Source organism: Balaenoptera borealis, assembly GCF_965194805.1.
Source record: "Balaenoptera borealis genome assembly, chromosome: 20".
NCBI classification, from domain to species: Eukaryota; Metazoa; Chordata; class Mammalia; order Artiodactyla; family Balaenopteridae; genus Balaenoptera; species Balaenoptera borealis.
The window spans coordinates 21,514,801-21,636,696 of NC_138879.1; the positions used below are offsets into that span (position 1 = coordinate 21,514,801).

Genomic DNA, 121,896 nt, shown 5'->3' on the forward strand with positions numbered 1-121,896 from the left:
TTCTTTCTATTTGAGGAACTAGGAAAGGGGGATGGGGTTAGAGAAGGTAGTGGTTGGGGACAATTTCAGACTGAGGGATTTTGGATTAAGGGAGATGGGGTTATTGGAGTTGGGAATACAGCTCCTCTCCCTGGCTAGCAGACGGAGGATGAACCTGACCTGTCTCTCCCAGACACTAGGCCTGCAATTGCACTGGTGGCCACCAGGTGTCAGTGGTGTCCCTAGGGCAGCTGTGTTGAGAGAGGCTCCCTCTCAGCACTCCTCCAATCCTGCATTAATGAGGTTAGAGCTGCAGTTCTTGCTTCTCCTGCCCTGCCACACCTTGTGATGATATTGGCTGGTGCCCTACTCCCCTGAGAATCTACCTCAAGGACCATGCAGAGCAAGTTCAGTTTTTCACAGACTTTGGTACTTTAAAACTAGGAATATGACACCTATGACATACTTCAAGATGGTGTGTGGTAACATTGTAGTTGAGAAGCACTGAGCTAGAAATGCTGAGAAGGTGGCCCTCCGAAGACAAGCAAAAATTCCAGCCAGGGGGCTGTCACCGTCGGGCTTTTCCTGGCTACCTTTTCAGAGAGGCAGCAGAGGGGAGTGACTAAAAGCACGACTCTGGAGCCAGACTGTCAGCCTGTCTCTACCACTTATCAGCTCCAAGACCCGAGGCAAGACTTATCCTCTCTGTGCCTCAGTTTCCTCATCTGTGAAATGGGAGTCATAATAGCCCAATCTCATCTGTTGTTGGGAGGATTAAATGAGTTAATACAATGTCAAGTGCTGAAACAGTGCCTGGCACACGGCAAGGCCTGCATAAGTATTAGCTCTTATTATTATTAGAAGAGGCCCCAACCTACCCACTTGCATCAGATGCTAGGTTCAGAGTACTGATCTTTTAAGATCAGGCATAGAGAGATGGGTGGGAAGGAGTTGGTCAAAACAGACCTTTCATCCAAGCAGACAGGGCTTCATGGGTGCACCCTGCCTTAAAAGGGCCTCACACTTATAGTTTCATGCTCTGCTATTGCCGTCTTGATATTCTTAGTCATGTATGAAGAAGGGACCCTGCATTTTCGTTTTGCATTGGGCCTGCAAATAATGCAGCAGTTCCCGCAAGCAGATTCCTCTGGATGCAGAAGGCCCTTGCCCTCCTCTTCCTCTACTCAAACCAGTTCCCTTCTCCCATCACAGGCAGGCCCTCCACCTGGGGAAGATTTGCCCCAGACTGAGCCCTTTTTCCTCTGCAACATTTTAATGCAAAAGTTTCAAGCATCTAGCAATGTTGAAAGAATTTTAGAGTACACAGTTGAACACCTGCCACCAAGAACATTTCCTATATTTGCTTCATCATCTCTTGCTAACCTCTCTAAAGATTCCAGCCCTGCTGTCTGGACCAAGAAAGGCCTCCTGTGTTCTGGGGTCACACAGTGGCCTGCAGGAAAGGGCGTTGTGGATGAGGGGGAAGGTGGCTGGCGGTTCTGGAGAACATGCTGGGGAAAGGCCCTGTGGAATGGAGGTGCAGAACCAATTAGGGTGAGTTCTAGAAAAGCAAGGAAGGTGTCATTCTGGAGTTTGTGGACTGAGATTTCTACCCTTGGCCATAGTTCTTGTTAGTTCCTTGTATAGTTTCTTCCGTCTTCCATGCTCTTCCAAGCGTTTCTCACAATGTGGTCTGGCAGGCAGACCCCAGCAGCCCTGGGAGGGGGCAGGGAGGAGAGTCTTCTCCCCACTTCGAAGGTGGGGAAACTGAGCCTCAGCGTTTCCTTCAGTGACCTGCCCAAGGCTCAAAGAGGCAGCCCCGGGAGACACGCCCAGCTCCTCAGACCCCAGGAACAGGCCTCCCTCTTTTGATCCCATAGGGGGAGGGCAGCAGTGTCACATTCCCCTGGGTAATTTGAGAAAAAAAATCCCCAAACTTTCTCTCTTGGAAAAAGAGGGTGTCTGGCCTGTGATTTACCTCTGAGAGTGTAGTTGGGCCGGGAGTGATCACATTTCAAAGGGTTTCTCTGGACACTGTGGGCTTCTCCCTGCCCCTCCCACCCTCCCCGCCCCCTCCCAAGTGCCGCAGGCAGGTGACACCTGTATTATTGCTAAGGGTTAAAAAGCCCCCGAATCAATAAAACCCATTAATGAGTGTTGGTACCTCGAAAGCTACAGATAAACCCCTTCTACTCGGTGAGTTCAATCCCATAAAACAGCTCTCGCCTTTCGATCCTGGCATTCATTTGATAGAAAATGTGGAGAAATTTTTAAAAGGTGACTTACTAATTGCCTGTAAAAGAAAAGGCAGATGGAAGCTTTATTACAGTTGAAGGAAGTCAGGAATATTAAGGTAAAATGTCAAATAACAATTGATTTTCTTCAGACATAAAGGGGCGATTTATGGCTTCCTAGTTACTACAAATGAGAAATTATTTGAAGTTCTAAAAAGTATGAGGCGAAATAAAGATTAAATCGAAGATGAAATCATAGGGATTTCTCAGGGAGGCGACTTCAATGCCCCTAGGGACTAGAATTCATGTGGCTGGGGGTCCAGGCAGCTGGGGCTTCGCACGGCGCTTTCAAGATTTAGAGGCAAGGTGTCTCTGAAGGGTGTTTGCTTTGTTGGAGGAACTGGGAAAAGAGATGGGGCAAGAGATGGTGGTGGTTAGGGGTGAATCCAGATGGAGGGGTTTGGGATCAGGAGAGATGGGCTTATTGGAGTTGGGAATATAGCTCAGCTCTCTGGCTAGCAGAAACTGGGGATCTAAGAAAGGAAAGGGTAAGTGGCTTCCCTGGGACCACAATGGCTTTCTTCCAGTTGGCCCATCCTTGCGGATTCCTGGACAGCAGTGATTGCACAACCCCCTCCAGGCCACAGCACTACCTAAGGCCCTGCAGTGACTTCCCCTGACCTGGACTAACCTGATCTCCACACTGAGAGCCAAACAGAGTTCGCTTCCTGGCTGCCAGACACTGTGCTAGGGCTCATCTCAGCCTGGAGTTCCCCGGACGCCAACCTGAGACAAGGAATCAAGGGCAAGTTGTTTATCCGAGAGGTGCTCACAGCTAGCTCCAGCAGGAGCATGGGGAAGTGAGGCAGGGAAGGGAAGGCAGCTTACAAGGGGTGTGTTACCAGGCAGGTTACCCCTGTGAGTGAGTGGGGCTTAATCTCGCTGGGGGACTTAGGGAGCCAGTGTGGGAGCCACACCTCAGAGTGATCTGCCTGAGGGAAGAGGGAGCTGGGGTATTTATACACCAAGTCCATTCTGTCCTTGCGTGAGCCTGCTGAGTGGGCCGGGGGCATTCATTCTGTGGCACTTCCAGGCCCGCAGACAGTCAGAAGTTAGGTCCTTTGGGCTCCAAGATGATGGGGCCCTGGGGGATATAGGCAGGGTAGCCACAGCCTCTGCCTCTGTGCTTTATGTATTTATGTTAATCTTCATAATTCTTGTCATGTGCAAATCAGGACCCCCACTTTATGGAAGAGACACTGGGACGTGGAGAGGTTGCCTAACTTTCCCACACTGGGAGGGCTCAGCCCGGAGTGGCTGACCTCACACCCTTTCCATAGTTAATAAAAAAGAGGGGTGTCCAGGAATATGCACTCTAATAAGCCGCCAGCCAGGCTAGGCAGGCCACCTGCCAGACTTCGAGAACGACTACCACAGCCACTGCCAACCTCTTTTTCACAAATTTCCACTCTCCCTCCTCCCCTCCATTTGGGTCTGTTCCCCAGGTGTTCCCCCTGGGAGCCCTGAGCCGCAACTCTGTCCCTGAGGACCCAGGGTTGGAGAGAGCAATCGCCAGACTGGAGCAGGTCCCCAAAGAGGCATCGAGAAGGGGCCTCCTGGCTCTGTGGCTCCCGAGGCCATGAGGGGTGGCAGGGCTGGTGGCTGGGAACAGGAGAGGCTGCAGGGGTTGGGGGGAAGGACGCCCTGGACAATCTTGCTGTTTCCTTAGCTTCTCAGATGTAAGAAAAGAGGGGGGGCGGGCATAGTGATAACCTTTGGAGGGGAGTGGCTTCCTCTCCCAAGACTGAGGTGGGTCAGTCTGCAGAAAAGTTGCAGACAAGGGACCAAGCAAACGGAAAAAGAGCCCATTGCAACCCAGCATGGAAGGGTGAGAGTGTCACAGAGAGCAGGTGGGAGGCAGTGGCCTGTGGCCTCTGGACAGGAGGAGCCACCTGCTGCCGGGGATCACGTGGGGTGACCCGCAGGGATGGGGGTCCCTCTCTAGCACTGTCTGCAGACACTGCCCAGTGCAGTTTCCTGGGACAGAGCTTCTCTTTAACTCCATGTTAATTTCCTCTTGCTGCTGTAACAGATGATCACAAGTTTAGTGGCTTAAAACAATACAGATTTAATATCTTACAGTTCTGGAGGTCAGCAGTCCTAAAACCAAGGTGTCAGCTGGGCTGCATTCCTTCTGGTGGCTCTAAGAAAGATTTTACTTCCTTGCCTTTTCTGGCTTCTAGAAGCCACCACATTATTCTGGCCTCTATTCTGTTCTCACTTCTTCTCTGACTCTCCTGCTTCCCTCTTTCCTTTACAAGGACCCTTTTGATTATATTAGACCCATCGAGGATAATCTCCCCATCCTTGGTTTAATCACACCTGGAAAGTCTCTCTTCCCATGTAGTAACATATTCACATTAGGGCAATTGAGAGGATTCAGATGCGGACATCTTTTGAAAGTTTTTTGTTTTTGTTTTTTTGGCCGTGCCACGTGGCTTGTGGGATCTTAGTCTCCCGACCAGGGATGGAACCCGCTCCCTTGGCAGTGAAAGCTCAAGAGTCCTAACCACTGGAACTCCAGGGAATTCCCTAGCATGTGGACATCTTTTGAGGGTGGGAATAAGGACCAGGGTTTCTCATCTCACATCAGCCTTAGCCATCTTGGTGACCGTGACCATGGGTAAGGCAAGTCCCCTGTCTGGGCCTTGGTTTCCCCACCTGTGCAGTGAGGATGGGCCCTTCCAGCTCCTTCAACCTGATTTTTTTGCTGGGGGAGCCTCTTGGGGCCGGGCGTATAGTTGTTCTATTTCCAAGCCTGCCAAAATCCTACAGTGGTGTATGTCGCGCCGTGTGTGTATATTTAATTTTCTACATTTGGATGTGGTCCTAATCCAATAAATGCTTAGGAGATTTCTACAGAATAGATTAATTTTTACTAGAAAAAAAATATAATTGGTGGATGTTAAGGCTACTGCCCTGACAAATCTGCCTTGGCCATATATCTGAGAAAGTAAAAGACCTGATACACTCGCACATAAATATGCCATCCTCCCTGCAGGTCCTGGCAAAGTACTCTGGGGAGGTTTCCCTCAGTGATTTATTCTTCATTAATAAGCTCTATGCTATATTAGGATAGATTTATGACTCTGCCTTTCCAATATTTCTGACATTTCATCTACGAAGAATTACAAATGAAATCTTGAAACTTTGTCGCTCCTCCCAGGTGGTGCCCAGAAAGGAGAGGCCTGAGGAGCAGGGCACAGAGGCAAGTTTCTAGGGGAAGGGACAGTCAGCTTGACTTTGGGCGGCTTTAGGATTGCAGACAGCTCGGGAGGTGAGCAGTTCAGGCTGGAAGGCTGTGGCCACGACCATGACAGTAACAATGATGCCAGTGACATTTATTAGAGGCTGGCTGTGGTGCCAGGCACAGTGATTCATTCATTCATTCATTCATTCATTCAACAAATATTTATTGAGCCCTTACCATGTGCCAAGTGCTGTGTGAGTTGCTTGGTGATTGGGATCCAGCAAAAGATAAAATGAAGCAAAGACGAAGATCCCGGCCCTGATGCGGACCATGTCCTAGCAGAGGTAGAGGCGTGTCAATCTTGAGTGTGTGAACATGATAAATCTGGAAAATATGAAGTACAATATATTTGCATGTGATAAGGGCTTTGGCAAAAAGAGCTGGGTAAAGGGAGCCAAGCATGCAGGTCGTGATGTTAACTAAGGAAGCACTTCAACTCATCAACTCAGGGGACTGCAATTATCCCCATTTCACAGACCAGGGAAGAGGCTCAGGTGGACGAGGAGCCACACAGTGACACGAAGGGACAGTCTGCAAAGTGCTATCTCAGCCCTTAGTATCCGTTCTCCCCTTGGCTGCACACCGGAATCCCCTGGGGACCTGAAAAATGTTGTCACCTGGGTCCCACCCAGAGAGGGTCTGGGTGCAGACTGGGACTTGGGGTGTTTAAAGGGCGTCCGGTGATTCTATTGCACCGCCAGGGCTGAGAAGCACTGGCCTCAGGGCCAAGCTCGGGTGTTAAAGGCAGAAAGGGCTGCCTGTGAATTTCAGCGCTGCCTCACTGGCCTCTGTTTTCTCATCTGTACTGGGTAAAAATATTTGCCTCTGTGCCCCAAGGATGGCATGAGAGTGGCACATGGCAAGTGCTCCACGCCCCTCGGCCCCCTCCCCCATGCCAGCCCCCCACTCCCAGTTGGCCCTCTTGACCCCAGACTGGCTCTGATTATTTCACAACCAGAGCCAGAGAGCAGACCCCTGGGTCACTCTGTAGTGCTGACCAGTGCCCCTAGAGGTCACAGTAGCCAGCAGTGATTTCTGCCGATGCCCCGCATGCAGGGTGGCAGGAGGGAGGGGCCCTGTCCGTCACCCCATTGTGTTCACGGACCCACAGTGGGTTCCGGCATGGACGGTGGCACTCTCTTATCCACCCACCCCCTCACGTGCCAGAGGGGACGAAGAGAAGTAACTCAAAAAAATTAAGGTGCTGGGCAGAAAGGGCAAATGGCAGGTGTATGTGTGACATACGTGTGGGGGAGAGCAGATAGGAGGCCATGAGCAGCTGTGATGCCCTGCTGGGCAGTGGATATTCAACCAAGGCCAGGGAGGCTTCCTGGAGGAGGAGGGACGGTAGGGGCTGAAGAAGTGATGCATGGGGGTTTGGAGAGTGTTGTGAAGGGGACCCACTGCCAGCATCCCCCCACCCCACTCCGCAGAGCACTCCCTCTATTCCTCTCCGTGTCACCTTTTCCCTCCGGGGGGTGCTCTGCAAGGTAACAGCTTGAATACCAGCAAAGGGGGGGGGGGGAGGGGGGAGGGGGAGATGGAGGGGGAGGAGCCCAGCTGGGGAAAGTCAGGAAATACAGGTGGGGAGGAGGTCGTTCAGGCTGTGTGGGCCTTGAGACCAGGCCTGTGCACTAGGACTTGATTGCTGGGTACCCAGAGCAGCTCCCTGAGCAGGGGAAGCGCGGGATGACAGTCCAAGTAGGGGGTGAGGGAGGAACCGAGAGGCAGCAGGTCACATGAGAAAACTGCACAGATGCTGCTGTTAACTCACTCTGTGCCTTGAGGTGGTCATAACTGCCCAAGCCTCAGACTCAGGCTTATTCGTTTAAAGGGAGGTCATGATGATTGGGAAGAATCAATTAGGAAAAGTACCTGAAAAGTGCTTTGAAAAGTATAAACCACAATGCGAGTTCTGTTGTTGCTAGTGTTTGAAGGACTCATCGAGCCACCCCCTGCCAGCTGAGAACCACTACATTAAAAAAAAAGAAAGAAAGAAAGAAAGAAAGAAAGAAAGAAAGAAAGAAAGAAAGAAAGACTTCTGTATCCTCTGCCTATGGACTAAATTCATTGAAATTGATCTAAAATGACTGATTCCATTTCCATATGAACATTTTCTTTATTAGCTGCCATCTTATTTCCTAATAAAGCACAAGTCACATTTAAGGTGCAGCTAGATTTCCTTTTGTAAATAATACCTAATGGATTTAGTTTTGTCAGCAGCCTAGAAAATTCCAGTGGCTCAGAAAGGAGTGAAATACCGGTTGGACCACTGCAACTAAGCAGGTCTTCTGACCAGCACTCTGGCACCCCCTTAACAGCTCTATACTTGGGGTTCTCAGCTAGGCTGCAGCAGAATCACCTGAGCCGAAAAACTAGACTCCCCCCTCCCTTATCTTGAGGTCTGGTTCTCTAGGTCTGGGGTGAGGCCCTGAAGCCTGTGTTTTAAAAACTCTACAAAGAATTTAGATGACCATCCTAGTCTATAATGTTTATAATATACTATTTCCCCCCCATTCTTCATTGTCCTCTAGAACTGCCCTGGAAATTAAGAAGGGAGTTCTGCTGGGGTGCAGTTCTAAAACTGGCCACCAGATGTAGCTTTTCAGCCACAATTCCCCACTATGTGACCCTGCAGAGACATGGCCTTTGCTGAAGGACCAAGGCCTTGGTATCCCGGTTCCTTCGCTATGTACAGCCTCTCCACAGATGTGAACTGTCCCAACTCCTGGCCTGCCCCTGCCTCAAACAAAGCCTCTCAGCAGACAACAGCTAGGAGCTACCAACTGAGCTATTACTATGTCCCATTTTGTTTAGAGCCACCAAAAGCAGAATTATGAGGGTCGAAAGGGACCTCAGAACATCTAGTGCAGTGGGTTTCAAACTTTTAAATAAATGGTGTGGTGGACAAGTTATATACTGTCTCTGCCTCAATTTCTTCATCTGTAAAATGGGATAAGAATATATCTTGTGTGTATGGTTGTTATGAGGAGAAAGAGAACGAATGCATGTAAAGCACATGGTTATGGCCTCCATCAATGGAAGCTTTTGTTGTCATTATAATTTTATATATGGGTTCACTGAGGCTCTGTGAAGCGAAGTGACTTGCCCAAGGTGATACAGTGAGACAGTGCTGGATCTGGGGCTCCAGCTCAGAGGTCCTGCTTCTTGTTCTACCACTACTTTCAATGCTCTGATTCTTCCTTCAGAGGAAAATCAGAACCCCAGAAGATAGCACAAAGAAGAATAAAAGATGGCTTTTGAGTCAGTGAGTTCTATCCAGAGTTGGGAAAAACCCTGATCCTGGCTTGAGGACAGATGGGTGAGTTCCCCTTTGACATTTCTCTGGCTTGTGGATGAGAATGAATCTCCATCCCCGGGGCCAGGAGAAGAACAGTGGCTGTGCCTTCCAGGAGTACGGTGAGGGTCCGACCAGAACATCAGAAAGACTCGTCAATGTTCAGTGTGATCAGAGAGCCATGGACCCTTCCCCTGCACCCCTCCCCCTTCCCTAAGAGAGGTGGCCCCTCGCAGGAGGCCATGGGTCCAAGACTCGGCACCAAACTGGAATCCCAGAGACCTTGGCCTAAATCTGGTTCTGCTCCAATTTGCTGTTTGGCTTTTGTCAAATCATTTCTTCATTTGCAAACTGGGGGAGCTGGATAAAATTATCTGGGGGGTTTCCTTCTGGCTCTCATAATCCTTACGTGCTCACCACATCCTCTTCGATTTAGCACGCACAGTCCAAGAAAGGGTTAAGCCATGGCAACCCCCTTCCAGTGGTGGCAGCCCCTCTCCCTCTTCAGACAGGAAGGTCAGGGGTGAGGCCAATACAGGAGGTGGCCGCTGTCGGTGGAAACGATAATATTTACTTCCTAGACTCACATTTGTCCCCTCTCCCCGAAGCCTTGCCTTCAGTGTCCTCACAAAGACGTTGGCGAGGAGCAGGAGAGAAGCTCAGCACGTCTCTGAAATGGATACGCTGGTTGCACCCCCTCAAGGCTGGTCTCATTTGCCTTCTTCATTTTTAGACACATTCCAAACTTTTCAGCAAATTACAGTGTTTGCCAACTGGCCGTCTGGGGCCCAGGAGAGATGCTGTTTATAGCAGTGCTGGGACGCTGCCATCCCAGAGCAGCCTGTAAGAAATTGGGCCAGAGTGGCCAGGGGAGGTGTTCTGCGCCCTAGGGAGAGGCTGGAGCTCCTGGAGCAGGGTGACAAAGCTGGGCAGCCCATGGCAAGGCCCACTGGCGCAAGTCCACACCCGGGAGAGACAGTGGTACTGCTATGGTCACTGAGCAAAGGCAAGGTTAAGACTCACTATGGATCCACTCTTGTTCATTTCACTCCATTCACTCCCTCCCTCCCTCATTCCTCAGGGCCTGAGTGCCGGCTCCGTCACTACCTGGGAGTGTCGAGTCACCTCTGTGAGCCTTGATTTCGCTTTCTGTGCAGAGGGTGGATCTGAGCCCCAAGGTTCCTTCTACCCATCCATGTGAGACCCCTGCAGGGTGTCTAGTACACAGCAGGTGCATAATAAACGTTTGTGTTCCCGTCCTCCCCAGTGCTGGGCACGAAGGCACACAGAGGAGAAATATGAATAAATGTGGTCTTTGTCCTTGAAATATGGGACACAGACCAGCTGGACATGCACAGGACAGCAGCACGACCTCCCATTTGTGCTGGACATTTCAGTTTACAAAGGGATTTTGTGGCACGTGCCGTTCCCTAGGAAGTGTGGTGGAGTCCATTCTCAAGGGAAACACTGCATCTCAGAGAGGTTGAGGGTCAGTAAGTGGGGAAGGAGCCAGGTCCTCCTGGTGTTTTTCGGGGCTCTGTTCTCCATTTTAACATGCTCTCTTGGACTTCCCGGACTCTGGGTCTCCCCTCTGTGGGGTCCCCCCAACTTTCCATTAAGAACTCAATTTTCTTACGTTCTTTCTTTTCTCTTCCCACCCCTGGAAAACTCTTCCCGCTCCCAGAAAAGGATTTGATTTGGTCGTTTGCACCGTACTGTAGCTCACGCCCAAATTACTGTGGGGTCCCCAGTGTTGGCCCCATCTCCTGCTGGGGAAATCAACGCTGCCCTTCTCTGCTAAGAAGGGGTGTGGAAGGCCAGCAGCTGAAGACACCTTTTTTTAAGGGAAGACTTAACTGTTCTTAGATTATGCGATTTTTTTCTTCTATCTTTTCTGTATCTTCCATATTTCCACAATGAGCATACATTACTTCTACAATTTTTTTAACGTTTTTATTGGAGTGTAATTGCTTTACAATGGTGTGTTAGTTTCTGCTTTATAACAAAGTGAATCAGTTATACATATACATATACATATATCCCCATATCTCTTCCTTCTTGCGTCTCCCTCCCTCCCACCCTCCCTATCCCACCCTTCTAGCTGGTCACAAAGCACCGAGCTGATCTCCCTCTGCTATGCAGCTGCTTCCCACTAGCTATCTATTTTACGTTTGGTAGTGTATATATGTCCATGCCACTCTCTCACTTCGTCCCAGCTTACCCTTCCCCCTCCCCATGTCCTCAAGTCCATTCTCTAGTAGGTCTGCGTCTTTATTCCCGTCTTGCCCCTAGGTTCTTCATGATCTTTTTTTTTTTTTTTAGATTCCATATATATGTATTTTTCTCTTTATAACTTACTTCACTCTGTATGACAGACTCTAGGTCCATCCACCTCACTACAAATAACTCAATTTCGTTTCTTTTCATGGCTGAGTAATAGTCCATTGTATACATGTGCCACATCTTCTTTATCCATTCATCTGTCGATGGACACTTAGGTTGCTTCCATGTCCTGGCTATACAATTTTCTTTTTTTTTAAGGAAATCTTCATCTAAAAGAACAATCAGACCCAAGGCAAGATATGCTTAAGTGCCAAGAGGCCAAGTGGCGGGAGAGGCATTGGTCACTGAGGCCCTGAGTGGCCCCGCCTGGAGGGAGGGGGGGGGAAGGAGGGCAGGGAGGGCGGGGGGGGGGCACCCTGGGGGGCTCTAGGAGCTGTAGGCTCTGCCGGTACCCCTCTGCTCCTCAGCACTCTGGACAGCGCCTTGTGCACAGTAGGCCCTCAGTAAATACCTGAGGCAAGGCGTGGACCTAGGTGCAAAGTGTGCAGAGGCCGGGGCAGGGGGCGGGGTGCGGGGGGGTTCCTGCTAGGCTGGAGGGGAGGGTCAACTCCGGGAGCAAAGGCCAGCTGAGACCCAACCGGAGAAGCCTTTCAGTGCCGGCCCTGAAGCGTTCCCCCAACACAGGGGCTGAGGAGCGACGTTTCGGGATCAGAGTTTGAAGAAAATGGAGCCAGCGGCCCAGGGGTGCTGACCTGTGAACTTGAATGGACTCTGGGGGTGGGGAGGGGGGTCTCCGAAGCTCCTGGGTTTCAGACAGTCCACTGAGAGCCCCTCCCCGGTGATGGGCTCACTTTAAGCCAAGTCCCGTGTGAGAGGCCACCCCGGGGGACACAGCTAAGCAGGGAGCTCTGGACGGAATGCCCAGGGTCCCAGAGACAGGGTGGGGCTGGAGAGCTGGGAGTCGTCCCCGCCTCGAGAGCCAAGACGGGGCTGACTGAGAGGAGCCGGAAGCTGAGGGCTGAGCGTGGGGCAGGCCCAGTGAGGGGCTCGGGGAGCAGAGAAGGCACTGGGGCTGTTGGAGACGTGGGAGGGGAGTGAGCGTAGGGAGGGGTCACCGAGGCAAGGGGTGGGGAGAGCCTTGCCAGCAGGCGGATGAAGCTGGAAAAAGGCACGGGGACACTGGCCCGACTGTGGCCGACACTGGTCCTCTCCTTACAGATCCCAAAGCAGGGGGCTCAGCCAGTGGCCTCCCCACCCCGCCTCTGCCTTTTCACACATTCTCAGGCTCTTTCATCAGACAGCTGGAAACAAGTTATACTAGATGATGCGAATAAAATTCCACATCCTTCTCACAGGGTCTGGCCCCAGCCCCCTTCCCTGAGCCGTCTCGTGTCACGCCCACCCTGCCCCTCCGCTGGCTCCCGCTCCTCCAGCCTCAGGCTTGCTCCTCCAGACGCCTCATTCCTGCCTCGGGACCTTTGCACTTGCTGTTTCCGCTGCCTGAAATTCCCTCCCCTAGATAACCACATGACTCATTCCCCATTTCCTTCAGCTCTCAGCTCCCTTATCAGACAGCCTTCCCTGGCTGCCCTATCTCAGCGCACCCACCGCTCTCTTCCTCTTCTCCAGCTTTCTTTGTCTTCCTGTTTCTCTCACCACCTGACGTCATGCATTTGCTAGTTGGCTTGTTTATGTTCTGTCTCTGCCCTTCTTAGTCAGCTATTACTGAAATAATGCTGTGTAACAAACCACCCCAGTACTCAGGGGCTTAAAACAACAGCATTTCTTTTTCTTATGTATGAGTTTGTGGGTGAGCCGAGGCAGTGCAGCTCCAGGAAGTGGCTTCAGTGTAGGTCTGTTCCAAGTATTTCTTTATTCTCCTTGGACTAGTGGGACTTATTCTTTCCATGGAGAATGGCAGGAACTTAAAAGCCAAGCCGAGCCTCGCAGCACATTTAAGGATGCTCATGACACACCACTAACATTCTACTGGCTAAAGAAGCATCATGTGTCTGTTTTTGAATTATGGTTTCCTCAGGGTATATGCCCAGTAGTGGGACTGCTGGGTCATATGGTAGTTCTATTTTTAGTTTTTTGAGGAACCTCCATACTGTTTTCCAGGGGTGGGATAGGGAGGATGGGAGGGAAGCTCAAGAGGGAGGGGATATGGGGACATACGTATGCATATGGCTGATTCACTTTGGTGTACAACAGAAACTAACACAGTATTGTGAAGCAATTATACTCGAATAAAGACCCATTAAAAAAAAAAAAAACAAGAAGCGTCATGGCCAAGTCTAATATCAGCAGAGTGGGGAAATATACACCTCTTACAACAGGTGTGTGAATGTGGATGTGGGGATGGGCGGGGGCGGGTGGGCGAGTGATTATTTCCATACCACAATCCAAACTATCACATCTCGCAGTCGAACATAAACACTACAGGTCTGGGGCTGGGGCCCTATCCAGCCTTATCCCCAGCATCTAGAATAGTTCTCAGTACATTGCAAGGGTGTAATAAACGTTTGTTGAATGAATATACAAACTAGCCACTTAGCGTTCAGATGACAAAGCTGTCCCTCTCCTCCCAGCTCCTGTGCCTGAAAGGTTGGTGGTCTCCCCATCTCCGTGACACAGCTCTCCTGCCCCCACCTACCTGGGCCTAGGAATTGGCTTTTGTAACAGGAGGCGTGGGAGCCTCCTGCCTCCCTTGGGCTCCCAGTACCTTTGAGAACCAGTGTGCCCCTTCCCCTGCTCACCTGGACTCCATCCCCTGGGACCCTCTGGAGGAAGCTTCCAGGGCTCCCCAAGCTTAGCCAGATCTTATGTCTGGCTCCACTTGTCATCCCAGGCTTGGCCTTATATTCTGACCTGATCACAGCTTCATTCCTCCTATCTGACTGCAGAGTCCTGGCCAGCCATGGGGCGAGGGGCAAAGGGGGTCCATTTCCTGGGACCTTGACTGTTGAAGACTTTGTCGGGCTGGACTGAAACAAGAAGTTGCTATAAACAAGGGTATTAGACAGTCAGTGGAATTAGAAAATGGATTGGAAATTAGATCATAGTGTTGTGTTGCTATTCAATTTCCTGAGATTGATCATTTTCCTGTAGGTATGTAGGAAAATGTCCCTGAAATATTTAGCGGGGCAGGTCATGATCTCTGCGACTTACTCTTAAATGGTTTAGCAAGATAAAAGACTAAGAAGAATAGTGTGTATTTTGTTATATTAGATATACATATGTACAGCGAGAAAGAACTAAAGCAAATACGGCAAAATGCTAAGAATGGGTGAATTTAGGTGACAGGCGTTCGGAAGTTTATACCATCCTTGCACCTTTTCTGTAGGACTGAACAATTTCAGAATACGTTTAATAATAAAAACAAAAGATGGAGCCTTTCCAGTGCTCTTGGAGAGAGCTGCCCCCCCCTTTTCCATCCCCTCATTTTCTCTCGAGCATCCCCATCCCCACCCAAGGGCCCAGAGTTTTGTTTACTAAACACCTCAGCAATGAGCCCCCCACCACCCCGCTTCATCAATTATAAATGTGCTTGCAACTCACCACAGGGCAATTTGTGATGGACTGCGGCTTGTGGTGAGAGTAGCACCATCCAAGTTCACCGCAGCGTCGGGTAGAGGCGGAGGGTTGGGGCCAGACACAGGGCTGTGAGGGGGGTTGGGGCACCCAGGCAGCCCCGCCACCTTCCTGTTTGTCAGCCAAGAGAGGCTGCGGAGGGCAGTGAGCAAGTGGGTCACTGCTCAGGCTGGCTACTCCTGCCGGGCCAGCCTGGGTGGGTCTGTGCCTCCAGAGCCGGAGGTCCCCCCCAGAACCAGAGGTGTCCCGGCTCCTGGGAACTTCAGCAAACACTCCTCTGCTTCATGTATAAATCCATTTAATCTGCACAACAAACCTAGGGAGAGCTATTGTTATTATACCCCTTTTGCCAATGAGGAAACTGAGGCATAGAGAACTTAACTTCCTCCGGGTCATTGGTAAGTGACAAAACCAGGTTTTATTCCCTTCGCCAGTATGCCGTGTTGCTAAGTAATTTACATTAATAGATACTATGTTTTTAAAATTGACACCTAATGGTTAAAAGTCATGTGTAGCAACAGTTTCACTGCTGCCTGACTCACCTCCCAGAACCCCAAGTTGATAATGTCTTTTCCCTGTGTAATAGCATCCATTAGCTCTTACTGCCAATTTATAAAGTAGAAATCCTTAATCTGTCACACAAAGCCCTCTTTCCTGTCTAATTTCCCATTTCCTCTTTCCCTCTTCTGGTAATAGCCCTTTCCCTACTTGCCTTACCCGTAGTTCAGCGGGAGCTGACCCCGCCTGGCCATGCCTCAGACAAATCATGTGACCCAGCCTAGCCAATCAGGTCACCAAATCCTCCAGCCACAGTGGTTGGTGTAGGGAGGGACACATAACCCACCAGAGCCAATGAGGAGCTATTCTGGGACTTCTCTCTGAACTCTTCGGAAAAGAAAACCTCTCCTAACGACAGGGTGCCTGGGAGAATGAATGTGAGCCAGGAGCTTCCCACAGCCACTGTTCCCCTCAACTTCTGGATAGTTTTCACTCCTTTGAACAATTCCAAATCTTAATTTTTCCCTACTTTCTTCCTTTCACCAATAATATTACAGCACTCAAGGGCTTACGTGGTTTCTCAAATTTATGGAGTTAAAAGCTGACTTTGACCTTCCGGCTTCCCTGGCCACAGTGACGATCTGAACCCTGCTTGCTTTCTGCGGATGGTGGGGAAGGATTTAGCCTGCCTGCCCTTCCTCCCTGGTTAGTTCTCAGACAGCAGATGCCCTGCCTTGCTCTTCTCCCACACAGATAACAAATGAGAGAGTCAGATCATGGCCCTAAATGCTCCAGAGGTGGTGGTGAAGCCCAGAGAGGTCCAAAGTTGGGACTAGAAGACTTTGGTTAGAGTCTAAACTTTGCCATTTACTAACTGAGCGTTATCATGCACATTAGTTAATCTCTCTGAGGCTCAGTTTCCCCATCAGTAAAATGGGTACTGCTGAAGGTTAAAGGAGACGTGGTCTTTCAAAGTATTCTCTAGACTGTAGGGCACCATGATTCCTGATTGTTGTCTCAGCAGGATAGAAATGGGTTCTCCCTCACTCGGGGTGTCACTGAACTTCTGGTCATTGTGAGATGCATGACCGAGAGCAGGTCTTTGAACACCCAGACAAGGCTGTCTTCTGTGTTTCTGGAGCATTCCCAGCCAGCGTCATCCACATATGGATCTTGGATCAGAGTTTGCAGAATGAGTGAGTAAATGAGAATTGTGTGTCAGAAGACAAATGTAGACATTGTCTTATTTTAGTTATTGTTACTCCCGGGGACCATTCTTGCTACAGTAATATTGCACAGAACCCAGAAACTCCAGTGTCTGAACTGAGACCATGTTAGTGACTTAAAGTGACCTCAGAACTCTCTTTTATGTAAGAGGGGACAGAAAAGTCATAGGCCTGCAGGGGTTTTCATTCAGAAACAGGGGAGATTCTCTCACAGAAGAAAATTTAAAAGAAGGTGGGGGACAAAAATAAAGTTGTGCTTGTTCAATGTACCATTTACACCTGCCATCAGAGAAGTTATGAGAAAATCTGGGAGTCTAAAATTATATCCAGGGGACTTCTCTGGCAGTCCAGTGGTTAAGACTTCGCCTTCCAATGCAGGGGGTGCGGGTTCGATCCCTGGTCGGGGAGCTAAGATCCCACGTGACTTGTGGCCAAAAAAACCAAAACATGAAACAGAAGCAATATTGTAACAAATTCAATAAAGACTTTAAAAATGGTCCACGTCAAAAAAATCTGAAAAAAATTTTAAAAGTAAAAATAAAATAAAATAATATCCAGAAGCCTCTGAGCGCATGGGAGCGGGAGGAGGGGGGTGTCCCTTGGCTAAAAATATGAATTAAACCCCCAGAGCCTTCTCAGCCTGTCGGCCCCTGTTTCTAGGGACCCTGTCCTTGAATCTCGCTGCTTCTCCCGTGGGCTGCTAGAAATCCAAATTGGTCCCCCAACCCCCCTCCCCCAGGCCCCAATCGTGGGAAGGGGAGCCCCTAAGCAGCAAGCCAAGCCCTGTTCAGCCTGGACCCAGATTCCCATCCATGGGGTGGCCTGGGCAGTGGCCAGCCCAAAAGTGGTAATTACTGCTGAGGCACTGGGAGCTAAGGTGGGTCCCCCAGGCCCCCACCTCTATGTGGGCAGTGAATGGCCCTGGCCATGGATAAGATGGTGTCAGCAGGCGCCTGTCCACCCCTTGCTGGGTTCCCAGGCCCCTGGAGCCCTCTCGTAATAGGAGCCATTTGCCCCATAACCAGTGGGTGACCAGATTTTTAATCTTGGAGGCCCCTTGGATCTCAGCTGGGAAGTGGATTTGTCAAATGCAGAGGGGAGGCCCTGTCTGGGAATGCCAGAGGGCTTCTCAGCAGAAGGGGGTCATCCTGGAGCGATATGTCTCCAATCCAGACCAGTCCCCCCGCATCCCTCCAACCTCCCCCAACCCCAGAAGACGGCTCTGCTCCTCCACGGTGTCTCCAACACGCCCAGCAGTTGAAAGCCAACAAATGCCTGAATTCGAAATCGGGATGACTTATTTTCTACTAACTCAGGTATGTGTCAGATTGGGGTGCCTCTTGGCTGGACCCTCATCCTCCCTTTTTTGAAACTGTCTCTCTGGCCTGCTGCCCGTCAGCAGCTGCCCTGCAAAGACCCTCTCCCTGGCCACAGATTAGCTTCCTCCTGGCTGTCTGGAAGGGTGAGAAGAACACCAAGCCAAAACTGCCTACTCTCTGCCACAACTTGCTGTGTGACCTTTGGCAAGCCACTTCCCCTCTCTGGGCCTGAGTTTTTAAAAGTAGGGGGACAGACTTGGAACTTCTTGAGTGCCCAGTATGTACCATGTTCTTGACATGCCTGATCCCATATAAACCCTTGCCAATGACCCTGTGACACAGTCTTCTTGTTCTCAGTTTACAGGGGAGGGGATATCGCCTGGGAGAGGTGAAGCAGTTGTCTCGGGCTGCACAGCCAGTTGATCCAGGGCCAGGATATGAAGCCAGGCCTCTCGAAGTCCACTGCCTGAGCACTTTCTCCTCTGTGGTGACCTCCAGGTGATCCTGAGGACGCCTTCCAGCTGAGATTTCAGCACCTCGGGCTCTCGCAGCTTCTCCACCTTCTCTGTGGCCTTCACTGCCTGACTACCTAGTTCCTTTCCACTGAGGGTGCTCCTCCCATCTCATCTTTCCCAAATTTTGGGGGGATGTGCAAGCCACCCAAGGTTTCACCTTTGAGCCTCAGTTTCCTGATCTGTAAACTCAGCTTCCTAGGGAGGGTTGATAAACTCAGATACCACCTCCTTAGCGAGGTCTTCCCTGACCACACTGCGTGAACCAAAGCCCATCATTCTTGCAGGGATCAGATTATTTTACATCTTCATTTGCTCACCACCAGCTGTCTTCCCACTAGAATAGAAGTTACACGAAGGCGGGTGCTTGACCTGGTACTTTCACTGTTATATCCCCAGCACCTAAACCATGCCTGGCACCTACAGGGCTCAGTATGTATTTGTCGAGTGGACAAATGAATGAATTGATAATAACAGTACAGCTACCATGTCTGGAATGTTTACTGTGTGCCAGGCACCATGTCAATCTTCACAACAACCCCACGAGGAAGGTTAAGTATTATACCCATTTTACAGCTCAAGAGACTGAGTCATACAGAGGGTGAATAACTTGCCCCACATCCTGTGGTCTGGCTTTAAACCTCTGCATATGTGACTCTATTGCACATTAGAATGCTTTGTCAACTCAAAAGCGCCCTAAAGCTCAGTGGCTTATATCAACAGAGCTTCTCTCAGCCTTGCTAAGACCTGGACCTTTGATATCAGTGGAGCCCTGTGTGCAGCTGGCCCTCCCCTAGGCCTCTTGCTCTTGCCAAAGGGAGAAGCACTGAGGCCCCACAGGAGCCCTGAGTACAGAGACCTGGATCCTTTCCCTCTCGTGGGCAATGGTCCAAAATTGAAAACAAATACTTTAAAATAAAAGCCATATTAAAAACAATCCCCAAATTTCTGCCTTAAAATATTGTGAGCCAGGGGCGCAATTAGCAATTATGCTGTATTTTATTATGAGAAGATGGAATTCTAATTGGACTGATTTGAATTCCATACACCTCCACAGATTGTTTTGGGAATTAAGGTATCAGCTGTATCAGTAATTATGGTTTACCATTAAATTACCCCTCCACAGAAAACTGTTAAATTGTCTGTGACAGTGCTTAAATTTAGCCCAGACCCATGTCCTATGAAGACTGCGCAAGTCAATACAAGCCACCCGGAAACCACTGGGTGCCCTGTGCCAGGCAGTAATTAGGTGTTGAGGTTTCCAAAGTTTTACCTGAGACAGCAGGGACAAGCCCGGGGCTGCAGGACGCTCACGTGGAGGGCTTGGCCACCCCCCCACGCCCCCCTAATGCAGAGCGATGTTCTAGGATCCTGCCCTGCTTTGAGGGGCCAATACCTGAGCTGCAGTAGGCATTCTGAAAGGCAGTGTGGTTTCAGCTGATGGGTGACACTTTGGCGAGGTGTACCAGGACAGAAGGAACCCCGGCACAGTGGGGGACAGAGTATGGCCTAAGCCCTTGAATCATACACCAGTAAAAACAGCTAATATTTCTCAAACGCTTAGTAAATGCCAACCTTATAGGGCACCCTGCACATTTATTATCTCCTTGAATCTTCACAATTGCCGTATAAGGCAAGCACTCTTTTTATTTTGAGGATTCAATGCCCTAAGGACATTGCAATCAGACGCTCTGGGATGGAGTCCCTGCTCTGCCATTTAGGGAGGAAACTCAGGAGGGCCACTTCGTCTCTTTGAGGCTCTGTTTCTTCATCTGTCAGATGGATATACCACCTGCTTCATGCATGGGTTATTGTGGGGATTAACTGAGAATATCATGGTGACAACAACCCTCCCTGATCCTCTTGTGACGCACCAGCCATGTGCATTCATCTTTTATCTCTATGACAAACCTATGAGTTGGATAGAAGTGCTGTACTGGAAGGATCTTTGATTGCAAGCAATACACCTCAATTCCAGCGGACTTAAGCAAACTGGGAACTTATTGGAAGGGCAAGGGGGAGCTCAGAGAATGGAGAGGAAAGCGGGAAAAGAGGCTCCGAGCAGACAGGACCCAGTGAGTGCCACAGGCCTCAGGAGCTGGAAGTGCTCATCACGTTCTCCCGGGTGCCCCAGTGGAAGCAGCAAGCTCCAGTCGCCTCCTGCATCCCAGGCTCCCACTCAAGACCCGGGCTGAGCTGTAGAGGTCCCTTGGCCCTACAAGGGGAGGCAGCAAGAAGAAGTTCCCAAAGGGCAGGCACCCGGGTTTCCTATCCCTCAAGAAAATACAAAGAGTAGTGAGGGCGCATTAGGGTGCTGGGGAATTCTTACCATCCCCACTTTATAGACCAGGCAACCAAGGGTCAGAGCTGTTAAGCCCCTTGCCTAAGTTCACACAAACGGTGAGTGACAGAGCTGGGACTTAGATCCACGGAAAATAGCTTAGATCCTAGAAAATAGCTTCCTTCCTTCAGCCCCCAATATGGACTTTTCCAGGTCAGGACCAGACATCAGCATCCTTGTACTGTACTGTGAGGTCTCATGCAGATGTCTGGCTCTGGGGTGCCCAGCCAGGGTGAAAAAGCCTCAGGATGGAGGGGCAGCTACCCTCGTCCCACTCACAGGACCAGCCTGTCAACGTGGGGAACTTCTCTCTGATCTGTCCGTGCTCGAAGCACATGGCTGTCAGGAAGCATCAAGAAGGAAGATGTCAGGTGTTCAGGGGTTGTTTTGATGTGTAAAAGGGCTCTGCTGTTTCCTCCACCGGGAATGATGTCTCCGCATCAAGGTTTTACAATCTTACACGTTCTTGAAATCTGGACCCAAATTCCACTTTATCAAAGAAGCTTTCCTGCTTCCTCAACCAGGACAGAGCTCTCCTTCCTCTGGCCCTTACAGGGTTTGCTCTCATGGCTCTGGCCATGCTCTGCACAGAGGTGGATCCAGGTGACAATCACTGGATGTGTGTTAAATGGTACAAAACTGCTTTTTTCCCCTTAATGAACTGCATTTTTTTTTAGTATTTACTACTAAAAATGCCAGATACTTTATAAACCATCTTCTCTAATCCTCCCAGCTCCTGTGAGGGGTTATTCTCTGTTTTATAAGTGAGGAAACTGGGGCACGGAGGTTAGGTCCACTTGCCCACGGTCACACTATTATTAAATGAGGTGGCTGGGATTCAAACCCAAGCATGAAACCACCATGATAGATGCCCTCTGCATCTGTCCCTCTGTCTCGAAATGCCTTGAAAGGACCCAACCACAGCAGAAGGCTGTATTTTCTCATTTCAGGAATCCCCCCTCCCCACAAAAGATTCTGTGGGCAGTTCCTCTCCCCTGAATATAGAACCGAGAAATGGTAATAGGAAACTGGCTTTTTAATACCATGGTGCAAAGGAGTGAGTTCTGCTGGGGCCTCCTTGATGTGACCTGATAGAGCAAAAGGTAAGACAAGCCACACCCCATGAACTATGGAGGTCATTCTCCGTGGCGGGAAGACGGAGGAGATAGGAAATCCTGCAAGAAGAAGCAATCCTTGGGGAAGATAAGGATCACGGGCAGGGCATGGCATGCTCCTTCTGGCACCATCGGTGGTTGACACATGAGCTTTGGTTCAAGTCCTGGCTCTACCAATTTACTAGCTGTGTGACCTTGAGCAAGTCACTTAACTTCTCTGATCCTCAGTTTCTTCATCCTCAAAATAAAAAGAGTGCTTGCCTTATACGGCAATTGTGAAGATTCAAGGAGATAATAAATGTGCACGGTGCCCTATAAGGGTTGGCATTTACTAAGTGTTTGAGAAATATTAGCTGTTTTTACTGTTGTATGATTCAGGGCTTCCTCATCTCTGACACAGACCTCTGCAATAGCTTCCAGCCCACCTGCGTGCCCTATATTCCCACCACACCGGGCAGCCACGACAGCCTGAGCACCCTCTGACTTCGTCGTGCCTCCATGCTTTTACACATGCTGTTCCTTCCGCCTGGAATGCCTTTCCCTTTTTTCTACCCCCTTGAGTCCATCTACTGTCTCGCAGACCCAGCTAGACGGTAGCTTCTCTGTGATGCTGTCCTAACAGCTTGGCCGGCCTGCTGCTCCCTTGACCCTTAGTGCCTTTCGTTCAGCTCTGAACACAGTGAGGATTAAGTGGGACATGGACTGGGTGCCCATAAATGACAAACAGAACTGGGATCGCTGTCCCACCGGCCTCCCTGCCTGGCTGGTGCCTGCCTTCCTCACGTCCATATTCTAGCACCAGGGTAACACCTGGCAGATTCTCAGTAACTGTCAGACATTCATCATTTGGGGGGCTGCTCAGCATCGCATATTGGGGTGTGCAGTCTCCCATGGAGTAGGCCTGGTGGGGGAAGTCAGGGATCCTGCCACAGAAGCTGGGGAGGCCACATCCTCCCATTTCTGCCTGGGGTTGGACATGTGACCCAGGCTTGGCCAATCCAATGCCCCACCCCACCCCCAGCCATCTTGCCCAGAATTCACACTTGGCAGTGATTTCCATAGTGGTGACAGGAGTGGCCAGTAGGGGTGGTACCTGGGCGGTATCCTCCTAACCCAAGTTCCTGAGGTGTGACGCTGGTTTGTTTCCTGACACCTGGCCTCCCTTGCCCCGTCCATCGTGGTGCTCAGCCTTCCTGTGGACTCCTGTGCTCACTAATATCCTTGCAATCAACTCCTTTGCTGCTTCTTAGCCTAGCGTCAGTTTCTATCACTTGCAACCAAGAGGCTGGTCAGATGCAGAAGGAGCTGGATGCGCAACTGAAATTGATTGACATGCGTTTCTGTGCATGCTCTGAGTGGCGGGCCCTGGGCTGGGGACCACCATGTTCAAGTGATGCATAAGACATGGGCAGTGCCCCCAAGGGTCCTGACGTCCTGGGGAGACATTGAACAAGACAATGGGTGAGACCACGAACAAGACAATGAAGTGAAGTTGGGTTTCATTGGGCCTTGCAGACCCTTGGAGGAGAGGATGTTGAGTCCTCATTGGGTGGTGCCTTCCCAAAGTACAAAATGAATTAGACCGTGAGACCTGGAGGCACTGGGACAATATTCCACACGAGGGACTTGAGCTGAAGGGGCTGAAAACAGCTGAGTGGGGTGGAGGGGAAGGGATACTTGCTAGCAGGCAGTGCTTGTGGGAAAACACAGCCCAGAGCAGGAAAGGACCAGCCTAAGAGTGAGCACTCAGATCCTGCAATTTACACCCATTTTCGCCCAGCAGGGATTAAGGGTCCGCCCATTACCAGTCTATGGAGTTCCCCTGTCTGTGGACTTCTGCTTTGCTGAGGATCGTCCGAGAAGGAGCTGTGGTGGGATCTCATGAGGTGCCAACACCGTGATCTCCAGACAGCTGGAGTAACGATGGCTTCCCTCTGTCCTCTCAGGCAGGGCAGCCAACGACCATAAACTTCACCGAGAAGATGGAGAGTCAGAGGCACAGCTGGATCCTGGGACCCTAGTTGAGAGTCAGAGGCACAGCTGGATCCTGGGACCCTAGTTGAGAGCTGGGGTGGAGGAGTGATTCTGAGTGTGACACCCTCCAGGATAGCACGGTGGCTTTCCAGAGGTCCCTCCGGAAGCAGGCTCTGAAGACAGGAGCTGTAGACCTGAGGGGTCAGAGCAAAGCACAGTGTTACCTGGGTCTGGGCTCTCTTTGGCAGGTAACAGTGTATCTCAGGAGTTTTCTGACTCTCTGTCCTGCCCTCTCCCTCCCCTGTCAGATGTTCAGATCTGTGTCACTCCCAAGCCTCCGCCTCACTGTGTACCCCTCAGAGTCCCTCTTGCCAGGGCCACCTTTTGTCCACTTCTCCATGGTGGGCAGTCATGGGAGGAAGATGAGAGAGCATGAACAATACTTTGCCAAGGGCTTTCGGGTCTTAGGGGCAGCAATGATGTGGCCGACCCATCCAGAACTTGGTCTTGTCAGCAAAGTTGGGACCCACATTCTCTGAGTGGCTTATCCCAAGAACATATGGGTTACTACAGAGGAGAAGAAATCAAGTCTGATTTCCCTTTGCCCGATTGTCCCCTACAAGTGCTTTCCTCTTACAGTGTTGCCGGGAAAGTAACAAAACAGACCAGGATGTCAGCTGGGGTGATACCAAAAACGACTGTGGGAGAAATGACTTCAGCAAATTGGAAAGTTGGGGTGCGGACAGCAGATGCTTTGTCTTCATCTCCCAGTCTTAGTCTTTGTAAATACAGAAGATTCCACCATCACCGAACCTGGCAAGGACCTGGATGGGCTGTGAGGTAGATGGCTTCTCCTACCAGCAAACTCCAGCGCCCCTCCCTTGCCTGTCATTGAGGGGTTAGCTCTGCAGCACAGAAAACGAAAAGATGACAAGAAGCCAAAGGTGTGAATAGCTCCTGTATCATAATAAAGCTGGCTTAGCCAATTGTGCTATTTCAGGGCCTAGGCTGGGCCAGTTCCCAGGTGGCCCTGGCAGGAGGAACCCTGAGTGTGGACACTGAGGTGGGGGCTTGGGAGTGACAGGTCTGAACATCTGACGGAGGGAACAGAAAGGCAGGAGAGGAGGTCCAAAATCCAGGAAGCCTGGCCTTCCAGAAATTACCAACACTGGGGTGAGGACTCTCCCAGCACCCACCCATCCGGGTCCCTTTTCACCTGTACCTCTACCCCACCCCCACCTGGAGCTGCCCCCAGGGACCTGCTCACTGACCCCCAAAGTCATGCCCTTTGTGCGTGGATAGGAAAGCACAGGGTACACATTTGGCGAGCTCCTCCTTTTGAAACTGTAAGTCATCAGACACAACCCTTTTGGAAATCAATTTGGCAATAATACCAAGTGACATAAAAATGTTCATAGCCTTTGGCCCAATAATCTTCCTCCTGGGAATTAAGCCTAAGGAAATAATTCATCCGGAAGAGAGAACAATTCTGTATCTATAGAGACATTTACTGCAATGTTATTTATGATAGGGAAAATTGGAGCCAACATAGGGGGATGGTCCTATACATGATGGCGCATGCATCCAATGAAATACTCTGCTACTAGTAAGGATGGTAAATTGGAAAATTGTGTAACAACAAGAAACAGTATTTAGAAACTAAAAGCATGTGGAAAAAGGAACACAAACTTGTATACATGCCATGATTATTACAACGCTGACAGGTGTATGTGTAGGGATGAAGATTTACCCCAAGCTAGAGAAATTAAAATAGCTGTTGTGTTGCATACAGCGGATGGGGAAGGTAGATGTAACGGTACTTCAGTTGTCCTCTTCCGAGGATGTAGAGTCCTACTGAGAAATCATTTTTGTAAAATCGTAATTTGTCACCGGGCTTTCTTTATTGCCTCTTGGGAGGTGGCCGAAGAAGCCCATCTCAGACCAAGTCGCGGTTCCCCGCCCTTCTTTCTTCATCCCCATCCCTACCCCTGCCCCCAAAGGAAGATGCTGTAGCCCGCCACCCCACCCAAGTCCCCATTGCAGAGTCTCCCTCTTTACTGTGAGCTTTCCATGGCAGACAGAGTCTCGGGCCACTTGTTCATGATCATAATTCAAATTACCTGTTTAAGTCGGTCAAATGAAAAAATAGCCGCTCCGCCTGCACGGGGGCCGGCGGGGGCGCCGGGAGCGCCGGGGCGGCTGCAGCGTGCTCTCCGCGGCGGCCCGGCCCTGAGCTCATTTCCTGGGGCGCGCGCGCCGGGCTATTTCAGCCTGGCGCTGTGCAAACAGGACAATTTACTGCGGCCAAAAGGGGCCCAAATTACAATCGTATCACACACAAATATCCGCCACGCCAGGCCTCCAGAGGCCGGGAGGGGCTTCTCTCCCAGCGCGGGGGCTGGGATGGGGTGGGGCGGCGCGGGGTCAGGCGGGTCCGCGGGGCTCAGCCCGGCCGGGACCTCTGTCCCTGCTGAGCCCCTGCAGCATTTGCCAGCGAGGCTGTTCCCAATCTCTGGCAGCAGGAAAGGACACCCCGGGAAGTGGTTCTTGCCTGGGCCCCAGTGCAGAAAACCTTGCCTCTTCGTGGTGCGGGGGTGGGGGTGGGGGGTTCTCCATGATTTAGGGCCGCCTTTTATTTGGCTGCTTCTCTGCACTTGGGATGCAAGCATCCCTCCATCCAGCCACCCCAGGGTTCAAAATCGTATCTCCTTGCTCAGTACCTATCAACCTTAGAGAAAAGTCCCAAATCCCTAGCCTGATGGTCAAAGGGCACCCCTGTCCTGGCCCAGTTCACCTGTGCAATAAACTCCCCGCCCCCCCAACCACACCAGTCTTTTTCACAGTTCCATGCCTTGTCATTTGCCTTTTCACTCTGCCTGTTTCCTGTTTTCTCTGTCTGGTGAACTCTTACACATTCTTCAAGATCCAACTCATATGTCACCTCCTCCAGGAAGCTTTCCTTGCCCTGCAGGCAGAGTCAGCCCCTTTCCCTTGCTAGCACTCTGCAGAAGTATATGCTACTTCTCCCAGCCTATAATTATTTGCTTGCTGGCCTGGGCTCCACTGTCCGTTGTTCACAGATATTCCGTCCTCCTCCCTGGAGAAGGAAACTACTTCCCTGACTCACTGGCCTCACTCAGGCTTGGCCACGTGACTTGCACTGGCCTGTTAAGTGGGACTCATGAGTCAGTGAGGACCAGAAGCTTCCAAAGCCAAGTATGGTTCACCGTGCTCTCTTTTCCCTCTGCTGCAAAGGATTGGCAATGCTCCGGCCAGAAACCATGCTGCCAGCCTGGCACTGGAGTAAAGTGTCCAGGGAGCCGGGAACTGACTCATGACACGCATGAAGTGTGAGAGAGAAATGAACTTGACCGTGATGCTTGAGGCCTCTGGGACCTTGGAATCATGTGTGACTGCAGCATAAAGCAGCTGATCTTGACCTCTCCAACCTCTGCCTCTCTTCCCCGGCTTTACCAGCACAAAATCAAGAATCTTATCTTACTCATCATATTACAGGGCAGACCCTCAGCTCATGTTCCTTGAATGGCTAATAATATTAATAGGTAAGGTTTGCTGAGCACTGATTGTGTGCTCGCCACTGTGCTGTCCCCTTGCCAGGTGTCGCCCCATTTCATCCTTTCAACAGCACTGTATGGTGGAAACGACTCATCAGTATATAGAATTTGCAGAAGAGAAAAGGGGCACAGTGGAGTCTAGGGGCTTGCTGGAAAACTTAAAGTCAAGAGAGGTAGAGCTGGTTCTTGAGCTCAAATCCCTCTGAAGCCAGAGACCTTGAACTTTCTGCCATTCCTCCAGATCTTCCTGAGGAGGACTGTGGAGTTTGGAAAACAATGCGCATGTTGTAACTATTGTTTCCACCTGTCTCTTCCACTGGGCTATGTCTGCTTTAGACAGGGGAGATCGTAATCATCTCTGAGAACCCATTCATTCAGTCATTCGACAGGGGTTTATTGAGGGCCTACTATGTGCCAGCCACCATCTTATGTGCTAGGGACACAGAAATAAACAAAACAGATGAAAAATCTCTGCTATTAAACTAACCTCTAGTGACAAAAGGCAGATCAGTGGTTGCCTGGGGCAGCAGTGGGGTGGGAAATGGGGGGATGACTGCAACTTTTGAGGGTGATAAAAAATGTTTAGTGTCTCGATAGTGATGGTGGTTTCACAAGTATAGACATCCAACAAGACTCAGAATTGTACACTTGAAATGGACGCCATTTATTACACGTAAATGATACCTCAATTAAGTTGATTTTTAAAAAATCCTTGCTCTTATGGAGAAACACTCTACTAGGGGAAGCAGACAATAAACACACAGATAAAACATATGTCAGAAGGAGGTAAGTGGTGCTGAGAAAAATAAGGCAGGGCAGGGGGATCAGGAATGCTGGGGGTTGCAATTTAAAATAAGGGGTCCGGGACTCCCCTGGTGGCACAGTGGTTAAGAATCCGCCTGCCAATGCAGGGGACACTGGTTCGATCCCTGGTCCGGGAAGATCCCACACGCCGCGGAGCAGCTAAGCCCGTGCTCCACAACTACTGAGCCTGCGCTCTAGAGCCCATGAGCCACAACTACTGAGCCCGCGTGCCACAACTACTGAAGCCCGCGCCTAGAGCCCGTGCTCCGCAACAAGAGAAGCCACCGCAATGAGAGGCACGTGTACCGCAAAGAAGAGTAGCCCCCACTCGCCGCAACTAGAGAAAGCCTGCGCACAGCAACAAAGACCCAACGTGGCCAAAAATAAAATGAATTAATTAATTAATTAAAATAAAATAAAATAAGGGGTCCAGGGAGGCCACCCTGAGAAGGACGTGTAAGCTACACCCTGCCACGGTGTTCTCCCGCACACAGGGGACTGCACCCCCAGCTTAAAGCCTTTGTGAGACCACCTTTAGGGAAAAGACATGGAGAGATTCTTTCCCAGATCCTAGAAGTTTCTAGAAAAAGATGGTCCTTCCTTAATTACCCCAAAGCAAGCAGCTTTGAGCCCAAGGTGCTGCACATTAAAGCATTGTTGACAGACTTCCAGAAATCTGGTGCGCTTCGGGGCTCTGATGAAGCTTTGTAACAAGTCTCTGTACTGGGCCTGGTGCAGCTCCCTGCACACAGTGAGTCCACAGCAAATGTGTGTGGGATCAAACACTCCTCTTTATCACCCGCTTTCTCACCCAGGCCACGGACCACATATCTACACACCCAATTTAGCTGTTTCTGATGCCCCTAGTGGGTATTGCCTGCTTTTTCCTATTTGAAATTGTGACTCAGAGGTCCCAGTGTCAGCTCCAGGTGGATGGGGCCTGATGCTCCTTTATCTCAATACAACTCAGACACCCCCCCACCCCCCAGCCCCCCAAAGGTGAAATCCTGAGCCAACTTTGGTTTTTTTTATAACTCAAGACTTTCCTTTCTGTGCCTCTTTCCTCCTCATGGAGCTCCCTTCCAGCATTTGGTTCTCTCTTCTAGCTCTTTTTACCTTCTCACCAAACTAGCATTTAGGAAAGACTCTTCTATCAGTCATTTACACCCTAGTGGGAAAAAATTTAGATCACTGTGTCTCCTCTCTCAGAGCAGTTAACACCTTCAGCCCTCTCTGTGATTGCTCTCTCTGATTATTAGGAGGAAGTTTCACCTTTTGTTCTTAAAGACATTTCAGGCTGCAGCTAGTCTTGAGAGGGGATGTATTTTCGGTGATTTCAGGGCCCAGAAATTGCTCTGCAGACAGAGGCAGCTGTCCCTCTCCCCTGCAGGCTCTTTGGCCACACCATCTCTGCTGCTCCTTGACAGGTGGTCTTAGCAGAGGCTGGCTGGGCTCGTACCAGCTCCTTTCAACAGAATAAGCAAAATGTGAAAAATCTCAGACACTCAGCTTTTTAGTCAGAGGAACACCCCCTGCCCCAAATCGGCATGGCTCAAGATTTAAAGTGCTCTTCCAAAAGACAAGAGATAACAAGTGTTGGTGAGGATGTGGAGAGAAGGGTTTCCTCGTGAACTGTTGGTGGGAATGTAAATTGGCACAGCTGTGATAGAAAACAGTATGGAAGTTCCTCAAAAAATTAAACATAGAGCTACCATATAATCCAGGAATCCTACTTCTGGGTATATATCTGAAGGAAATGAAGTCACTATCTTGAAGAGATATCTGTACCACCATGTTCATTGCAGAGTTATTCACAAGACATGGAAACAACCTAAGTGTCCATTGCCGGGTGAATGGATAAAGAAAACGTGGTACATATATGCACAATGGAATACTATTTGGCAATAAAAAGAAAGAAATCCTGCCATTTGCAACAACATGGATGGACCTTGAAAGCACTATGCTAAGTGAAATAAGTCAGAAAAAAAATACTGTATGATCTCCTATAGGCGGAATCTAAAAAAGTCAAACTCATAGAAACAGAGAATAGAATGGTGGTTGTTAAGGGCTGGGGGTCGGGGGAAATGGGGAGATGATGGTCAAAGGGTACAAACTTCCAATTATAAGATGAATAAGTTCTGGAGGTCTAAAGTAAAGCATGGTGACTACAGTTAACAATGCTGTATTTTATATATATATATATATATGTATATATATATATATATATATATATATATATGATAGATAGATGATAGATAGATAGGTAGATATAGATAGATATACTTGAAAGTTGCTAAGAGAGTAATCGTAAATGTTCTCACCACACACACACACACACACACACACACACACACACACAAAATGGTAATTATGTGGGCTGATACAGGTGTTAACTAATTTTGTGTGGTGACCTTTTTGCAATATGTCTGTGTATCAAATCATCATGTTGCTATATGTCAATTATATCTCAAAAATGCTAAGAAAAAAAGATTGAATACATATATGTATATGTATTTTTTTAAGATTTCAAATGCCCAATAGAGAATCCAAGAGAGGGAATTAGGAGTCCAAGGTCATTTCAAAACCCCAAAGCTAAAATCTTTTACCTCTTCCTGACCTTCATGGCTTGGGAATTTGGGCAGCCTCATGGGGACCTCCCTTGTCTGATATAAATTTGGCCACAAGTCATCCACAAAGCCCTCACCAATTAAGTGCTATGCCCCAGGCAGAGAGAAAGCAGAAATGAGTAGGGTCTGTCTTCAAGGGGCTCAAAGTCTATGGGGAACAAAGACATGTTAACAAATCAGAGCACAGTGCTGTGCTGAGTGCTGTAACAGCCACGTCCACGGGCTGTTGTGAAAATACAGAGGAGGGAACCACCAGTTCTCATGGGAAGTCCAGGAAGGTACCTGGAAGAAGTTAGAGTTGAGTTGGGCCTTGAAGGATGAAGAGGAGTTCCTCTCAGAGAGAAGACAGAACAGCATCCTGAATATGCTGAGAATCAAAACATCTAGTGCTTACCAAGCTCAGGAGCAGGGCAGTGGGAGTAAGGCATCAGGGGTTGTTGGAGGTGGTGAGCTGAAAGGCCCACATCCTGCCTACATGGCCTCTGCTGGGCGGACAGCCTAGGCTGTATTCAGCCTCCATTTGCCCCATCGGCTAGGTGCCTTTGTGCAGTTCACAACCCTCACAACCTCACATGGCTGCCCTAAACTGGCCATCAGCTACATCTTGCCCTGCTGGGAAAGACAGTTTGGTTTTGTCACATCTTGCTTTTTCAAGACAAGTCAGAAACCCAGATTTTCATGTGAATTTTCCAATTTGTCAAACCCTACTGAGGCCAAACAATATCCAACATCAGACTAGATCCACTCTAGAGTTCCAGTTTGCAGCCCCAATGGGAACCAATCCCCAGGACACAGTCTGCTCTCTCTCCTTCCCATGGGTATCACACAACACAGTCCTTCACTGAGATTTGACAGGGAAAAACACAGTCATTGATGCAACCCCCCTACGAGCTGCTGCAAAGATGAGATTGGCCTCAGAACAAGAGGAGAACAACGTGGGGCAGCCCGGCAGCGGCCACCCCGTGAGATTGATGGTTATAACTTTAATTTATTGATGCACTTTCTTTTGAGAGAGCCTCCCCTGCTCTCGTGGCTGCCCCCACCCTCAACCCCTCCTGTTTGGCTAATGATAAATGACAAGCAGTGGACGTTATTAATTAAACTGCCCCCAGTAGCCAGTGGTAAAACCCAAGGCTGCACGCAGAGGAGGCATTCAAAGTATTTCTGCTGCCCTGGCTCAGGGCGCAGGCTCGTTCCTGTCCTGGTTAGAGCCGGCCCAGCAGACGCAGCCTCTCACAACGGGCCTTTCTAGGAACTCTCTGGGATCCCCTCTGTCAAATGGAAATCAGCGACACAGGCCACACAGTAATTAAACTCCTGGCATTCTTTTGACAGAAAAAATGTTTCTCTTGGGATATTCCCACAGGCCACTGAAGGACTGTTTGGGGCCTACAAGCTCCCAGCTGATCGCCAGGAGAGTTTTGAAGTTGACCTTGACTGGGGATCAAAAGGGGATGGGAGTTCAGGGCGTAAATATGGGGGTGGGGAATGCCTTATAATTAAATGTATCATTTGATCGTTCAGCTCGAAGCACCAATACCTGCTTCCCCAGGACCAAGATGGGCAGAGAGATAAAAAGAGACCTCCAAGGCCCGTTTATTTATATTTCTATTGTTTGTTCAGTGATGTATCCCCAGCACCTAAACAGAGCCTGGCATGTAGTAGGTGTTCAATAAATACTTGTTGACTGATCAGCCAGAGATGTGCTGATGCCAATTCTTCACAAAAGCGACAATCAGGAGCAAATCCTAATGAAGGTCCTAGAGCCAGTGGCTTCTAAGTGTTTGATGCCATAAGACTGTAAACATGTTGAAGATGAGGCCAGTGTCTTATTCAACTGGCTGTCCCCAGAACCAGGCATGATGCCCTGCCCGGGGCTGCACGCAGTGGTTTCTCAACAGTATCTGTTGACTGAAGGACTCGGGGGCAAACCACATTTCAGGGCTGGTCAGGCAGAGCCCCAGTGGACATGCCCTGTGTCTCCTTAGGCAGTTCCTTGACCTGCAGCAGGAGCAGTGGCAGTGACAAAGTCAGAAAGCCCAGGGATCAGACCCATAGCAGATGTCACAGCTGGAAAGGCCCGAGATCTCAGCCAGCCCCTGATTGAACAGAAAGAGGAAATGAACTAGCTACAATTGGGGGTTTCTTTAAAAATGCAACTTAATTTTCCCATATCTCTCTTTGAGAATCCCATTCCGCCCAGTAGCAGCAAACTTAATCTAATCAATTTCAGCTGAACTCAGAAATTTCAGATTTAAATTCAACCTATTCAGGATTTTCTCATCTCCCACCCTGGGGCAGCTCCTTAGTTCCAAGGGCTTCTGTGGCATAGGAGGGGGAGCCGGAGGACAGTGGGCGCTGAGCCATGGTCATTGGTGTCTGTCTTTGTGAGCCTCTGGGGCATGGTCACTCCACTTCACTGGTGTCTGCTAAATCCATGTCCTTTTCCCAGTGATCATCAGTCCACACACTCTGCCTCTTCCTCATCCTGCACACAAGGGCCTCCAGGACCACCACCCTTGCCCAGCACCTTCCATGGCCTCCTTGAGAGCTTGAGAGCTTGGCAGAGCCCTTATTACCCCGGGGGCCCAGGGAGGCCCTCATTGCCTCTGGATACCCTGATAAAGCAGGGTTCCCAATGGACAGTTGGGGCACAGTCCCCTCTGCTCTGGTATTTCCCAAACTGGTTGGGGTGGGTTCTGTTGGTGCCCCAACTCCATTTTGACCGCTGTCTCTGTTGTGAGCTATGGATGCACATGAAGGGGAGGGTCACCAGCAACAAGGAAATGCAGTGAGGGGACAAGGTTGACCTTGCAGCATTTTATCCCCTGAATGTCACATGGGGACATGGAGGTTAAGAAAGAGGAAAAGACTCACTCAATTCCATATGACATGAGTGAGTAGCCGCATCAGGCCAAGAACTTGGGACTTGTTAAACCATTCCTGAGCCCTCCTCCTGAACCAGGCCATCCCGGGTTCTATCACAAGTAACTGCAGCCAACAGGGTATTCACAAGTATTTTTTTTTTTTTAGTCTTTATTGAATTTGTTACAATATTGCTTCTATTTTATGTTTTGGTTTTTTGACCACAAGGCATGTAGGATCTTATCTCCCCGAACCAGGGATCGGACCCGCACCCCCTGCATTGGAAGGTGAAGTCTTAACCACTGGACAGCCAGGGAAGTCCCAACAACAGTCTTAAAACATGGCCACAAATTCTATGACACTCTTCCTCTTGAGATGTAGGGTCTACGTCTCTTTTCCTTGAATACTGGCAAGTTTGTGATTGGTTCAATCAATAGAGTACAGAGAAGTGATGCTAGGTGACTCCCAAGTCTAGGTCATCACAGGCCATCAGCTTCTGCCTTGTTAGCTGGAACACTTGTCTTTGGAGCCCTGAGCCTTTGTGTAATTTCAGCTATCCCGAGGCTGCCATGCTGTGTGGAAGCACAAACCACAAAGAGGCCACGTGTAGACACCCTGGCTGACAGTCACCACTGAGTCATCCCAGCCCAGGCACCAGACATGTGAGAGAAGAAGCCCTCAGATGACTTCAGACCTCAGCCTTTCAAGCCACCTCCAGCCATTGAGTCTTCCCAACTAAGGCCATGGACATTGTAGAGCCAAGACAAGCCACCCCTTTGGCCCCGGTTCAGTTCCTAACCCTCTGAATCTGTGAGCCTAATAAAATGCCTGTTTTATGCCACCAAGTGTGGGTGTTTTTTTATGTAGCTGTAGATAACTTGAACAGTGTGCCGTCTTGGTCTGCCAGGATCCTCCAGTCTCTGTTATCCATGCTTCTGCCACCCATTAAGCCACACCTGCTCCCACCAGGAGGCCACCAAGAAGCCCAGTGAGTGTGTGGTGGTGACCCTTGTTCTAGGGAACTTGGGTGAATGAAGTTGTTACTGTGTACGGCTGGGAACAAAGGAATGTGTATTCTAGAGGGAATATATATTCTGGAGAAGTGGCCCTGGCAGTATCTTAGGGAAGTAAAGTGAGGGAATAATGACTCACTGACAACAAATTCCATTCCTGGCCCCACCCATCCTCATTTCATTTATTCAACAAGGGGTCTTGGGACAACTGCTAAGTGCCAGGCCCCGTTAGGCTCTGGGACAGGGACACAGACCTGCAGTCTCACAGTTCTCATAGTCTAGCAAGAGACAGACATTAAACAATTATTTAATGCACACACTTTGAATGAAAAGTGTAGGGTGTCCTGAGAGTGGGTGGGGGCTTGTTTCATCCTCATAACATCTTTCTGAGGTGGCTATTATCATTTCTTTTTTGCAAGGTGAGGCTAAGGCTCAGAGAGGTTAACTGACCTTCCCAAGGCTACTCAGCAAAGGAGACATCAGACTGAAGAGAAGTCTGGGCAGGGCCCTCAAGGGCAACCAGAAAGGCAAGGCACAAATGACCAATGCAGCTGGCTAAGAGGGAGAGAGCTGGGCCAGTGCCCTCAGGCTGGCGACCTCTGAAGGACCAGGAGTAACCCTGGGAAGGCAGGGGTGCCTGTTAATCCAGCAGGGCCACCCGCATCTGGCCTTCTACAGGGAAGGGCTGACAGGGCTCCTAAGTCACCTCCAAGTCCCTGGGCAGCCACACTCATCAGTTGTTAAATGGGGGCAGGAATAGCCAGCTGAGGTATAACCAACCTAGAGGCAACAGCTGGGACCCCTAACCCATGCTTGGATTCCAAGACCCAAAAGCCAAGGGGGAAGAGGTGAGATGGGACACCCAGAGTCCCCTGGAGATACCACAGAGGAGTGGGTTCCATTCCTTGGGTTGTAGAAGAAGCATCTGGAGAACAGGTCAAAGGCTTGGCTCCCACCCTGAGAGATTTGGGGTCGGTTGGTCTACAGTGAAGCCCAGGAATCTAGACTTAAGTTTCCCCTTGTGTTCTGACGCACAGCACCCAGACCCCAGTGTTTGGGGACCGCTGCCTTAGAGCACCCTCTCCCGTGCCCTCAGGAGACAGAGGAGAAAACAGAAGCCGGAGAAGGGGTCCTCAGCACAGGGTTCCCTGGAGGAAGCAGATGGGAGGTCCGGTGAGGACATCCAGCCTCTGCTTCTGCCCCTACACTCCAGCTTTGTCAGATTTCAGGGGAAATCCTGTCTTCCTCCTCTCACTGAAGGGGGAACTCAAAGTCATGGGCAGGGGACTCAGATTGGCTGGGTGTGAATCCCAGCCTTGCTACTCACTAGCAGCGGGACACAGCAGCTTTGAAAAATAATCGGCAGAGTTTTTGTTTTTGTTTTTTTGGCCACGCTGTGCTACGAGGCATGCAGGGATCTTAGTTCCCTGACCAGGGATCGAACCCATGCTCCCTGCAGTGGAAGCACGGAGTCATAACCAGGGAAGGATCGCCAGGGAAGTCTCTCAGCAGACTATTTTTAAAAATATACCCCTAGATGAACTTTTTATAAAGCTCTTAGAATACTCAAAAGAACAGGGAAAACTAGGACACTAAAAGGTGCAAACAGGTGATTAGGCGGATAAATCATTAGACAAATTGGTTTTCAGGCTAATGGTCCCCCTCCATCCATGATATTGGGCAAGTTATTTGTCTATTCCAAACCTCAGTTCCCCACCTGTAAAATGAGGTGAATAAAACCGATTTCACAGTGTTGTTGTAAGGACATTGTAAGACAGAGGGAGCTATGAGCCGAGCCGGGTAGATGGTAAACATTCAATAAATTCAACTCCCCTCCCTTCCTGACCATTCGGACCACACAGAAGCCTCCCCTGCTTTTGGCTTTGGCTTTAAGGAGCCTGTGGTCATGGAGGGGATTTCACACTGGAAGTACATGCATTCCAAATCGACAACTAACTGTATATTTTCTGGTGTAAACTATATGTCGACTCTAACTTTAGCCTGGGGGAGCGTTATTATTTGTTTCCCTTCCATGAAAGCTGTAATAGAGGGAGGGAAAACCCTGCCTCATACATTCCAATTCCTAAATACACAATTTTCTGGGATATTATTTAAGTTTATTTTAGTTCTGGAGTCTCGCCATCCTGGTAGGATGCTTATTTAAGTTCTGGGTGGGCTCTGGAAAGGCCTTGAATGTCTCAAAGGTGGGAAGGAGAATCTTCCTGTTCATTAAATAGCATGGTCTGGTGGGGGGGGGGGTGTCTCTGCAGGTTCTAGTAGGTCTGGAAGCTTCCCTGACATCAGATGAGGGATCCCAGCAGTGGGGCTGAGCTCACACCAAGCCCTACTTCTCATGGCCTGAACCTTTGACATGACCTGGGCTTCTTCCTGGTTTTACCATCCTCTGCTTTGGCTGGAAGCTCTAGCTTCCTCCCTTTCTGGAGATGATCATAGGGCCCAGCTGGGCTCCCACGTGTGAGAAAAGACCTGTGACCCTTATCAGGTTCTCAGAGGGGCCCAGCCTCCAGAAGGATAAATGTCATCAGCCAAATGGTCAGTGTCTACCTCCCTCTACCTATTTCCTGCCCTCAAGTGCCGTTCTTGGGACAAGGCCATCCCTCACACTCAATGGCGGGTCCCCAAGAAGGTCCCGGCCTTGCTAAACATCCTCCCCAGAGGACTTTTGCTCCTGGCCCTGTAGCCAGTGCTGTCCTTAGCAGTGGAGGCAAGTTGTAAACTCCTGTTCTGGAGTTCCACACTAGGGTTCTCCAACTTCAGCATGCAGAAGAATCAGGTGTGTTTTTCTTTCCTTCTTTCTTTCTTTCTTTCTTTCGTTCTTTCTTTCTTTCTTTCTTTTTCTTTCTCCCTTCCTTCCTTCCTTCCTTCCTTCATTCCTTCCTTCCTTCCTTCCTTCCTTCCTCTCTCTCTCTCTGTCTCTGTCTCTCTGTCTCTCTCTCTCCCTCTCTCTCTATTTCTTGGCTGTGCCACGTGGCTTGTGGGATCTTAGTTCCCCGACCAGGGATTGAACCCAGGCCCCATGGAAGTGAAAGCGCTGAGTCCTAACCACTGGACCGCCAGCGGAAGTGTGTTTTTCAAAGCACCCAAGGGGATTCTGATGCAAGAAGACATTTGGAGAAACACTGGTTGATAAAGTTGCTAGAAAGCTGTTCCAGGTTGCTGGGTGTCTTTGAACTATTCAAAGTAAAAAACAAGTAAGCATCCTTTAAGAAGGCAGACTGTGAGGTAGAGGACCTGTTCCCAAGGAGGACAGGCCTCTGAGCATATTAAAAGCAGTAGCAGCTAACTCAGTGCAGCACTGAGCGCTGGGCACTGTTCTACGTGCTTATGAAGCACAGCCCCATGAGGGAGGTGCCCTTCATGTCCCATTTTACATATGAGGACACAGGCACAGAGAGGTTGAGTGGTATATACAAACGTCCACAGCTACCCTGTGGGCTAGACACCAGCAATCTGGCCCCAGAATCCCTGTTCTTTCCTACGCTCCAGAACAGACTCAGGAGTCAGTGCCTCTATTTCAGGAAAGGCCATTCGGATCCTGCAGGAGGGTGAGAGGGTGAGGGCTAACGGAGTCCAGGTAGGTGAAGAGGAGGAATGTGAGGCTGGAGAGAAACTGGGAACATCTCAGGGTCGAGAGAGGTGATCGGCAGAATAATGCCCCTCCCTCAAAAGTCCACATCCTAATCCCTGGAACCTGTGAATATGTTACCTTACATAGCAAAAGGGACTTTGCGGATGTGAGGAAGGATCTTGAAACAGGGAGAGTATCCTGGGTTATCCAGGTGGGTCCAATGTGATCACAAGGTCCCTTAAATGTGGAAGAGGGAAGCAGAAAGGGTAAGAGCCAAAAGGGTGTGATGTGAGAAATCTCAGACAGTCGTTCCCGGCTTTCAAGAGGGAGGGGGCTACAAGCCAAGGAATGCAGGCCGCCTCCAGGAGCTGCAAGAGGCAAGAAAATGTATTCTCCTGCAGATAGGAACACAGCCATGCCGGCATCTTGATATTAGCCCAGGGAGACCCATTTTGGACTTCTGACCTCCAGAACTCTAAGGTTTGTGTTGCTTTACGCCACTAACTTTGTTATAGCAGCTGTGGGAAACTAATAACAGAAAGAAAAGGAGCTGTTAAGAGAGATATTGCACTTTGCTTTGAACAGTGGGTGAAAATAGATGAGAAAACAGGGAGAAGATGCCCCAGAGTAGAAAGAGAGAGAGACAGTCTCCCCCAGGACTGAAAAAGAGTGGGGCTTCCAAACAGCTCTCAGGAGTTCATGTTATAATGCCTTTCAAGGGAGAGTAGAAATAAATCAATCTCTGCGCTGTGTCTTCATATAGAATATTTGTTGGGGAAGATTTATGATAAGTCATTTGTATTTTTTATTAATACTTGCTTCTCCTAGTCTTCCAAATATCTGTTGGAAGCCTGGAGTTCAAATCTCATTTAAAAACTGACATGATTTACCTGGCACATTCTCTAAAATGCACACAAAATTTCTAAGAAGACTTCATCATGACAGTTAATAGCAATCAATTGCTAACATGCAGTGAGTACTTGCTCTTTGCCAGACGCCGTACTAGGCACATCACATGTTTTGCTTCATTTCAGTTTTTTGGCCACACCTCAAGACTCGTGGGATCCTAGTTCCCCGCACAGGGATCGAACCCGGGCCCTTGGCAGTGAAAGGGCAGAGTCCAAACCACTGGACCACCAGGGAATTCCCTCATTTCAGTTTTGAAGTGAGGGCAGTCTTGCGGGGGATGGTGCCCTTAACTTGTGGAGTCTGCACTAACTCCAGTTTGTGTCGAATTCATTGCAACATTAGAGCGCTAGATTCATGAACGCCTGATTCAAGACTTAGACTTTATTTGGTTGGTGGCTGGAAGTCATAGAAGGTTTATGAGAAGATGAATGACAGGATTACTAACTGGGATTCTGGAAGAATAATCCAGCAGAGACAGAGGCTGGCCAGAGTTCTCCCTGAGTCCAAGGGCCCTGGGGTCATGCGGTTTCAACCTTGATCGGTAGCGCTAGGCACCAAAGATGAGAAAGAGCAGCCATAAAGCATCCCTTATATATTGGTAGGATTGGAGCCATCCGAAAGTAAGCAGCCAAGGAGCTGCAGAAAATATTCACTCCCAGGAAAAAAAGTCAGTTTGTTCTTCCTGGCTCACCCTCTGCAGACATTGGGGGACCTGGAGCCCGATTTCTTAAACTCCTGTGCTCGGACTTCCCTGGTGGCGCAGTGGTTAAGAATCCGCCTGCCAATGCAGGGGACACGAGTTCCAGCCCTGATCCGGGAAGATCCCACATGCCACGGAGCAACTAAGCCTGTGCGCCCCAACTACTGAGCCTGCGCTCTAGAACCCACGAGCCACAACTACTGAACCCATGTACCACAACTACTGAAGCCCGCACACCTAGAGCCCGTGCTCTGCAACAGGAGAAGCTACTGCAATGAGAAGCCCGCACACCGCAACGGAAGAGTAGCCCCCGCTCAACGCAACTAGAGAAAAGCCCGCGCGCAACAACGAAGACCCAACGCAGCCTAAATAAATAAATAAATAAATGTTTAAAAAAAACCCAGCTTCCTGTGCTCTCCAGCTTGCTTCTTTCCAGCAATAGTTAAACACTGAGAAAGTGTATTTTGAACATCCCCTGCAGGCTCGGCACTGTGCTGCGTGCTCTCTCTCTGGATCTGATTTAGCCTTCACCAAAACCCTACCCGGGATGATGACTTAATCCCTGGGCCGAGTGACTGGAGCCACGAAGTTCAGATGGATTTTGCAAGACAAAGACCTAAATCTATTTTGTGGCTGCCGATACACATTCTGACTTCACCACATCCGCGGTCATTCCAACCACAAACACAAAAAGCGCTATAAATTCTTTTCCATGCGGTATTTGATTGTTTCTGGCATTATTCACTTCTTGATAAGTCAGCCAGTCAAAACAGCCAGTCCAGGTCTGTCACTGATCCCGAGAGCTCCATCGTGGTGTCCTTGACGGTGTCCTGATGGGTTTAGGTCTTAATTGTTAGCAGCAGTTTGGTTTTTTTTTCATAAACTCTGTTTTCTCATTGACTTTGATGAGAAAAAAAGTTGAGAGAGATACTAATGAAAAAGTTTAATTGCGCTCCACTCAGAGAAGCAGCAGTCTTTCTTCTTTTTTTATTTAATATTTTTATTAAATAATGGGCATTAGAGAAAAGAACACAAAGTACCCTTAATTTCATAACATTTTGGTGTGTTTTCTCCCAGTCTTTTTACTCTGCACCCACACATGCTTGAATTTAACTGGGATTATCTATTATATGGTTTCACCCTTGGTCCCAGCAAGTAGCAGAGGCAACACCTGGAGCTTGTCACAATTTGTAGACATTCTTATTTTTTCTTTTACATAATTGAAATTTAATAGAATATTGACACAAGGGCAGAAATTAACTAAAAGGTAAAGTATAGAAGCTTAGGAAGCTTTACAAACACTTCCACAGAAACACAAGGCTCACCTTACTGCTTGTCTAGTCACTAACTACACTGCTGTCATATCCAATCGGTTGGATTATCATATTGGACAATCCATTATCATATTCAATGTATAATGTAGATTCTACATCAAGTCAATATCATTTTCTGAGAACTAGTTCTAGATTATGTCAGATGTCATGTGTTATGTATTTCATTTATTTATTTTACTGAGATATAATTCATATACCATAAATTTTTTAAATGTACAATTCAGTGGTTTTTGGGATACTCACAAGTTTGTGCAACCATCACCACGATCTGATTCCAGAATATTTTCATCACACCAAAATGACACCCCATACTCATCAACAGTCACTCCCCATCCTCCTGTCCCAACTAATTAGTGTCAATAACTAATCTACCTTTTGTCTCTATGGATTTGCCTATTCGGGACCTTTCACATAAACGGAATCATACAATACGTGGCCTTTGGAGTCTGGCTTCTTTCACATAGTATAATGTTTTCAAGCTTCATCCACATTGTGGGATGTATCAGTACTTCATTTTATGGCCGAGTAATTTTCCATTGTAAGGATATACCATATTTGTACATCCATTTATCAATTAATAGACATTGGGTTGTTTCTACTTTTTGGCTATTAAGTATAATGAGGCCATGAATATTTGTGCACAAGTGTTTGTATGAACATATGTTTTTAATTCTCTCGGGTGTATACTTAGGAGTGAAATTGATGGGTCCTATGGTAGCGCTATGTTTAACTTTTTGAGGAGCTGCCAGACTGCTTTCCACAGTGGCTGCACACACCCTTTTACATTCCAACCAGCGATGTATGAGAGTTCTAATTTCTCCGCATCCTTGACGACATTTATTATTGTCCACTTTTTTGGATTATAGTCATCCTAGTATGTGTGAAATGGTATATCATTGTGGTTTTGATTTATATTCCCTTAATGTCTAATGATGTTGATTATCGTTTCATGTGCTTATCGACCATTTGTGTATCTTCAGAAAGAATGTCTATTCAAACCCTTTGCTCATTTTTAAATTGGGTTATTTGTCTTTTTATTGTTGAATTTTAAGAGTTTCTTATATATTCTTGACACTAACCCTTATCAAATATATGACTTGCAAATATTTTTTGTGGTTTGTCTCTTCACTTTCTTGATTGTATTCTTTGATGCACAGAAGCTTTTAATTTTGGTGAAGTACAATTTATCTATTTTTAAATTTTGTTGCTTGTGCTTTTGGTGTCATATCTAAGAAACTATTATTTAATCCAAGGTCACGGAGATATACACCCATGTTTTCTTCTAAGAATTTTATACTTTTAGCTCTTACATTTAGGTCTTTGATTCATTTTTTAGGTTAATTTTTGCATATGGTATGGGGTGCAGGTCCAAATTTATTCTTTTGCATGTGGCTATCTAGTTGTCCCAGCACGGTTTGTTGAAAAGACTATTTTTCCCCCATTAAATGGTCTTGACACCCTTCTCAATCAGTTAATGCAATAGCATTGAAAAGAATAAAATACTTAGGAATAAACTTAACCAAGGAGGTGAAAGACTTGTACACTGAAAACTACAAAACGTTGCTGAAAAAAATCAAGGAAGACACCAATAAATAAAAAAAGATCTCATGTTCATAGATGGCAAAGCTTAGTATTATTAAGATGTCAATACTACTGAAAGCAATCTACAGATTGAATGCAATCTCTATCAAAATTCCTATGGCTCTTTTTTCAGAAATGGAAATATCCATCCTAAAATTCATATGGAATCTCAGTGGATCCTGAATAGCCAAAATAATTTTGAAAAAGAAGAACAAAGTTGGAGGTCTCACACTTCCGGATTTCAAAAGTTACTACAAAGCTACAGTAATCCAAGAGTGTCATAAAGACATATAGCCTAGACATCTAGACTGATGGAATATAATAGAGAGCCCAGAAATAAATTCTTATGTATATATGGTCAAATGATTTTTAACAGGGGAGCCAGGACCATTCAGTGGTGAGGAACAATCTTTTCAACAAATGGTATTGGGAAAGTTGGATATCCATATGCAAAAGAATGAAGTTGGACCCTTACATTACACAATATACAAAAATTAACTCAGATCAAAGACTTAAACGTAAGAATTACAACTATAAAACTCTTAGAAGAAAACACAGGGGAAAAGCTTCATTACATTGGATTTGGCAATGATTTTTTTTTTTTTTTTTTTGGATATGACACCAAAAGTACAGACAACAAAGAAAAATAGATAAACTGGACTACATCAAAATTAAAAACTTAAGTGAATCAAAGGACACAATCAGAGTAAAAAGGCAACACAGAATGGGCAAAACAAAAAAAAAAAGTGGATGAACAAAATGAATAACAGATGAATGAATAAACAAAATGTGGAATACGATGGAACATTATTCAGCCTTAAGAAGGAAGGAAATTCTCACACATGCTACAACATGAATGAACCTTAAGGATATTACGTTAAGTGAGATAAACTAGTCACAGAAGAACAAATATTGTACGATTCCACCTATATGAGGTACCTAGAGTAGTCAAATTCATAGAGACAGAAAGTAGAAAGATGGATACTGGGGGCTCAGGGGAGGCGGGAAATGGGAAGTTATTGTTTAATGGGTATAGAGTTTCAGTTTTGCAAGATGAAAAGGGTTCTGGAGATGGATGGTGATTATGGTTGCACAACAATGTGAATGTACTTAATGCCATAGAACTGTACATTTAAAAATGGTTAAGATGGTAAAGTTTATGTTATAGGTATTTTACCACAATTAAAACATTTAAAAAATCAAGTGGCCATACTTGTATGGGTTTATAGATGCTTTCAAAAAATACTTTTAAGTACATCTTTCAGATGCACAAAAGAAAATGCTATCCTTAGTTCAAAATGAGTCACAAGAACACATCTGAAGTGAAGGTCTAGAATTGTGGTGGTACTTTCTAGAACTTCATTTTCAGGATTGCGTTCTTGCCTCCTTCCCAAGGTGTGCCTGTTGGAGCCTCATTGCTTAAAGTGTCGTTTCTGGACCGGCAGCGTCAGCCTTACCTGGGAGTTTGTTAGAAAATCTTGGCCCCAATCCTGACCCACTGAATCAGAATCTCTGGGGCTGGGGTCCAGGAACCTATTTCACCAACTCTCCAGGTGATTCTAGGATCACCAGAATTTGAGAAGAACTGCCTAGAGCAAGGAGCAGTAAACTTTTCCTGTAAAGAGTCAGAGTGATCATTGATTGAGTCAGAGTAAATATTTTGGGCTTTGTGCGCCAAGAAGCAAAATCAAGAATGTTATGTATGCTCTTTTGTAACAAGAGAGTAAACAAATTTCCACCAATTTTTACTGACAAAATTTTAAATATAATCATAATATTCAGGAAAAGTTTTTTGTAATACCGGTTTACTGATGAGAAGAATGGATTTTTTTGGGATAACGTTTCACTGAATTGGAATTCATCAGATCGATTCCAAATGTTCATCTGGAAAAACCAGTCTTAGCTCGCAGGCTGTTAAAAAAAAAAAAAAAGCAAAACAAAAAAGAGGCAAAGGCTCAGATCTGGCCTGGGACCATACCTTGCCAACCCATCCTAGCACATGGCAACCTCCAATGTTTTAGTAGCTTGGCTAGTGGCAAGCTATTGCTTTTGCTTTCATCCTATTTTAATTTGAGCAGTTACCTCTCTCCCATTCCATGCAATCCTGATGTGACTGTCAGGGGCACTGCTGCCCCAGCTAGAGCAATCACACTTGTCCCCCAGGAATTTGAATCTGGAGGCAGTCATCAGTGGACTCCCACAGAAGACTTCTGTTGCCAGGGCCCTGAATTAATCCCTGCCACGAGGATCACACTGCAATGTCAAGGCCTTGTGGGATTTCTGAGAATTACACCCCATCTGCCCCTGCTCCAAGACCTGCAGAGAGTGTGCCATATCCATTTATCGATTTAGTTTAGCAACATCTACTAATGACCCTTAAATCCTGTGCAAATGTATTTGAAGCGGCCCCAGGGGTTACAGATCCGGATGTTCTCTCTCCAGCAACAGCACCACTGCCCCACCACCTGCGGGATTTTCCGTTCCGCTTGCTATTAAACATTTATTTATTGCATATTAATATGTGCCAGAAAGGGGACCTTTTCTCCACCTGTTTGGGTCATGAGATTGTAAACTGGTACCTATCGACTGGAAAGCAATCAGGCGATATATGTCAGGAACCACAGAAATTTCCCTTTTCTGGAAAAATAAGTAATCCTAAATAGAGAAAAATCCACCTGGGCAAAGATGTTCAATGTCCAGGGTGGACACAACCACCTGCCTTGCATCCTCTGAGTGGAGGACCCTCAATATAATCAGCCTCTCTGGTTATGGTGGATTCTCAAGGTATCACTCTAACTTATCATGTTAAAAGACTCCCTCTCCAGTAGCGATGAGGACAGAGAGGGGAAAGAGGCTGACAAGGCCAGAGAACCCCATCCATCATATCTACAATAATAAAAAGATTATAAATCATTAGTTGTTTCAAATGCTTGCTTGCACAGCCAAAGGCATGACCCAGGGGCTGGGCCTGGTGGAGGAGGTACTCCAAGCAAAAAGGCATCAGATCTGAGGATGGGTGCCATACTCAGCCTGAGGAGGTAGGGCAAAGGCCAGTTCTAGAGAAGCATTTTGAATTGCCTTGGGTTTTTTTTTTTAACTGGGTGTGAGCATGGAGGCTGTCTGGAGAGCCATTGTTGCGGGTCTAATATTCTCAGTGGGTCTCAAACTTAGACTTCTGCTATTATTTTCAAATGAAGTTGCATGCTTAGTCCCAGAGAGCAACTGTGACAAGACCAAAAGAGGACATTTGTCACTTGGCCTTGATCTTGTCTCTCACCCCTGGACAGTCAGTACCACCTGTGATGCCTTATGAATTTGTACTTTTCTGGTGAGTTTCATGACAATGTTTCACCATATTATTGTCTGATACGAGTATTAATCTGTTCAGTGTAAACATTAAAATAGCTGGCAATCTTTATAACCCCCTTTTGGCATAGCTGTATTTTGTAATATACTAGCAGCCTCAAAAATCGATGGGAAATCAGGTTTTTCCAGTCTTTGAGATGGCATTCTCTGAGTTGTCAGTTCTGAGGGGTGAGTGTGACATACCAACTGGGAGACAAAGTGAAAAGTCTGGAGCAGTGAGAAGAATTCAGGAAGAGGTCAGGGAGTAAGGGACTGGATTGAGAGGGCCAGGATTTGGGGCTTGAGCAGGACAGGACATAGTGGATAACGGGTGGGTCAGAGGACAACGGCCAGTCCTTAAAGACTGCCTTCTCCGGGTGTCTCAGCATGGGTTCCCAAGAAGGCAAGGAGATTTTCTTGGGGCCAAGGCATTGCTGGACCTCTGTGCCCAGGGCGGGCCCCAGGCAGGGCTCCACACCTATACTCTACACTTGTCCCCATTGTCTTCTCCTTGGCGCCACCGCCCCCAAACACTTTAGGAAATGTGGGAACTTTTATTTTTATTTATTTAATTGATTTATTTAATTAATTTATCTTTGGCTGCGTTGGGTCTTCGTTGCTGTGCGCGGGCTTTCTCTAGTTGTGGCGAGCGGGGGCTACTCTTCGTTGCAGTGCGTGGGCTTCTCATTGCAGTGACTTCTCTTGTTGCGGAGCATGGGCTCTAGGCGTGTGGGCTTCAGTAGTTGTGGCACGTGGGCTTCATTAGTTGCGGCTCGCGGGCTCTATATTGCAGGCTCAGTAGTTGTGGCGCGCGGGCTTTGTTGCTCTGCGGCATGTGGGATCTTCCCAGACCAGGGCTCGAACCCGTGCCCCCTGCATTGGCAGGCAGATTCTCAACCACTGCACCACCAGGGAAGCCCGGGACTTAGAAATATTTTGACAGTAAGTATTGTTAATAAACTATGTAAAAGTCATTTGTTTTTCTGTTAAAAGAGGCAGAACTTTCCTCGAGAAAAGAATCAGACTTAAACTGTTTAAAAAAAAAAAAATGCTCAGCCCAGTCAGAGTCAACCTCGCATGGTGGGTCTGCCTGCATCAGAATCACTCAACGTGTTTGCTACAAAATGCAGGGTCCTGGGCCCAGCTCCAGAGCTACCCAGCCAGAACTCAAGGAGGTGAACACTGGGAACCTGAATTTTGAACGAGCTCCCCGGGTCGCTCTGAAGCACAGCAAACCGAACCAGTGGTTGAGTGGCTTCCGTGATGGGGAACCTGGCTCCCCCCCAGAGCCCCCCACCCCGTGCTGGGCACTGCCTGGCACTGCAGGCTCCTTGTTCCTTAGATACTCCGTGGCCTGGGGATGAGGAAGACATGGCAGGCGACGGCAGCTGCAAAGTAGGTTTGTACCAAGTCCTCTGGGAGCCCCAAGGGGAGCAGGGCTCTCAGAGAGGAAAGACTTCTCAAGGAACTTCAGATCCCGAAGTCAACTAGAGTTGACTGGCTAAAGAAGGGAGCAAGGGCATTGCAGATAAAGGGCAGAGCATGGGCGGGGCACAGTGGGGAAGTGTAAATAGGGGCCATGGCCCGGGAGGAGGTGGAGGACAGGGAGGCTGGGTAGATGAGGGGCAGGTCCTCGTGCTGGTTTCGTATTATGCCAACTTGGTTAGTCTGGGAATGACACTTCCCAGAATCCTTTTCTCCACATGGGTCTGGGGTAGAGTTGGTCAAAAGAGGAACTTCCGCGAGATTTGGAAAAGTAAAGCGAAGCCGCGCTGACTCTCAGCACCGTGACTGTCAGACACCATGAGGGACAGGGGCAGCGGTGTCCTGCCTGCCCCAGCTTGTCCTCGTATCCTCTGCTCCCTTTCCTGCCTGCTGGCCTTGCGGAGCACCGGCTCCTACAGACCTTTCCGCAAGCTCCCTTCACGGCCCCCCTTGGGCAGCTGGACGTGCTTGGTTTCTCACATTTCCTTGCAAGCTCGAACTTGTCACCTGTGGCAAGACTGGTGAGTGATACTTTCTCTGATGGTCCAAATCCCCTTTCAGGACGTCACTTCCCCAGCTCCTCCCACTGTGGGGTAAAGTCTAAGGCCTACAATAAATCCCTTATTCCCATATAAGCTGCTTCCCTGGCTGGATCCTGATCAATACAGTTTTAAATTTATTTATTTTTGGCTGTGTGGCTCACGGGCCCAGTTGCTCCACAGCATGTGGGATCTTCCCAGACCAGGGCTCGAACCCGTGTCCCCTGCATCGGCAGGCAGACTCTCAACCACTGCGCCACCAGGGAAGCCCAATACAGTTTTTATCATGAGTCCCTTTTTAAGAGCAAAAAAAAAAAAAAACTCCATAAGCATCCCCCCCACCCCACCTTCCCCCCGCTACACACACGGTGCATCTGGTAGACCTCTTAATATCCAGGGCTGGAGAAGGAGCAGGCACTCTCATACTCAAATGTTAGGAGAGCTGTGCCCTCTTTCAGGCCACCTGCCAGGAGGAGGGGGAGGTGTGTCCAGACTTCCATCTAGAAGTCTCAGAGGGCTGTCCCATGGTTTGTCCTTCTGGAACGCAGCTTTGCCTGCTTGAAGACAAGATCAGACCACAGGATGCCTGGGGCTCCTCCTTTCCCACAGGTCTCCAAACTCCAGTCCTGGGAGATCAGATCCTCCTGGCTGGGCTCCTGAGGCAAAGTTGGGTCAATTTATATTCTTCAAGTTTGGCTGCTCCTGCACATCCATGTTACAGAATTTTCAAATCAGGGTCTTCTCTGCAGCCCTGAGCAGGACAGCCAGTCCCTGTCCTCATGAAGCTTCCAGTCTAACAGAGAAAATAGACTGTAAATTGGTGATGAAACGGCACCATGCCAAGAGCAAAAGAAGGGAAGGTATGATCTGTCATGAGAATACAGGGGAGGGTCCTAGCCCAGGCCGGAAAGCTCAGTGGGAGAAGTGATGTGAGCTGAGACAAGAGTAGTAGGTGATGCAGGAAAGGCTTTTAAGTGAGGGACCAGCTGCATAAAGCCTGGAGGTGTGAGAGAGCGTGGGTCTTGGGGGAAGTGAGAGATGCCCAGCGAGGCACCTGGGAGTTTGCCAGGCACTGGGAAGAGAAGGAGCTGGAACTGGGAGGTCTGATCAGGTCTGGCCCAGGGCCCGGTCGAGGTGAGGGCTCACCATCCTGAGGCCACAGTGCTAAGCAGAGGAAGGGCAGGATCGGATTCCACTCCTTGGGGAAGACTGGCTTGGAGGAGGTAAGTCCAGAGGCCCGGAGAACCTTGGAGGCAGGGACAGGGGAGAGGATGGCTGAACCAGCAGGTGGCACTGGAGAGAAATGAATGGGTTCAAGGGACATTAGGCAGATAGAAGAAGGTAGAAATCACATACGTGGTGGTCAGTGGGTTAGATGTAGGGAATGAGGGGACGGGGGAGTCATCGGGAATCCCAGGTGTCTGGCTGCAGCCCCCGAGGGGCTGGAGGCACCCAGCTGGCCAGCCAAGCAGAAGCTGCGGAGTGGATAAGCCCCACCCTGACTTCAGAGGTGCGCCTGGGTCTCCCCAGACAGCACGACAAGACCAGGAGAACATGAAATGGATTCTACAAACGGTATTGTTAGCAAAATGAAGTCTCTGATGAAGGTGTGAGTACTGGGGAGGGGCGGGGTGGGGGGTGACAGGGCAAAACAGTGATTAAGGGAAGGAAAGCTTCTTGTGCTAAAGAAACAAAGGATGAGAAATAGAAAAGCTCAAAACATTTTTCCAAATCTGGAGTCTCTTATTCCCAATCCAGGAGGAGGGCTGTGTGAGCTGACCGCAGCTCGGCTGTGTTTGTGATCCAGTATTTAAATGACACCTGCAATGGTCCTATTAACATCAATAGTAGAGGGCCTGGGCTGGTGGCCCCCTTGCTCCTTGCCAGTTCATTCATTTACAAACATTTCCTGAGCCCTGCTGTGTGCCAGGCTCGTGGGTCTCAGCACAGGGCACAGCGTAGAGAGGAGGCCAGCTCAGCCCCTGCCTAATAGAACTGACGATTGGGCAGCAGAAGCAGACACGACGTGACACTAATGCAAAATGACAAATTGCGACAAGGGTTGGGAAAGAGAACGGTAGAGTCCTGTTTCAGATGGGGAGGTCAGGGAAAGCCTTGGAGGAGGTGACACTTGAGCTGAGATTGGAGTGCAGAGAATTCAGGAAGAGCATCCTGGGCGGAGGGAACAGCATTGCCATAAGTTACAAACCGGTGCTTTCGAGGAACTCAGAGAGCAGCGTGGGTGGAGGGGGGAGCCAGGAGCGGTTAGGGGTGAGGGACACCGACAGCAGACAGGGCTGGAGAGGAGCTGGGGACTGGCTGTGCAGGAACTGGAATACTTCCGCCAAGTCCAGACCGAATGACTTCTCAGGGCCTTTGTTACCCCAGGTTTCAGTGACATTTTAAAGAGCCAGCCTGACCCCGTTGGTCATAGAAGGCTCGGGAGTCTGTTTCCATCTCCAACTCTCCTTTTAAGACAAGGGCACCCAGGCTCTCATGGTAAAGGTGATCCGGAAGACGCCCTTGGTGCCCTACAAACTGTCCAGCAACATTTTTAGAAAATGCTCCCTTTTAGATCCAACTTCTCTTAGCCAAATTGACCAGGGAAAAATAAGTCCCTACAAATAGCGATCACCAGCCAGCAAAGAGAGTCATTATCTTAAATTGAGGCTGGTTTCTAAGAAAAAAGAGAAGGGGGGTGGGGAACCCAAATGCCACTAGGCTAAAACCTCACCCGCACCCACCCCCAGAGCATACGTGAGAACGGTGGCTCCAGTACCCTCCTTGCAAGGACGGGGCTCAACACCGACCTCTGTGTGAAGGGAAGGAAACAGGCAAAGGAAGGGAGGCCAGAGATTAGAGAAGCTGACAGATGTAAATAGCCTCAGAGGAGCCACGCTGTCCCGGCGCTTCTCCCCAGGGAGCCTTTTGTACCAAGGAATCTGGTTGCCTGAACGAAAAATGATATCATTTATTTCTTTAGTCAGAGCCAAGCTGTTTTCTTCAGACATAGAAATAACCTCACACCACAACACCAAATTGTTGGCCAAGTGATAGAGGTATCTGTAATTTGCACGCGTGATAATGTCCCGGGTAAACAACCACGGACTTGGTTTTCTTGGGAGGGGCCCCACTGCCCCCAACAACACTGCAAAGCTATAGAAGGACTTGAATGAAAGAAATGCATTTGGAAAGGTAGTCCCAGAGCTCTTGCCTGCTGCTGAGCTAGAAGGAAGCTGGAGTTTTCATTGCTGCTCCAAACATCCATTAATTCAATAAACAATTATTAAGCACTGACTCTGACCAAGCCTGTGCAAAGGCACTGGGGTTACAAATGTGCAAAGGCTGGGACTCTGCCCTCCCTAGGCTCACAATTGGTAGGGGAGGTAGCCAAGTTCAGCCCATGTGATGCCCTGTGATGCAGTATGTACATGATGGCACAGTGGTCTGCCCCCACAGAGGGGGCAGCATTTGAGACTTGAAGGTGAAGAAAACTTTCCAGATCAGAGAAGTGGAAGGAGGGTGTCCTAGGCAGACTTAACAGCATGTGTGAAAGCACAGAGGTTTAAAACTATCTGGGCTTTTTGGAAACTGAAAGAAATATAATATTGCAGGGAATAAAGTGTTAAGGAGGCCAGTGGTCTAATGTGTGGCTGGAGAGGTAGGCAGAAACCAGAAGCTAAGGAGTTTAGAATTTATCCTTTAGGTAATAGGGAGCCATGGAGGAATTTTGAGCAAGGAAGCAACATGATTAAATTTTTATATTAGAACACTCACTTCTTTCTGTCTTGAACAAACTCTGTTATATAGGAAAACAATGCAGGCAACTTCCTTATAGCATTGCTTGTGAAAACTCTGGAAGCAAAATAAATGTCCACTATTTGCTTATCCATAGGAAAATGTAGGTAAGCAAATAGTGGGAAAATGTAGGTAAGCAAATAGTGACAAAATGTAATAGAGTTCAGTAGTTAAAAATGATCCAACACGGCTAGATCTTAAAAACATAATTTTGAGTAAAAAAAAAAAAAAAAAAAGGTGAGTTTCAGAACATGTATAGTATGATAAAATGCATGTAAAATTTAAAACCACACATTTGTATATGGTTACAAATAATATATGTAGAAAAGCACAGAAACATGGATTGTTGCTTCTGGAGAGTGAGAGAAAGGCATGGGGAAGGGGAGAAATACAGAGAACTTTGTCTATAATGTTCTATTTGTTTTTATATATAAAAGAAATAATGGAGCAAAGTTGTTTTTTTTTTTAATTTGAACTTTGTTTTTTAAAAAACAGAGAAAGGTCCATCTGGTAGTGGTGTAGAAGATGGAAGGAGGGAGGTTGAGAGAAGGGACCCCAAGCTGGCCTCTTTGTCTCCACACAGCTTCTCCTGGATGGAGGAGGCAGATCTTGGGGGGCCCCTGAGGGCAACACATACAGAAAACACCCCACCTTCTTGGGTGGCTTTTGTCCTCTGGGCAGAGCTGTGGTGCAATCCTGGCCTCTTGTCTGGTATCCCTGGAAGACAAGGGGCTCTGTCTTGTCCATAACTGGCCACGATTGTGATCTGATGTGACTTCCGGATCTCAGCATCGTTCTCAGTCCCCAGACGCCAGTACTGTTCTTGGACACCTGCTAACGAAGGGCCAGAAACAGGAGGCTTGTAGAATACCTGGGAACGTTTGACATTATATGTTCAGAGTAAAGATGGTGTGTGTGCACACGTGCACGCATGCACCCACGTGTGACCACATGTGCAAAAACCAAAGAGCAGACTGAAAGCCAGTCTTCTAGGAGGGGGTTTGCAGTGGATGCTGTCACGTGAGTGTGCTCCTTGATGGGAACGTTCTTATCCAGTTCCGAGAAGTAAGAATGAATCTTTCCAGGAGGAATTCATTTCTAGACTCCTGCTTACCCTTCAGATCTCCAACCCTTGATCCAGGGTCTCAGAATAAACATGTATACTTCTACATATATGTATATGTCCAGGCTAGAGCCACGGCAGGAAAAAACAATCAACACATCCATGTTTGCATTTTCCCAAGCCGAGCTAATCCTTGCTTCCATCCCAGGCTGGATTTTGTGGGCATCCACTAAAGGAAAACTGCAGACTTTTCTGCTATTATATATGAATCTCATAACATATGTGTGTCCTAGAAAGAAACCTGCCCGATGCCCATGACCTTATTTAAGCAAACCTATCATGTGCTTTAAGTATAAAGGCATGCGTTATATGCGGAATCTAGAAAAATGGTACAGATGAACCGGTTTGCAAGGCAGAAATAGAGACACAAGTGCAGAGAACAAACGTATGGAGTCCAAGGGGGGAAAGGGCGGGGGGGCGGTGGTGGTGGGTTGAATTGGGAGATTGGGATTGACATGTATACACTAATATGTATAAAATAGATAATTAATAAGAACCTGATGTGTAATAAAATAAAATTCAAATAAAAGAATAAAGGCATGTGTAGCTACATAATTAATAATATGCAAATTATTCTTTTCTGGGGACCATTTGGTCTTTAACATACAGAGACAGAAGAACATACAAAGAGAGACTCTCTTTTACACACACACACACACACACGCGCGCGCGCGCGTGCCTCTCCCCACTATAATTATAATTACCACGCTGGCTTCCAGATCAGGGGTTAGCAGCCTTGGCACAGAGACGCCTGAAAGCCACCCAAGGCAATTAGTGGTGTCGCTTCTCCACCCCCTCCATACCTTCAGGGGCTTTGCACTTGCCGTTCCCCTCCAGGCACACGCATCCCCTGTCCTTGTGTGGCTCACGCCCTCCCTGCATTTAGGTTTCATCTCAAATGCCACCCCCTCAGAGAGGCCTGGCCTGGCCACCTCCACGGCTCTCTGTCTGCTCACCTGCTTTATTTTTCCTTACAGGACTTTTCACTACGCATTTCCCTGCTGTCTAACATCCATCCCCCTGCCAGCACTAGACCGTGAGCTTCGAGAGGCTCCGTGATGGCGACCACACGCCTGGAGCCTAGGGCGGTGCCTGGCATGCAGCCGGCTCTCGGTCAATTTCGGTGCAATGAATGAATGATTATTCCTCTTCTCCTTTCCATGTCCGTCTTCTCCTTTCTCCTACTTCATCTCCTGCCTCCGCCTTCAAACTGCTGGCAAGATCAGACCTCAGGAAGTTGTCAAGCAAGTGAGGTTTGTGGTCTGGGCTCCTCTTTGTCCATCTGCCTTTCCCACTCTCCTTCATGGGTACCCATCTCCTACCTGCAGCTGCCCACTGCCAGCTCTGGCCTTCTTGGTGGGCAGGATCCAAGCTCAGACAGCCCAGGTGATTGGAGGGAAATTGGGAACTAGGGCCGAGGGAGGTCGTAAGAAAGACAGGACTTAGTCTCCAAAGCAGCCCTGCCAGGCTGGTGGAGAACGGAACATCGTCTGGGGCACCCTTCGGCACCTGCGACCCAGCCCCTTGTCTTCCTCACGGGAGTCAATGCCACACTTACAGGGACTCAGCCCTTCCCTCCTTGCCAGTTGATGCCCCCTCTCTCCTGCCGTGATTGACAGTATCTACCCCCACCCCACCCTTCTCTCCTTCCTGGCTTCTGCTTCCTTCTGTAATAATCATAGAGAGAGCCAGGTCCCATGCTGGCATCACCCCACCCCACCCGATGTGGGCCCCCTTTGCTCCCTTTCTTTCTATTGCCTCTCCTCTCTGCCCCTCTGAGTCCTGGCAGCCTTCAAAGCTCAGGTGGACCCCACTCCTGCCTTGTTTCCTCAAGCTCCCACCCTCCCCTGACTCTATCACTCTGGTGACAAATGGTCACATACTCCACAGTTGTACCTAGTGCCCTCATTTTCCACTTGACCCTCAGCAAGATTATAAACTGCTTGAGGGTAGAAGCTGTGTCTTATCCTCAGAAACCTAACGTAAAACAATCCGGGCAAACAGCTTCTTTGCACAGAAGTCAGATCTTCCCCTCCCCGCTCCCACCATCATCCACACATCCCAGTCTATTCCATCCACCTGATCTCACGAGGGAAGAAATCCTAAATAAAGTGAACAACAACTATGCGACCACAATGCATATAAGTCGCCTACTGCACGCTGGGTACTGGGGGTGCCCTGGGGAGCAGCACCAGACAAGAGTCCCTGCCCGCAAGGAGCATCCCAGGCAGAGGACCAGCATTTGCAAATGGGTAACTGGGCCCCAGCCAGTCCAAAGAAAGTTGCATCTTTTAACAGCAAGGGAACCATATAGCTTATTGCCCAAACCAGGACATTTTTGAGAGTAAAAGTGGGAGTTGTTAATAATTACGTTGCGCCAATAGGTGTCCTGGACAAACCAGGTGCGTGATTGCATTAATTAAGAGCGACAGTTCCCCTGCCGTCTGCCCCTCTGGCCACAAAGTGAACTTCAGCTATTGGTCAGAGCTGCCAGATCTGAGCCTCTGCCTGCCCTTGGACAAGGCAGAAGACAGAGGATGCACTCCAGGAACGGGTGGGGGAGGGGAGGGCAGGAATGACTGCAGGACCCAGAGCTAGAATCAATGATCCGGAATTAGGGCAGGCCTGCGTCTGGGATCAGGTACGAGGGGTGTGGGCTATGGCATCAGCCTCCAGCTGCTGTGTTTCTGAGCTCGGCTCACACGCAGGTAGCTTTTGCAGGCTCTCCACCCTCCCCAACTGCCCAAGTCCTGCCTGCTTCAAGGAAAATGGGGACGTTTGGTTGCCGTTTGGCTTCTTTGAGTTTCTTTCGCTCTACCTCCTTGGGCAAAGGTGGTCTGGTTTGTACTTGCAATCTAGGTGGAGCCCCTTGGAGTGTGTGTGTGTGTGTGTGTGTGAGAGAGAGACAGAGACAGAGAGACAGAGAGACCTATTTCCTTCTGTCCCTCTGTCTGTCTGACTCTCAGACTATTAATACAAGCCGCACGTCTGGCTGCACCCCCAGAACATATGCTCCTGCAGCAGAACGCTGCCCCTCCCAGCTGAGCCTGCTGTCTGTTCCGTTTCTGATCGGCGCCAGGCTCAGAGACCCCATGTAGGTAGAATATAACTTTCCATAAATAACTCCTAGCCCGACCTACAATTTAGATTTGGGTTTTTTTCCCCTCGTGGTAATGGGAGTGTAGCCTGGGCTCATCCCTCCTGGATCTCCGGGTCCCAGAAGCAGAACCCTAGGTGTATCTCGGGGTTGGGGCATTGGTTTGAATCCCCAGTTCCCCCACGCTGCCTTACACCTGACGAGGACTCAGTACATGTTAAGGAATTGAGTCTCCTCTGCCCACGAACCTTCAGCCTCAGCGCCTTGGCTTGGGCCGTGCCCTCTACCTAGAATGTCCCTGCTCCCTTCTCCACCTGGCAAACTGCTAAGCAGCACCCACCTCCGTGAAACCCTCCCTAAGCTTTATCCCTCATCCCCACCCACCACAGAGTAAATTACTGCCGTCCTTGGTCCTCGTAATACTTTGTACAGAAAAATGTGACCTGATTATTTGCCCACGTGCCCACCAACCAGGCTCTGAGCAGCTCGAGTGAGTGTCAGGGCGGGGAACTGAGCCCACGGCTCAGATTCAAACACAAACCAGGCTCCAGAGTCCGTGTCCCACCCACCTGTGCCACACTGCCCCTGGGGGCTGCACGATGTATCCATTTCCTACCTGCTCTCGTGTTCTGGGCCCTGGGACACTCCTGACGATGCGTAGATTCCCTGTAGGGTCTCACTGAGGTCTCCTTGGGGCCTGGAAGTGGCAACACCCACTGACACCTATCAAAGACTTGATGATGATAATGAATTTAGGAGGGCTCATTGGGAGTTAAAGGGAAAAGTTAGGAGGAGGAGCTCAGCTTACTTTGAGGGTGGGGTTACCCCAAGATGGGCTGGACTTAATTCAAAGGTTTGCAATTGATCATCCCTCCTGATGGCAATGGAAGAATATTTCTTGATTCTCAGCTAGCGTCCAGAACTATTAGGTGAGGCAAGAGTTCTGAGAGAAGTACAAGACATTGTCCCTGCTTGTGAAGGGTTTACATGTTCATTGGGGAGGCATAAAATTCACATTTGGGAAAAAGCTTGACTGAGCTCCTGTGAGCTGGTCCTAACATGTACTTGGCTTTGTGTCTATCCCAGTACTAAGCACAGCTCGGCCAGGTGAAACAGGTGGCCCGTGAGTGAATGTCCAATGGAAGACACAGAATCAGAAACCAAAGGAGTGGCACGGACAAAGGGGCTGGACGTCTGAGGAGAGAGGGATCATCGGGGATTGGATTATCTCTGGAAGGTTCACGGTAGAGGTGACAAAGAACATGCACCCCAGAGAAAGAGCAGGAGTTGTTGCGGGTGGTAAGCAAGGGCGGTAAGCCGGGCGGGCAAGGATCAGGACAGTCTGCGGCCACTTGGGAGTAATTAAGGGAGCTTGGGAGAATGGGGGATGGGAATCAAGCCGACTTCCACGGCAGAGTGAGAAGCCTGAACTTGATCCTGGACAAGGAGGAGCTCTTGAGGGATTTTTGAGCAGGGGTAGGACATGATGAGAACAGTGATTTGAGAAGACAGTGTGAAGGGCAGGCTGCTAAAGGGAGACCAGGCTGAGATTAATACAATGGCCGAGGTGAAGGGATGAGGTCTCGGTTTGGAAAGGAAGGGATGAACATGACCTTTCAAAGGAAGGACATAATTGCCACAAGGGCCACCATAACACAATCAAAGGTGCCTCCCAGGTTTAAGCTCTAGTGACCAAGAGAAGGATGTTAACGTTGACAGAAATGACCACGTGTGGTTGACAAAACAAGACCACATCCTTTCCTTAACAATTCATTGTCTTTATTAACAATGCTTCTGGATTCTGAAAGAACAGATTGATATTTCATAAAGCAATATTAACGTTGTCATTCTCTACAAGAAAAACTTTTGCATAAATAACTTAAGTGAGAAAATAAATATGTAACTTAACTTTTTTTTAAAACTGCTACTTTCATTCTTGTGGACAAATTCCACATGAAAAGATTGCAGAAACGACCAGCTGGGCAGGCTTTCACATGGCATGTGCTTCTGTTTAAAAAAAAATTTTTTTTTTTTTTTAGCAATTAAAAACTGCACAGAAAGTAAGTGGTGTCTGGAAATGATTTTCCAAAAGATTTTTGGATGGCAGCATTAAGCTTTGCAGCTTCTCAGCATATATACAGCACTTGTAATTTTTTCCCCAATAATATTATTTTAATGTAAGCTATGCCATCACACATAACAACAGTAAGAAGCTCTTTTCCAGACAGAAATGTGTCCGTGAGTGGTAGGCAGGAGGAAGTGCCTTGGAAGGGACCCGTTGGCCTTTGAATGGGTGGTGCCTGCTCTCTTGGGCCCGGAAGCCCAGGGTGCTGGGACCTTGAGCTTCTCTGCAGAGGGTGATGTTAAAATATGGCCATGGTGGCGGGGGGTTGTTGCTCTTTGGGAATAGGGGGTGATTTCTGTGCCTCCCACCACCCTTGGGACCTCCTCCTCTACCCCAGTTGATGGTGTTGTTTCTGCGTCCTTTGAGATGGAGGGTTGGAGGTAGCCAATCATCTGGGAGGCCAGGCTGGGACACACCACAGCTTCTTCCACGAGTTTGTCAGCCATAAATCGACTCTTTTCTTTTTTCCTGCTCGTTTCTCATCTTTGGCTGTCAGATCAGAGGATTACAACTCCGAATTCTGGAAGCGACCACGTCAGTGATTCAATCCAAACGCTCTCTCCTCTGTCCATTCAAAGGGCACCCCAGTCCTTGGAATCATATGACAGTAGATTCCTCCAGATGTTAATTCCTCCAGATGTTAATCCCACCCCCACTTCCATTTTACAAAGAGGAAATCGAGGTCCAGAAAGAGAAGAGTGTAATAATCCGAGGTCACCTGGCACGTCAGTGGCAGAGCCAGGACTAGACACCCTGTCTACGGACCCCAGTCATGTGTTCTGGGCACAACTTGGCAGGCAGAGAGGTGGGGGGAAGGGGAATCTTATCGAACTTTCTTAACCAGTCCCTGGACTTTTCTCCACTGCTCCCTTAAAACTCCAGGGCAGTGAAATGCTTCCTTTTCTGCCTCCTCTGAAGTGGGACCAGCAAAGGTAGGCGGCCCGGAGGGCGGGGTTGCGTGGCTCAGTGTCTGTGACTCTCAGCTCCCTCCCCTGCCCCTGGGGACCCCCTCGGCAGGCGGGGGGGTGGGGGGCTTTGCTGACACCCGGATCCCCAGGGCCTGCAGCCGGGAAGGTTTCAGCCCCCGGCCCTGGGTTGCAGGTATTTAAAGTGAAACACAAACGATGAAACCGCGCGCGCAAGGGGCGGAAACCTGGGGCGCCTGGGTCGGGGGCGCCCGCTGGGGGCGCGGCGCGGCGCGGCGGGCGGGCTCTAATAGGCGTTCTCCAGCTCGGCCCGGTTGGCTTTGGCGCCCCCGGCGCGGGGCCGCGGCTTCCGGCCCTTCTGTGGCCGGGCGGCCTCCGGCCCGAAGTCCTTGAGCTCGGACTGGTTGTGGAAGCGGGTGAGGCGCTTGCATTTGCACGAGGCCACCAGGCGCACCTTGCGCGCGCGCGGTGCCGCGCCGCCCGGACACAGCAGCTGCACCCGCTGCGCGCGGTAGCGGTCGGGGATGCAGCGGAAGTCGGGCCCGCTCGGGCGCCACCACTTGCCGCGGCCGATGGCGTTGGGCAGCAGGCGCGCCGGGCCGCACTGGCCCGAGCACACCAGCTCGGTGACCGGCTTGGCGCTGCGGCACGGCCCGTCCGTCACGTAGCGGGTGAAGTGCAGCTCGCGGCAGCTGTACTCGGAGGCGTCTGCGGAGAGAAGCGCGCGTGAGGGCGACCATCCGTCCCGCCTCCCTCCAAACCACTCCGCCTCTTCCAAACCTGCCTCTCCCCAGACGCTTTTGCCTCTGGGGATCTATTACGGGAAGGGCCCAGGTACTCTGGAGTTGGGGGGAAAGATCTCCGATCCACCCTCTCCCGCTAAAACTTTGGAGCTGAGTGATTGCTTCAGCTCAAATACCAGCTCCGTGACTGTGTGACCTTGGACTAGTTACGTAACCTCTCTGTGCTTCCTATCTGTAAAATGGGTTGTCTTGAAGATTCAGTGAGCTAATCCATTACATCTGTAATGCAGGGGACACTGCCTGGAATATACTAAGAGCTGGAAGTGTTGACTATTATGTTATTATTATTCCTCTCCAAGGGGGCCCTCTTTGCCAGACTTAAGTCACATCTGTGCCACAGGGCCCCTGGCCTCAGTAGGGTAGGTATTAGCCACATTCTCTGAATGGCTCTGGCTTCTCCCAAATTCCTTTTCCAGCCGGTTGGGAGGGGAGACCGGGGGTCGGGGGATGGAAAAAGTTGTAGGGGTTAATTGTAGATAATAAATCAGGGCAGCTACTGAGAAGAAGGATGGAAGGGGAGGTGGAGAGGAGACTGAAGTCATTAGACTTGAAAGGAGCCAATGGCAGCATGTCCAACCCCCTCATTATCACCGTGGACACTGAGGTCCAGAGAGGGAAAAGCTCTTTCCGGATAGGCAGAGCCGGTCTCCTGAGTCTGCTCCTCTGGGGTCCCAGAGCTTCTCAGCTCCCACAGGGGTGGAAGCGGTGTGCCCGAGCACCGAGGGATGCTGGGTGGGGGGAAAAGGGCTGCTTTTTACTAATTTTACTATGGTTACTTCCCTACCAGAGGGAGACCAAGCTCTGACTGAAAACCTACAGCTTTGGCCGCCACAAACATTTATTAAGCATGTGCTGTGTACCAGGCACCATGCTGGGCGAATCTCTTCTGTGACATTTGATGGACACCCAGTGGTGGCACAGGCTTGCTCCCTGGGCAGAGAAAGTTTGGGCTCTAAGGCCTGGCTTTGTCCCCGAAGGCACCTTGGTCATGTCTCCTAGTGTGGGCTTAGATGGGTGGGAGCTTTTTTAAACAGCTTGTCCTCATGTGAGCACTTGTCCATCCCCAAGCGTCTCATAGGGACAGTTCCAATGTGACACAAAGGGATGAAAAATAGTCCTAAGTCCAAAACCAGAGAGGAGGCAAAGAAAGCCAACCCCCCTCCACCGCCGCCCCCGTGAGAACAGGCACAGCAGGGGAGATGTCGGGGTTCCCTCTCTCCCATGGCTGGCCTCCTGGTTTCCGGGTTGGTTTGGCATCCTCACCTCTGCTCCCAAGCCCCAGGTGTGGTGTGTGGGCGTGGCCTGTTTGCCCAGGGAAGGAGGCTTTGGGGCTTTCCAAGAATAGTACCCCTAGGTTAGGCGCTTCCTCTGCAAAGGGCGACTTTGTTTTGAGCACGTGGCTTCCTCCGGGCCTGTAGCTCTCATGGGAGCCCAGGGAGGACGTCTTGTGCTTGGGTCCCCTACAGTCCATTGCTTGAGCTTAGTTGACCTTCCCTGGGCAGGAGCAGGGGAGAGGCCTCCTTGGGTGGTGCCCTTTGCAGACCGCCATTCCCAGCTGGTTGTGAGGCAGGGCAGGATGGGATGCAGGGGCCCGGGCAGTGGACTCCTCTCCCACCTGGACCATAGCCAGAGGGCCTCACTCTGAAGCGTCATTCCAGCCCCCGCCCCCAGCCATTCCTGCCAGCTGCAGAGCCAGCTGTGCACACTGCCCCCCAGGCTTCTATGTGCAGATGTGACCAGGAACCCAGGTGTGCCCTCCACTGGGGCCACTGCCTTTCCGCTAGGGTCAGGGTCCCTCCCAGGAAGGAGGCAAGTCAGGGTCTGGGGTGGGGATTCAGGACAGATGCTGCCACCTGTGTCCACGCCCTGCACAGAGGATGCTGTCTCCCCTCCAGGGCCTGGACCCAGTTACCACCCAGGTCAGAAGCTAAAACTGTGCCTGCAGCTCCCATTCCCTCAAGTGCCAGCTCACTGGGTAGACCATGGGTGGTGGGAGCTGAAGGGGTGCCTCTTTGGTGTCCTTTCCCACTGCTTTGCAGGGATTTGCTCTGGCTTTCGGCCTCCGATGCCCCCCACACAGTCCCCCACCAGGGCTGTCTTGTAATTGGATCAAACTGGCTTCAAATCTCAGCTCTCTACTCACTAACAAGCTACTAGTTCGCTGAAGCCTCCGTTTCTTCACCTTCAACTTGGGAGCTCCCCAGGGTATGGCTCAGGCACAGCCCATGTAGTATCTGCATCCAGCAGGTGCTCATAGATGATGTGAGGCCCCCTTGCCTTATTTCCTCCCCAGTGGTGTCAGCAGCTGGACCCTGCTCCTCTCTTCTCAGGAGGGGATTCTTTGAAATCTCCTTTCCGAGCCCCTGAGGCTGTCCCTCACCAACTCAGCCTCCTTCCTGCTCTGGTCTCTCACTGCCAGCCCCCTACCAGCCCCACGCCCTTGCACTTGAATTCCAGGGCTACGCTGGCATGCCATCCTTACCCTGCCTACAGGCAAGATGGTCCCTCCATTGGTGCTGGCAGCGACTGACAGTCTACCCCAGTCTTCAAAACCTCCCAAAGAGAACCCTCCCAGGACCCTTAGGCTGAAAAGGCTCTCCTCCATCCCATACCTTTGGTCTCAAAGGGGTGGTGGGGAGGCCTCCCTCCGTTTTCTGCCCGGTTCATGGTCTTGTTGTTCAGCTCTGGTGGAGGCTCGGGGTACTCGCCCAGCTCGGGGATGATTTCCGTGGCATCATTCTTGAAGGCCTGCCACCCCTGGCCCTCCACCACGCGGAAGGCTGCGTGTACCAGCAGGCAGACGAGACACAGGGCAAGAGAGAGCTGCATGGTGCCAGCTGGAGGGGGGCACCCGGCCTTCCAGTAGCACAGGCTCTGGTCCCCAGCCCAGACTCGTTTGCCTTTTTAAAGCCCCCTCTGCCTCATGCCAGCCAATGAGGACAGGCTGGGGCAGGGCTGGTCCCATGCTTCCCTCAGCCCAGGGGGAGGGAACGGGGTGTGCTCCGAGCAAGCCCTCCCCAAAGACTCCTCCTTGAGCTCAGAAATCTCCCAAATTGCTGCTGGTTCTCCCAGGTGACCCACAGTGAGGGGGCGTGTGAGGCAAGCCTGCTCTCAGAGCCTCCCGCGTGCAGGCGGCTGCGGTTTTCAGATATCAAAATGAGCTCCAGCTCCTAATCTCTACCTCCCTGGGCCCCTCGGGCTTCCTCGAAACAAACTTTGGACCAACTTAACATAGAAAACAGCAGCTCTGAGTTCTCCACAGGTCTTAGCCCAGCCGATCCCATTTCTCAGGCCAAGTTCATTTGTCACCCCACCAAAATAAAACGGCCCTAGGGGTGTCTATTTGGCCCTCACGGACCCAGGCAGAGGCAGAAGGCTACTTTTTAAGAAATCTCATTGGTCCCAACCCCATGCAGCTCAGCATCAATTATCCTGACCAGGAAAGCCCCTCTTGTCATCCCTCTGGAAGGCAAGAGGGAAAACTGGAGGATCACAGCTAGGGCTTCCACTTGGCAGAGGGGGCAGGGATTCTGGCTTCAAGGCCAGGATGAGAAGTCAACAGGCTCTGGTGATGGAGTCAAGGAGGAAAACTCAGCTCATGCTCCTCGGGGATCCTGTGCTTGGTGACAGGCACTTCTTGGCAGGCTGATGGACCAAAGGCAGTTATTTCCTGGGCCAGGCTGTGGGTAGGAGTAGAGAGCACAAAACCCCTTTTCTTAGCAAAAGTGAAAGCCAGCATTTTTAGTGCTGATATTTTTTTTTTTCTTGTCTCCCAGCCCATTACATTTTTCAAAACCAGCTTTGAGTCCTATATGGAAAACCTTATTGGTGCATAGCACGGGTGCATTCTGTGAAGCCATCCCAGGTCCAGCTAGCCACAGAGAACCCAAAAGGAATTGCTACCTTGGCCCCAGAGAAGAAAGAGGGGCCCGGGGGAGGAATGTTCACACCTGAGATGCAGGACAAGGAAAGAGGGCCAGCGGAAGCTTTCATTGCAGACAGATTGTTTGAGGAGGCGCACCCACTCCTGGCCCTGAAGGAGGCTGGGAAGCGGGCTGTGGCCCAGGTCCCTTGGTATTTTCAGTGGGCAATGAATCAGTGCACCCCACCTGCAGAGCCTCTGCAAAGCCTCTGCCACCTGCCTCGACTTGTAAGTCTCCGTGTCCATCTGCGGCCTTCTGTCCCTCCTTTCCATCATCCATCACTCGACACATGAATGCAGCTGCTCTGACAGTTTTACAAGCCAGACAGAAGCCCCTGCAGGAAGGGCCCTCTCTGATACCTGCTTCCTAAGTCAGTTTCCTTCAGGGCAGACGAAAACAGCTGTGGCCATTGTTGCGGGTGATCTATCTCTCCCAACAGAGCTGGTGATGTTGTGAGAAGGGGGCCCTCCGAACCCTCTCCCTTTGTCTGTGACCCTCCAGCCTCCTATTCCCTTCCTCTGGAATGTGGACCGTTAACCCCATTGTGGCTGGACAACTGCCTTCTTGCCCTGGATTTCGGAGAGGGCAGTTCTGATGTCTGGATTCCTTGAGCTGGCGGGACTGATGCTGGAGCCCCACCTGCTGTTGGGATCTGCAGCTCATCCACAGGAAGCGGAGACCGTGGGGACCATCCTTGGAATACTTCTGCCACCTGCTGGAGGCGGAAGGAGGAGCCAACGATCAGAGGATGGCAAAGCTCAGGATTTCATTTCATTTTATTGTTATCATTTTATTTGAAACTGAAGTAATGTTTAAAGAGAGAGCAAGAGGTAGAGCGAAGAAGAAGGAGAAGGAAGAGGAGAAGGAAAAGAAGGATCCAGTGGACTTGAACTTCTAAATTATCTCCATCCTTTTGAATTAACTCTCTGCCAAGGTATAGCCATGCTTTTCACAAAATGGCTCAGAGAGAACCTGCTGTGATGCCATCTGCTTTTTCACGTAACACTAATTCAGTTTTATATTTATTCAGTCCACAAACTTGTCATTGTTCAGAGCTAGACAACACTTCCCAGGGTTAAACCCTCAGGGCTTTAGCTGACTTCTGTTGTGGGTAGTTTAGGTTATTTCCGATGCTCCTCTATCCTCAGTAGGGATGCTATGAACATCCTTGAACAGAGTCATTTTTTTGAATTAAACTTTTTATTTTGGGGTCATTGTAAATTCACATGCACTTGTAAGAATTAATACAGAGAAAATTCCCTGTTCCCTTTGCCCAGTTTCTCTCAATGGTAACATCTTGCAAAAACCAGGATACTAACACTGATACACTCCACCAGTCTTATTCAGATTTCCCCAGTGTTATTTGTACGTGTGTGTGTGTGTGTGTGTGTGCGTGTGTGTGTGTTTCTATGCAACTTTATCACGTGTTGGTTCAAGTAACCACCATCACAGTCAAGACAAAGAACAACTCTGATCTCATTGCCCTTTTATAAGCATACCCTTCCCCTTCACTCCTAACCTATGGTACCACTAATCTGTTCTCTATTTCTACAGTTCTGTCACTTCAAATAAATATGTTATATAAATGGAATCAGTCATGATGTAACCTTTTAGGACTGGCTTTTTTCACTCAGCATCATTCCCTGGAGATTCATTTGAGTTGTTGCATGTATCAGCAATTTTTTCCTTTGTATTGCTGAGTAGTATTCCACGAAGTATTTTATTTTAACTGTAGGGTTATTTCAGAAGTGAATTCTGGGTCTGAGAGGATAAACAGTCCCCAGGCCCATGAGCAACATACAAGTGGGCATGTGCCTTAGTTTGCTAGGGCTGCTGAAACAAAGTACCACAGATTGGGTAGCTTAAACAACAGAAATTTATTGTCTCATAGTTCCTGGAGGCTGAAGTCTGAGATCAAAGTGTTGGCAGGGTTGGTTCCTTCTGAGGGCTGCGAGGAAGAGTGTTCCGTGCCGCTCCCCTAGCTTCTGGGGGCTTGCTGGCAATCTTCGGCATTCCTTGGTTTGCAGAAGCTTCCCCCCCGCCCCGATCTCTACCTTCATCTTCACATGGTGCCCTCCCTGTGTGCACGTCTGTGTCCTAATTCCGCCTTCTTATGAGGACATCAGTCATATTGGATTAGCGCCCACACTCATGACCTCATCTCAACTAATTACATCTGCAACGACCCTACTTCCAAATAAGGTCACGTTCTGAAGTCCTTGGATTCAACATATGAATTTTGGAGGAACACAGTTCAATCCGTAACAGCATGTTTCTCCAAAAGGCTGCCAACCCTGGGTTTGGGCTGTTAAATTTTTTTTAATTGAATTTATTTATATATTTGGCCATACCACGTGGCATGCGGAATCTTAGTTCCCCGACCAGGGATCAAACCCAGGCCCTCTGCAGTGGAAGTGTGGAGTCTTAACCACTGGACCGCCAGGGAAGTCCCTTAAATTGAATTTATTTATTTATTTTTTAAAAAAATTTATTTATTTGGTTGCACCGGGTCTTAGTTGCGGCAGGCAGGCTCCTTAGTTGTGGCTCCAGGGCTCCTTACTTGCAGCTCGCCAGCTCCTTAGTTATGGCATGCGAACTCTTAGTTGCAGCCTGCATGTGGGATCCAGTTCCCCGACCAGGGATCGAACCCGGGCCCCCTGCACTGGGAGCGTGGAGTCCTATCCACTGTGGCACCAGGGAAGTCCCCCTATTGAATTTTTTTTTAATAAATTTATTTATTTATTTACTTATGGCTGCGTTGGGTGTTCATTGCTGCGCGCGGGCTTTCTCTAGTTGCAGCGAGCAGGGGCTACTCTTCCTTGTGGTGTGCGGGCTTCTCATTGCGGTGGCTTCTCTTATTGCAGAGCACGTGCTCTAGGCACGTGGGCTTCAGTAGTTGTGGCTCGTGGGCTCAGTAGTTGTGGCTCACGGGCTCTAGAGAGCAGGCTCAGTAGTTGTGGCGCACGGGCTTATACTAAGGACATACTTAGTAGTGGCTTCCTCTGGGGTAGAGGCATTGAAGGTTTGGGGTAGGAGACTCACTTTTTGTTCTAAGCCTTTTGTATTGTTTGAATTTATTACTGTGTATATATACAGTATTGCCTTTTTAATTAAAATGTTTTTTAAGTGTAACTTACACTTAAAAAAACATGTTACCAGTTTTATATATCAGTGCCCTGCCTTAAGATTTTGTGTGAAAATATAAAGATTATGTTGCCAAAGAAGCTTGACAAATGCTGAGCTAGTCTAATTGCCTCCTGCTGCAGATGGGGAGCTGGAGAGCAGAGAGGCTCTTTTTCTGCCCAGGCTCTTTCTGTCTGGAGAAAAGGCACCCAATTTTCTCTAAGTTTTTTATTCAGAGGGAAAAAAGGCAATGCTTATCATAAAGGAGCTTACTGCTAAGGGAGGAATTTATAAGACATCTGGAGGGAGGGGATGTTGGGGACTGCCTGCTTGCAGGATGACTCAGATCCTAAAATGCCACCCAGTCATCTTCACATGAGGCCACCTTGAGACTGTCACCCCTGGCCCCTGCTTTCTTAGGAACATAAATCTTACCTCCCTCATTTGCAGTGGACCCCTCTAATCAAGAATATTCCAGTCAGGACTTCCTTGGTAGCGCAGTGGTTAAGAATCTGCCTGCCAATGCAGGGGACATGGGTTCGAGTCCTGGTCCAGGAAGATCCCACATACCGTGGTGCAACTAAGCCCGTGCGCCACAACTACTGAGCCTGCCCTCTAGAGCCCGTGAGCCACAACTACTGAGTCCATGTGCCACAACTACTGAAGCCCGCTTGCCTAGAGCCCGTGCCCCACAACAAGAGAAGCCACTGCAGTGAGAAGCCCGCTCACCACAACTAGAGAAAGCCAGCGCGCAGCAACGAAGACCCAACGCAGCCAAAAATAAATAAATTAATTAATTTTTAAAAAAAGAATATTCCAGTCAATTACACCACAATAAAGCTGAATTTTTTTTTAATTAAATTATTTTTAAAGATTATTCCTAACACAGGACATTTCTGGTACTGGAGAGATGTTCAATAAATATTTACTGAATGAATGTAATCATCATGGAACCTGTAACTAATCAGGAGGGCTAATTTTTAGATGATTACTTTAAAACGTTAGAAAAAGCAAACAAAAGCTAAGCATAAAAGTATAAAAGAAAATCAACTATGATAAGAAGGACAAAAAAGACCATTTCTTTGTAATGTAAGACATTTATTTTGGTTACAGTTTTAGTGTTTTAACACTGATTTGTGATAGACATTAAACTTACTTTTTTTTAAACCAATTTAATATCTTCCCCTTTTCTGTCCAGAAAATTCACACTTTCACAATCAAATTACCCTAAAAGCTGACAGGAGGTAAGTAAAGCTTCGAAACAATCTGCTCTCCCAACCGGAGATGGCCTCTCTTTCCAATCAGGATAAGATCTTGACTTGGAAGGACCATCATTGTTGGCTCTTCAGTGATTTTTGTGCAGGTTTTATGACAGAAAATTTCCTGCGAGAAAAGCTAATATCTTCACATTTTAAGATCAGTGCTTATTTCGATTAAAACATTAGCATCTTATCATTAACTTGTGACACAAAAGGCACCAACATTCCTCTTCCAAACGTCCATCACCACGGGTGGAACACAACGCCACCTGCTGGTCATCATATTGTCACACACCCTATAATTTCCAGATGGCGGTCAATATCAATGTGGATTCTTAAAGAACCCTACGGTGTCAGAGCCAAAACGGACCTTAGAGGTCTTCAAGTTGAGTTCCCTTGCTTAACAGATGGTGATTTCTGCTCTCCAGCTCACTCAGAGTGGCAGGGAAACAGACCAGCCGGCGGAAGGTGTACTGCTTTAGAATTTAGAAGAAAACTGTTTGGTGCTCTCATCTGGCCTAGATAGGGGTTTGCTAGTCAAAGAAAGAGATCAGGTCAGAGGAGGGGGTAGAGGCACCCTGAGTTCCTATTCCATCACTTCCCAGGGGTAGAAAGCTATCCAGAAACAGCTTTCCACTCACAGCTGGGCATGTGTTGGCTCAAACAATAGAATTTGATTTTGAGGAGCTATATCTCGTGAAGTAAGTATGGCGTTTCTGGGACTAAAGACTATCAAGAAAACCCAAGTTATCAGCAAAAAAAGTAGCCCCAAAGTGAAGGCAGTAATTCTCCCCATGGCCTCTTCTCCGACATACCCCTAACAAAGAGTCCTTCACGAGATCCTGGTCAGCCGGCCTAAGTAGCTGTGGCTGTCCTGTGCAGGGACCACTGCCTGGGCGTGGGGCGGGGAGCCAGCCCCAGCTCCTGGGCCTCTTCCGGAAGTGGAGCAGAAAGCTCTGACTTAGGGATGCTACATGTTTCCTAGAAGAAGAGCCACACATTCTGACCCGGTTGGGGACCCACGCTTTTTACTTCCTTGTCCTGGAGCAGAGCCCCGCCGCCCCTGACACCACACCTTGAACAGCTGTCCTCTGGCCACAAAACTAACTGGCTCTTGTGCACAACAGCTGGGTCACGGACATGCTCAGGGGCTCATTTCTTGAGGAGGAGTGTAGTATGAGAGAAAGAATTCAGCTTCAGAGAGCAGCCAACCTGAAATCTCGCCTCAGCTCTGCCTTCGAGCTGGGCAGCCCTGAGCGCTACACCCCTACTCACTCTGAACCCCAGTTCCTTTTCTGAAAGGTAACAATACATGAATAAGCCCTACCAAGTTAATAGGTTATTGTGAGGATCAAGATAGGTTAAGCGCGAGAGTTATCCGAGCACTGTGAGGGACATAGTGGAGAGAGGATGGCCGTTTCACTTAGGTGGGTCTATTGGGGCAGCCTCGTAGCTGAAAAAGAAGACAGATTCTAGTTTGTTCGGGGCTGCTGAGGTCACAAAGGGGACATCCAGGCTGCGGAGGTGCTGCTTCTGCCACAACAGAGACAATTACACCTGGGTGTGAAGCCCGAGGCACACCTGCTTCTCCTCAACCTAGCTGGAAGCTTGTGGTCAACTCTGGAAAAGGCACATTGCCCACCTCCATACAGTAATAACGCTGCCTGAATTGAAACTTAAAACTGAATTTTAAATATTCAACAAAAGTCCCTGATATTTCCTTTCAGGTAAGACTCCTTTGCAGATCCTTGCAAGTGATCCTACCACCAAGTCAGGCTTCTGGGAGCTTGATACACCCACCAGAACAACACCCTGCATATATTTGGTGCTCAAAAAAAAAAAAAAGTAATTCCACAAACTTTTATCAGACATCTACGTGCCAAGCGCTGGGGGCAGAGCTGAGGACCACCTCTCTGCCATTAGGGAACCTGAAGATGACAGCCCTGCATCACCTGCCCTGATGACAATCATGTCAAGTGCTAACAAGACTGTGTTCAAAACAAAACTCCTATATTCTGACAAATGTGCGCACACGCACACGTGTGAGTGTGAGTGCTTGTGCGTTCCAACATCATCCTAAAAAAGTCCTTACAAAGGCTGTTTCTTCTTGTTTGCTCTACCACCAGTAAAGGCTCCATTTGGACGTTCCGCCATGTTTCCTTTCTGCCTGGCTGAGTCATTTTTGCTGCCAAGGCTCCTGGACCTTTTCTGGCAGCAGAGAGCTGTAAGAACTACCTGGGAGTGGGCAGGATGTGAGCCTGGGCCCGTTCATCCCCTTGCTTGTCCAGCCACTGGCTGTGTTGCTCTCTCTCTCTATCACACACACACACACAGATACGCACACGCGCGCACGTGCACACACGTGCTATAATTGGCCAACTTCCTCCTCCTGTTCTTGGAATAGTAACCGAGACAAAAAGCAGTGAGCACGAGTGGCTTGGGCTCGCCAACACTATAATTCAGGACAAAACCCTTGTAATTCTCCAAATGGTGGGGTTTTTAAATAGGCTGGACTTCAACACCCTGTTTTCTAAAAAAGAAAAATAAAACCCTGCCCAAGGCATCGCTCTTCTAACCGACCAAGTGACCTCTGAAAGCCGGCTACCCCAAAGAGGTGGATTCTGAACTCAAGTCTTCCAAGGAGTCACATTTTTTAAACAATTAATTTAGGAGAGTCCTCCAGGGGCATGTATTTGCCCACTCAAAGGCCTCTTTGTTTCGGTATCTTTAATCCTAAGATTAAATCATTAAAATGCAGTCTCTTCATGGGAATTTCCACCCACGGACAACTGACCCTGAGCCAGCTTCAGACCTCACTACGTGCCTCTGCCTACGAGCAGGGTGTGGACAGCTGTGAGGGGACAGGGGAGGCAGACACGGTGGGGGGAGAGGGGCCCGCGTTTGCATAGTTCCTTTACAGTGCGGGGGTCCCCACTCAGGAGAGGGCCCAGGGGCGGGAGGCGGGGAGGCGGGGAGGGGCTCCTGTGAGCGTCTCAGGCCTTACACTTCCACACACCTCTTGCCCTGGGCCATCCAGGAGAAGCACGCCCGTCACAGGCCTGCCCCCCCGCTGCGCCCCCTCCTCAGGGTGAGGACATCATAAACTGCAGGCACAGGACACACCAGGGAGCAGGAATGCCCTCCTCAGCAAGCTTCTTTATATGCTCCCCAGGGGGAAAGTGGCCCAGGGCTGTGTTGGGACAGACTTGTGGGCAAGTGCCTGGTGATGCTGGGAGCAGGGTACAGTGTGTTTCCTAAACATGGCAGCTTGGGACACCACCACCAGGGCGCCCCCCCTCCATCCGACCTCTAGAGAAGAGGCAGTGAGGGCGCCCTAGAGTTTCAATTTCCCCTCCTTGACGAGTCTATCATTGAGCTGGCAGAGCTGGGCCAGGAAACCATCGTTGGGGCCGATCTCACGGTTCTGCCTGACGATGCTCAGGGCAGACTTGACATCCATCTTCTGACGCATCATGAGATACGCGATGACGAGAGTCGGGGAGCGGCTGTAGCCCTCACGGCAGTGGACGAGCACTCGGCCTGTGAAAGATGGGGACACAGTGAGCTGGGGCCGTCCCGTCACACCTCGACTCCAGTCAAAACCCTTCCAGGAAATGCAAATGAAAATTATAATGCAAGGCCATTGTGTGCCCACCAGAATGGCTAAGATGAAAAAGATAAATACAAAACACACAGCATTGGTGAGGATGTAGAGCAGCTAGGACTTTGATCTGTGGCTGGGGGACGGGGTGTAAACTGGCGCACAGCTTCGGAAAGCCGTGTGGCAGGATCTACTCAAGCTGAACACATGCGTTCCCCAGGGCCTGGCAGTTCCATCCCAGACCCATGGCCGGCAGGAATGCACGCACACGTCTGCTAAAAGACTGCAGGCAGCACTGTTCACGATAGCCCCAAGGTGGAAACTCCCAAAGGCCCGTCAACAGCAGAGTAGATAAATACTAAGTATGAGCAATCTCCAACTTCTCAGAAACAACATGGAGGAAACACACAAACAGGATGTGTATGATCCCACAGGGTAGAAGAGCCAGGGGACTCCCCTGGTGGTCCAGTGGTTAGGACTCTGCGCTGCCACTGCAGGGGAACTAAGATCCCGCGTGCCGCAAAGTGTGGTCAAGAACAAAAACAAAACTTTAACAACAAAAAAAAAGGAGACAGCAAAACTGAACTATGCTGTTAGAAGTCTGGATACGGGTATGCGAGGCGGGGGATGTGACACTGGGAGGGAATACGTAGGGGGGTTTCTGGGGTGCTGGTCATGCTTTGTTTCTTGATCTGGGGGCTGGTACATGGGTGTGTGCAGTGCACTGATACACTGTGATATGGGTACTTCTCTATGTGAATCTTCTATCTCAAGCAAAAGCAAAATATGACAATCACCCAAATGTCCACCAACAGGTAAATGGATAAACAAACTGTGGTATGTCCATCCAACAGAAGACTACTCAGCGTTAAAAGGGCATTCCTGATACGTGCAACAGCGCGGAAGAAACTCACAATAATTATGCTGAGTGAAAGAGGCCAGACCAAAAATGCGGACATACCGTGCAACTTCATTTATATGAAAGTCTACAAAATGTACACTAATGTCTAGTGATAGAACGCAGATCAGTGGTTGCTTAGGAACAGAGGGAAGAGAGGGGCAGAAGGGAGAGGTCACAAAGGGACATGAGGGAAATCTGCGGGGTGATGGATAAGCTCATGATCTTGGTTGTGGTCATGGCTTCACAGATGTATACGTATGTCAAAACTTACCAAACTCAACTATGTGTAGTTTACTGAATGTCAATTATGCTGCAACAAAGCCATTTAAAAAATAAAAGGTACATGCGTGTCAAATAAAAACACAAGAAATCAAAACAAACACACAAACAAAAACACCCTCTCGTGGTCCCCCAAATGTCCCACGAGGCTCAACTAAATCTGCCCTGCCATCCGCCACTGACGTAATCCCCTCCTCCCTCTCCTCCCTCCCTCCAGCCGGCTGGCAACACCAGCCCACTCCCCATACTCCTTCATCCCTTTCTCCCTGCTTTGGTCCCCCCACCCCCTGACGGGCCACATATCTTTTTCACTTGTTTGCTGTCATCTTCCCCCAAAACATAAGCTCCACGAGGGCAGGGATGTCCATCTGTTTTGCTCCCTGCTGTATCCCCAGCATTGGGTGAAGGAAGGAAGGGATGGTCAGGAGAGGTCAGAGGCATTGTCAACAAGGTTCTTCTAGCCTGAGCTACAAGCCTCAGTTCAGGTCCTTGTCATCTCCCACTCTGCCCCCTCACCTCCAAACGGAGCTCTCGCTCTATCTTCACCACCACCAACCCACACTCCAGCTGGAGGGAGCTTTCTAAAATATAAATGTGACCTGCCACCATTAGCCGGGTAGTCTAGTCCCCAAGGTGTGACTTACCAGGCCAACCGCCCACGGCCCCGACACCTTTCCAGGCTTTTTCTCACCTCTGTGCCTTTGCACGTGTTGTTCCGCCTACCTGGAACATCCTCTCCCTCTTGGCTACTTGGCAAACTCCTGCTCATACCTTAAGACCCCAGCTCAAGTATTTCCTTTGTCAGCATCGGGACTTAGAACCCAAATCTTTGAAGTCATGTGAATCTGGGTTTAAATTTTAACTTGCTCGTTGTGATGGTTAAACTTGTCAGCTTGGCTTGTCTATGATGCCCAGCTGCTTGGTGAAACACTAGTCTCGAAGAGATTTTGTAGATGTAATGAATACCTCCCATCAGTTGACTTTAAATAAAGGAGATCACCCTTGATAAGGTGGGTGGGCCTCATCCAATCAGTTAAAGATCTTAAGAGCAAAAAACTGAGGCTTCCTGGAGAAGGAATTCTACCTCCAGAAGTCCTGCCCGAGTTTCCAGCTGCCAGTCTGCCCGACAGATTTCAGATTTGCCAGCCCCTATGATTACGTGAGCCAATTCTCTGAAATAAATAATAGCTATATTCTATTGGTTCTGTTTTTCTGGAGAACCCTGGCCAATACACTGGTTATTACTCTATGACCCACCTAAGCCCACTGTGCCTCAGTTTCCTTGTCTGTGCTAATAGTACTCATGGCACAAGATGGTTGGAAGATTAAAGGAAGCGACACATAAAACCCTTAGGCTAGGGACTTACCTGGGGGCGCAGTGGTTAAGAATCTGCCTGCCAATGCAGGGGACACAGGTTCGATCCCTGGTCCAGGAAGATCCCACATGCCGCGGAGCAACTAAGCCCGAGTGCCACAACTACTGAAGCCTGCGCTCTAGAGCCCATGAGCCACAACTACTGAGCCCGCGTGCCACAGCTACTGAAGCTTGCGCACCTACAGCCCATGCTCCACAACGAGAAGCCACTGCAATGAGAAGCCTGCGCACCGCAACGAAGAGTAGCCCCCACTCGCCACAACTAGAGAAAGCCCGTGCGCAGCAATGAAGACCCAACGCAGCCAAATAAATTAATTTAAAAAAAAAAAGACTTAGGCTAGTGCCTGGCAGATGGGAACATTCAATAAATAAATATTAGCCAACACTACGAGTCCTCTGCTGGCACCTGGTACCTCCTCTTCTACAGCAGCCTGGCTCTGTGTTAGTGTCGGCCACACAAAGACCGACCCTCCTCTGCCAGAGTGTGAGTTCCTTAAGGGTAAGGACTGTGGGGTACTGATTTTAGATGCCCTACAATCTCCAGCATACACTAGGTGCTCAATAAATATTTGCTGACCAGTTGAGTGAATGAATACCCACCAACACCTCTACACGGGCATTATCCTGAAGGAAATCTGCTGGCCCAGAAACAAACAGAGTGTCTTCCGTTCCCATTACCCTATCCCCAAAACATAACCCTATTTTCCCAATGCTGATGAGCAGGAACGGGGAGTCCTCCACTTTCCTGCCCATTCACTCTCTGGCCAGTGGACCCAAAGTATTCAGAGTGGGGCTTTCCCTGCCCCCGCCCTGGCAACAGGACCCTCTGCAGAGCAGCTGCCTCACCACCTGGAACCAGGAACGGACTCAGCATGCCCAGGGCTCATAGAGCCAGTGCGGAAGGGGAGGGTTCAAAGCCCATCCTTCCAGGCCCCGCCCAGATGCCACCTCCTCCACGAAGCCTCCCTTGATCTTCCCAGATGGAAGTGACTGCTTCCTTCTCTGAGCGCCCCTGGCCACTCCCCTACTCTCCCCTCTCCAAAGTGATGGGCCCCCAGCTCCCCCGAGCCCAGCGCAGTGTTGGAGGCCAGCGCATTTCTGTTGACTCACTTGGCCAGTCAATCCTGGAAGCATTTACACTGGGCATTAGAACCCTTGGAATTCCTTTTTGTCACTGGTGCAGTAATCCAGTGTACCTGCTATGGGCCTGATCTACGTCAGGTGCTAGGGAGACCAGACAAGGGACACAGCAGACCCAGCCTGAGGGCAGGCTTCATGGAAGAGAGGACACTATGCCCAGTACTCAAGCACGAGGTGGAGTCTGCCAGAGGACAGGGCAGGGAGAGGCAGAGAGCGCCTTCCAGACTAATGACCCAACCCACGCGGGCTAAGGCAGGAGGTCACACAAAGTCAGGGTATGTTCCTAGTTGTATGGAAAGAGGAAACCATCAGAGGGCTCTAAGTTCCCTGAATGGATGACCAGTCAATACACAGGAAGAGTGAAATCCATCCCCTTAACTGGGCCCCTTGTTCTCGTTTATACAGGAGCTCAGAACAGCAGCAGAAGAGGTGGGTGAGGTGTACAAGGCAGTGGAGGACCACGAAGGGCCTGATGATAAAGTCTGCAGATTCCCCAGGCAATAAAACTTCCCTCCTGGGCCCCAAACCTCTAACCAGCGGCTAGTAAACTCTGTTCCCTGGAAATCATTCCAGTGGGGAGGCTGCTGGGACAAGAAGCATCAGGGTAGCAGAGACAGGCTAGAATCAGGCGAACAGGGCTGATGACGCCTCAGTGGGGGTCACTCCCCCTGGGAAGGTTTGGGGTGGGGAGAAAGGAAGAGGCTGGAGGAAGCGGCAGGAAGGTAAAGGCAGTTGCTGAGAGAAACAAGCTAAAAGCGGAAAGGGCAAGCGGCCCAGCCTGCCCAGCTGCTGTCTATCCTCTGGCCTTCTAGGATTTCTCTCTGGCACACCTCGCCCAACTGCCAGCACCTCAGTAGGTCTGCTTCAGTCTTACCTTATATTTGGGAGTTGCAGCAAGCATTTAAAAACTGGGCCAAAGTTTGCTGACTTTGGGCCTAAGCTAATCATGACTGCCCCCACTCCCCTTGCCAGGTATTCACGTGACCCATCTCTAGCCAGTGAGATGTGAGGGGGACTCCACTGGGGGGTTTCTAGGGAATGTTTCACTCGCTCTTAAGAAAAGAGAGAAACATGAGGAAGACATGGCTGCCTCATCTTTTGCTGCACTTTGTCCTGTTGGGAGGTGGTAACCAGATCTGCTGCAGCCATCTTGGGACCATCACGGGAGTCCCCAACACTAAGGGTGGCAGAAGAGTCCTGAAGCCACCACAGAGCTGCTGAATCGACAAGCCCTGGAGCCCCTTCACCTCAGGATTTCTTATCACGGAAAATAATAGATCTTCATTATTGCAGCTATCTGAATGGGGGGAGGGGCTGGCAACTGATTCTCAGCCAAAGTCAGATCAAACACAAGGACCCCGGGGCTGCCACTGTGTGATGGGTTTGTACATCTTGTGTAATGTGAAGCCACTTGATGGGCAGCCAGGTGAGCAGAGAGAGAACTGAAGCTCTCAGTCATTCAACACAAGAGACAGGAAACAACAGGTTTTCCAAGAAGAGGCCTGTCGTGGGGCCTGTTTTCTAGAGAAAGTCCAGTCAAAGGTGCCTCCCATAGTTTCCTGGGTGGCAGGTCCCTTACCGTTCTTCTGAGCCAGGGCCTGGTCGATGAAGTCCGCCGCCTTTTCAAAGTAGGCGCTGAGGTTGAACTCCTGTGTGTCGTTGGCCTTGATGCCCAGGTAGGTGATGCCAGAGTCCTTGTAGAAGTTGGCACTGGTATTGACGTGCATGAAGGACTTGCCCTCAGCCGCATTCAGGACATGGGTGATGCCCAGTTTCTGCAGCTTGGGGATGTCTTGAGCCACAGACCTGGACAGGAGAAAGCAGCGGGGGGATGATCAACTGACCACCTGGCAGCCCTCGGGGGAGAAAGATGGAGAAGATCCTAAGCCTCTTGGCCCAGCAAGGACCCTCCATGCTCTGGCCCCTGACTACTTCTCCAGCCCCAGCTTATGACCCTCTGCCCTCACTCCAGCCAGATCTAATTACCTGCCCCAAATAGCCTGGGCACTTTCATGCCCATGCTGTTCCCTCTGCCTGGAATGCCCTTCTCCACCATCTTCATGGAAATGTACCCTCTCATTTCTCACCACCCTTGGCAGTATTTCCTGATCTCCCCTCCATTCAGCATTGTGCTCCCTATACTGTGGTGGTGGTATCACCACGGGGCTAAAAATGGGCTCTGGAGCCAGACTGCCCGGGTCTGATTCCAGCCCTGCCACTTACCAGCCAGACAACCTTGAACAAGCCACTAAACCTTTCTGTGCCTCAGTTTCCCTATCTGCAAAATGGGGGTGATAACAGTACCTACCCCTGGGGTTGTTTTGAGTGTCAAATGAGCTGTTCTATAGACAGAACCTGACACCGTGGTCACTGCCACTATCCTAATGAGCTCCTCGAGGGAGGAACCATGCCTACTTCATGTCTGTATGCCCAGCACGTCCTATGGAACCTGGCACACAGTAGGTGCTGAATACGTGGTGAATCAGTGAAGAATGAAATCAGCACATCCCAGGCAGCCTTCTTCCTTGGATTCTAAAGTGCAGCAGCCCCCTCCCATCCCCCAGAGGGATCCTTTCTGCCACAGTCCACTAGCCACGTCTCTGAAGCTCTCTTGGGTGAGTAAGCACTTGGGGAGCAAGTGGCCTCAACAGAACTCTGGGGGTTACAAAACATTCGATCTGAATAGTCAAAGGGCTCCTTTATTTCATCTCACAACAACGTCCCAATTCAAACAGCAGTTTATACTTTACAAAACGCCTTCTCCTGCATGCTCTTGTTTGCCTGTCACAGCAGCCCAGGGAGGAAGGACAGAGCTTAAGCTCTGGCCCGACATGACAGCGGAAGGATGTGCATATGCTCACATGGGCTGCTGCGCAGCAGGGCTGGGAGGAGGCCTCCTTTCTCCTGACGCCAGCCCTGCTGTCTTCCTCCTCACCCTGCCTCTCATGCCCATATCAATTGCACATCTCAAGAGGCAGAAAATGTGGCTCATCCAGGCTCCTCTCTGCCCTGTGAGCCCTGATCAGGAGGCCTGACTTTCTTAAGGCGCTCCCAACTGCAGGGGGGGGCGGGGTGGAATTGGTACTCAGTCCATCCTCCCTGCTGAGCGCCCCCCACACCCTTGGCTATGTCAAGGGCAGATTTACTTGAGGGCAGATTTACTTGTTCACAACCTTAGTTTCCACTCGGGAAGTGGTGACAGCCCAATGTGCCAAGCCGCCCAAGAGAGCAGGTTTCCGAGAAGGCCAGGGCCACTTGTTGCTTGGGTGGCTGGAGAGGGGCTTATCCTCAGAACTTGGCAATTATCGAGGCCTTTGGCTGAGATTCTGGGACCCTGTTTTAGCTATCACGACACTGCACACAATTGTAAAGCAGTGGCTCATTAAAAAGGCACTAAAATAACTAACTTTGAAGAGTCACTATCATTCATCTTCTTTCTCTAAGTCAACATTCAACAACTTTACCATTATCATTGTCATCAATACTGTGAATACTTGTTCAACGTCTGTCACATAGCGATGCTCCAAGTGGTGAATGAGTGATGGATGGATGAGACCAGCCCCCATGAGGCCCAGCCTGCCTTCCAGACCCCCTAGCTCCGTGATGACCCCCATTTCTGTGGCAGTCCTTGACAGACTAAGCATCAGGTCCTAGTCCAGGACCTGTGATACAGACATGAACAAGACATTGACGCTATCCTCACAATCCCTAAAGTGCTCTGGGCCATCATTTCTTCCTGTGTAAAAGGAGAGAACCGGATTAGACATGCAGTCTCTGGGCCCATGGAGCTTAGGGCCTTGGTAACTGGGTCTCAAAAAATCCGACCTGCACCCTCCCAAGGCTGTACAGGCATGGGAATCTATTTTTTTGCATTTGGCTGGTATTTCAGCACCTCTCTGAATGGTTAACACTGGTTTTCTCCTGCTGCTGAGAAATTCTTACTGGTAGTTTGACTATGAGAAAATGAGAAAATCAATTTGGTAAGAACTCCTCAGTGATAAATAATAAATGCATTTCCTGGTGGTGAGAAGGTCGGCAGCCTTTTCTAAGTGATGGCTCAGGTCCTTAGGGGGGGTTTATCATTGGATCGTTCTAGAATTCTAGATAAATCAAACCCTAACTGGAAGGCAGGGAGAGGAGCGAAGAAGCCCGGGCCCAGGTCTCCGGACCCCTAGTTTGCGATATTTCAATTCCCACATCTGGGCCTGCCCGGCCGGGAAAGTTCCACGCCCGAATGTGACGTCAGCCCGTTGCCATGGCAGCGAAGGCAGACATTCCGCGGTGACCTCACTGCAGAACCAGGCAGCTGTCACATGACGAGCGGGCCGGAGACCGGCCGGGGGACAGAGGGCCACCTGTTAAGTGAACCTGGTAGCCCCGACACCGCCCAAGGCCGAGCCCCTAGTGGGTTGTGGCTTCGGGCCTGACGCCGGGCTGCCCGAGCTGCGCCCCGGTCTCCGCCACCCTGCGAAGGAAAGGACAGAGCTGGGCCGGGGCGGGGTCCAGCCCCTCCGCCCTAAGCGCGAGGGTGGGCGGTGACTCCAGCCCCCGCCCAGCCCCCGCCCAGCTCCCGCCTTGGCTTCCGGAGGAGCGACCCCGCCCCGACTCCCCCCACCCGCGCCCGCCGACGCCCCCACCCCCAGCCCTCGGGTGGGCGGGGCACCCCGGGGAGGGGCTGTTGGGGTGTCTCGGGGCCCGGGAGCGGCGACTCACGCGTTGCCCACGTAGATCCTGGGGGTGACCTCGTTGCAGGGCTGGCTCGGGAGGCTGTAGCAGCCGCTGCCGTCCGACAGCAGGTCGTTGAGATCCTGCACCGAGAGCTCGAACGGGCCCGACATGGCGGCGGCCGGGCCCTGCACGCCGGGGCAGCAGCAAGCTAAGGGAGAGCGGCCGGGTCAGCTGGGCGGGGGCTCCGGAGCCGGGACCCGCCCCGTCCCGCCCCGGAGGCGGGCCCGCCGGGCGCGGGAAGCAGCGGAGCGCGGGCGGCCAGGCGCGCTCCGCTCCCGGGAAGTATGCGCGCCGCCAGGCGCCAGGCGGACGCGGGGTAAGATCTCTGGGCTTGAGTTAGGGGGCTGAGATGCCGCTACTCCGGAGCTTCGGGGGGGGGGTCCTCTTCCCACCCCCCCGTTAAGGCATGGAAGTGCAGTAACTTCACTGGACTAAATGCAGGGCCCAATAGAAGTTTCTCTTGACCGGGGTACACCCTAGTGTCGCTGAATTTTCTCAGGATTACAGGGACACCCGGATTCCGTTTGTGAGCTCTGCCTGCTGCGGACCAGCAACGTTGGCATCGCCCGGGAGCTGGTCAGAAATGCAGAATCTCCGCCCCAGCTCAGACCTGCTGAGTGAGAATGTGCATTTTATACGCCCCGCTGGGGATCCCTACGAAGGTTAAAGTTTGAGAAGCCCAACTCTGGGGCACATTTCTTCCAGCCTTCAGTGAGAGTTGGCATCGTGCTTAAAGCTTGGGGTCTATACAAGCAAGCATGGCATTCCGGCCCCGGGCAATGACTTAACCTCTCTGAGCCCGTTTATTGAAAAAAATGAGGGTAATAACAGCACCTAACTCCTAGGGTTGTTTGAAAGATTAACATGCCAGGAAAGCGCCCAGCTCTACATAGTGAGCACTGGATAGGCGTTCTCCCTCTCTTCATCAGCAAACGTGTAGCGCACCCACTAGGTGCTACACCCTGTGCTAGTGTGGACATGAATCCCGCTCCTTTGCAGCCCTTCCTGGAGCAGCTGCCAGCCCACTATGAGCCACACGATGTCAGCAACTCATCATTTACTGAGGTCCAACTGCCAGCAAAAGACCGTCTCTGTTCTCCACTGCCATGAAAATGGCAGATCCCCCCACCTCTCCAAAAAGCACCTGTGGTCCTGGGAATTCAGGAAACCCCACATCCTGAGCCCAGTTCTGCCACTAACTTGTTCTACAGCAGTTTGGCTGTTGCTCTGGACTTCAGTTTCCTCATCTGCAAAATGAAGAAATTGGATCAAATTATCATTAAGGTCTTTTACTTCTGCAAAAAGCTGTAGTCTCACACCTTCAGGGAAACCATTGCAGTGGAGACTAAACTTATAGCTCAAGGTATGTAACCAAGGCTGGATTTCTTCCCACTCCCACCCCGTGCCTTCCCACCCCTCCCAGACACCACACATTTTCCTGCTGCTGTTGGTGGCACCTGCATTCCAGACAGCTGGGAAAGCTTCTGAGCCTCCCCCCTCATCTTGACGGGGTTAGCTCTCAAAAGAGAAGCCCAGGGACAGCCAGGGATGCTCTGGGGCTCCTCCTTCTCCCGGGGGACCTGTCCCTGATGTCATAACTGGGTAACTATGACAGCCCGTCATGGGCACAGCTAAGTACCTCACAGAGGAGCCTGGGTGCCTCATTTCTGAAGTGAGACTAGGAAGAGAAGATGAACAATTCCCTGGATTATCTAGCCTACCCTGTAATCGTCTCTAATCATAGACAGAGCACATCATTCAGGAAGAAACTGGACTTTGGCCACTACGTATTTCATAAGAATAGAATACAAATAGGTACGTGGGGCAATTTGAACTGGACACTGCGATTAGGGTTCTGGAAGGGCCCACCTTAGAGATATTGACAGTAAACCAGACCAATAGATGGCTTTGCAAATTTATCTTCCACCAGGGAGTTCATTTGATGGATATGCTCATTTAAACTCTTTAAAGCCAAAGTAAGGTAGACAGAGGATAGGACTTCAGCATCCAGTAGCCAGGCTATTCGTACTGGGAAAGGGTGGGAGAGAGGTTTCTTTCATTAGATATAAAGGATATTTATGTCTGTAAATTTTATTTTTCACAGCCCTCACCATTCTCTCATGTCTGCTCAAAACTCTCCAAAAGATGTCAGTTTGGGAAAGTCAACTAAACCAAAATTCCTGAACTGGATTAGTTCAGAATTCAAACTTGTAATGTTTTAATCAGGGCCATTGTCTAGAATGTAAGCAGATTTTCTAAGGCTACTAAGAGGACACCTGTGATGTAACATTGCTTTCTTTCCCCCCTCTCTAGTGAAGCCTACTGTTGATACCAAGCCTCCAGTGGTGCACACACATCACATTTTAAAACTGAGCAAACTACAGGTACTTGTCCCTGCCATTATTGATTTTATCTATGTCCTAAAGAAGGCCAGTTTCCCAGAGCCTTCTAAATACCCACCTCACCAAAGATTCATTCATCCTTCTCCTCCCCATACACACCACCCCTGGATTCCTCAGCTTCTCTCCCAGTCTCCACTGTGGCCCCCAATATGCCCCTTTCGCACAATCCCAGAGGAGAGGGATGCTCAGCCATTGTGTGATGGAGAACCATGTAGCAATGACGTCACCATGACGGGGTGGGGTTTCTCACCAGGGTGAACAAAAGAGAATCGACAAAATCGAATATGAAAACAAGCAACTGTGTCAGAAAATTGCCAACGCCCACCGCGGCCCCGCCAAGGTGGACTGCTGGAACGAATATTTTTCCAAGAGGTAGTGTTCTTTCTCTTCATTTCATTTTCCAAAAGTCAAAATTGACTTCACCCTTCTTGGGTTTTAGTGCCAGAGGAATACTTAAGGGAAGTTATCTTGAGGGATAACCAAAGAGACTAAGTTAAGGAGAAAGAAAACCACCCCAAACAGGGACCTTTCTCTAGCGTTAAAGAGCTTTTTTATCCCTCTAAGAGACTCTTCAGAGTCCTATTCAGAGTTTGTCACAAGAAAGCACTTTTGTAAAATGGTGACCGTAGCTGGGACTACAGCACTCTTAAAATTGTTTCCGCAAATATTTCCTGAACTACCATGTGCTAAGCACCAGGACTATAGAGGTGAAATGAGAAGTATATTTCCTAACTCCAAAGAACCCAATGTCAGGTAAGGGGGACATTTATGTAAATAGTTATGCAGTGTGATCAGGGCTACAAAAGGAGTGTATGCAGGGAAAGAAAAGTGGTGTGTGTGTGTGTGTGTGTAGGGCAGGGGGAGTGTCAAGAAGTCTTTCCTAATCCTTGTATTCTGAAATTGAGTTGAAAGCTGAGGGGAGTGAGGTGAACCAAAACTTGTCATCAGCCATTTGTGATTTATCTGTAGGCAAGACCTTCATCCTCTAAACCAGAGATTCTCAATCTTGGTTTCACATGATAATGCCTGGGAAGCTTTTGCAAAATGCCAATGCCCAAGCTCCATCCCAGACCAATAAAGTAGAATTTTCTAGTAGGCAGCGGGGCTGAGAACCACTGATCTTAAGCTGAAAAGGCTTTGCACGTTTCCCAGAGTGTGGTCTGGTTCAACAGGCGTAGAGGGCCTCAGGGCTCCGCGGGACAGCTGATTCCCTGCACTTTGGCAGCCTGGATTTATGACATCACGACTTCATCTCCCCCACTCCCATCCAGGAGGAGAACTTTATTCTTCAGGCATCTTGGGATTTTGTATTTTTCAGCTTAAACAGAGAAACAAGGAACCGGGAGCTAGTGAGAATCACCATGGAAAACCAGGGCATTCTGAAGAGGCTTGGTGATCGCAAACCCCACTATGACCGCAGGTCGTTGGAGTTAGACTGGCAGGCACGTGGGTACTCTGTGATATTCCTATGCAGGTGCAGAGTTTGCGTTCAGAGTAGAGCCAATCTCAGGAGAGACCCCTAAGCGGCTGAGGGTGAAATCATGAGAAATGCAACAATCATTGAAAGAAAAACTACCCAGAGCCTACAAAGCTAACAACAGGAGCAAACCATCCACCAGCTTGGTAGCAAAGCCATTATGCTCCTTGGTAGCAAAGCCATTATGTGTCAGCTTCAGAGAATATCTGGTAGATATCAGAGGATATCAGAGGATATCTGGTATCCCTCATCTCTTAATTCATTCAGGATGAATGGACAAGCAAAGGGGATGAGGGTATACAATTCAGTATGTGGTTGATTTGCTTCATTTAGGAATGGGTCTTCAAGAAGGAAAAAAAAAAAGCCATCTGCAGTGCTTTTATAAACTTCCACTCCCTGGCTTTGGTCTGGAAGTCTTTTCTAAGCCATCCATAGGATTTAGAACTTCAACTTTCGCATCAGCACCCTGGCATTGACATAAATCTTTCTGATTCTTTTCCTTCAAGAATTCAAGGCGCTATATCAGAAATACAACCAAATATCCTCTCTCCTGAGATGAATAGGTATGTCTTCACATGGCTGCTCTTTATTAGAGAACACGGTGATCACAGTTGATGCCAAAGTCCTAAAAACCGTGTAGATGGAGAACGAGGGGCCCAACTAAGGGGTGGATTTTGCTCTTCTGTAATATTGATTGGCCATCCAGTCAGAGACTAGAGCTCTGTCTTTGTTTCCTCTCTGCATACAAGTAGGAAATGACTGCCTTTTGTCATCAGCTTTGAGGCTTTACGTGAGTCTAAGGGGAAGTGATTTGTTTCAATAAGACATAAACAGGAGGTCTTGTGGCTTTAATATTATGCTAAACTTATATTACAGATCTCTGTCACTGTTCAAAAGTAATATTATGTTGGTATTTTGTATTATTTCATATTATTAGTAATGACTAAGTTTCCCCGCTCTGCTGCTGCCCTTGGGGAGAAGGATAAATGGACACTCAAGCTTTCCAAAGAACAGTTCTGTATAATTGATGGCTCTCCATTTCTCTCCCTGTCCTCTCCCTGAATACAAGGTTACTCACCATGGAAAAGACAAGAGAAGGCCCTGGGATTTCTTAGCTGCTTAGGATTTCAAGACACTCCTAAGTGGCTGAATGCTAGGTCTTAGGATGCTACAATAAAGCTTGGAACATAAAATGAGTAAGTTACATTTAAAGTACCCATTTAAATGTAAATGTACCCATTAAATGTAAAGTTACATTTAATGAGAGAGAGAAAGAGACAACTTTTTAAAACATACACCATCACCACCACCCCTGGGGGAAGAATAGGTGGGGTGTGATGACCCAGCCACAAGTTCAGCTCTGTCAAAATGGAAAACAAAAGCGTATGAGGAAATTAAGGTTCAGACAACACAGAGAACAAACGCCATTAGTTTCTCCGTGAATACACAGGATTGGAAAAGAATGCTTCATTGAAGTTTCCATGGACTCTGTTTATTTATGGGGAGAAACAAGATTGAAAATGTCAAAAATTTCTCAAAACACATGACAAGACAGTGCTGCATGTCTTCTGTAATTGGTCTAATTATTTTGAAAGAGAGTAGATCTTATATATTATCACAAATAAATAAATGTTTTATTTTAAAATAATTAGATTTACAGGAAGTTGCAAATAAATGTATGGTGGGGCCTCCTGCACCCTTCACCCAGCTTCCCCCAATGTTAACATCTTGTGTAAAGTACAGTACAGTATCAATCCAGGAAGTTGACATTGCTACAATCTATAGAGCATATATAAATTCACGATTTTACATGCACTCATTTGTATGTATGTGTATAGCTAGTTTTGTGTAACTAGCATGTCTAGTTTTGTGTAAGTACAACCACATTCAAGACAGTTAACTGTACCATTATGGAAATACTCTACTGTACTACCCCTTTTGGCCACAGCCTCCCTCTTCCTCCAGCCCTAACCCCTGGCAATCACTAATCTGTTTTCCATCTCTGTAATTATGCTGTTTCATGAGTGTTACATAAATGGGGTCATGCAGTATGTATCCATTCTTTTCAGATTGGCTTTTTTCACTCCATATAATTTCCTTGAGGTTCATCCAGGTTGTGTATACCAATAGTTCATTCCTTTTTATTGCTGAGTAGTATTCCATGGTAGGAATGTACCACAGTTTATGAATGTACCATTCACCTATTGCAGGACATTTGGGTAGTTTCTAGTTTTTTGACCGTTTTGAATAAAGCTGCTGTGAACTTTTGTGCACAAGTTTCTGCATGAAAATAAGTTTGATTTCTCTGGGATAAATGCCCAAGAGTGTATTTGTGGGGTTGTATGATAAGAACATTTTAAAAGAAACTGTAAAGCTATTTCCAAAGTGGCTGTACCATTTACATTCCTACCAGCAATGGATGAGTGAGCCAGTTTTTCCACATCCTCAGCAGCATTTGATGTTATCACCATTTTTAATTTTAGGCATTATAACATGTGTGCAGTAACATCTCGTATGGTTTTAACTTGCATTTCTCTAATTAATGAAGTTGAACATCTTTCATATGCTTACTTGCTATCTGTATATCCTCTTTGGTAACATATTGGCGCATTTGCCCATTTTCTAATTGGATTGTTTTTTTTTATTGAATTTTGAGAGTTTTTTACATATTCTAGATCCAGGCCCTTTGTTGGATATGTGACCTGCAAAATATTTTTTCTGTAATTTATCTTTTCATCTTTCACAGAGCAAAGCATTTTAATTTTGATGACATTCAATTTATCAATGGTGAAACTGTTCTGTATCCTGACTCTCTCATACTGATATCCTGGCTGTGATATTGTGTATAGTTTTGTAAGGTGCTACCACCTGGCGAAACTGGGTAAAGGGTACACAGGATCTCTCTGTATTATTTCTTTCACACATGTCAATCTACAATTATCTCAAAATAAAAAGTTTAAAGAAAAAAATCAATATGTCCAAATGTAAATTCATTTTTAAACTGATTCCAGTTCATCTCAGTTTGAGGAACCATTCTTCTAGACATCCAGGTGAGAAGCCTGGCAGTCATCCTTTACTCCCTCTCTTTCATCCCTTCCTCCTTCCTGCATATTTTTAATCTACCAGTCCTGCTTCTCAGTCTTTGTATGTGCTACTGCCCATTTCAGGCACTTGTGATTTACAACCGGTATTATTAATGCAAAAATATGCCCATATCACTTTCTAGCTGAATACCTTCAATGATTTGCCATTCCTTCCAGAATGAGCCACACTTCTTCATATGGCCCCCCTCAATCCTGTTCCTCCTGTCTTGGAAGCCTCCATCAACAGGAATTCTTAGTTCAAGCAACAGAAATTGACTTTGATTTAAGTAGTGAAATAATTTATTGAAAGAATATGAAATAGTTAACAGTATTTGCTAGAAAGCTGCAGAACCCAGCTTCAGGCGGCACATCAAGGGACAACGCCCCAAGTCTTGCTGTAGAACTGGTCTGTGGCGCTGTGGCAAGCACAGCTGCCCTTGCTCTATCTAGAACTGGATCTTGCTGATCTGCTAGTGCTGCCTCTGAAAAGTCTTCATTGTCCCCACCATTTTGTGTCACTATCTCCCAATTCCAAGTCAGTGAACGTGTATCTGATTGGTGTAACTTAGATCATATGTGCCCATTCCTTATCTGCAAGGGAGGTTGGGAGAATGAGTTATCTGCCTTTTTCCAATGCTGGACATGGGTTCTGCTTCTCAATCTCACCAGAATAGTAAATTTCCCCCCAGTTAGAATGAGGCTCAGATACTAGAATTTCACAAAAATGACAAATGTCTGCAAACTTATATCTCATCATTCCTTGCCTTTTTCAACTAACAGAAGACATGTTTTCTTCTCACCCCATTCATCTGTTGTCCCCTCTAGCTGGAAAATCCATAGTTCTATGTCTTTGCCTGGAAAACACCTATACATTATTTATACAAGAGAGTCCATTCTCTAGGAAGTTCCCATGAACTGCTCAGGTTATATTAGGTATTCTTTTAAATGTTTGGAGATTTTCCTGTTGTCCTTCTGTTATTGATTTCTAGTTTGAGTCCATTAAGGTCAGAGAACATACTCTATATTTCCAATTATTTAAAATTTATTAATATGGCCTATCTAGGTGAATATTTCATGGACATTTGAAAAGAATGTATATTGTGCTGCTGTCAGGGGAAGTGTTTTATAATGTCAATTAGATCCTGTTGGTTGATGGTGTTCAGTTCTTTTATACACTGGATAACTTTCTGTTCTAGTTCTATCAATTGCTGAGAGTAGGGTGTTGAATTCCCCAATTATAACTGTAGATTTGTCTATTTCAACTTTTAGCTCTATCAGTTTTTGCTTCATGTATCTTATTTATTTTTAAAGCAACTGGTGCTCAATCTGTTTTTTTTAATGAATTTATTTTTTATTTATTTATTTTTGACTGTGTTGGGTCTTCATTGCTGAGCGTGGGCTTTCTCTAGTTGTGGCGAGCAGGCGCTATTCTTCATTGTGGTGCACAGGCTTCTCATTGTGGTGGCTTCTCTTGCTGCAGAGCACGGGCTCTAGGCACGCGGCCTTCAGTAGTTGTGGCTCACATGCTCTAGAGCACAGGCTTAGTAGTTGTGGCACATGGGCTTAGTTGCTCCACGGCATATGGGATCTTCCCAGACCAGGGATCGAACCCGTGTCCCCTGAAATGGCAGGCGGATCCTTAATCACTGTATCACCAGGGAAGTCCCTGCTTCATGTATTTTAAAGCTCTGGTGTTTGGTGCATACACATTTAGGATTGCTATACCTACTTGGTGGAGTGATCCTTTTTACCATTTTATAATGTCCCTCTTTGTCCCTAGTAATTTTCTTTCTCTGAAGTCTACTTTATCTGATAATAATATAACCTTTTAAAATGATGTTTTTTAAAAAATTGTTTGCATAATTAAGTTTCCATCGTTACTTTCTGACTACCTATGTACACTTGTAGATGACGTATAGTTGGGTCAAGTTTTTTTAATCCACTCTACCAATCTCTGTCTTTTAATTGGCCCTTTTATCCTCCTCACTTTTAGAATATAATTATCTCATGTATTTCCTCTGCATACACGGAGCATCACATCAGATGGGGATACTTTTGTTTCAACCAGAAAATATGGATAAAGAAACTCAAGAGGTGAAGAACAATCTATTATGTTTACTTCTATTTTTACCTTTTCAGTTGTTTTTTTCCTTTCTGAAAGTCTCAGCCTTCTGCCATTTTGTTTGGAGAGCTTCCTTTAGCCGTTCTTTAAGGGTCAGTCTCAACAAATTCTGTTAGTTTCCCTTCATCTAAGAATGTCTTTATTTCCCCTTTGTTCCTGAAGGATAGTTTCCTCACATATAGGATTCAAAGTTGACAGTCTTTGCTGTCAGCACTTCATAAATGTTGTGTCACTTTTTCTGGCCTCCACAGTCTCCTTGATAGTAATACTAAAATAGAATTTGTGTTAGTGTTCCTTCCCCATTGTTTCTCCCTGTTCTTAAGATTTTTTTTCCCTTAGTTTTTAGTTTTCAGAAGATTAATTATGATGTATCTTGGTATGGATTTCTTTGGGCTTATCTTATTTTGAGTTTATCAGCTTCTTGAATATGTAGGTTTATATCTTTCATCAAATTTGGGGAACTTTCAGCTATTATTTCTTTGAGTACTTTTTGGTCCCACACTTTCTCCTCTCCTTCTGGGACTCTGATGATACAAGTGTTAGCTCTTTTGTTATTGTTTCATGGGTCCTTGAGGCTCTCTCTTTTTCTTTTTTCCCAGTCTGTTGTTCAGATTGAGTGAATTTTATTGATCTGTCCTCAAGTACCCTGATTTGATCTTCTGTCATTTCTACTCTACTATTGAGTTCATCTGAGTTTTTAATTTTACAATAACTTTTCATTTCTATAATTTCCATTTGGTTATTTTTCATAGCTTCTATTTCTTTGCTAAGATTTTCTGTTTAAAAAAATTTTTTTCAAGAGAATTTGTTATTGATTGTTGAGGCATTTTTACTACAATTGCTTTAAAATCCTTGTTAGATAAATTCCAACATCTGAATCATATCATATTGGTATCGGTTGATTTTTTTTTTTTTCTTATTTAGTTTGGGGTTTTCCTGGTTTGGGATATGATGAGTGATTTTCTATTGTATCTTGGATATTTGGGTAATTATGTTAGGAATCTCTTAATGCTATTTACATCTTCTAGGTAGGAGTCCTGTTTAGGTGTAGTGTATAAGTTTCTGCTTCTTTTATGGGTTTTATTTCCAATGACATTATAGTTTTCTGAGCCTTCGCAATACTATTCTGGTCGGCTTGTTCTTTGGGTGCTGCCAGGACTCCCACTCAATCCCTGCTGGTGTCTTCTGCAGTGTAAGAAGGTGCTTCCCTGGGCTGCACAGTGTTGCTGGACCACCTTCTGCAGAGGGGCAGGCAGACACTGCTGGGCCTGGGTCTCCTAATATCACTGGGTGGAGGGCAGGGAGACATAGGGCTTCAATCCTGCTCTGAATGAACTGGGCCACCTGCTGGTACCCAGGTGTGGAGCTAGGGCTGGAGCTCCCCAGTAGGTCTCTACTAGGCTTCCCCTTCCCTGTCCTTTGGCAGAGAAAGCAAGCTTTTCTCCCTTCCTCTCTCCCTCCCTCCCTCCCTTTCTTCCTTCCTTCCTTTTTTCTTCCTTGTCTCTGTCTATTGGTGGTTCTGGGTTGCAGGCCTCTCCAGAGCCCAGTCGGGTGTGGGAGATGAAAAGAAAACCCAGTAAAGTCACCACATTGTTGTTCCTCAAATCCTGAGGTTCCCTAATCAATCCACCATCTTCTTTCCAGCTTTCAGAGTCCTTTTATCATTGTGTTTTAAATAAATTTCCAAGGTTTTAAGTTGTATTTAGAGTTGAGGAGGAGGGAAAAATGATTCTACATCACCTTGTTCTGAAACCACAAGCCTGACTTTTAAAGGAAGCAGTTTGAGACTGTATTCAAAGGGCAGGAAAAAAAAAAAAAAATCCATATCAACTCCACCAGTTAGAGAAATGCTGCTTATCAGTTCTAAACTATATGATTCAAGAATGGGTTTTGTGCATATGTTGGTCTGTAGTTATTAAATAAGTCACCAAATGCTTTCATTTTTTTGGACGCATGATCCTGTGATTGGTGGCATAAATGATGTAACCCTGGGTAAGTGGATGTAAAACTTTGATGGGTCACATGTCTTAAAGCACGTATGTTTTCAAACATACAATGGTAAAAGCACAATCGGCTAATGTTTAACATAGCTAAGCATTGCCTGTGAAGGACAGATGGTTATAATTTTCTTAAACCCATTTCCTTCAGGGAGTGGAGTGGATGGTAGAGAAGATTACAAATTTATGGATCAAGGATGGCAAACAGGATAACTCACTTGCCAGTTCTGCTCAGTTGAGACTGGATACTATATCCTGAAAGATCCAAAGCAGTGCCTACATTCAGCAAGAGAGCACTGTGATCCGTTAGTGCTGTCTGCCACGGGTATAAGAATGGTTGATGGCAGCACATATGCCCCACCCGTCTAACATCCTTGACCTAGAAAAGCCCTCCAGAGCTCACATTCTCTCTGGTTGTAGACACAGGCAGAGAGCTTACCAGCATTTGGGGGCCCAAGGGGGGAAAAAAGGTACATTTTGAGAGGTATGAAATAAGCAGATTTCTTGGTGTGAGACCCAGAGTGATGGACTTTTGCAAAAATTCTGCCCAGGGGGTCAGAACGTATGTGCTACTGGCTGGAATGGGACTGGGAATTGAATTTACACACATTCCACCAATATATATCTGTAAACAGGTGCTTTTTTTTTTTTAAATAAGACTTTTCTTTTTATGAACAGCAAAAACACTTTACAAATGACCTGTCTCTGGGGCCCTGTCCATTCTACTCACAGATTTCGTAGCAGCCAAACAGCTGTGAACACAGCTTGCCTTAGAGGGTGAGAAGGCTATTTTGACAGGAAATAAAGCAGGCATCACATTTTAATGCCTTGCTTCACAATACACATGAAGGGAATGATTACTATTTCATCTGACAATTGTGCGAAAATATTAAGAAGCGGAAAATGTCTGTTGTAGTATGAAATACAAAAAAAAAATCATCTGTTATTCAACCACTGTGCTCCTACAATGGGGGAAAAAACTACCCAGGTGGGACTTTAGAGTTGGTGAGCATCTCCACCAAGGGGCATCCCTAGGTGATTTTTCTGGAGTAATTTTAGCTTATGTGTTTTTTGCCTGAGAGCTGAGTTTAGATCCTGGCTCTCCTGAATAATCCACACAACTTGGCATATGCCATTCCACTTCAAAGGGCAGCTGCCCTCCCTGTGCTGGTTCTATGTGGAACAGCTCAAGACTAATTTCACTTGATAAGAATCCAGTACTTTGTAAGTGCAAAGAGGTCCTCATCCTTTTGCTAGAAAGGTCTGAAGATTGTGATCCTGTTAGGTGGACCTACCACGTTCATGAGCTAGAATGTGGTATAGGTATCCTTGTGTAAGAAGGCAAAAATGGAAATTTCTAAATGGGCAGCAGATCTTCTCCCTGGTGCTTCGCCCTTCACCTGGCCTCCTTTTTTTTCTCATGAGGAAAAGAGCTTGAAAATTTACACATGTAAGCAGCCTATTTTCAGTCTTAGAAGCTGCAACCACACTGCATATTATTGTAAATTCTAGCTGGGAGCACATTCCTCACTTCTAAGTCCATAATTTAACAGGTAGCCTCAATTATGGGACCACAAAAGAAACAGGCAGTAGAGTATAGTGATTAATGACCATCTCTGGTATTAGGAAGACCTGGGCTCAAATACAATGGCTCTGCCATTTTTTTAAAGCTGTGTGAGCTTGAACACATTATTTAAACTTTTTAGCCTTGTTTTTCTCGTTTGTATAATAGAGATGATAAGAATCCTACATCAGGGAATTCCCTGGTGGTCCAGCGGTTAGGACTCGGCACTTTCACTGCAGTGGCGAGGGTTCAATCCTGGTCAGGAAACTAAGATCTCACAAGCCACGTGGTGCGGCCAAAAAAAAAAAAAAAGAATCCTACATCATAGGCTTGGTGCATCTGTCAAAATCATGTATGTAAAGGCCTTAGCATAGCTCCCGGCACAGAATAAAGATTTATATACATTGGCTATTAATAAGAAATACAATTCTCTGAAGCTAAGATATATCACAAATCCTGTGTGCCATTAAGCACTTTTGCTCAGAGACAACCCATCAGGCCCACACTCAGAGTCTATATACTTTGATTTTGACGGTCAGGACTGATTTATTGTGACTTAGGCATAGTTATGACAGGGGGGAATCATCTGGTTTCCCATGATGCAGCAGGATAGGAGCCCCTATAATCTGAAGGTAGGGACAGCTGAGAACCAGGAGAGCTGTCAGTAACAAGAAAGACAAGTGATGGAATAAAATAAATCAAAGCAAGCAAGCGTCAAGTTTCAGAGTCTGAGAATATTTAGAAAAGGCACAAGCAGCCTTACATTCTGCAAGAGTCCCTGAAAACACCACTGTATCATAGAAGAGTACAGTAAATCATGGTGACAGGGAAGTGTGCCTTAGTCTGCCAAAAAAGTTGATGAATGCTCACTATTTAAGAAGGCAGAGAACCATGTTTTCCATTACCAGGCAAACACACACTATCGAAAAGGTTAAAATCAACATTTTAGTGCCTGAAGACAGGGGAACTTCAATTGCATGGAAAATCCTCTTGGGTAAAACAACTCAACTTCCAACAAAGCCGGATAAATGAAATGTCACTCTGTTTATAAAGCTTAAATACCTCTGCAAATTGGTACTGTATACATTCACCACCACCACCCTCCAAAAGACAGTGGCTACTCAACTTTGGTACAGAGAATCAGGGTCAACTTGCCTGTGATACTTTAATGAAAGACATGTGTTATTTTGTGATATGCTCCCTTTCGACTTGTATTTTCGGCTCCAAAGGGGTGCAGTGAAAAGCCACAGACAAAAACCAGCAACAAACAAGACTCCCCACATAGACTCTTCTTGATGATGAAGTTTATGGAAAATTCTGCCCCTCTCGCTTGAGATTCCTTGATGGTAACATGGGGGAGCCTGGACCAGGTGGTCTTCCAGGTCCCCTCCAACCTGGATGTTCTAGGATACAGTTACCTGACCCAACTAATAGGTACCCAGTGAGTGTCCTTGCTCAGCCTCTCTAAGAGCACTCTGAGCTGGCTGTACGCACTCTGGAGGTCCTCCTTCACCAACACAGCGTCTACCAGGTGCCCGTAATGCTGGTCTATGAAGGCAGCAGAGGCGGCCATCTCTTGCTGCTCCTCATCCTGCAAGGAAAAGGGGCAGTTAGGGAACAACTGGGTTGTTCTCCCCCCAAATAAGAAACCTACAGCCTTTGTCTTGGGCAGTGTTCCAACCTCTAATGTTTAGGTGATGAGTGGATGACTACAGCCCTTGAATAACCAACTGGGTTCACAAGAACAGAGCATAGTGATGTTAGCCTATCAAACTTCCAAGAAAGTTCATGGGCGGCAGCCATAATCATTGTTCAGTCATTCACAAGATATCTACTGAGGACCTGTTAACTGCGAGCCGTGCTTTGGGCGGATGCTGATTCTATATCTGCATGTCTATATATGTCAATATCACACTTCCTGTCCGAAGGTATTTCCAAACTAGCAGTACTATTCCGTTGCATGGCAATTTGGTTAAATAATCACAGGAAAGAACTAAAAATAGTATTCACTATATAAAAGCAAAGCAAGCATTTCGGGAATCAACTAGGGGAAAAAGAAGGAGAATAAGTAACTCAAATGCCCTCTGAAGACTCCTAAATTCATCATGTAGAACTCAGTTCTTCTTTTCATTTCCTCAAACCAGAGCCAAACATTAGCACAGTTGACAAAGCAGAGATATTTAAGAAAGTGCTGGGACAACCCTGACCCAATCCCCCATTTCGTTAGGATACCTGGCTTCTTTAATCAGATTGCTTTCCTGACACCTAACCCTAAGGTATAGACAGCCAATGATCCCTCCTTTACCCAACCTACCCAGTGTTTGCTTCTTCATTCAAAAATACCTCTAGTAAGTAGAATTTCAAGCAGGTAGTTCACTGACTATTAGCTTGGGTTTTGGAAGAAAGGAAAGTGGCAGGATCCACTCTGAGTAAAACTGCAAAGTGAAATTTGTTGCTGGCATTCACCCACCTCCCTTTCTATCTCCTAGTCCTCTGCTGCCTTCTCGCCTCTGCTTCTAGGGGCTCAGTGTTTTTATGCTGCCATGGAGGGGGTAAGATGTCTTCCCCTAAAATGACCCATATTCCAAAATATTCCCTCCCCCTCTCTGTCACCAATCAAAACCAGACTCCTACTTTAGTGAGAGCATCCATACTTTCAGAAAATATGTTCTAAAGGTCTAGGAAACAGTTTTTGCATGCTACCGCAAAGACAGAAGAGACCTACAGGAAGGCTTAGATAACTTCTTCTCCTTGCTTCTTTCCCCCAGGAGGGAAAAACCTAGATTAAATTGGGCAGACCTTCCCAATTCTATATGGTATCTTGCAGGGCTCCTCTCCTACTCAAAAGCACCCTGCAGTGTCCCACTGCTGCCCCTGGATCTTCCATCCCACTTCCCCCACCCCCTTACACACATATATCCTATAGACTGTCTGCCGCTACTGGAGTTTCCCCTCCTTCAGGCACCCTCATTGTTCATCCTAGAAGCATTTATCTATTTGAGAAATTATAGAAGGAACATTCTTTTTCCCCTAAATCCCTCAATCTTCCTAATAAATATCTGCCTCTTGAAAGAACTCAAGTAAATCTCTAATGGAGTAAAATGTGTGACATTTGTTTTGCAGCTGTCAGTCCCCTGAACCCTTTTCCTGCCCTGTAAAGGTGGAACTCAACCACCTGCAGCTTCAGCAAGAGAGTCACGGTCCTGAGCAGCACATAGGAAAGATTCCCCCGTGATGCCCCTTGCCTCCATCTTGGATTAGCTTGCTGGATCTGAAGTTGGTGTTTCAATTAAAAATTATTTGGGTTTGGCTTAGGAGTTCAACAAATTTTTGTGGTATGTCACACTCAGATCAGGTGCCTGATAGATGTCAGTCCCTTAACTTTCCAACGGGGTCCTTAGGTGAGGGAGTGGAGGGTGGGGAACCCAGGCAAAGCCACTCCTGTGTGAATTGGGAGGCACTTCTGGCTGCCCCACCCTGAGTCTTCAGATCACATGACCATCTGAGTCTGGCCAACAGGCAAAACGGACAGATGGTCTTGTATAGAAGGTATGGGCACCCACATGCAGCTAACGGCCCTTTTAGGCCTTCGGAAGAGAAATGATCAACTTTAAACTTACAAGTGGGGCTGCTGCATCCTCACAAGCTGGGGACATGGGTGGCGTCTTCCTCTTTTCCTGAATTGCAGGCTTTACAAATATAACGTAGGGTTTAAACTCTGAGGTCCTCAGTTGTGGCAGTGCCTGAGAAAGAAAGTTCAGGAATATTATATACTTTGAAAATAGTTTATTGTGAAACGCACTTCTTGAATACTCAGTAATGGTGTGCTTCGTCACATAACCCCAATGGCAAAGGTCCTGATTATACGGTCATACGACAATGGCCTTCATCCGTGCAGACCACCTGCTCATTTTCCTGCCCTTCACTATGATGCTGGCCTCAGCTGGACCCTGAAGGCTCACTTGCCGAGAAAGGAGGTTCCAAAGCCTCAGCTCCGAGAGTTGCCATCTTTCTTAGCTCTGACTACCCTCCACCAAGCTCTAATTAGCCTTCGTACACCCTTCTCTGCCTGCCTAGTCCTGATGGAAGAACCAGCAGGATTTAATGTGTATATCTATTTAGTCAGACGTCATCAATTTGGACTAATGCAAATTTGTGCTATCACACAGGCCTCCTTATGATATTCAAAGAAGAAAAGTTTTGCCAAGCAAATGAAGAGACTAAGAGATGCCTTGAAGCAAATTGTAAAGACTTTAGAAGGTTTTCAATATGCAAATCGTCCTGTTAATTAGTGCATTTTATTTATGATGTAAGGGCCTGTGTTTGGAAACACTGGTATTAAACTGCTATATGTACAGCTTGCATCCCCTCTAAACCAATAAAATCACTTTTCAAAAAAATTTTTGAAATTCAGACTTTTAATTTCCACTACCAACTCCCAGTACGTCCAAATTAGTGAGGATTTTCCTTTCTGGACATAAGGTGCTTTTTGGAATCCATTTCAAGCCAACTTCTGTAAAATAAAGCCTACAGTTTATGTCATAAAATCAGAGCTCAGCCCCTATTGAGTTCAAGGCTTACAAATTTTTCTCAAAGACAAGGTTAAAAAGACGGTTAAGTCCCTGTGGGGTGTGCAGGACTGGAAATGTCTCTGAAGCACTTCACAGGGTCAAGTCCGCCCTTTTTCCCTTTCAAACTGCTCTCCTGACCACCTCCCTCAGTGGTTCTCTAAGTGGTTCTCTGATTTCACTTGTCCTCGTCGGGGAAGGGATGGCCCAGCTTCCACTGGTGCATTTACATCTAAGTCCCTGACTGTCAGGTCATAATGGACCAGTCAGTGCCACCATCTCCTGCATGATTTACTCCATGCAGAGGTTACTATCTTGGGCCTGTGGGCCACCAAGAGGGTCCCTCCAATTCATGTCATTTTTGTGTACAGCGGTGCACATTTTGGGGTACAAAAGCTTTCATTAGATTCTCAGAGGGAGACCCAAGGAAATATTAACCACCAGTGCTCTGGAATAAAAAGTGCCTGGACTAAGGTCGAATATTCTGTAAAATGTACAACCCCCTAGTTTATAAATTCCATTAACAGGAAATGCCGAACTGGCCCAGGAACTCACATCTGGCTCCACGTCCACCAAACACACTTTGTTTTTGGCCATCACAACCTGAATGGCTTCCAGGCTGGTTCCATAGAGGTTTTCCTTATATTCACCGTGCTCCAGGAACCTAGAACAGCACCACAGGAGAAAAGGCCTTCAGCTGCTGAGCTTGCCTGAATTAACACAGAAGGTGAATGGCCCACCATGACTCCCCCCTCCTCCTCCCACCCTCTGCTTCCCCTGACTTTTCCAGAAGCCCTCCCAGGAGGTCAAGTGGAAGACTGGACAGATGCAAAGACACACAGCTGCACGGAGGCCCCACTGGTCCGTCAAGGAAATGTACTTGTTGTGATGCAAGTCGGCCTCAAATGCTTGCTTAGAGACGAAGTGATATTCCACCCCATCCTCCTCATGGCTCTTCCTGGGCCTGGTGGTATCTGTGAAAGAGAGGAAGAGGGTAGCTGGGCAGAGATGTCACAGCACAGCGAGCCTGTGCCCTCATTCCTGTCAGGAGCTGGTCGCTGATTTGTGTACAAACCACCCACTTCCCTCCATCGAGGGTCCCTGTGTGCGGGCACGTCACTGACTTGCACAGCTCTGCGATGTAGGCAAAAGGAGGCCTCCAGTTTTGCAGGTGAGGACACAGAGGTGCAGAGGTTAAGCACCGTGTGGATATCCCACGGCTGGGAGCAGAGCCGGGTCTGAACACTCTCTGTCTCAGGCCAAGCGTATGCCCTTAACCACTCTGCCAAACTGCCTCACTGATGCTGTGGCTTTTAAAGAATCGCCTAAGGAATTCCTAGTCCTCTAGGTTTTATTTCCTAATTGTTTTTCTTTTTGAGAGCCAAGGGGGCAAAAACTCAGTTGACCCTGCTGTATGTTTTTAATTTTTTATTCAATTATTTCTCATCTGGGGAGAAAAGACATGAAGATAGAGAGTCCCCTTGTGGACTAGATGTTTCTGCAAAGCTGGCTGTCACATAATTATTTTAAAAATTGATTTATTTATTTATGGCTGTGTTGGGTCTTCGTTGCTGCGTGGGCTTTCTCTAGTTACGGCGAGCGGGGGCTACTCTTCGTCGTGGTGCATGGGCTTCTCACTGCAGTGGCTTCTCTTGTTGCAGAGCACGGGCTAGAGGCGCTCAGGCTTCAGTAGTTGTGGCTCACGGGCTCAGTAGCTGTGGTTCATGGGCTTAGTCGCTCCGCGGCATGTGGGATCTCCCTGGACCAGGGCTCAAACCCGTGTCCCCTGCATTGGCAGGCAGATTCTTAACCACTGCACCACCAGGGAAGCCCCCCTCACACAATTTTTAAACAGTTTTTTCCCTCTGATTTCCATAGTAGAATCGAAGCACGCACCTCTGGGGAAAATCAGATCCTCCACAGAACAAGAGCACACACGAAGCAACACACAGCTTTTTCCAGAGCATTCCAAAAGAAAAGAGGGGGTCTCAGAGGACAGTGTTTTCTCCCTTGGGGGCCACCCAGGGGATGTTCTGTGTGCTGTGTGACATCTTTGTCCAACCTCTGGCAGAGCTGCTAGGGTCACCTTTTCTGACCATGTCCTTGCTTTAAAACTTTTATTCACCCACTGATTACATTCTAAACACCTTAGATGAGTATATGAGACCCTCTCAATCAACCCAGCCTCCCACTCAGCTCATCTCCCCCGACATCACCCACACTAACTTCCCCAGTCCCTCCCATTGCTATACTGGGTCATATTTTGTCCCTTTGCACACGTTGTTCCCTTGGTATAGAGAACTCTTCCTTCTCTGCCTGGAAAACTCCTACTTACTCTTCAAAACCCAGATAAAAGTCACTGCTGCTGGGAAGCCTTCCCTGACTCACCCGGTTCCTAATAGCAAGGAGAAAGTCACCTATCTGTGGGATTTCTGGAAGCAGGTAGGTCTAGCCATCCAGGTACCCCACCCCAAGAGGATGGGTCTGGAAATTTCTGAAGGATCCATGTGTGAACAACTTCCACACGTCATGTTTCAGTCCATCGTTTCAGCCTAGAAGGCTGTGGCCCCCCCCAAAGTTCTCCCAGGTCCATCACAGGTGCTTCCAGAATGGCCTCCCCAACCCCCCATGACCCCGCCACCACATCCCTGCCACTTCAGGTAGGATTCTGGAAGACAATTCTCATAACCCATAGACTGAGCTATGAGCCCTGAGGCCCAGGGGAGTGATACGGCAAAAGAAAGAATACATAGGTGCGCTTCCTCAGAACACTCCAGAAAGGTCCCATTACTGCCACCACAGCATCCTTTCTCAGTGGCCATCAGGTGCCCACATTGTATCCCCCTGAGGAAGAGGACTGAGAGTCCCAGAAAGGAACAGCCAAGGACAGGAAGTGGCAAGCAGCAGGTGAGAGGCTGTTGTGTGGCCTCATTAAGAATGTGACTGTGGGGACTTCCCTGGTGGCGCAGTGGTTAAGAATCCACCTGCCAATGCAGGGGACACGGGTTCGAGCACTGGTCTGGGAAGATCCCACATGCCACGGAGCAACTAGGCCCATGCGCCACAACTACTGAGCCCAAGCGCCACAACTACTGAAGCCCATGCGCCTAGAGCCTGTGCTCTGCAACAAGAGAAGCCACCACAATAAGAAGCCTGCGCACCGCAACAAAGAGTAGCCCCCACTCACTGCAGCTAGAGAAAGCCGGCGCATAGCAACGAAGACCCAACGTAGCCAAAAGATAAATTAAATTAAAAAAAAAAAAAGAATGAGACTGGAGCAGGTTGCCTGGGTTTGAATCTTGGCTCCACCACTTACCAACTGTGTGACACTGGGCAAGTTACTTAACCTCTCTGAGCCTCAGTGTCTTCCTCTGCAGTATGGGATGATGATGATCCTCTTCTCAGGGATACTGGGAAGGCGACCAAGCTACTGCACATAAAAGCTCTTGGTAGAGCTCCTAGCACTCTTCAGTCTCCTCATCACATTCAGAACCAGGACCTCTGCCTACTGGATTTCAGCATCTCCCGCTGTCTCTGGACTCAGGAGTGTATACAGCCACCCTGCCGGACTGGATCCAGCTGCAGGCGGAGTGCCCGAGCAACACTGCTCACGGGCTCTCTGGTTTCCCCAACCTACTCTCTTGCCCAAGCAGAGAGCAGGGGCCATAGGAGTCAGAGTCATTGGGAAGAGGAGGCTGAAATACACCCACTGCTGGGGGCCCCTTGGTGTTGGGCTGAAGCTGCCACTTTACCTGCAATGAGCTCTAGACTCACCTCCCATCCCAGGCAAGAACCAGGCAAGTGGTCCTCCAGTTACTGCCTCAGAGGGTCCTAGTGGACCACTGAGAGGGGGTCTCTTCCCATCATGCCTAGGTCCCCTGATGTGCCTATAGCAGGCAGTGCCTGGCGGTCCTTCAGACCCAAAGTAAGGATGAAGATGGATACATGGAGTCAAGTCCCCGAGAAGTTCATGTGCAGACATGCTTGCACACACACACACACACACACACACACACACACACACACGGGCCCTCTTACGTGGAACGGCAACACCAAAGTGCTGTGGGTTCTCTGCCACCATCTTCTGCTTCAGCTCGTGCAGTCGGGCTCCCAGAGACCCTGGGAAACAAAGGGAAGGCTGCAAGGTCCCTGCTGAGCTCCCTCCCCACCCCTCCAGGGAGGAACCAGCCCACTCTCTGGAGACGTCACCTACCGATCAGAACCACCAGGCGGGGCTGCTCGCCGGGCTGGTGCTGGTACCTGGTCACCTCCTCGTAGGTCGGCAGCTCCGGAGACTCGGCCACTGCGGATGTCTTTCCTTCCTGCGGGCTTCCCAGTCTCTCCCTGCGGCCCAGCCGGAAGCTCCTCCGAAGACCAGCTTGGGGAGAAGGGCAAGGGGACACTGCGGCATTTGTCCCATTATCTCCCTATAGACTTTCTCTACCTAGTCAGACCTGGAGGTGGGACTGAGACCCACAGGCCTCTCCCAACCACCTCCTGCTACAAGAAGGGGTTGATCAGGATGGACAGTAATATGACGAAAGTGTGATTACCTGGCATCCAAAATCTAGGGTTCAAAGCTACTGTTTTACTTGGTATGTGACTGACCTCAGGCAAGTCATCGCCCCTCTGCGCCTCAGTTCCCTTATCCATGAAAGGGAATCCAAATCTACAAAGGCAATGGGTGCTCCTAGATTGGATCCTGGATCGGGGGAAATGCTCTAAAGGACATTATTGGGACTACTGGCAGACTTTTGATATGAACAGCATATTAAACAATAGAATTGTATGCATGTTAAATTACCGGAATTTTTTTTAAAAATAAATAAAATAAAAAATAAATTCCCAGAATTTGATAATAGCCCTGGGTTATACAAGAAAATGTCCCTGTCCTTAGGGGACACATGCTGAGCTATTTAGGAGTGAAGGCACATGATGTCCACAACTCTTACATGACTCGGGGGGGAGGGGGTTAAATGTGTACATGCAGAAAAAGGGAATGATAAAGCTAATATGGCAAAGTGTTAACATCCGGTGAATCTGCGTGTAGAGTATATGGGAGTTCTTTGTACAATTCTCACAACTTTTCAGAAAGTTTGAAATTGCTTCTGAATGAAAAGTTTAAAAACTCTTCGCCTGTCTCTAAGGCCTTTGAAAAGATTTGCCAAAATAAAAGAAGTGAAGGTACTTTGGAGATTGATAAAAGGCTCCATTGCTGTATGGGGGTGGCAGAAACACTGAATAAACTACAATTGAGATTATGGTAATAATAAAATCAGGATTAATGTAGGGGTCCTGCCAGGGCACTGCTCCCAGTGGCTGGGTGAAAGTTGGGGTGGGGGACCCCAGGCCTGGGCAGGCTCAGCCCAGCCTCTGGCAGACACAGACTGAAGGAAAATGTGGGTCCCACAGACTCAGCTGCTCTTGAGGGGTTCCTGGGCCCGGATCACCTCTCCGTAACCCAGGAGCCCACGGTGGTCTGTGCATGGGTGGGGGAGGGGGTCTCGGGGGGAGAGCCCCCATTACTTACCCACGTAGTGTCCTTTGAAATACCCCTCACAGTCACAGGTCTCTGGGGACCAAACAGAGAGAGGGAGGCCAGTGAGCCATGCTGGACACACGCCCCAGCCCAGAGGGACCCAGGCCCCAGATGGCCAGGCAGAGCCCTCTGGGATGGAGTCTCGGGGGACCCAGGACAAATGCCATGTGCCGGCCACCCCAGGTAAACAAGTTCCTCTGTTTCACCCAGTTCTCCATGCTTAGGCCACAAACAGCCTTTCCAGGCCTGGTTGGGGTTCTGGGCCAGCAGACCTCGTTCCAGCCCCTCTGAGTTAGGATCAGTGAGAATAAGGAGGGGAGATTCACTCGCCCTGCCCTACCGCTACCCAGCCGGGTCACGTGGTCAGCCCAGCCAAAGGCCGGGGAGGGCCAGGCCCCACGTCCCCACCAGCTCTGCATGCCTCAAGGAGCAGGTCGGTCCAGCTGGCAGAGCAGGGAGAGGGGTGCCAGGAGCCAGAGGGGCACAGCGACCCCAGAGAGGGGTGGCAGAAGGGAGAACAAGCCCCTCCAGCCCCAGACAGTCTACAGAAAAGGGGCCTGTCCATGCGCACAGGGGACAAATACTGGGCCTACCTTTGTCACAAGGCTGATCATCTGCGGTTTGCACAAAAGACAGATGGAACAGCGTTAGCGGAGGGGAACCGCGAGGCCCTGTGGCCCAGAGGCAGCCGCAGCCTCGGGTGCCTCAGGAGCCCTCCATCTGTCCCCTCTTTCTTTCCTCCAACAAACCTGTGATCTGAGCTGCAGTGCATTATTAAACCAAGACTTGCTCTAATTAGTCCTCCTGTGTGTGTCTCATTAGCGGCCCAAAGAAAGCCAGATCTTCACTGGCATAAGCAGCCTCAGGGCCAGTTTACTCAGCAGCCCCTCCGACTTGAGAGCAAGTCTGGAAAGGTGGCTGTTGGCAGTGGCGACCCAGCCAAGGGAGCAGCTCGCCCTAGGATGCCTGCAGTGGGACCAGGACCTGCTCTCTCTTCTCTTGGGTTTGAGACTCTCCTGGGCAAATGCAGGTGCCAGACGACAGAGTGGCACAGCGCAGGGCTGCAGGCCAGCTGTGCTCCGTTCATCTGGCATTGTTCTGGAGCCCCACTTGGTTCCAAGCCCCCCCTCTTCCCCTCTACCCCCTGACCCCCAGCTAGGGAGGCCATACCCTGGGGAAGCTTCCTCTCCATACGGGGCTCTAACCTGGGGGCTCTGATCACAGGCCCTCTGGAAACCTGACCCCAGCCCCACTCCCTTGACTTCATAAGCCTCTGTTTAACCATCTTGGAAAAAGGGACGCCCTGACTCCACTACTACCCAGGGCTGCTGTGATGATTAAAAGGCAAGAAGGTAGGTGAATGTGTTTTCTAACAGGTAAGTGATGCACAGAGTAGGGTTGCTAGACAAAATACAAGACACTCTGTTAAATGTGAATATCAGATAAACGACAAATAATTCCTTAGTATAAGTATGTCTCAAATATTGCATGGGATATACTTATACTAAAAACCTATTCATTGTTTATCTGAAATTCGAATTTAACTGGGCAGCCTTTATTTTTATTTGCCAGATTTGACTGCTGACTCAGAGGCACGGGATCGCTCACAGCCATCTCCATTCCCTTCCAACATCAGTGGTTCTTAAACTGTCAGGGTCAGAGAGCCCCTTGGGGATCTAATGAAAGCTGTGGAGCCTCTCCCAGACACAGACTCACAGATACACAACACACACACACACACACAGTTTGCACAAAATTTTGGGAGCGGTGTTACCATGCCCCCGCACTGTCATCTGTGGGCCCCAAATATAGTAGCTCCTCTCCAGGGAATAGCTCTCCGCAACCTACCCCCATTTCCCTTCCTCATCCCTCTCCCCATCCCCTCCTCCCTCAGGAGGCCTGAGAGCTCACACAGGACCCTCGGTGCCCCCTCCAGCCCAGTGCTTGCTTCTTCCCCACACGAAGCCCCAGAGTCCTAACCCCAGACCCTCCCTGAACTGCTTCCCTGAAGTGCCATCTTGCCAATCTACTCACACGGGGGCTTCTTGAGGCTCTGGGGGCTCGGCAGGGTGCCCGTGGCTCTCCGGTAGCTTAGTCGCCTGTGGGGACACAAGGGGATGGGCAGGCCCATGAGCTGGACCAGAGAACCAGTCATAGGGAACTTTCTGGAAAACTCAGGGAAACCGAGGCCTGGAACCCACAGGTGGGGATAGCCTGGCACTCCAAGGGCTTCCTGCTTCACACTGAGTTCCAGTGAAGAGGGACATTTTCACAGGTTCTCACTGGTTCATGAGGAAGAAACTGAGTTTCTTGCTCTGGGAGAAGCTTTTCCAGCCCAAGATGGTCACACACAGGGGTACAGCCCAGTGCCCATGGTCAGCAGTTGGTCGTTACTTGCCCATGGCTGATTCTCAAGGAAAGGAGGTCCCTTCTCCAAACTCACCCGGCCTCCCCATCTCTGAGGAAGCTGGAAAACAGCAGAACGACTCCCAGGAGAAGCCGAGGGTGAAAGTCACCCTAACTTAATGCCCTTCCCCACCCACCCCAGCCCAACGGAGAGGTCAGCCTGGCACATTATTCACTGCGGTCCTGGGTGGAGAAGCAACCTCCAAGGCCTCTTTGAGCTGAGAAAACACCCAGGGCTCCTAGAGGTCTCTAGATTTCCACATATAAATGCAGCTAAAGAGCCTTCCTCCAAGACCTGTGAAGCAAAAGATGCAGATGGGTCTGAGGCTCCCCTGAGGAAATAAAGCAGCAGTTCTCAAACTTCAGCCCCTCAGAATCATCTGGAATATCTGTTAGAACACAGAGCTCAGAGTCTGCCCCTGGAGTCTCTGATTCAGCAGGTCTGGGGCAGGGCCCAGGCAGGGACTGGCATTCTAACAAGTTCCCAGGGGGCGCTGACGCACCTGGCCTGGGGACCACACCCGGAGGGCCACTGAAACAGATGAACCCTGAGGTCTGTTGCTACAGCATCATTCCACACCCCAAAAACGGAAGAGGGCTACAAACCTCAGGAGAGGCTTGCAGGTGTAAGTGCCACACCTTCTGACCCAGGATTTACACTTTTGGCAAGCTATCCTAAGGAAACAATTTGAAATATAAGGAACAGTCTATGTGCAACACAATTATTTGCACATAGACTGTAGCAGTGAAACATTAGAGACAGCGTCAAAGTACAGCCACAGGGAGGAAGCAAAGTCACTTAGGTAGGACCCTTCCTCAATGAAGCCTTCCATGCTTTCCCGGACGAGGGCCAGCCCTCCTGCTAGGACCTGGCGGGGCCCAGTGTCCTCCTCCCTCACACCCATCACATTTATATAAAGTGTTCGTCTGAACCATGTGTGACTTTTCAGCTAAACTGTAAGCTCCTCCAGGGCAGAAACCATACTTGCTGCCTGTGAATGAACAGTACATCTCCTGATGAAATATTATATTACCATTAATTAATAGTATAGAATAATATTATTCTATAGTAATATAAGAAATGCTCATGTCAAAATGTTAAGCTACCAAAAAAAAAAAAAAAAAGCAAGACCTCGAATTCTATGTGCACCACTCACATAACAGGCACAGGAAGGAAATAAATTATGTTGTTTAGATAGTAGTGAGACTTTGGGTAATTTTCTTTTCCTCGTCCTCCTCTTCTGTATTTTTATATTTGATTTCTCAACTTGCCCTAAGTATGCATTATATAATATACATTAATTTAATAACATAGATTTCCATATATCAATATTTATTGAAATCTCAAACAGCCATCACCACTGATGATGGGAGAAGAAGAGCCAACACAAGCATAATTGGTACTTAGCCCAGAGAAGGACACCCAGTGGGCCCCTCTGGCTGTGCTGGCAGAGATTTGGGGCTTTGTCATGTACTTATGCCTCTGGCCACTCCAGAACCACACCCCCTTACAACACACCCCAGACCCACCTTTCCTGGAACTGCTTGGAGGGGATGAGGCCAGCTCGAAGGTTGGTGTCCCCCATTCGCTTGGCCTGCCACCACGTGGGGTCGTCCTGGCTCACCACTTCCAGGACCTGCCTACGCTGGAAGGGCAGGCCTGCCTCCTGGCAGGGGATGGCCCGGTCCTCCCGAGGGTTGTAGTGGAAGAGGGCCCGCATGAACACCTGCAGGGCGAGGGGCTCAGTGAGACAGCCCTTCACTGTGTAAGCACAGATGTGTCTATGCCACACGTAAAACCAAAGGACAACCACCATTCACAATTAGGAAGAACAAGCAGCCTCAAGAATAGAAAGCTGGGACTTCCCTGGTGGTCCAGTGGTTAAGACTCCGTGCTCCCAGTGCAGGGAGCCCAGGTTTGATCCCTGGTCGAGGAACTAGATCCCGCCTGCCCCAACAGAGATCCCGCACGTGGCAACAAATATCCCACCTGCCACAACTAAGACGCAGTACAACTAACTAACTAACTATTTATTTATTTATTTGTGTTTTTAAAAAAAAAAAAAAAGAATAGAAAGTTAATCAGAAACCCACACACCGATTTTCTTAGTGTTCTTCAACCATTTTCAATGTCCCAGTTGGGAAATCCATCAAGAATCAGAAAGTGAATAGCTGGGCCCCATGAATTTCCCTTTCCAACCTGAACATCTCCTTATTGACCTGATCTGCTATCCTCACAACAGCCTCTCAGCCTACACAAAGCAACCATTAGTCCCGGGAGCAAAAAGTAAAGTCAAGCGCAATTTCTAACTCAAATGTTATTTCTGATACGCTAACTGCCCCTAATGATGTCAGCAGCCATCTGTAAATAAGTAATCTAGATGTTTTGATAAGAACACAAACATCAATGAAACTACTGTTACCGATTCCTCATCATCACTTTTCAGTGGGTAATTGACAGCTACATATTTGACAGCTCAATCCTGCCTCATCTGTCACATACTGAGCCAACTCCCAACTCTCCCCTTTACCCTGAAGTCATCCCTCTAGAGAAGAGGATGGGAAGACATAGCATTTTGTCACACTTCTTCGTTCTCTTCTATAATTCTGTGGCATGGATTTATTTATTTCTATTTCCAGATTATTACAGCCCAATAACTTTAACAGCAAATAGGAAAAAAAAAAAAAAGGCCAGAGGGTTTCCTTAGACAAATCCAAATCATATTCCTCTATGTGCCAAGCAGAAAAGATGCAGTTTGACAATAGTAAGAAATTTCTGGCCATATATTATGAGGACAGATACCCTCGTTTAGCCACAGATGTTACCAGGGTCCTAGGCACTCAGAAGAAAGCATAATCTTAAATGGCCAGCCCTGATCAAGCATCTAGCTCAAAGAAAAATATTTAGAAAGGATGGACTAAGAGACAGGCTACCCATTTTGTCCTATAGGAAAACCAAGTCCTCTCCCTGTATCAAATTAGAACCTGCAAAAGCTGCATATGGAGACCATATTAGCTTGTCCCAGGAAGAACCACTTCCATCAGGTATTATGTGTGCCCTGTGATTCAGCTGAAGGTGCAAATAAGAAACAGTCATATAAAGATGATTTCTTCATTTGCCATAAAAAACTGTCAAAGACATTGTCCACTATTAATCGCCATTCATCAAAATATTTATTGACATCTACTCTGTGCCAAGTGCTGTAATGTCCCATCTTTCATGTGGGCTGGGAATTAGCTTTCTTGAAAAATTGGCATGCTTCCTTCCATACTCTGATGAATTACGTTCATTATTGTAATTCATTATGTTCTCCTTTTTGCCTTGGCTGCCAGAAAGTGCAGATCCAAATTCATTGGGAAATAAAAGTAATGCCCTCTTGCATCCTCCCTACCACCACTTCAGCTCAGGGCTTAACAATCTCTCACCTGGGCTTTCACAACAGACTCCTACCAGGTGCCCTGGCCCCGGTCTCCACCCTCCTCTACTCACTGCCCCAGGGAGCTTTCCAAAACACAAATGTGGTTGCATCACTTCCCTCTTAAAAAAAAAAACAACCTTTAAGAGCTTCTCACCGCCTATGGGGTTGTAACTTGGGCTGTGGGGGTCCCCCATATCCCCCTGGGCCTTACTTTTTCAGGGCACCCCAGGCTGACTGCCTAATGGCTTTCTCCAGCCACTGGGATCTGCTCTCCCCTAACCTGGCCGGCAGGAACTGCTGGGAATTAACCCCCGGGATGCAGCCTGGCGGGAGTTGGCGTACAGATTCCCCAGATCTCCCAGCTCTTGGGAGGGATGACGGAGGCACGGTCTACAAGGGATGCCAAGCTCTGGAGCAGGATTAAGCTCTGGTTGCTCCCTGTGGTAACTTGCTGAGAACACACCCTTTGTTGCACTGGCTGCCTTCCTTTCCCCACTCCTGTACTGGTATTTCCTGGGGTCACCTCCAAATAAACTATTTGTAGTTGAAACCCTGTATCAGAGTCGGCTTCTGAGATCCTAAACTAAGCAGGGATTATGCCAAAACCCTTAACAAAGCATTCAAGGCCATTCAGAAGGTAGCCTTGACCCACCTCCCCAGCACATCCCCCCATCCTCCCCCTGGAGCCCCACCACCGTGCACTTCCTCATTGACCCCCCCATACTCCTCTCTGCCATATCTTTGAGCCCCCGCATATGCAGACCCCTCTGCCCGCCCTTCCCTCCGCCTCCTCTTCACCAGAGAAGTCCCTCTCATCTCCATCTTCCTCAAGCCTCACTTCCAACACCCCTACTACATGACACCTTCCAAAGTGCCTCTCACTCTGTACAGAATCTTTCCGAAGCACTTAATCACATAGCAAGGAGAGAATGGCTCGCCAGCCTCCCCTTCTGACCCAGGAATCCTTGAAGCTACTAATCATCCCGGTCTCCAGCATCTGGCTGAGCGCCTGGGCACAGAGGAGGTGCCTACCAAAGGTAGGCTCCACAAGGAGTTAAACAAATGGCAGTTACTTAATTGGTCCTGAAGCCAGAACATTTGGTACCTTCTCCTCCTCTTCACGGCCCTGCTTCTCGACTTCAATTAGAAAAACCTTGTCTTTTATTAGTAAGCTACGTCAAATCCTGTTTAGAAGAGGCCGGGTACAAACAAATAAATCACTCTGTGACTGAATTACAGGTCTCTACTGAGCGCGTGTTCCGAGGACCAGACGGATGATCTCTTCCCGGATGACTGTTTCAAAGGCTGGGCTGGAGTCCGCCGCCCCCGCTGCCCCCCCGCCCCGCCCCGCCGCCTCCAGCTCCCCCATACCTTGCTGTCCTTCAAGCGGTCCTCCTCCTGGGTGGCTGGGATGATTTTCAGGGTGATGGACCCCTGGGACTGCGCCTGAAAGGAAAGAGCACACAGCCGTATCATCTACCAGATCGAACAGTAAGACGTCACGTCTTACTTCCCAGATCCGGAAACTCACGTTCAGAAATAAAGGGGACGTGCTGCGTCCCCTGTGACCCACCCTTCTATGGTGGGAGCCGGCTGACTTAACTAAAGCATTTTCATGCGACAAAGGGACAGAAGACTTAAAATGAGAACCCGAGGACAATGCATGCACCAAGTACAGCTCTCCACCCCTCTTGACCGCTAGTGCCCCAACAGGCTGCCCTTCTTTCTTTTCTCTTGGGTTATTTTAATAACCTAGTTCAGTTTCATTTTCCTCCTTCCTGCCTGATTTGGGGCTGGTTCCCAAATAGTACTCCCCTCTTTGCCTGCATCTTCCCCAATCTCAGGCCACTGCTACCTTTCCAGGGGTTCCCCTCCCCTCTACTGGAGAGAGGCCCTGCACCCCATGTGGGGGGCCCACGGGAAGCACACTGTCAGCCCATGAGAGTGCATCTCACCCAATGCCATCCCTGGCTCCGCATCACTCTGGAACACGAGGAAGTCGGTGCCCAGAACCAGGGAAAGGGGAGTGGGGGCAGGAAGACTGAAGTGTCTGCCTGTAACCAGGACCCCCTACAGCAGGGGCCTTAAAGAGCGGGCCTCAGAGCTTCAGATCTCATCCCGTTTCTGCCCCCCAAACCATCAGAAGTTAGCAAAGACTGTTGTGTTGGGAGAGGATGCCTGAGGATAAAGAGGACAGAACTATGATGGGGGCTTTCTATAATTTCAGTTTTGACTTGAACCCCCAGAATAGACTGAGAAGGTTGTTTCCATCCCAGCACGTGATCCCCTAGAATGCCCTTGCAGTTGTAAAGTGCTATATCCTCTTCTGGATATTTACATCCTAACGATAACTATGCATTGGTTGAGAAACCATCCCTATCCCTGCTGTACAGGAAGGGAAATGGAAACTCAGACTGATTTGATGACTTGTTCAAGGTTACTCAACTGGAAAGTGATGCAGGCAAGATTCGAGGCCAGGACCAACTGATCCCAAAGCCCTTGCTCTGCTGGACTACAGCCTTTTACTCCATATTCCTCAGCCCTTTGGAAGAGGGGACCCTTTTGAGAGGGTCTTCCAGACGGGTCCTCAGGAAAGAAGGCTGGGGTAGGGAGGACGGCTGTGCTGAAGAGGGGGTCTGAGAGAAGCGGGTGGTCTGGGCGCTTCTTTCCTCCTGTCCCCCACCCTCCATACAGGGCACTCTGTAAGGCCACTTGGCTTGCGGCCTCCCCGTGCAAACAGGGACACTGGGCCAGATCAGCCCTGGCTCCAGGAAGCGCCCTGCTCTGGGTTTCTGAAGAACCACCGCGTTCCCAACATGCGCGCAGCACAGACCAGAATCTGGCTAATCTCGTCAGGCCGCTTGTGCAGGACCGTGATCCCGTTCACTTCCCGGAGCTCGTCTCCAACGTGGACCAGGCCTAGGAGACACGGGGGCTGACCGTCAGCACGGGAAGGGGGCTGAGGTCCCCAGAGCACGGAGTTCTGGGCACCGCTGGCACCTGCCTGCGGAACCCACTGCAGGGGAGACGCAATATTTAAAGACAGTGGACGGGACTGGGATGAACTGAATTCTCACAGGGTTCCAGGTGCCTCACTTGGCATCCCAGTCTTACAACCACGTGGTGAAACCCCCAGTTTACAAACTGGCAGCTGAGATCCAGAAAAAAGATGCAGCTTGCCCAAGGCCACACTGCTAAGAAAAAATGTAGCCAGTGCGCAGATGCAGTTACTTTGCTGTAGAAACCTTGTGTTCTTTCTGCTATAACCTCTGCTTCTTTAAAAATATCATTAACTCTTCACCTTCCTGGATGTACAGACCTAACTCCAAGAATGTCCCTTCTCAAATTTTACACGAAAACTTAAGGGCACCAGGGAAGATGGTGTCAAGAGTGTTAGACACACCTGTCTGTTGGCCTCTGCTTTAATGACTAGCATCTCTGCATATCGGGCCCTATCTGCCATTCAGTGCGGACACTGGCCCAGAAGCAGCAGCAGCATCCAGAAGGCAGTAAAAGGTACAGAGTCTTGGGCCCACCTGAGACCTGCTGAATCAGAATCTGCATTTTAACAAGACACTCAGGCCATTTCCATGCTTGTTAATGTTTGGGAAGCACTGGTCTAGGGGTCCCACCACAATGATCCCCAGACTTCTGGGGCAACACTCCCCTATACCAGGAGATTTGCCTCCCAGTTTAGTTCCTCCATATACCGGTGATTCTTTTTTTTTTTTTAACTTTTAATTTTATATTGGAGCATAGTTGATTAACAATGTTGTGTTAGTTTCAGGTGTACAGCAAAGTGATTCAGTTATACACATACATGTATCTATTCTTTTTCAAATTCTTTTCCCATTTAGGTTATTACAGAATATTGAGTAGAGTTCCCTGTGCTGTACAGTAGGTGCTTGTTGGTTATCCACTTTAAATATAGCAGTGTGTACATTTCAATCCCAAACTCCCTAACTATCCCTCCCCCCACCCTTCCCCTCTGGTAACCCTAAGTTCGTTCTCTAAGTCTGTGAGTCTCTTTCACACCAGTGATTCTTAACCTGTGTTCCACCTAAACACATCTGGGACATGAACACCCTCCCCTCAGTAACTGTGGCTTGCTAAGGCAACTGGGGTGTCGGAGAAGGGTGTCCCTGCCCCCCCAGTTAGGATTTACACCAAGCTTAACTACCACAGTCTCAGGTTAAGCCAATGCTCAAACCCTCCTGATCACCCTCAAAGTACTCCATGCCTGAGATATTTTCAAACAACTAAATTTTCTACCGAGCTTAGGAAGAAGAAGAGAATTCCAGCCCCACTCCCAGAAAGCAAAGCACATCCCAAACAGGTGAGTGGACAGGAGAGGGAAAGGAGACCCGTGGCCAAAGGGGGCAGGCTGGGGGACCACGGCCATCACCTCAGCTAGGCCGGCACTGATGCCACTCACCGCTCCGGTCTGCTGCGCCCCCTCGCATGATCCTGGCCACCACGACAGCCCCTGAGTGCTCATCCCGCCGGATGGTGGCCCCCTGCATCAGAGACAGAGCAGGCAGGCTCCTGAGAAGCAGCCCCGAACCTCAGACCCCGACTCTCTGGACCCAGCAAAGCCTCCCCCCGCCACCGCCCCATTTCTCTCTCTGCCACTCCAGGGGGCAGATCGGTGGACACCTTTCCAAGGCTGAGGATAAAATAAAACCCACATCTCAAATTAGTATAGCACAGCACTTTACAGTTTAAAGAAAGCACGAGAATGCTGTCACAATCTCGTTTGAGAGATGAGGGACTGGGGCACAGAGAAGCAAAGCAACTTCAAGGTCACCCAGCTTTCTGCGATGCCACACCCACTGCTTTCTCTATTGTACTGCAGCCCTTGCCTCTTGCAAAGACATTTAATAATGAGGAGAATATGTGCCAGCAAATTCCCAACCTGCCTCTAACCAAGCACAGGGTTACCAGGCCTTCTGTTGTTGCCAAGGGGAACCAATTATGCCCCAGCCGGAGCTCCGGGACCAGGATGGGGCCCACGAAGCATGGCAGAGATGATATCTAGGATGAAAAAGGCACTAGCAAGCCCTCAAGTTCGTGCACCACACAGACTGGACTGTGGCGGGGCAGGGCAGCAGTCAGGAGCTGGATGGCCCTGCCATTTACTAAGAGTATGTGCCCTTAGCGAGGAAGCTCTTTATCTTCTCTGCGACTGTTTCATCTGGGGTGTGGGAAAGCGTTTAACTCACAGGGTTGTTGCAAGGTTGACATCAGGTAATGCATGCAACGCACTTAGCACACGGTAAGTGCTCAATAAATGCTAACCACTTGTTACTGACTGTAAGTGCAAACCACTGGCACACTCATTATTAACTTCATTCAAAGTCCATAAGATAAATATTGCTGGAAAGAGAGACCAGCAGCTAAAAACCCTACGGCTTCTTGCCGCCTAGACTTTCAAACTTGCCAGCATCTCTATCCATCCTTTCCTCCTTTCCCCCATCTCAGGGGAGGGGCTCCTCCTGGCTAGGCTGCCCTCTATCCCCTCCCTCCCTCTCCTGCATTCTCAATGCCCCCTCCCCACTGGCTCCTTCCCCTGGTCCTAAAAATATTATCAAGTCTCTCCCATCATTAAAAAGCTGGCAACCCCATCCGGCAGCCGCCAGTCTCCATTCCTTTCTGCTCTCTCTGCTTCCTGCCCTCCGACTCACTCCTCGCCTGCCTCGAATGCACCAGCAAAGGCACCGACGACCTGCCAATTGCCAGCTCGCCATCCTCAGTCTTCTCTCTCTCATCTCCTGTCTGATTCACCCTCCCGCTGGAATGCTCTCTTAGCCTGGGCCCTGGTGACACTTCTCTCCCAGTGTTTCTCAGTGACAATTCGTCTCCTTTGTTGAGTCCTCCTCTATACGCCTTCTAAATGTTGATTAAAGGGCCAGGGTATACGCTTTACCCCGGTGGTCTCAACCTCTCGGGCGGGGTGAGAACCCCTCCTGGAAGATGGCAGCTGCCAAGTCCGTATCTCTGCACACATAAGCCTTCACCTCCTGGATATTTCCACTTGCGGGCACACAGGTCTCTTGAATTCAACAGACCCTAAGTTCCTCCTTGTAATGGTCCCAGTGTCCACCCATCATCCTAGCTGGACACCTGGGCCTTACCCAAGATGCCTCCCCAGACTCCTGCCCAAACTGGGGCGGGCACAAAGTGACATTAATTTTATTTCTGAAATATTTCTTGGATTTCTCTTCCCTCTTCCCACAAACCGAGGTCAAGCCCTGTTTCTGAACCTCACGTATTTGGCTCCTACCCTCAAATTGGTCCGCCGCTTCTGGTCTCACCCTCCAGGCCACTTTCTACTTCGTAGCCAGGATGATACTTCTAACTGCAAATCTGGCCATTTCGTTCCTCACTTACAACCCTTCAATGGCTCCCCACTGCCTTCAGGATCCAGCCAAGCAGCTGTGTGTTGTAATCTGGACCTTTCCGCTCTCCCACTGATCTGGCCTCGCCTCTGTCACACTTTACCTTCAACTCGGCAAGTTCCCTGAATATAGCAGGCCGTTTACCTTCCCATGGCTTTGCTCATGCAGTTCTATGGTGGAATGCCTTTCTTCTTCCTCTTCCTTCTGGAAAACTCCTGTTCCTTTTTTTTTTTAGAATTCAGCGTGGGCATCACCTCTTCCAGGAAACCCCCAGTCACTACCTCCTGTGAACTCCCAGAGGGCAAGGACTAAGTCTTAATCCTGCCCGCACCCAACACAGCGCCTGGCACACAGGAGCGGGGGGGATCACGATACGTTTGCTGAGTGGATGGATGACTGGCCCATTTTGAAGGTAAGGAAACAGAGGCAGAGGAGAAGCGGCTCATCTGAGGTCACTTGGTGAAAGTTGACAATAAGGAGGGCCAGCTGTGGTATTCTCTAGGGCAAGCCCTCAATTCTCTGAACTGCCATTACTTCCCTCCATCTCATAAACAACTCTGTCCCTTTGCTCAGTAAATCAGTGCTGAACCAGGACCAAAATGATAACAATCTGTCAGCTGGGGAGAAGAATGGCTGCTGCCCTGAGCTTCCTTGGAATTCAGAACAAGCTTGGCCAACTTTTTCTGGAAAGAGCCAAATGTAAATATTTTATGCTTTGCGGGCAACACAGTTTCCATTGAGTCTGCCGTTGCCATGTAAAGGCGGGGCCCCAGACAATATGTACACGAACGGGATGGCAGGGCACCAATAAAACTTTATTTACAAACACTGACAGTGGGTGGGGTTTGGCCCTTGGACCGTAGTCTGCCAACCCCTGGTTCAGAGCTGACGATCAGGGCTGCCCTGCACAGCTGTGCAGGTTCTTGACTGCACAAAGGAGCTTGACCACTGTGGAGGGAAGCTGTAATCACCCAGAGAAAGGGATACTCTGCACACAAAGATGTCACAGGGACTAGTGGCAGCCCTGACAAAGCTGCCATCACTCACTCCGAAGACTTCAGGAGGGTCCTTTCCGGGGTTTCTGGGTGGGTGGAGGTGGGAAACAGGGAGAGGGTGGGGCATAGAGGTGGGGGCCACATACCAGGGGTTCCTTGTTTTTCACCAGGCGGACAATCTTCACTGATTCTTCATCAAAATCCTCGTCAATATTATCGGGCAGAGGGGGGAGAACGGGGTCAAAATTCTTCTGGGCAACCGTGTCATGTACCATGAGCATGGCCTGTCAGGAGAGCAAGAGAAAAGAAGGGCTGGCCCTAGAGCTTACATGGGTCTGGGGGACCTGGCCGGGCAGTGGTTTGGGGGTCTCGAATCTCATGCCAGAGAGACAACCACCCTGGACGCTGGCACTGAGGAGCGCTTGCTCAGAAATTTCCTCAGTCTCACGGCCAAGCGCTCCCTCCTGCCCTCATCCCAGGAGACACAGATGTGTGGGTGGCCAGGGACTGTGGCGTGACTACCCTGAGGTGAGGGGTGGACAGCAGGTGGAGCAGTTCCCTCTCGTCACTGTGCATGGAGGCGGCCTGCAGCTCCTCCATCACCTGCGGGGAAAGGAGAGAGAAGGCCACAGACGGCTGTGGGCGCTGCGAGCCTGCTGGGAGTCGCCCAGGGGAAACCCCGCTCCCTGGGCCTCAGACCCAAGGGCCCTCCCAGCCACTACCACAGCACCAGGGGGCACTGGACCCTCAGCCACCCCAGGACTGACACTCCCAGGGAAATCACACCAGAGATCAGAGACCCTGAGCAGCCTCTAATTCTAATGGGAGCTAACTTACTAAGCTCTTCCTGGGTGCTGTCTGCCTTATGTGGATTAACTCTCACAAGGAACTAGACGGAGCAGGTACTATTATTCTGCCATTTCAGAAGTAAGAAGTAAATGAGACAGATTACATATCTTGCCCAAGGTCGCAAAGCTGGTAAGTGGCACAGGCAGGACTTGAACCTGGGCTTATTTGGCTCTATTGTCTGTGCCCTTCACCACATTTTCCAGATGAGGAAATTGGGGCTCAGAGAGGTTAAGTCACTTGCTTACGGTCACAGAGCTAGTAGCAGAGGCAGTGCTGAGCCTGGGAGCCTCGCAACCTAACCTGCTCCTAATGGCATTCCACAGCCAAGAAAGGCAGGGGATCTGCCCCAACCCCTCGCTAGGCCATCTCCTGGGGTTATGTGAGTTTATTCAGAAGCCAGCCTTAGTAATCAACCGGGACAGCTTTTCCAACCATACAACACAGCGGACAGGTCCACAAGAAATGAGGAAGAATTCCTTTAAAAAACAAAGCCTGGAAATTCCCTGGCTGTCCAGTGGTTAGGACTCGGCACTTTCACTGCCGGGGCCCGGGTTCTATCTGGGCCAGGGTTCAATCCCTGGTCGATCCCGCAAGCCACACGGGTACAGCAAACAAACAAACAAACAAACAACAACAACAAAACCCCAAGAAGCTGCAAGTCCCTGGACGCAGGACTTCACATTGGGCCTCCCCAAAGCACAGATACACAATGTGCGTGTTTGACCTGTTCTTGTCGCCAGTTCTCAACCGTTTGGGAACTGCCCTCATCTCACAGCTGGGGAAACAGACTTTCTCCGGAACACAAAGTAAGTGGGCGTCACCATGTCACCATGTCCCCTGGCCCTGTCCAAGGCTCACGAGTTCCTCTCTGCCTGTTAGGAAGCCCGGGGAGGAGGGGAAGGGGAGGAGACGCTCTTCACCTTGGGGCTCCCGAGTCCCGATGTCCCCTCACTAAGCAATGGCATGCAGGCCAGATGAAGGAGCTACAGGTGGGAGGGGGGCTGAGGCCGTAAGGAGAAACCTGGGGCTTACATCCTCGGCAAGGGCCACAGCGCTGTGCAGAACGGGGGTTGGACTTTGCCTCTCGTAATAGCGAAGCTTCTCGTGAATCTGCAAAGACAGCCGATCTCAGGCTGGGGCCTCCCAAGCCAGCTGCCCAGGTTTACCCTGGACGTCACACACCCCACCCACAGCTGTGGGGATGCCTGGGGCTGCAGACCGGGTCATCCATGGGGCAGCATAAGAGAAAGCCCTGCACAGTGGGCCAGTGAAGACCTTCCCGGGGCAGGGGGGCCTTTACCTTCATTAAATAGCTGAGGCTTTTTTCACTGAAAACATCCCTCAGGAAGCCCATCTCTTCCTTCTGGTTGGAGTCAGGTCTGAGCTGAGAGGTCAGTAGTGCCAGGGTTTCATGCAAACCTGAGGAGAGAGTAAGAAAAACACAGTATAACCAATGCAGTGGGTACTTCCTGCCCTGTGGGACCCCCGAGCGGACCCTCCAACAACACTTCAGCCCTGCTGTGTGCATATTTTCTCCCCCAGCTCTCATTCCCAGGGCTTGGAGCTGACACTAGGTAGCAGCTGCTTTCTTTGCTGCCCCAGGTTGCTAGGCAGGGTTTTGTCTTCAAGACTGTGGCAGGTCCAGCCCCGGGAGACACTCACCAGAGTCCTCGGACAGCACCGGCATGTCTGTGCTGGTCAGATCTCTGCCTGTGGATTCTGGGGGAAAAAAGGGGGGTGAAATTCCATCAAGCATATTCATTCAACAAACAGTGATTACACATGTACTGTGTCTGTCGGGGATCAATTTCAGGTCAGAGGGGATGGGAATAAATAATTCTCTGCTCAGTTTTTTCAGAGAGGAAGGAAAGAAAGCAAAGCTTTGCTGAGTGCTCCCAGTGTGTCAAGCATTGTCCTGGGTGATTTCATATGACATTTTTCTTAATCTGTTCAAAGCCCTGAGGAATTGACACTAATATTCCTATTTTACTGATGAAGAAACAGAGGCTTGGAGGATTCAGTAAATTGTAGGTCAGAATCCATACTCGATTGGCCCTTCCAGGTAGGTCTCAGAGATGAGAAGTGGCCCCTGCCTGACCGTGGGTGCTCTCCTCCACAGCGCACCCCTCCCCTGTTACCTTCTAAGGGGCCTCACTCAAGTCCCTTGACTGTCAACAAGTACCTGGCTGGGCCTACAAGCCCCTCCTTCACCGCCATCCCCAAGCCCCAACCTAAAGGGAGCCTGCCCTCAAAACAGAGCGTATAGAGAGGAGGTGGAGAGATGAGAGTCAGTGTCTACTATGCCGGCGGGGGGAGCCCTATCTCGGCAGGCCCCCCGACGTGTTCTGCAGCACGTGGACCTCAAAAAGTCCTCCTTCAGAAGGAGATAAGGAGAGTAATGATTCATTCATTCCGCAAACATGGAGCCAGCCCCACAGCGCCCGCCCGAGCCCCGCTGACACCGAGATGCATAAGAATGGTCCTCGGTCCTCCAGCCAACGCCCCGCCCCCCTACGCCAGACTCATCCTCTGGCTCCTTCTAGCTGTGCCCCCCACTCCCCCAGGCAGCCAAGCAGAGACTCCAGCTCGCTTTGGGAAGGAACCTGTGGGACCAACAAGGAGCGCGGCTGGGCGAAGGCGAGGCGAGACCTGGGGGGACGCTCGGGGCGGTCTCGGAGGATGCGGAGCGGCAGGAAAAGAGAAGGGCGCACGGAGGAGGGGGTGGGTGCGGAGAGGAGGCCAGGGGCCGAGGGGCGGGGACTGAGACCCCCCGCCCCACCATCACCAAGCTGGGGGCCCCGTGGGCCGCGTGGCTGCCTGTGCATGAGAGGCGGGTCTCAGCCCATCCTCCCCTCCCGCCCGGCCCCTGCGGCTCCGAGTCCCTGGTCCGTCCTCCGCGCGGGTTCCTACCTCGGCGCGCCGGAATCTCAGCTCCAGACCGGGAGCCGAGCGGGTGCCGGGAGCCTCGGCCGCCGCTGGCTCCGCCTTCCCGGCCCCTCCCTGCCACGGCCGCTCTGGCGGGGGTGGAGGAGCCGGAGGAGGCGAGGCACGGGGAGGAGGAGGGGGAAGGGGGCGCGCCGGGAGGAGGAGGAGGAGCGGAGGGGGAGGAGCGGAGGGGGCCCGCGGCGTCTGGCACCGCCAGCCCTCTGCCGGCCCGGGCTCCGCTCTCCCGCGTAGTACCCCCTCCTCAGTGTCCTCCCACCCGAGCCAGGAAGAGCTCCCTGCCTTGTGTCCGCCACCCGGGCACACAGCCAGCCTTCCCTCCCCCCCAATAGCCCGCACTTACCACCCCCCCCCAAACGCGTGCTGAAAGGTGGACGCTCGCTTAACGCAGAATTCGGTTTTGCAAACATTTACTGCGCGCCCTCCAAGTGCCAGGCACTGTGCCAGGGGCTGGGGGTTCCGAGACCACCAAGGCAGAGATCCTGGATTTGAGGAGTCCCCAGGCCGGGGCGGGGGACCAGTCAGATGCGAGGGCAACTCGTTGTAACAATGCAACGGTGCTGGGAAAGATTTATCGGTGCACCGGCTCCTGGGGGAGCGGGGAAGGGAGAGAGGAGAAGTCGAGTCGGCAAGACTGCAAGGTTCAATTCTGCCCCGCGGTAGTAGGCGGGGGTGGATCTGCCAGGGAAACGGCGGCTTGTGGGCAGGGGCTTCTCCTGGGGGACCGGCTCTGAAACAGCCGTGACGATCACTGACTTTTATTGTGCGGTCTCTATGCCCGAGGCACTCCTCGAATCACTTCGCATCGCATTAACTCCTGAGATAGTAGAGACCATTATTATCTCTGCTCTGTGATTGAGGAAACTGAGGCTCAGAGGGAAGGATGTGTACGGAGGAGGGGGCAGAGCCGCTGGATGAGTGAGCAGGTGGTTGTGGGTATTCGAGGGTGAGGACTGGGCCGGTGAGTCCCCTCCCCTCGCCCCCAGCACGCAGCACGCCGCGGGAGCGTGGACCCAGGGATTAAGTATGGGAGTAAGTCCAGTGAGTCAAGGAGAACAAATGGATCCATAGGCCCCCACAGCCGGCGGTGCTTGGGGAGGCTGTCAGTGGCAGAATATGTCGTGATCACATTTCCCCTCCTTCCTCAAAAATTATCTACACCAGTGCTTCTCAAAATGTAATGTGATTATGAATCATCTGGGGGTTGTGTAGGGCTGGAGTGGTGCCAGATTCTGCATTTCAGCTCCCAGGTGATGTGATACCTCTTGTCTTAGGACCTCACTTTGAGTAGGAAAAGCCTAAATGAGACACATTTTTTACCAGGGGTGCTTAGAGTTAGACAGATATCAAGAGTCATCTGATATAGGGTCAGATGATTTTTGACGAGGGCACCAACCAATGTGCTGGAAAAAGTAGTTATTCTGGGGTGGGGGCGGTGGGGGGGGGGTCAATCCCTACCCCACACCACATACAAAGTTCAGTTTAAAAGGGACCATAGGGGCCGAAGAGTCTGGAATTCAAGGGGGAGGGGGGAGGCACAGCATCATAACAATGAAATAAATTACAGAATTCAAAGAGCCCTCAGGAATCCAAACAGAGCAAAATATTATGTTTAACGTAGAAACTGAACTTCAAATAATTCTTCTCTGTGTTTAATAACAACAGGTATGGCTCAGCTAAGCCAAGTCAGCTAGGTCCCCTCAGCCAGACTGCCTGGCTTCTCTTAGCAAAAAGATAAAGCAAACGAGAGCTCTTGAAGTTTCACAGAATCTCTCACCTCCCTAAGAATGCAAACTGTATAAATATTCAGGTTTTAAAATAAAATCCCCCAAAGCCAGCTTTGCCAAATGAGGTCAGCTGGGTCTGGCAGGGCCCGCTGGCTCC

At 49.1% G+C, this 121,896-nt stretch overlaps 4 protein-coding genes across 4 annotated transcripts; 1 reads left to right on the plus strand and 3 right to left on the minus strand.

The window, feature by feature from the left end:
- Positions 1-56,592: 56,592 nt before the first annotated feature.
- On the minus strand, positions 56,593-66,318 carry SOST (sclerostin). Its single transcript, XM_082371535.1, has 2 exons — positions 62,534-66,318; positions 56,593-59,826 (listed from the first exon to the last, which is right to left on the minus strand). Exons 1-2 carry the CDS (start codon positions 62,748-62,750, stop codon positions 59,405-59,407), a joined length of 639 nt encoding a protein of 212 aa, XP_082227661.1. The 5' UTR covers positions 62,751-66,318; the 3' UTR covers positions 56,593-59,404.
- A 1,726-nt stretch (positions 66,319-68,044) lies between these two features.
- DUSP3 (dual specificity phosphatase 3) lies at positions 68,045-80,434 on the minus strand. The gene is made up of 3 exons (XM_082371543.1): positions 80,236-80,434; positions 77,102-77,328; positions 68,045-71,766 (listed from the first exon to the last, which is right to left on the minus strand). Exons 1-3 carry the CDS (start codon positions 80,358-80,360, stop codon positions 71,561-71,563), a joined length of 558 nt encoding a protein of 185 aa, XP_082227669.1. The 5' UTR covers positions 80,361-80,434; the 3' UTR covers positions 68,045-71,560.
- A 126-nt stretch (positions 80,435-80,560) lies between these two features.
- Positions 80,561-91,982, plus strand: CFAP97D1 (CFAP97 domain containing 1). Its single transcript, XM_082371547.1, is given in 8 exon segments — positions 80,561-82,065; positions 82,564-82,634; positions 82,906-83,024; positions 84,636-84,692; positions 85,199-85,216; positions 85,218-85,290; positions 85,294-88,145; positions 89,206-91,982. Coding segments are annotated over 7 exon segments (489 nt in total). The 5' UTR covers positions 80,561-81,941; the 3' UTR covers positions 85,321-88,145; positions 89,206-91,982.
- A 1,627-nt stretch (positions 91,983-93,609) lies between these two features.
- Positions 93,610-120,059, minus strand: MPP3 (MAGUK p55 scaffold protein 3). Its single transcript, XM_082371505.1, has 19 exons — positions 119,980-120,059; positions 118,732-118,788; positions 118,370-118,488; positions 118,102-118,179; positions 116,743-116,823; positions 116,367-116,504; positions 113,263-113,344; positions 111,661-111,746; positions 110,199-110,273; positions 106,939-107,135; positions 105,037-105,101; positions 103,596-103,616; positions 102,994-103,035; positions 101,677-101,841; positions 101,502-101,582; positions 98,344-98,437; positions 98,019-98,127; positions 96,516-96,638; positions 93,610-94,486 (listed from the first exon to the last, which is right to left on the minus strand). Exons 2-19 carry the CDS (start codon positions 118,754-118,756, stop codon positions 94,310-94,312), a joined length of 1,758 nt encoding a protein of 585 aa, XP_082227631.1. The 5' UTR covers positions 118,757-118,788; positions 119,980-120,059; the 3' UTR covers positions 93,610-94,309.
- Between the last annotated feature and the right edge of the window lie 1,837 nt (positions 120,060-121,896).

Excerpts from the sequence above, each read along its gene's own strand:
- SOST (XM_082371535.1), bottom strand. The coding sequence starts at position 62,750 with ATGCAGCTCTCTCTTGCCCTGTGTCTCGTCTGCCTGCTGGTACACGCA. Across the intron at positions 59,827-62,533 it reads CCACCCCTTTGAGACCAAAG|ACGCCTCCGAGTACAGCTGC; the intron begins GTATGGGATGGA and ends TTCTCTCCGCAG.
- DUSP3 (XM_082371543.1), bottom strand. The coding sequence starts at position 80,360 with ATGTCGGGCCCGTTCGAGCTCTCGGTGCAGGATCTCAACGACCTGCTG. Across the intron at positions 77,329-80,235 it reads AGGATCTACGTGGGCAACGC|GTCTGTGGCTCAAGACATCC; the intron begins GTGAGTCGCCGC and ends TCTCCTGTCCAG. Across the intron at positions 71,767-77,101 it reads GGCCCTGGCTCAGAAGAACG|GCCGAGTGCTCGTCCACTGC; the intron begins GTAAGGGACCTG and ends CATCTTTCACAG.
- MPP3 (XM_082371505.1), bottom strand. The coding sequence starts at position 118,756 with ATGCCGGTGCTGTCCGAGGACTCTG. Across the intron at positions 107,136-110,198 it reads ACCGCTTGAAGGACAGCAAG|GTGTTCATGCGGGCCCTCTT; the intron begins GTATGGGGGAGC and ends CTCGCCCTGCAG. Across the intron at positions 101,842-102,993 it reads TTTCAAAGGACACTACGTGG|CTGGTCTTCGGAGGAGCTTC; the intron begins GTAAGTAATGGG and ends CTTCTCCCCAAG.